General features: G+C 38.1%; 3 protein-coding genes and 1 pseudogene across 3 annotated transcripts; 1 reads left to right on the plus strand and 3 right to left on the minus strand.

The window, feature by feature from the left end:
• Window positions 1-16,082: 16,082 nt before the first annotated feature.
• On the plus strand, window positions 16,083-16,222 carry LOC149275198 (U2 spliceosomal RNA; annotated as a pseudogene).
• A 3,713-nt stretch (window positions 16,223-19,935) lies between these two features.
• On the minus strand, window positions 19,936-57,876 carry LOC149275199 (uncharacterized). The gene is made up of 40 exons (XM_089504899.1): window positions 57,777-57,876; window positions 56,580-56,639; window positions 56,008-56,269; window positions 55,221-55,335; window positions 54,952-55,042; window positions 54,763-54,869; window positions 54,221-54,437; window positions 53,450-53,575; window positions 53,116-53,233; window positions 52,884-53,022; window positions 51,318-51,428; window positions 51,160-51,229; window positions 50,574-50,711; window positions 50,175-50,339; window positions 49,968-50,062; window positions 49,216-49,342; window positions 48,743-48,998; window positions 48,536-48,588; window positions 47,911-48,011; window positions 46,775-46,926; window positions 46,475-46,613; window positions 44,111-44,218; window positions 43,834-44,013; window positions 43,399-43,638; window positions 42,655-42,811; window positions 42,281-42,409; window positions 41,466-41,616; window positions 41,156-41,196; window positions 39,894-40,136; window positions 27,556-38,632; window positions 25,061-27,234; window positions 24,213-24,425; window positions 23,585-23,683; window positions 22,945-22,985; window positions 22,532-22,660; window positions 21,865-21,963; window positions 21,276-21,404; window positions 20,981-21,035; window positions 20,614-20,746; window positions 19,936-20,107 (listed from the first exon to the last, which is right to left on the minus strand). The coding sequence occupies exons 1-40, from the start codon at window positions 57,874-57,876 to the stop codon at window positions 19,936-19,938; spliced, it is 18,312 nt and encodes a 6,103-aa protein (XP_089361025.1).
• A 6,423-nt stretch (window positions 57,877-64,299) lies between these two features.
• On the minus strand, window positions 64,300-67,853 carry LOC149275200 (intestinal mucin-like protein). Its single transcript, XM_089504900.1, has 7 exons — window positions 67,778-67,853; window positions 67,214-67,272; window positions 66,924-67,055; window positions 66,008-66,136; window positions 65,107-65,161; window positions 64,748-64,883; window positions 64,300-64,557 (listed from the first exon to the last, which is right to left on the minus strand). The coding sequence occupies exons 1-7, from the start codon at window positions 67,851-67,853 to the stop codon at window positions 64,344-64,346; spliced, it is 801 nt and encodes a 266-aa protein (XP_089361026.1). The 3' UTR covers window positions 64,300-64,343.
• A 937-nt stretch (window positions 67,854-68,790) lies between these two features.
• On the minus strand, window positions 68,791-97,008 carry LOC149275201 (mucin-5AC-like). Its single transcript, XM_089504901.1, has 32 exons — window positions 96,924-97,008; window positions 95,429-95,460; window positions 92,762-92,819; window positions 88,147-88,408; window positions 87,868-87,982; window positions 87,562-87,652; window positions 87,375-87,481; window positions 86,708-86,924; window positions 86,362-86,487; window positions 86,153-86,270; window positions 85,825-85,963; window positions 85,593-85,703; window positions 85,091-85,160; window positions 84,337-84,474; window positions 84,069-84,233; window positions 83,782-83,876; window positions 83,352-83,478; window positions 82,833-83,088; window positions 82,473-82,525; window positions 81,980-82,080; window positions 81,419-81,570; window positions 81,140-81,278; window positions 80,720-80,830; window positions 80,331-80,510; window positions 79,964-80,203; window positions 79,512-79,668; window positions 78,895-79,023; window positions 78,238-78,382; window positions 77,506-77,546; window positions 76,539-77,228; window positions 70,234-76,398; window positions 68,791-69,887 (listed from the first exon to the last, which is right to left on the minus strand). Exons 1-32 carry the CDS (start codon window positions 97,006-97,008, stop codon window positions 68,791-68,793), a joined length of 11,712 nt encoding a protein of 3,903 aa, XP_089361027.1.
• Between the last annotated feature and the right edge of the window lie 47,171 nt (window positions 97,009-144,179).

The raw sequence follows: 144,179 nt of genomic DNA on the forward strand, positions 1-144,179 counted from the left end.
GATTGACTGCTGGCCACACTGTGGGTAACTATTAATTGATTAGTGGAAAGTAAACACATGTAAACTCTAAAAGATGTCTGGTTATTTTTGAGACAGCCATGGACAGGCCCTCAGTGAGTTGGGTCTCTAATACATATACACCTTTTTCTGTAAACACCAGAGGTTTATTTTGTTTATTGATCTGTTAAATGTCATATTCTGGAAAAGTGACAGATCGACTTAAACTGTATGAAGTAATCTTTGTGTGGGCAATAAATGCCTCATGCTTTTTTGAGCAGACATTGTACTCATGTAATCTCCATGCTGATTTTATAATATGTTGACACACTACTCAGTGATCCACTATTTGCATGTTTTACATTGCATAAAATGCAAAGGTCCTTTTCAAGTTGAAAGATGTCATTGTTGTATGCCCCTATTTTATATTTTGAATTTAGCTAGATACTGTTCATCTGAAATTAAAAGCCATAAAACAATTGCTACAAAAAGAAGGTAACTCCTTGGAGGTTGGACGATGGAGACTTAAGCTGTCAGTGATATATCTTTTCCACAGATCTGATAAGATCTGATCTCTTCTTAAGATTATTCCAAATCTTAAAATTAATTAAGCCAGTCATAAATACCTAAATACAAATACACTATGGTAACTACTAGTGCCCTATCTACTTCTAAATACACCACGAATCCCTGAATAAGTAGACTCCCAGGCACAAAAGCCTCAACCACGTGACAATATATAATTTCATAAAACATGTTATATACATCTGAATTGCATAATTGACACAGACAATCTTAAAATGCCCTTTAGTAGTAGGCTTTAGCTCATAAAGGAAGAATCTTAGTAAATATTGGGTTTGATGAGACCAAGATCACATTTGAGACCAGTAGTGGCAGTGGTGGTGCAATGACTGGAGTGAAGGAGGACATTTTTGAGATGACAACTGCACAGCATTAAAGATGGTGGTGTTGGTCAGTCAAGTGTAGCTGTAGCTGCTGCTGATGTAAAGGGTTCTGGTTCTGGTTCACCGTGCTCTTCCTGTATCTTGGAAAAATAAATATACATGTCAAGGATACTGACATAGATTCATTCATACATTTACAGATGTTTGTTATTTCCCTAGTCACTTAGCTATACGGAATACAGAAGAGTAAGAAATGTAAATAAATTAAATACAATATTACAAGATAAACTAGTAAACAAAAATAGACCATACATTTTGATCTGTTATGAGCAAAGCTAAGGTATTGTATTATAGTTTCTAACTTAAAGAACAGTAGGGGACTAATGGTTATCATTTGACATACTAATTAGTGTTAGTGTGACCTCTGAGTATAGGCCTTAATGGACGCATTTTAATGTACAGTGCAATTATGGTAATTATGAAATTGGATACAGATTGTGAGAGTGTTTCTTACTTACTGCAGGTAGCATGCTGGCATCACTGATGTATATAGCCCCAAACACTCCCTTCATGGATATGGATCTACAATGGTTCCTCAACATCTCCTACAAGCCATTAAAGATGGTGCGGCTAAGTAAGTTCTTAACAGGTGACTCTCATATGCTTTGGAAGCTTGACCATTGCTCTATTGAATGCTTGCTTCCAGTCTGACCACATCTTTATTAATGCCCTCACTAGACCAATTCACCATGCACCCAGGTGCAGCAGCTTTGGATTTTAAAGGCCTGTGAATCCAAACAATAAAGGGCAGCTGCTCTTCACTGGTTGATGCCAGACGAGTCTCCTGCCGGTGACTAATAGAGTCATCCTTACGGACTTTTACCTCATTAAGTGGAAGCCATTAGTCTCCCCAGGCCAAGTTGCTCCGAGGTATACCTTGCCTTGCACTTTGCCAGGGGCATTTAACCCCCGTTCCTCCGAGGCCTAAGGCTCAGAGAACTGCAGAGAACAATTTGGCTTTGAAGGAACAGAGATTTCAGTGTCCGTGGCAAAGGGCGAGGTACACCACGGGGCAACTTGGCCTGGGGAGATCATTGGTCTCCCAACTCCTAGGAGTTAGGTCTGTATGAGCAACTCTGTTGGTCGCTGGCTGTGGCCTCCTCTGGCACAAATAATTGGTTAATGCCAGAGTAGCTCCATGCTGGAGACCAATCGAGGCACTCATACAGACCTTTAACGCCTGACACTGAAACTTGGCCTGGGGACACTCCAGGAGTTAAAGGTCCATATGAGCGACTCTACTGGTCATCGGCAAGGGCCTTCTCTGGCATCAACCAAGTAAGGGCTGCTTCTTTTAAAATGTTGAAACAACATCACCTGGATAAAACCTAGAGTATCTGGGAATATATTAGTTAGGTGGCACTTAAAGATGACCTGCTGAGAGAAAGCCTGAACCACCAACAGACATGGAAGGAAGGTAAGGTAGAGGAGGTGCCATGGCAAGCCAAGACCCTGCATGGGATGTATCATTGGCAAATAGCTGAGTTGGCTGACATTGGAAAATCCTACCAGTGGCTGGACAGGGCTGGACTCAGAGACAGCACTGAGACACTAATAATGGCAGCACAAGAGCAGGCCTTAAGCACCAGTTCCATAAGGGCAGGCATCAACCGCAACAGACAGGACCCAAGGGGCATACTATGTAGAGATGCTTCTGAGACACATAGTGGCAGGTTGTAAGATGCTCAAAGGAACATCTGCACATAGTATGGGCTAAACCCTCCCAAGTCCAAATGGAAGATTCCACTCGCTCTCTCTCGCTCTCTCACACTTTCATTTTCGTTTACTCTCTTTCATGCTCTCTGAATGTCTCCCCAACATCCCTGCCGACCACTTCTGCTTCTGTGTCTCACAGGTCCACTTCAGAGCCATCTTTTGTTTTGGATATTCTTCTACTCTTTTCTCTTCTCTTCTTCATTCTTCTCTCTTCTTCCTTTGTCTGCATCTCCGCATTTTGGCACAAATTTGACAGGATGTTATGTCTGCCTTGATGCGGGCGAAGAAAGGAAAGAGAAGCACACAGAACAAGCAGATAAAGAGCAAGAAGATGCAAGACACGGAAGTGGAGCTGCGAGACATAGAAGGGGTTGGCAGATAAAGTAGGGAGACATTCAGATAATGTGAGTGAGTGGGAGTGAAAGAGCCTGTGATATTTATAGCTTTTTTTTGCTTCGTTTTCGGATGTTTCGTGGGGCTCTCACCTTGTTTTCTGAGATTCATGTGAATTCATGTGAAATCAGCAAATGAATCAGAATACACAAGTATACACAATACATCCATATCATGTTCTATGTTCTTTTACAAAATGCCCATACATGGCGCGTCAACAACGTACAAACATAATATATCAGGTTTATTGTAGAATAACTAAAATCACTTTTAAAGTTCATGGACTCCATCAGGTTAATTAATTTGAAATATTAATAAGTTCTAAGATTTTTTTAAATTGTGATAAAATGTATGTCTTGCATTTACTACTATGCTAGTTATTGCAGTTATTCCATTATATTTTAGATAATCTCACAACGTCATGGTAAATGTCATGTGCGTCACTTATGATCTGCCCTATGCATTTTGCTGATAGAAATCTGACTTTGTGTGCATGTCTTGATGACAGAAAGAAAAGGAGACTGACCCAGGATGTTTGTTCTTTAGGCTTGCAGTTGATATTTACTTTAGTAAAACATGACAGAATGTATGTGGTTAGGGGTCAACACTGAATGGGAGAGATGCTAATAGAAGAAAAATACCAGTATATTGTACTCTGTGTCATCAAAGTTTTCTTGTATGAAATACCACCTACCTGAAGTTGCAACAGAAAAAAGTTCTTAAATGTATACAGTATGTCACAAAAGAACGAGGTTTAGACATTAATGGCTGTGTGTTGAGTTATTTTGAGGGGGCAGCAAATTTACACTGTTATACAGGCTGTATACTCACTATTTTACATTGTAGCAGGGTGTCATTTCTTCAGTGTTGTCACATGAAAAGATATAATAAAATATTTACAAAAATGTGTGGGATAGGGGCTTCTGTACTTTTTCTTCATCGATGACACTTTAAATTTAAACATAGCTCTAAGCATTTTGCAAGGCACAGTGCTGATTTCTCTATTTGTCCCTGAGTCATTAAATGTTGGGTTCTAGTATATCGTTATTCATTGTACGCTTCATTGTATGCATTTGTAATCTGCTTCAGGGGACAGTTATATTATTCCTTTTAAGGGGTCAGTAAAGGAAAATGACTGCTTCATTAGAATAAAAATGAATTAATAGAATATCCTCATCAGCCTAATTATTGGCATGACTAGGAGACAGGGCTTTACCGCACTTGAGCAAAATTTCAAGAAGTAGTGTATTTTATTTGTATAATTTAATGTATAAACCATTGGGACTGAACAGCACTGGGATACAGTCAACCTATCTAAAGGTTTTAAGATGGACATTAGCGGAAGAAAGAGATGAAAGATTTGGATCCTGAAGAGAAACTGTCCCTGCCAAATGGGGTTTCTTGGGAGGAATGCTAGTCTAGTACTGCCCATTGTTGAGACTGTTAACCTCTTTGAGTTCTCCTTATCATATTTTCCTCATGAAAATGCCATTGGAACTTTACTCAAGATCACAAACCAAGACGGCAAAAGGATTGACCATGGGTTGGATCCCTGTGGAAGAAAGGAAGTTACAAGCTTGGTCTATATTTGGAGAAATATAAGAAAGAAACATTTTAAGAAAGTCACTTTCATTAAAACCTCATTAGCGGCTTTCTGTGCCATAATATTTCATGTTAATCAAATATATGTTTAGTCGATCATGGATCAATTAATATTGACATACAACACTAAAAAATCCTTCTTAACATTTAGAAAGGCCAAGTTTGTGTTCGCAAATCTGATTAGGATTAAAACAGAAGCTCAATGGGAAAATAAAGAAGTAGGGATATGGATACTGTATTTGTGTACTATGTATTTTCTGACTTAATAGTTACCATTTTCTAAGAAAGGCTAAGTATGTATTTCAACAACTTTAAGAAAAGCATGTGTGCTTGAAGTAAAAGCTAATTTTTTACTATAACCCCTGTGACAGGAATAACGGCTGATACTTGGACCATAATATTTGTTTGTTGACAGGCACATTAGCTAAACCTACTTATGCTTAAAATTATGGTGGTCAGGGTGTGCTAAAGATGTTAGACCAACAGAAGCCACTTAATTTTATTGGGGAAAAAAAGTTAACCAAGTCTATTTTCAATGTGTTTGCTCATATGTCCTCTTATGTTTTTAGCTAGGCAGTGTTGTAGGATGCTTCCATTTTATCCATCATTATTTCATAGCTATTTGCCTCTACCCAGGACCATCAGCAGATAAATAACATACATGGTGCCACAAGTTGGATATACTCTATACAAATTCGGAGGTATCCAGCTGGTGGCCACACTAAGGGACTGGATCTGAGGCTTATCCTATAATATAAGAACTTCACTGAGAAGTGCTACAATTTCCCCTAAAATGTATTAATATAAGCAAAACCGTAAAATATTGACACAACTGAACTATTTTGAGTCTCAAAAAGCAAAGTGTTTGAACACATTGTTCTTGAAAAAGAAAATCTGAACACTTAAAAAGTGTTACATTAGATACAAAACAATGATAATAAGGGCAAAATAATACGTAAGTGCCATTTATTTTAAAAGGTACACAACTCCTGTGTCTGTAGGTAAATAAATGGCAGTGAATTGCCCCCCTATTAGTATGTCATTTGATATACGGTAAACTAGAATGAAAGGAATGCTGTGTCAGACAAAGCACCATAAAAAGGAGGATTAAAATGAGATCAAAGAGACATTGCTGGGTGATTGCTAAATGGGCTAAAGTCCAGAGTCTATGATAAAGATCATGAATACAAAGTAATATATTTACCTTGGGCACTGGCGAGGTCCGTGATATTGCAACCAGCTGCCCCTTCATGGCCCTTGTTCTTACCACTCAGCATTGTGTTCTAAAGGTACCTCAAGAGGGCGCTATATTTCCTTCGGCCTAATATACAAGGGTAAATGTGAGACTCACTGGACTATTAAGCAGTATTCCACTGGGTGCTATCCATTAAAAACCTTGCTGTATTGTGGTCAGGTAATCCACAAGACAGGAGAGAAAATAGACTTCCAAAAAGCAGGTTCATTAATGAAGAGGAAGGGAGCCTGGCTGTATCAATGCTAATAAAGCAAGTATTTAGTGCATACTCAGCGAAAACCATTCAAAAACACCTATCTAAGAAATAAATATTAGGGATTCCGTCTCGCTATGTGTGTCAATGTCAACATATGCTAGAAGGACCTGAATGGAGTGAAGATCCAACAATGTCTGTTCAGACATATTCTTGATCAAGAATGCAGGACAATGGAGCAATTTCACCCATTACTCAAACAATTAGACTTTTAGGAAGGGTTGAGTTAACATATGTGTGTTAAAGTTATTTCAATAATGTTAACTTTTGACTTAAATCACTTGAGTTTAGTGATCTCATACGGATGTATGTCAGGTCTACATATTTTTTCAGGTATAGAGTTGTATCATGCCTAAAGATAAGACCTTGATTGTCTTGAAAACTGACAATCTATTATACTTCATCTAGTCAATAAAGCTATTATCTTTACCGAATTTGTATATTTTTCAGTAACCTAATAGTATGTAATTTTAGTTGATTATGGCATTGAGGTTGTGGTCTTATGTGGAGTAGGGCTGCATAACTTTTGATCTTAATGAATACTTAAATTCTCTTTGTGCAGGAAGGTATAGGTGTTTTTACCTGCCATGCAGGACTTGAACTTCATATGATGTTGTGAATAGAGTGTGATATTGAGTTATTGGTTTTCAAAATGTTAATTCTTCATCCTTAATAAGAATAATTTTACATAAACTGTCGTTTTGGGAATGCCTGTATGAAGCTGTTAATAATCAACCAGTGGCTCTGTTTCATTTGGGGAGTCCTCTGTTCTACCCAACCTTATGTTTCACCTCAACCGACACATTCGGTGCCCAACACCTCTGGATAGTGGTTAATACTGTGAATGAAAGCATGCATGGGTATGAAACTGGCTATCCTGAACATAGGATGGACCGAGTACCAAATAAGGTTTGAGGTTTTACAGCCCATAGAAACAGACAGACTTGAAGGGCCAAGCAGGCCTGGACTGACCATCTGGCACCTGGGCAAATACCCGGGGCGCTGGCCATCATCGGTCCACTGGATCAACCAGATTAATAAGCAAGGCCGAACAATGCATAAGCACAAAAACTTACAGCCTCACATTTCAAGCCATTGACTGCCGGCCTTAAAGTGTCAGGGTCACCTTGTTATCCCCAGTCTGGTCCTGAGGCCAAGTTGCTGTTATCTTTAATAATAATGAGTTTTAATAGCCATTATTTCTCGATATTTACCAACAAGCTGTTCAGAGAATGCCTTTTTTGTATACTTAGCTCAGTACCAGTATGCTTGGATGCCAACTGTCAATGGCTTTCCACTGGAAATTTAATGGTCCTTTTTATTTGTACAGCAACAACAAAAGCAGAGCAAACACATTTGATTAAACAGGTGTTCTCTGATAGATGATGCCTATTTTATTTTTCTCATGCAATCTTAAATGTCTTTCCAGAATATATAAAGAAACGTGACTGAATAAACTTCTACTGAAGAAGCCAAGTCGGTGAAACGCGTTTGGAAGAATTCGGAAGGACTTACCTGAACTTTGTCTTTTATGCCACAATCGGTGGTTCTTTTACATACACACTTTATGCACTTTGGGTGCATGGACTTGATGTAAGTGCTTTTTGCTGGCTATATTGATCCTTTGCCTATATATTGCACTTTGCTTATATACTGCACGTTCTAGTTCAATTTAGACTCATATTTATTATTAAAGATATCATTATATTTTACTTTAGTTGTCTTTTCCCGTATATGGTTCTGCGCCCCATATTTCTTTTTGTTTTCCAGAATATATCTCAGTATTTAAAAAAACACCATATACGATTTTCAATATTTATTTTATTAAGGGGCAACAGTTGTCACTATTTGCTCAACATGTTTTTCTATCAAGGCCATACCACAAAAAAACCTTCTATACAAGGTGAGATTATGGAACTCTCTGCCAGAGGAAGTGGTAATGGTAAATTCAATAAAAGAGTTCAAAAGGAGCCTGGACGTGTTTCTTGAAAGCAATAATATTACAAGTTATGGATATTAGATTAATAGGGACAGAACGTTGATCCAGGGATTTATTCTGATTGCCATATTTGGAGTCGGGAAGGAATATTCCCCCTGGTATGGGGCAATTGGCATCTGCTTCATAAGGGTTTTTTGCCTTCCTCTGGATCAACACAGTAGGGACACAATATGTATATAGGTTGAACTTGATGGACTTTGATATTTTTTCAACCTTATGAACTATGTTACTATGTTACAAGGTTCTAAATTTACAAATGATGCACAAGCGGCACATTAATTATCCTCATCAGCCTGGACATTTGCACATTTTGGCCATTTCGATATGTCTATATATATAAATATAATGTCCATTTAAATCTCTATATGGAATATAATGCCCACCTCATATCGATTCTATGTACGTAGCAAATATTAACTTAAAGAAACAGGTATGCATGAGCTACTTTGATGGAAAAAACTGTAGGCTTAGATGAAATAGATGAGTGTGGCTCACAGAAAAGAAACCACTCAGCAGGTCTTCAGTTTTAGAATATGAGATCTGTTTCTGTAATTCTTCCTATTGAAGTCCTGATTTCCTCTGATCTAAACTTAAAAATACACCTGTTGATGACATGACTTCTGCAATTTAGAAGAAACTAGCTACAAGCCCATCCCAGTCAATTATCTGAAAGAAGGGGTGATGTTGGCTGTCTAGAAGATGATTGTTTAGGCAGATGCAGGTGTATCATACAAGACCCATGTGTCTAGTGCACTTTCATCATCCCACTCATTAAATGGGTATTCTACTGTGGCCATTTTGGGGACAGCAAGTTTAAAATTAGCAATTTTGATGTGACCTGCACCATCTAATGGATTTTTTTTAGGTTTTAGATCATGGTGGACGATGCTATTGCAGTGGAGGTACCCTAGCCCAAGGTTATCTCTGTTGCAAGCAGTATTGATGTGCTACAATCAAGATTGCGATGATCTTTAATACTAACAAGGTCCCTCCACAGAAATATTCTATCGTATAGACAAGATGGTTCAATTCAAACTGCCCCCCCCTTTTTTTTCTTTTTTTCCCACCAGTTTACCAGCCCATCTCTACTTGCTGAGAACGTCTACTGCTAGCATAACGTTCCCATAGCCCCCCTTACCAAGTTCCCTGTGAAATTCAAGCCTTCCACCATATGCTTGCAACAAGCTGCTTGGGCTCCGTCTCTGCACTCAAATAAACCAGCCTTTTCCTTCGCCTATTGATGTCCTTTTAATTTTTCCAAAAGTCTCTTGTTTGTTCTCTGCTTCATAAAACTTCCTAGTATAGGGCATGGTGCTATTTTGACATGCCTGCTGCTTTTCTTATTATCTGGTTCATTTCTTCCAGATATGTCTTGTTGCCCCTGGATTTTTGAGAATAGGCAAATCTCTTTCACCTTAAGTACAATGTGCCAATTAGGAAATTCAAAGCAGGGTACAAACGTCATTGAGTTTTTGTAAGTACATCTGGATAAACAGATTATTTATTATTAATCCACAATTAATCTGCAGTTAGGCAGGGTGTGTCTGCACCTTTCCATCACTATATTCCATCACTGTCAATATTTAGCAAATGACGTCAAGACATTGTAGAGGCTGGACTTATATTGTGTTCTATTTTTTCCATAGCCTAGGTTACAGCACTCTCATTAGATGCAGGTTGGCGGTATTGCCATTTCATCTGAGGTATGTGGTCGATTGGGTATATACATTGTGTAGATTAACTGGGCAAAATAGTTTGTGATGTCATCTACAGCATGTCTGTAGTACGAGACTGATAATAATTAACTTAACAAGGAAACCATAACAAATCATATTACAAATACTTACCTATATAACAGATTTTTCAAAATGTTTGCTTCTGACAAAAATTGAAACACGTTATCCGGTAAGAAATAACACTGCACTTAATTTATCTCTTTTTTATTTCTACTATGGTCTAATCTCAACAAAGTAAGGGACTCATTACTGAATTCATAAAAGGCTAATAAAAGTCTCGTATATCATAATAGAAGCAATTAACTATGTAGTGTTTTGAGAAACTTTGATGGGTTAGAGCATCGGTGTGCCGTATGTCCATTTGTGGGTACCGGTGGATTTTAACAGTATTTGTTATACTTAATTCATTAATAGTTCTGTGTTTTATAATCTGGGAACCCAACATTTTCCACAGAACTGGCAAATCATGTATTAAACCATCGACTACCAAAATATACTTCCTGATACAAACACAAATAAGGGATATGCTTAGTCAGAGGATTCAACCTTTTCTATAGTTTTTGCTTAAAACTTTATTTTTTTAAATTACCAGAACAGAGAGCTGGGACAGGGGAGGTGGACAATTCCAGCTCCACATATAGCATCCAGAACATTAAGGATTTCCACTATTATTATGATGGGTAGATGCATCCTAGGGAAATTTTGCCCCTGGTGTGCCCTTCATGATACACTTGCGTGCTAACTCTTTAGGACTAAGTGCCACCTTTAGAACCAAAATCCCTCTGTCCTTCTTTCCTTTCCTGATGTCACTCTTTTGTTTTCTAGGAGATCAGAATGTTTGCTGAGTATGAGTGAATCATGGTGTTCTACAGCCATAAAGATTTCAGTGTATACAAACAGCAGAACATCTATTAAGAAATTCAGGTGGGTAAATTAAAAAAAAAAATCTTTTAAATGCCTTGTTCAATTATATATACAACTATTAATGATTGCATTCTCAATAAAGCCCTTTTCCAGAACCATGCCTTTTACCATACCCCTTAATGATGCCCCTCTGTTTTAAAGTATTCTAACATCTATGTCTGTTATAAGCTATTCACAAACAAATTAAGATTCATAAATAAATGAATGAGGATGATTGTTTATATGTTGCGGTCCAGTTTTATGAGGAAAACAGAATATCTCAATATACTATACTTAAAAAGCACCACTGTCGCAGTTGGCACTATAACACATTAACTCTTAAAAGTATTTGCTTCATCTGAAAAATAAAGATATTTTTCTACTGCATCTATTATATATATATATGTATATTACACAGTTGGCTGTTATTATGCATCCTTCTAACAATAGAATGGAGATAAAATCATTACCTCTAAAAACTTCTCTTTATGAGTATTTTATAATTTTTGTTCCTGATGATATCAATGGAGCCCAACAAGGGTCATTCTTCATATTTTTACCAAAAATAAATTGTATAAACATCATGTGCCCAGGATTTTATCTGTACTTGGAATTTACTGGAAATTTGGCAGCATCATAGTCCCACAAAAGTATATTTTTTCATGCAGCCATTTGCCGCCAACCTCTTCTACAGTATGTAACAAAAATAAAGCTTTGCTTTTTTCCACACTCTTTGCTTAATATACCCTCTAGGATAGTTTCACTAAACAAAAAAAACAAAAGCAGTTTATGTTCAGCAACACCCCTAAACAAAACAAAAAAAGCAGTTTATGTTCAGCAACACCCCCTATGTACAGTATACTATCCTACATACCTAAGTTGGTTGTTTTATGTCTGTTGAGATGGATAGTGGTCTTAAGAGATGTTTTTTACACCTTTTAATTTATTTTACATATTTTAACTTTTTTTTCACATTGTGCTTTATCAGAGAGCAGTGCAACAAATATTGTAACTACAGAGAACCCTTGAAACAGATAAGTGAGATAATTAATATGTTCTAAATGTCAATTTTAATGTTCATTTTTACTCTCCCTCTGTTGTAGTGCAATGTATCCTGCTAGCGCTCAATAAATAAAATGTCACACAATAAAAGATTTTTATATATTAAAGTCGGTCAGAATGACCATAAGCACTGGCAATATAGCAGAGGTTAGAGGGGAATCGGCTGCGGCCAGGCATGTTCCTATATACCTGTGCACTCTGCAACCCCTGTAACTTGTTTTTTCATTGTGCTTAGGTGGGAGAATGGTTATTCGGTACTTGGGGCATAATGTTTTAACATTTTAACCCAGGAACCTAGCTTCCTATTGCTGTTCATGAATATAGTAGTAACCCAACAGCTTCAATATTGCCCCCACGCTTCTCAATGTAATTGGCGGAAGTCTTATTCTGTGTCTGACTTCCTACACAATAGCTTCATGCTACATTCCTACTACTCTGCTATTACCTTTGCTAAGGAAACCTACTTCACCTACCTTATCTCTGCCCTGTCCCACAACCCTAAACATCTCTTTAATACTTTTAATTCCCTTCTTCGCTCTATCATAGCTATGCCTACCACTAACCTTACATGCTTCAATAATAACATGACATATCTGCACAGGCTCTCTCCTGTCCTTGCCCTCCCTCTGACTCCGAACCCTCCCATACACTGAACTCTTCTTCCTATTCTACATTAAACTGATTCTCTCTTGTCACTGAAGATGAGGTTAGTGCTCTCCTTCTTTCATTTTGTCCAATCACATGCCCCTTTGATCCAATCCCTTCTCATCTTACCCAGCCTCCAGGAGAGCTGGAATGGAGAGAGAGAGAAATGAAAACCTGTAAGGGGCATAGCTGTGAGGGGGAGAGGGAAAGAAAGAGAACTGTGAGAAGAGTAGCTTTTAGGGGGAGAGGGGAAGATAGAAAGCTGTGAGAAGTTAGTGTGTATATGTATGTGTATGTGTGTTGCTGTGTGGCGTTAGCATGTGTGTGTGAGTGTATGCTGTTAGCGTGTGTTTGCACTTTGCTGTATGATGTGTAAGGTGACTGTGCGTCATCATATGGTTTTAAAGTATGTGTACGTTATATGTGTAAGATATCGGCATGGGTAACTAGTGCTAGCCTGTGTGCATGGGCGGTGTTAATGGTAGCATGAATGTGTGTTAGTTGATGTGTGAGAGTGTCAAGTGTGAGTTTAGCGTTAGTGGTGCCTGGGGCAAGGGGAGGGAGAGAGAGAGTGAGTGTGTTTGTGTTACTGTACAGTGTTAAAGTGAGTGTGTGTGTTAGTGTATGGTGTTAGACCGAGTGGGTGACACAGCAAGTAATAATAATAATAATAATAATAAGTAATATTCATACAGTTTTTTTTGTAAACTGTATAGATTTAAACTATAGATGCTTTTGTAAATCTAAAAAGACATGATAAATGCTGGCACTTTTCTTTACATAGGTATTGTTTACATTGACTTGTGCCTTAGGACTTGCTCATGTTTAGATAAGGTAAGAGCGTTTGGAGTGTGCATTTCCTGGCTATTTGTAGGTTCAAATTGAATAGCTCATCATCCATATTCTGTTTAGTGTCTGGCTAAATCTGACTCCAATACCAGTCCTCATGAAAACAGTGGCTTGTCACTATGTAAAGAAGCATTTGCATCTGCATTGAAACAGGAAGATGAACTGGGTTGTCATTAACATTGACAAAAAGTTTGGGGCCCATAGCAGCTGCCCCTTGAGCCTGCAACAACCGCAGTTGCAGGGGTCCCCACTCCAACCCATGTGACCTCTTCCAAGCAGGCCCACAACTTACTAGAGGTGAGTATGTTTAAATGAGTATATGAATGAGAATCTGTGAGTGAATGAATGAGAATATGTGAGTGAATGAATGTGTGAATGAGTATATCTAAATAAGTGAATGAATTAGTGTGAATGAATGAGTATTTGTGAATGAGTATATATTTATATATGTATGTTCAGGGCCCTTCACAAATATTGGCACCCTTGGTAAATATGATAAAAAGGGCTGTGAAAATTAGCTTTTATTGTTAAACCCTTTGATTTTTTCTTCAAACAATACACAAAAATACAGTGCGCTCATGGATAGCATAGAATGTATCCACAAAATTAAAACTGATAAATATATGTGTGCCACAATTATTGGCAAGCCTATGAATTTATACACCCCTCACACTTTTATAAATATTTTATTATATCTTTTCATGTGACAACACTGAAGAAATTACACTCTGCTACAATGTAAAGTAGTGAGTGTACAGCCTATATACCAGTGTAAATTTGCTGTCCCCTCAAAATAACTCAACACACAGCCATTAATGTCTAAGCCTTGGCAACAAAATTGAGTACACCCCTAAGTGGAAATGTCCAAATTGGGCCAAAAGTGTCAATATTTTGTGTGGCCACCATTATTTCCCAGCACTGCCCTCTTGGACATGAAGTTCACCAGACCTTCACAGGTTGCCACTGGAGTCCTCTTCCACTCCTCCATGACAACATCATGGAGCTGGTGGATGTTAGAGACCTTGCACTCCCCCACCTTCCATTTGAGGATGCCCCACAGATGCTCAAAAGGGTTTAGGTCTGGAGACATGCTTGGCCAGTCCGTCACCCTTACCCCAGTTTCTTTAGCAAGGCAGTGGTCGTCTTGGAGGTGTGTTTGGGATCGTTATCATGTTGGAATACTGCCCTTCGGCCCAGTCTCCAAAGGGAGGGGATCATGCTCTGCTTCAGTATGTCACAGTACATGTTGGCATTCATGGTTCCCTCAATGAACTGTAGCTCCCCAGTGCCGGCAGCACTCATGCAGGCCCAGATGATGACACTCTCACCACCATGCTTACACCATAGTGTATCCCCAGTGGTATTTTACATTTTAGTACACCTGGGTGAGGGGTATAAATATTAGGTAACACATAGTACCTTATGCTCACAGTTAAATATATTGATGTCTCTTTAATGTTTTGGGGATATCTTTAGCCACAGGTCCTGGACATTGTGTTAGGATACATGGCATCATGGACTCTATCAAGTATCAACAGATATTAAAGAAACACCTGACTGCCTCTGACAGAAAGCTTAAAATGGGATGTTGTTAGATCTTCCAGCAGGACAATGATCCAAAATATACTGACCATAAAATCAAGGTCCCATTCCAGTTCCCTGACTTGAACCCCATATAAAACCTGTAGGGTGAACTGAAGAGGAGAGTCCACCAGCATCAACCTCAGAATTTGGAGGATCTGGAGAAATTCTCTATGCCCGTAGATCCCTTGCCATGTAGAGCAGAGTAATTTTGTATATTGTTAGATAATATATAACAGGTTAAATAATAAAGACATTTTTCACTGCTTTCTTTGCTAATATTTACCGAAGGTGCCAATATTTGTGGTGAATAAGTGTGCGATAACATGGCTGTGAATGGTTAAGTGGAGGGCAAATATGGCACTGCCAGTTTGCTTGGGGGCAAAGATGACACAGATGTCTATATGTTATAGACAGCCTGATTGGGAGCAAAGATGGCACAGGAAGGCTGTTTGACAGTCTCCTTGTAATCTGCAGAGTCAGTGAGTTAAGTACTTTTGTTTTTTTGTGTGTTCTATTTTTGTTTTCGGTGTTGGGCTGGAGGGTGTGATTGCATGCTGGGAAGTGCGATTGTGGGGGCCCAAGCATATGCTTGCCAAGGGTCAAATCAATAATAAAGACGGCCGTAGATATGAACAATGATATACTGGCAGTAAAAGCCCGAATCAGGAGGTATCAGATCAATGTAGATTATGGATGTGTCAGCTCTAGACTGGGTGATCCTGAGATTTTGCCCCTTCACAAGTTTGCGGCAAAAACCCTATGGCATTTTCCTCACTTGACTGGTAGCTTCTGAAGAATTGTTTACCTATTTTTAAAAATATACAAAGTAGAAAAAAAAGAAGGTTTTGCTATTATATGTTTTCCAATAGCACCATCTAGTGGCATGTGAATAGCAATAAGCTCCATGTTCTATTGATCGTGTAGGAACTACAATACCAAACAACTCCATAATTTGAAAATAGTTTTTGTTAGCAGTAATACATATGCAAATATATATATATATATATATATATATATATATATATATATATATATATATATATATATATATATATATAAATATATAAACAAAACACGTCTTTAAAAAAACAACTGTTCATGGTTAAGTAAGATAAGCTTTTCAATCACTTCTCTACCTTTTGGCAAGGATCATGTGTATTATCTGTTTTTAACAATTTAATATCTAATACGCATACTTAAAATGGATGTTTAGAACAGAGGTCTGGATATCTTTAGATAGAGTCCAGGTGGTATGGATCTATTTAAGTGTTGTCTTGTTAGCAAGAGTAAAAGAAAAAGGAAGCCACTGTGATACTCTGAAGACGTGGCAAATATATTGAATGCGAAGAAGCAAGCTTTTAAGAATTATAAACAGACTCAAAATGAGGATGATGGGAGCAAATAAAAAGCTAAGCTTTGGAAGCACATTATTAGATGCTCCAAAGCACACATTGCTTTTTTTTAGATATATAAGTGAGAGAAAAAAACATAAACCAAGAATAATTAAGGGTATTATGTAAACGAGGCTAAAGTGCTAGCTGACTGCATAAGTAAATACTTCTGTTCTGTGTTTACATAAGAAGATGACGCTGAGGAACCCTTGTTAGCCAATTTACATGGGGTGACCTGTGCTCTCCAAAGTGAAAAATCAATGGGACCTGATGGGATACACCCAAAATTATTAAAAGAGCTTCGACGTGTCCTGGCAAAAACACTAGCAGATCTATTTAATCAGTCGCTAATGACGGGAATAGTTGCAGAAGACTGGAAGTTGGTAACCATAGTACCACTGCCACACAAAAAGTAGTAGGGAAGACTCGACCAATTATAGACCAGTAAGCCTTACGTCGGAAGTTGGTAAATTAATGGAAACCATGCTAAAGGGTAGGATTGTTAAATATCTGGAAATAAATGGTCTGCATGATCAGAAACAGCATGGGTTTACTACAGGAAGATCTTGTCAAACTAACTTAATTTGGTTTTTTTGGACTGGGTAACTAAGATAAAGGACCAGGGGGGGATATACCAGCTATTGGTATAGCGTATCTAGTTTTTACTAAGGCATTTGACACATAGAAGACTTTGAAGTCTATGGGTATGGATGCCACAATAGTTGAACGGATAAGCCAATGGTTGAGTGATAGGAGGCCGAAGGTGGTAGTTAATGGTGTATATTCAGAGGAAGGACTTGTCACTAGTGGAGTACCTCAGGGATCAGTATTGGAACCCGTACTTTTTTAATATTTGTATTAATAATATTACAGAAGGTCTTAATGGTATGATATGTCTATCAGATGCAGATGATACAAAGGTTTACAACAGGGTAGACATTCCAGGTGGAAAAACTTAAATGGCGAATGGTCGAGAATGTGGCAGCTGCAGTTTAATATTTAGAAATTTAAAATAATGCACTTGCAACGTAAAAATCCAAAGGCAGAATATAGCATTGGTGGCACTGTACTGTCAGGAACAACGGAAGAGAGGGACTTAGGACTAATTATTTCTGATGACTTAAAGGTAAGCAGGCAATGCAATAAAGCATCTCAAAAAGCAAGCATGATGCTGGGTTGCATAAGGAGAGGCATTAGTAGCAGAAAGAGAGATGGAGGAAAGAAGAGAAGGGTGCAATAGAAACATTCAAATAGTTAAAGGGATTTAACAAAGTACAGGAGGCAAGCTTATTTGAAAGGAGGAGCAATGTTAGAACAAGAAGTCATGGCCTAAGTCTCGAAGGCCAGAGACTCAGATGTAACATAAGTAAGTTCTACTTTACTCAGATGGTAGTAGATTAATAGCAACCGTGGTGGAGGCTAATACAGTGAGGGAATTTAAACAAGTATGGCATAGACATAAAGCTTTACTCACTATAGGACCTCACCAAAGACTAAACCCCTTACATCAAAAAAAATGGGCAGACTAGATAGGCCGAATGGTTCTTATCTGCCATCAAATTCTGTTTCTATGTTGGAAGGAGAGCTTTCTTTGTCCAATTCACACATTGACCTGGTACCTCCAGGACCAGTGCTTTAAAAAAGCCTTTCAAACCCAGGGTAAACCACTCAGATCCATTATTCTGTACCACCTCATGGTGTAACGAAATTGAAAGGGGAATTTGTTAAGCTAAACGTTTGTCAATTACTTTTACTGTACCTGATTAGATGACATCCAGAGATGTATTTACTTCTTGCGCTGCCCTAGGCCCGATCTAAGGCAGTGCCCCCAGACTCCCCCTCCACCGTCAACATTTACACCACAGTAAAAGGTGGGCCAGGATATGTCCCTGGGGTTATCCACACTTCCTTCTTCCTTCATCCCTTCATACTACTAAAGTGTAACAGTGAACATAACTAACAGTTCTGGAAATCAGTCTGCACTAAAACTGTTCATAAACTTCCCCTATTCTTAAATGTAATGCCCACTTAAAGCAAGGCCTCCTTCATAACTGTTATCAGATCACTGCATTTTTCTTTTTCCTATTTTAACTTGTATTCTTATTATGTTACTTTTTCTTTAAATATTAGCCATTTGACCATTTGATAGAGAGTCTGTGTATTTGGTCTGCTGTTAGCCTGCACCTGTTATAAATATATCATACTGCCTTGTGCTTTCCCCTGGCTAATTGCCATTTATAAGGCGTCTAGTCTCTAGTGTCCTTTTGTTTCTTTCTTTGGGATATGTGACCGTGTCCTTCTATGTCCTGCTGTACACTGTTCAAAGCTTTATACATCCTTTTAACTCTTATTTTTACAATAAGATTTATGGGCATTAGTCTAAGTTGTGATTGTTTTCAAAGCATTTTATATGCTTACTGTGATTTATTTTCATTTTTAAAAGTGCGTGGCAGTTTTCATCTGATTTTTTCTGTGCACAGTGGCCCATTTCCACTTTACAGATGCAGCATTTAAATTAAAAAGAATAATTCTGTTCTAAAAAAGGAAATTTGGCTGTTACATATCTGATGTAGTATTTTGCAGAAATGCACTGTTGGAGCCAGACCAGTGGCATATTTTACCAAATTTGTAACCAAATGTGAAATGTGTGACATGATATTCTGGTACTCTGCGGTAGAAGAAGGCTAGAGGTGTAACAGAGGTGGATGACCTCAGGCTTTATAGGACCTGTGAAGCAGTGGCTGGAGGTCCTGCCATGTGTCAATCCCAGGGCAATAACTCACTAACTAACATTGTTTAAATCTAAAATGGACATTGGTAAGCTAACACAACCTATTTCTAGTTGAAGTAGTCAAGTAGTCTTCTTCTTGATGTTTACTACAGGTAGCAGACTGATGGAAAAAAGTGAAATAAAAACCGAGATAATTTACTGAGATAAAATGTATCACTTATTTTATCTCTTTTTCTTTCCTGTAGTAGTCTAAATAAGAATTGCTATTTAACGACGTGCGATAAGTTTATCCCTGGTATTGAACCAAGCTGGATAATAATTAATAATTATCTTCTGGGGATTTCCATGATTTTTTTTTTTTTTATTCTCACATAAAGTTTTAAGATTATGGGAAAACTAATAAAATGTGTATAGCTAAGACCTTGCTTGTATGCACCAAATTTTTAAATTGTATTTTGAAATTATTGACCAAGCGTTTAATCATGCTAGAGGTTCTGTGTGTTCTGTTGCCCCTCTGCATGAATTATGGAGATATGTACAATACTTTCAACTTTGAAGTTTATTAATAGCTTAGTTGAAAAGTCATAAGAGAATAAAACAATATTCACAAATCGTCTTGACTCAGTGCTCATCAAAGTTAGATTTGTGTTCCACAAGATGTCCCCTTTCACCATTAGGTTATCTTGACCCAGTGATTAGTTTTTTGCTTCTAAGAAACTAATAATTTAATATTTTAACCAATAGATATGGGTCATATGTATAAGAACACAAATGGCATTACATCATATTACTTTTTTTTTAGCTTTTAACTATTGCTCAGCTGCATTTCTCCTTTATGTTCCTAATACAGATGACTACACAGACGGGATGCACACAGCTCCGGCACAGCCACAGCCAACCACATCAGTGTAGGTGTAGTTTTTGTATGTTCCATCCACGCAAAGCAGTCTTGCAGTCTTTTCCTCTACAGCCATTTCTGTGCAGCAGGTACATTGATGATTAATATTATGTGTGCTCATTGAATAGCTGGAAGTAAAGACAACATTATATAAGTGTCACAGTTCTTGTAATTAAAATAATTCCATTTTTAATAGGGAGAAATTTTTAAACCGATCACCAGCAATCAGCAGCGTAACAACAGGACAGGGACACTTTACCAAAGATAATGCAGATAATGCAGTTGAGTGAGGGAGTTAAGATAATTTAAGATACTTCACCCAACCTTTAAATATTTTTTTTCATTTATATGATGTATTTGTATTTATAAGTGCCACTCTTATTTCATCTACAGGAAAACTAGTTGATGGTTAATTTCTATATTTTTAAGATATCATATGCTAATAAAATACAATATATTCCCTCTTTCACTAGTTTTATGGCTTTGGAAACCAAAAACAGATGGGCTTTTTTTTTTTTTAACAGGATAAGTATTTTGTGAACTTCGGTAATTTTTTTTGGCGCTAAAGGAAGTGGGATCAACAATATATTGATGTTTGTAAGGGCCAGAACCCAAGCCCCATCCAGTCACTTACATGGATGTTCCCATACAAGGTCCTCCACAATATGTGAGTTCCACAAGCAGCTCGCAGTCTCCTTCTTTCAAGACCGTCACATTCTTACGAGCACTGCAGTCTTCTATTACTTCAGGTACTTTCTCTTCTTTAACTGGAAAGAAAACCATTATAGATACAGAATTAGCAACTTTTACTAGTTGTGTTTTGAGTTCTCATGTGTGAAATGACTTGTTCTGTAACACAACCTTTTATATCAAAACTAGATACAAACATAAAAATGAGTACCTCTCCGAAACAGCTTGAAGCAGAAACCCAGCATTTTGCATTAAGGCATTGGCTGGTCACTATGAATTATCATTTTGTATGTAGGGCATTATGTCCTTACCGGTTTTGTATGTGCATGTTCGGCAACAGCCATCAGGTTCAAATTTAAGTGTATTCTGTAAAAGACATCAAGTCGTAGGATAATATTTCAGCATATTTGTTATATAATAAATGCAGCAACCAGCCTATTTGTTAGTACCAGAGTGTTGAAATACTTTGAAGTTTATACTTCAACCCTCTAGAACTTTAAATGGCTACTGATGTGCAAATTTGACATTTCCATATACAATTATTATGCAATAAAATAAACGTTCATATTTTATTAGAACCAATTTAAGAATAAATCAAAAACGTACCAGTTCACATCTGGTAATGTCGATTTCTTGGCATACTTTCTTCACTTTAGTCAAAACTGGTTGTCCATTTTCCTCAAGACATTCATAGTAAGCACATGTGCTGCCTGTAGGATAATAGTCATCTCCAATCTATAAAGGAGAAGGTAAAATGATGTAGCGTTTTGGCAAATATTATGTATTGTCAATTCGAGGAAATTATGAGACAGGTTGTAATGAAAAGGGCAGAAACAGAAACATCTATCTGATTTTTATTTGCATTGACTGTATGCTCTTTTTAATTTCCAGATGTGGCCACTAGAGGTCAGACAACTTAAATAGGAAAGAGGGATTTTTTTCAATGTGTAAATATGAATGACTAATAGTGAGTATACCACCAAGGTGCAGGCAGTGGGAGATGTGTTCTCTTGTAAGCCTGGGAGCTTGGGGGTGAGGGAAGAGACAAATGCATAAGGCAGCATTCCTGAATGTGTTTGTATTGTCAACCACATAAAAAAATGTAAAGGGAGTACATTGATTGCATATGATGGCTATTATGCCCCTTCTGACATGAAGGCTGTAGTGTTGTAGTGTGTGAATTTCCAAGGCATACCTTGATATTTATTTGTGTGCCATTGTTTCCTGTCATGGTGCACTGTTGGGCCACACATTCGCCACAGCATTCTCCTGCCTTCTGTTTATATACATATCCCTAGATTGAAAGAGATAAAAACAAATACTTATTACAATACAAAAAATAACTTGATATATATACACTTTATATAGTATATTAATCAGCAGTTATAAAAAATACAGGACTGTTGATGATTCCGTTTTTTTTTTATCCTAATTGAAGATATATGTGGTAATCCAGAAATCCTGTCTTATTAGTGATACTGGGGTTCACTGTTTTAAAATATTTTCTAGTTTTGTAGAATAATTTCTAAAAACACATTTCTAAAAACACATAAAAATATAACTTTTATTTATAAATATTTCCCTTAATCATGTGTTTTCACACCATATTCTCTAATTCAATATGAAGCAAGTGGTGTTGGACACCCTTGCCCTAGAATAACCTTTAGAGCATTTAGATATCCTCCGCTCCCACCATTACAATGGCAATGAGACAAAAAATAATCTTTTATCAAAGAAAAACAGCAGCTTAAAAAAGGGAACCAAATCATAATGGTTGATTTTGCGAGTTGAATTTTTAATACGTCTGTTGGATAGGTTTAGTTCGAAATGTAATGTATGCAACTTTAGAACCAAAAACTTACTTGCTTACAGGTAGTCTCACAAACTATAGGCTGACATTTGATAGCGTAAAACTCCAAATCCATGTTCATGTCATATGAACAGGTACATGTCTGGCAGGCATCTTTGGGTTGTGGTATGACTGAACCACGCTGTCCAAAAAAACCCAAAAAAACATGTAATGTGTCCAAATTTTCTTTAAAATATAGATAGTGAGACAACAAAAAAACATAACAAACACCCTGAGGCTTAGAAATAAATAATATGTGTAAGATACTAAAAAAGGAGATCAATGGAGAAGGTAATTACTCCCAGTATAATTTTGTCATCAATCAGTATAGATTTTGTTAACAATCATATACAACAAACGTAAACATATAACCTGCTTTGTATAAAGTAAGATTTGAAGCACTTTACAAATACTGGATTATCTTACCTGGTAAACTTCATTTCCTACTACACAGACAGCATCAGGAACTGTTTGGAAAAAAGGGATGTTTTAAATCTTAATTCAAAGTCATTCTATTAATTTAAAGTTATCCTTACGGAAATCATCTAAGGATCTCAATCTATGAACCTTCCAAAATGTAGCCTTTTCAAAAAAACTGAAGGTTGTATAATAAAATCATGCTCACAAATTAACAATACATGTTATAAGTACCGGTAATAGCATACTTATCTTTTAATCACATTCCCACATCCTAACCACTGTGTTTAGTGCATGCTGTTGCCATAGAAGAAGCTCATTACAACCAATGTGGTTTAGCCACTAGCATAAGTACTTTTGATGTTTGTTTTTATTTATGTTTACTGTTGTGTTTAATTTATATATTTGTTTTGCTTTTGAAGTTTATATGTATTAACGAATACAATTAGGTTCTAAAAACGTCACATTGTATAACTACGTATTTATAGCAATTTTATTACAAGACAAATATTGGGATAAAAGTGAAAAAAATATAGAATATCTATATGATGATAAGTATGGGATGTCTAATAAGAACAGAATGGGTAATATTTATATACCTTAGCTAAATTAACTCTTTAGAGGAATGAGTACTAAAAGGAGAACTTACCACATGTGATATTGGGGCAGCAGGCTCCATATGGTATAAATGTAGCCACACGGAAGCCTGGTTCACATTTGGGCATTTGGCACTGACAAATTCCACAAGCTGTTAAGACAGATGTTAAAATTGTTACTATTAGTCCATTAATACCATTCAGTCTAACAGTAGAGGGCTGCCACCGTTAAGCTTGCAAGTAAGTCAGGCTAAGTGGCTCATAAACACTTGCCAGACAATATTCTACGTGGGCACAAAGCAGCCCTTTCCACACACATTAACTAAAAATCACAGCATAGAAAGGGTCTAGTCAGTGAGTAAGTGCTTCCTACAGTCTCCCTGGTGTCATTATGTGTAATTTCATTTAATAAACATGATAAGGATCAAAATTTTAAACTCAGAGTAGCCTGGGGCAATGTTCCTTCTACCTTGCCAAACAGTATGTATATGATATACTCTGGTATTATTTCATGTGTTAGAAGAAAATGGTGTAAACATAGGCAATACGGTAGTTAGGGAATACAGTAGTAATGTCAAAGCTCTGAGTGCCAAATATGTTTGAAGTCTGGTTGCAGAACAATTAGTTTAATCGAAAAAGTAAAAAAAGCATTTCATGGTTATATTCTAATCATAAACTTACTTGTAGAACTAGATACAGGAAGAGTTGATGTCGGAGTAGCACTTGATACTGTTGATGGAGTTGATGAAATAGTAGTTACAGTGGTAGGTGTTGTCGGGGCAGTGGTTGGTGATGTAGTGCAGTTTTTCATAAACCTTTCTGGAGTACACAGTTTGCCACATACTGCATAATATTCACAACCATCACTGTCTGCTGTTGTGTAGAGTGTTTCACCTGTAACATAATGTTTTTTAAATGCAATTAGAAGGAAAGAATACTTACTCATACATTTAGTTTTTCATGTACATTATTATTACTATTATTAGCAATACGGCAGTAACTTTTTTGTGCGTAATCTGTATTTGCTGAAATCTGACATCAAAACCAAAATTACCTAATATTAAAATATCCAGAAATATCCTAGTATTAAATTTATTCATAGCAACTGCACTAATTGGAGGAAACAACACCATCACAACTGCTACATATTAATAGTTTTTAGTTTCCTGTGCCTATTTAATTGCATATCCACCTGGTTTCACAACCAACCATTATTCTCATTTAGTAACATAAAGTAAAAGAGGTTAAAAACCTTAGGCCAGGATGATGTTTATTAGTTAAGAATCTGAAAAAAGCACAGATCTCACCCAACTACTTTGCTCCTGCAGTGGGAGATTTATCCAGTGGATAAAGACAAACCTGTGATCTGTGTCCAAGAAACACAAATATCCTTGTAAAATGAACACCATTCATTCAGTTTTTTTAAGTGTCATATTACACATGCAATAATCAGTTTTAATCCTATTTTAAAAATGTATAGTGCGTAACAACATGTGTAAATAATTAAAAAGGTTAATAATCTTTTTTACCTGGTGAGTACAAGGTTTCATTCACTTTACAGAAACAGGTAGTTGTGCTGACAGTTGAAAAGGACGTTGGAGAAGTGGTTGATGATAAGGTTGATGTTGTGACCAAAAAAGGAGCTTGTGACAAGCTTGTGGATAATAATGTAGATGTCGAAGTTGGAGTTGTAGAAGATGTAATACTTGAAGATGTTGGTGTTGGTGATGTGGTAGTTCCAGAAGTAGATGTGACAGTAACTGTGAAAAAAGATGTGACAGTAGTAGAAGAGGTTGTTGAGGATGAAGATGAACTCGGTGGTGTCACTGAGGAAGTTGAGACGGTTGTTCCGGTGCCAGATGTAGTGCTTGAGGACGTGGAGGTGGTTGGAGCTGTTACTGGGGTAGTTGAGACAGTTGATGGGGTGGTTGTTGAACTGGAAGTGGTGGTACTAGTTGTGGTTGTTGTTCCTGTGCCAGTTGTGGTGCTTGATAATGGGGAAGTGGTTGGTGGTGTCCCAGAGGTAGTAGAGACAGTTGGTGTGGTTGAAGATGGGGTAGTTGTTGAGCTAGTGGTAGTAGCAGTTCCGGTGGTTGTTGTTCCTGGGCCAGATGTAGTGCTTGAGGATGGAGAGGTGGTTGGAGGTGTTACTGGTGTAGTTGAGACAGTTGATGGGGTGGTTGTTGAGCTGGAAGTGGTGGTAATAGTTGTGGTTGTTGTTCCTGTGCCACTTGTGGTGCTTGATACCGGGGAAGTGATTGGTGGTGTCACAGAGGTAGTAGAGACAATTGATGTGGTTGATGATGAGGTAGTTGTTGAGCTAGTGGTAGTAGCAGTTCCTGTGGTTGTTCTTCCTGTGCCAGATGTAGTGCTTGATAATGGGGAAATGGTTGGTGGTGTCACAGAGGTAGTAGAGACAGTTGGTGTGGTTGAAGATGGGGTAGTTGTTGAGCTAGTGGTAGTAGCAGTTCCGGTGGTTGTTGTTCCTGGGCCAGATGTAGTGCTTGAGGATGGAGAGGTGGTTGGAGGTGTTACTGGTGTAGTTGAGACAGTTGGTGGGGTGGTTGTTGAGCTGGAAGTGGTGGTAATAGTTGTGGTTGTTGTTCCTGTGCCACTTGTGGTGCTTGATACCGGGGAAGTGGTTGGTGGTGTCACAGAGGTAGTAGAGACAGTTGATGTGGTGGATGATGGGGTAGTTGTTGTGCCAGTGGTAGTAGTAGTTGTGGTAGTTGTTGTTCCTGTGCCAGATGTAGTGCTTGATAATGGGGAAGTGGTCGGTGGTGTCACAGAGGTAGTAGAGACAGTTGATGGGATGGTTGTGAAGCTGGAAGTGGTGGTACTAGGTGTGGTTGTTGTTCCTGTGCCACTTGTGGTGCTTGATAATGGGGAAATGGTTGGTGGTGTCACAGAGGTAGTAGAGTAAGTTGATGTGGTGGATGATGGGGTAGTTGTTGTGCCAGTGGTAGTAGTAGTTGTGGTGGTTGTTGTTCCTGTGCCAGATGTAGTGCTTGAGGATGGGGAGGTGGTTGGAGGTGTTACTGGGGTAGTTGAGACAGTTGATGGGGTGGTTGTTGAGCTGGAAGTGGTGGTACTAGTTGTGGTTGTTGTTCCTGTACCACTTGTGGTGCTTGATAACGGGGAAGTGGTTGGTGGTGTCACAGAGGTAGTAGAGACAATTGATGTGGTTGATGATGAGGTAGTTGTTGAGCTAGTGGTAGTAGCAGTTCCTGTGGTTGTTCTTCCTGTGCCAGATGTAGTGCTTGATAATGGGGAAGTGGTTGGTGGTGTCACAGAGGTAGTAGAGACAGTTGATGTGGTTGACGATGGGGTAGTCGTTGAGCTGGTGGTAGTAGCAGTTGTGGTGGTTGTTGTTCCTGGGCCAGATGTAGTGCTTGAGGATGGGGAGGTGGTTGGAGGTGTTACTGGGGTAGTTGAGACAGTTGATGGGATGGTTGTGAAGCTGGAAGTGGTGGTACTAGGTGTGGTTGTTGTTCCTGTGCCAGATGTAGTGCTTGATAATGGGGAAGTGGTTGGTGGTGTCACAGAGGTAGTAGAGACAGTTGGTGTGGTTGAAGATGGGGTAGTTGTTGAGCTAGTGGTAGTAGCAGTTCCGGTGGTTGTTGTTCCTGGGCCAGATGTAGTGCTTGAGGATGGAGAGGTGGTTGGAGGTGTTACTGGGGTAGTTGAGACAGTTGATGGGGTGGTTGTTGAGCTGGAAGTGGTGGTAATAGGTGTGGTTGTTGTTCCTGTGCCACTTGTGGTGCTTGATAATGGGGAAGTGGTTGGTGGTGTCACAGAGGTGGTAGAGTAAGTTGATGTGGTAGATGATGGGGTAGTTGTTGTGCCAGTGGTAATAGTAGTTGTGGTGGTTGTTGTTCCTGTGCCAGATGTAGTGCTTGATAATGGGGAAGTGGTCAGTGGTGTCACAGAGGTAGTAGAGACAGTTGATGGGATGGTTGTGAAGCTGGAAGTGGTGGTACTAGGTGTGGTTGTTGTTCCTGTGCCACTTGTGGTGCTTGATAATGGGGAAGTGGTTGGTGGTGTCACAGAGGTAGTAGAGTAAGTTGATGTGGTGGATGATGGGGTAGTTGTTGTGCCAGTGGTAGTAGTAGTTGTGGTGGTTGTTGTTCCTGTGCCAGATGTAGTGCTTGAGGATGGGGAGGTGGTTGGAGGTGTTACTGGGGTAGTTGAGACAGTTGATGGGGTGGTTGTTGAGCTGGAAGTGGTGGTACTAGTTGTGGTTGTTGTTCCTGTACCACTTGTGGTGCTTGATAACGGGGAAGTGGTTGGTGGTGTCACAGAGGTAGTAGAGACAATTGATGTGGTTGATGATGAGGTAGTTGTTGAGCTAGTGGTAGTAGCAGTTCCTGTGGTTGTTCTTCCTGTGCCAGATGTAGTGCTTGATAATGGGGAAGTGGTTGGTGGTGTCACAGAGGTAGTAGAGACAGTTGGTGTGGTTGAAGATGGGGTAGTTGTTGAGCTAGTGGTAGTAGCAGTTCCGGTGGTTGTTGTTCCTGGGCCAGATGTAGTGCTTGAGGATGGAGAGGTGGTTGGAGGTGTTACTGGTGTAGTTGAGACAGTTGGTGGGGTGGTTGTTGAGCTGGAAGTGGTGGTAATAGTTGTGGTTGTTGTTCCTGTGCCACTTGTGGTGCTTGATACCGGGGAAGTGGTTGGTGGTGTCACAGAGGTAGTAGAGACAGTTGATGTGGTGGATGATGGGGTAGTTGTTGTGCCAGTGGTAGTAGTAGTTGTGGTGGTTGTTGTTCCTGTGCCAGATGTAGTGCTTGAGGATGGGGAGGTGGTTGGAGGTGTTACTGGGGTAGTTGAGACAGTTGATGGGGTGGTTGTTGAGCTGGAAGTGGTGGTAATAGTTGTGGTTGTTGTTCCTGTGCCACTTATGGTGCTTGATACCGGGGAAGTGGTTGGTGGTGTCACAGAGGTAGTAGAGACAGTTGATGTGGTTGACGATGGGGTAGTCGTTGAGCTGGTGGTAGTAGCAGTTGTGGTGGTTGTTGTTCCTGGGCCAGATGTAGTGCTTGAGGATGGGGAGGTGGTTGGAGGTGTTACTGGGGTAGTTGAGACAGTTGATGGGATGGTTGTGAAGCTGGAAGTGGTGGTACTAGGTGTGGTTGTTGTTCCTGTGCCAGATGTAGTGCTTGATAATGGGGAAGTGGTTGGTGGTGTCACAGAGGTAGTAGAGACAGTTGGTGTGGTTGAAGATGGGGTAGTTGTTGAGCTAGTGGTAGTAGCAGTTCCGGTGGTTGTTGTTCCTGGGCCAGATGTAGTGCTTGAGGATGGAGAGGTGGTTGGAGGTGTTACTGGGGTAGTTGAGACAGTTGATGGGGTGGTTGTTGAGCTGGAAGTGGTGGTAATAGGTGTGGTTGTTGTTCCTGTGCCACTTGTGGTGCTTGATAATGGGGAAGTGGTTGGTGGTGTCACAGAGGTGGTAGAGTAAGTTGATGTGGTAGATGATGGGGTAGTTGTTGTGCCAGTGGTAATAGTAGTTGTGGTGGTTGTTGTTCCTGTGCCAGATGTAGTGCTTGAGGGTGGGGAGGTGGTTGGAGGTGTTACTGGGGTAGTTGAGACAGTTGATGGGGTGGTTGTTGAGCTGGAAGTGGTGGTAATAGTTGTGGTTGTTGTTCCTGTGCCACTTATGGTGCTTGATACCAGGGAAGTGGTTGGTGGTGTCACAGAGGTAGTAGAGACAGTTGATGTGGTTGATGATGGGGTAGTCGTTGAGCTGGTGGTAGTAGCAGTTGTGGTGGTTGTTGTTCCTGGGCCAGATGTAGTGCTTGAGGATGGGGAGGTGGTTGGAGGTGTTACTGGGGTAGTTGAGACAGTTGATGGGATGGTTGTGAAGCTGGAAGTGGTGGTACTAGGTGTGGTTGTTGTTCCTGTGCCAGATGTAGTGCTTGATAATGGGGAAGTGGTTGGTGGTGTCACAGAGGTAGTAGAGACAGTTGGTGTGGTTGAAGATGGGGTAGTTGTTGAGCTAGTGGTAGTAGCAGTTCCGGTGGTTGTTGTTCCTGGGCCAGATGTAGTGCTTGAGGATGGAGAGGTGGTTGGAGGTGTTACTGGGGTAGTTGAGACAGTTGATGGGGTGGTTGTTGAGCTGGAAGTGGTGGTAATAGGTGTGGTTGTTGTTCCTGTGCCACTTGTGGTGCTTGATAATGGGGAAGTGGTTGGTGGTGTCACAGAGGTGGTAGAGTAAGTTGATGTGGTGGATGATGGGGTAGTTGTTGTGCCAGTGGTAGTAGTAGTTGTGGTGGTTGTTGTTCCTGTGCCAGATGTAGTGCTTGAGGGTGGGGAGGTGGTTGGAGGTGTTACTGGGGTAGTTGAGACAGTTGATGGGGTGGTTGTTGAGCTGGAAGTGGTGGTAATAGTTGTGGTTGTTGTTCCTGTGCCACTTATGGTGCTTGATACCGGGGAAGTGGTTGGTGGTGTCACAGAGGTAGTAGAGACAGTTGATGTGGTTGATGATGGGGTAGTCGTTGAGCTGGTGGTAGTAGCAGTTGTGGTGGTTGTTGTTCCTGGGCCAGATGTAGTGCTTGAGGATGGGGAGGTGGTTGGAGGTGTTACTGGGGTAGTAGAGACAGTTGGTGGGATGGTTGTGAAGCTGGAAGTGGTGGTACTAGATGTGGTTGTTGTTCCTGTGCCACTTGTGGTGCTTGATAATGGGGAAGTGGTTGGTGGTGTCACAGAGGTAGTAGAGTAAGTTGATGTGGTGGATGATGGGGTAGTTGTTGTGCCAGTGGTAGTAGTAGTTCCGGTGGTTGTTGTTCCTGTGCCAGATGTAGTGCTTGAGGATGGGGAGGTGGTTGGAGGTGTTACTGGGGAGGTAGAGACAGTTGGTGGGATGGTTGTGAAGCTGGAAGTGGTGGTACTAGATGTGGTTGTTGTTCCTGTGCCACTTGTGGTGCTTGATAATGGGGAAGTGGTCGGTGGTGTCACAGAGCTAGTAGAGACAGTTGGTGTGGTTGAAGATGGGGTAGTTGTTGAGCTAGTGGTAGTAGCAGTTCCGGTGGTTGTTGTTCCTGGGCCAGATGTAGTGCTTGAGGATGGAGAGGTGGTTGGAGGTGTTGCTGGGGTAGTTGAGACAGTTGATGTGGTTGATGATGGGGTAGGCGTTGAGCTGATGGTAGTAGCAGTTGTGGTGGTTGTTGTTCCTGTGCCAGTTGTGGTGCTTGATAATAGGGAAGTGGTTGGTGGTGTCACAGAGGTAGTAGAGACAGTTGATGTGGTTGATGATGGGGTGGTTGTTGAGCCAGTGGTAGTAGTAGATGTTGATGCTGTGCCAGTTGTGGTGCTTAAGAATGGGGAGGTGATTGGCAGAGTCACAAAGGTAGTCGAAATAGTTGATGTGGTTGATGACGGGGTAGTTGTAGAGCCAGTGGTAGTAGTAGTCGTGGTGGTTGTTGTTCCTGTTCCAGATGTAGTGCTTGAGGATAGGGATGTTGTTGGAGGTATTACTGGGGTTGTTGAGATAGTTGATGGTGTTGATACTGAAGATGTCGTTTCTATAATATATGGTGTGGTTGTTGGAGGTGTTGATGTGCTAACTGTTGTAGTACTGGATGGAGTTGATTTTTCACAATATTTAGAGCAGCATTCAATTCTTATTCTGTAGTTGTAGCATGTTTTTGACGATTCTGTCTGATCGTTGTTGTTACATATTAATCCATTCTTTAAATCACAAGTGTAGATTTGTTTCTCTAGTTGACTGTAGGATCCTTGCTTATCTACAGCCTCACATTGAATGTTGGTTTCAATTTCGTCTTCTGTACAAACTGCATATTTCAACCTTTTAATAGCTTCCAAATTCTCAGTTTCTCCATTGTCATTTCCGGGTGTTGGTGTGTGGAGATCAAACCAGTCTGTGTAACGACAGTCCATTTTTGAACAGGTAGTGGTGGAAATAATTGGAGTTGTTGTCTCTGTAACAATCAATGTAGTAGTAGATGATGGAGGAGTAGTTGATGGTGTGGATACTGAAGTTGTTGTTTCTATAATATATGGAGTGGTTGTTGGAGGTGTTGATGTGCTAACTGTAGTAGTACTGGATGGAGTTGATTTTTCACAATATTTAGAGCAGCATTCAATTCTTACTCTGTAGTTGTAGCATGTTTTTGACGATCCTGCCTGATCATTGTTGTTACATATTAATCCATTCTTTAAATCACAAGTGTAGATTTGTTTCTCTAGTTGACTGTAGGATCCTTCCTTATCTATAGCCTCGCATTGAATGTTGGTTTCAATTTCGTCTTCGGTACAAACTGCATATTTTAACTTTTTAATAGCTTCCAAATTCTCAGTTTCTCCATTGTCATTTCCGGGTGTTGGTGTGTGGAGATCAAACCAGTCTGTGTAACGACAGTCCATTTTTGAACAGGTAGTGGTGGAAATAATTGGAGTTGTTGTCTCTGTAACAATCGATGTAGTAGTAGATGATGGAGGAGTAGTTGATGGTGTGGATACTGAAGTTGTTGTTTCTATAATATATGGAGTGGTTGTTGGAGGTGTTGATGTGCTAACTATAGTAGTACTGGATGGAGTTGATTTTTCACAATACTTAGAGCAGCATTCAATTCTTACTCTGTAGTTGTAGCATGTTTTTGACGATCCTGTCTGATCATTATTGTTACATATTAATCCATTCTTTAAATCACAAGTGTAGATTTGTTTCTCAAGTTGACTGTAGGATCCTTCCTTAACTACAGCCTCACATTGAATGTTGGTTTCAATTTCATCTTCTGTACAAACTGCATATTTTAACCTTCTAATAGTTTCCAAATTCTCAGTTTCTCCATTGTCATTTCCAGGTGTCGGTGTGTGGAGATCAAACCAATCTGTGTAACGACAGTCCATTTTTGTACAGGTAGTGGTGGAAATAATTGGAGTTGTTGTCTCTGTAACAATCGATGTAGTAGTAGATGATGGAGGAGTAGTTGATGGTGTTGATACTGAAGTTGTTGTTTCTATAATATATGGTGTGGTTGTTGGAGGTGTTGATGTGCTAACTGTAGTAGTACTGGATGGAGTTGATTTTTCACAATATTTAGAGCAGCAGTCAATTCTTATTCTGTAGTTGTAACATGTTTTTGACGATCCTGTCTGATCGTTGTTGTTACATATTAATCCATTCTTTAAATCACAAGTGTAGCTTTGTTTCTCTAGTTGACTGTAGGATCCTTCCTTAACTATAGCCTCGCATTGAATGTTGGTTTCAATTTCGTCTTCGGTACAAACTGCATATTTTAACTTTTTAATAGCTTCCAAATTCTCAGTTTCTCCATTGTCATTTCCGGGTGTTGGTGTGTGGAGATCAAACCAGTCCGTGTAACGACAGTCCATTTTTGAACAGGTAGTGGTGGAAATAATTGGAGTTGTTGTCTCTGTGACAATCGATGTAGTAGTAGATGATGGAGGAGTAGTTGATGGTGTTGATACTGAAGTAGTTGTTTCTATAATATATGGTGTGGTTGTTGGAGGTGTTGATGTGCTCACTGTAGTAGTACTGGATGGAGTTGATTTTTCACAATACTTAGAGCAGCATTCAATTCTTACTCTGTAGTTGTAGCATGTTTTTGATGATCCTGTCTGATCATTATTGTTACATATTAATCCATTCTTTAAATCACAAGTGTAGATTTGTTTCTCTAGTTGACTGTAGGATCCTTCCTTAACTACAACCTCACATTGAATGTTGGTTTCAATTTCGTCTTCTGTACAAACTGCATATTTTAACTTTTTAATAGCTTCCAAATTCTCAGTTTCTCCATTGTCATTTCCGGGTTTTGGTGTGTGGAGATCAAACCAGTCTGTGTAACGACAGTCCATTTTTGAACAGGTAGTGGTGGAAATAATTGGAGTTGTTGTCTCTGTAAGAATCGATGTAGTAGTAGATGATGGAGGAGTAGTTGATGGTGTGGATACTGAAGTTGTTGTTTCTATAATATATGGTGTGGTTGTTGGAGGTGTTGAGGTGCTAACTGTAGTAGTACTGGATGGAGTTGATTTTTCACAATATTTAGAGCAGCATTCAATTCTTATTCTGTAGTTGTAGCATGTTTTTGACGATCCTGTCTGATCGTTGTTGTTACATATTAATCCATTCTTTAAATCACAAGTGTAGATTTGCTTCTCTAGTTGACTGTAGGATCCTTCCTTAACTATAGCCTCGCATTGAATGTTGGTTTCAATTTCATCTTCGGTACAAACTGCATATTTTAACTTTTTAATAGCTTCCAAATTCTCAGTTTCTCCATTGTCATTTCCGGGTGTTGGTGTGTGGAGATCAAACCAGTCTGTGTAACGACAGTCCATTTTTGAACAGGTAGTGGTGGAAATAATTGGAGTTGTTGTCTCTGTAAGAATCGATGTAGTAGTAGATGATGGAGGAGTAGTTGATGGTGTTGATACTGAAGTTGTTGTTTCTATAATATATGGAGTGGTTGTTGGAGGTGTTGATGTGCTAACTGTAGTAGTACTGGATGGAGTTGATTTTTCACAATACTTAGAGCAGCATTCAATTCTTACTCTGTAGTTGTAGCATGTTTTTGACGATCCTGTCTGATCATTATTGTTACATATTAATCCATTCTTTAAATCACAAGTGTAGATTTGTTTCTCTAGTTGACTGTAGGATCCTTCCTTAACTACAACCTCACATTGAATGTTGGTTTCAATTTCGTCTTCTGTACAAACTGCATATTTTAACTTTTTAATAGCTTCCAAATTCTCAGTTTCTCCATTGTCATTTCCGGGTTTTGGTGTGTGGAGATCAAACCAGTCTGTGTAACGACAGTCCATTTTTGAACAGGTAGTGGTGGAAATAATTGGAGTTGTTGTCTCTGTAAGAATCGATGTAGTAGTAGATGATGGAGGAGTAGTTGATGGTGTGGATACTGAAGTTGTTGTTTCTATAATATATGGTGTGGTTGTTGGAGGTGTTGATGTGCTAACTGTAGTAGTACTGGATGGAGTTGATTTTTCACAATATTTAGAGCAGCATTCAATTCTTATTCTGTAGTTGTAGCATGTTTTTGACGATCCTGTCTGATCGTTGTTGTTACATATTAATCCATTCTTTAAATCACAAGTGTAGATTTGCTTCTCTAGTTGACTGTAGGATCCTTCCTTAACTACAACCTCACATTGAATGTTGGTTTCAATTTCGTCTTCGGTACAAACTGCATATTTTAACTTTTTAATAGCTTCCAAATTCTCAGTTTCTCCATTGTCATTTCCGGGTGTTGGTGTGTGGAGATCAAACCAATCTGTGTAACGACAGTCCATTTTTGTACAGGTAGTGGTGGAAATAATTGGAGTTGTTGTCTCTGTAACAATCGATGTAGTAGTAGATGATGGAGGAGTAGTTGATGGTGTGGATACTGAAGTTGTTGTTTCTATAATATATGGCGTGGTTGTTGGAGGTGTTGATGTGCTAACTGTAGTAGTACTGGATGGAGTTGATTTTTCACAATACTTAGAGCAGCATTCAATCCTTATTCTGTAGTTGTAGCATGTTTTTGATGATCCTGTCTGATCGTTGTTGTTACATATTAATCCATTCTTTAAATCACAAGTGTAGATTTGCTTCTCTAGTTGACTGTAGGATCCTTCCTTAACTATAGCCTCGCATTGAATGTTGGTTTCAATTTCATCTTCGGTACAAACTGCATATTTTAACTTTTTAATAGCTTCCAAATTCTCAGTTTCTCCATTGTCATTTCCGGGTGTTGGTGTGTGGAGATCAAACCAGTCTGTGTAACGACAGTCCATTTTTGAACAGGTAGTGGTGGAAATAATTGGAGTTGTTGTCTCTGTAAGAATCGATGTAGTAGTAGATGATGGAGGAGTAGTTGATGGTGTTGATACTGAAGTTGTTGTTTCTATAATATATGGAGTGGTTGTTGGAGGTGTTGATGTGCTAACTGTAGTAGTACTGGATGGAGTTGATTTTTCACAATACTTAGAGCAGCATTCAATTCTTACTCTGTAGTTGTAGCATGTTTTTGACGATCCTGTCTGATCATTATTGTTACATATTAATCCATTCTTTAAATCACAAGTGTAGATTTGTTTCTCTAGTTGACTGTAGGATCCTTCCTTAACTACAACCTCACATTGAATGTTGGTTTCAATTTCGTCTTCTGTACAAACTGCATATTTTAACTTTTTAATAGCTTCCAAATTCTCAGTTTCTCCATTGTCATTTCCGGGTTTTGGTGTGTGGAGATCAAACCAGTCTGTGTAACGACAGTCCATTTTTGAACAGGTAGTGGTGGAAATAATTGGAGTTGTTGTCTCTGTAAGAATCGATGTAGTAGTAGATGATGGAGGAGTAGTTGATGGTGTGGATACTGAAGTTGTTGTTTCTATAATATATGGTGTGGTTGTTGGAGGTGTTGATGTGCTAACTGTAGTAGTACTGGATGGAGTTGATTTTTCACAATATTTAGAGCAGCATTCAATTCTTATTCTGTAGTTGTAGCATGTTTTTGACGATCCTGTCTGATCGTTGTTGTTACATATTAATCCATTCTTTAAATCACAAGTGTAGATTTGCTTCTCTAGTTGACTGTAGGATCCTTCCTTAACTACAACCTCACATTGAATGTTGGTTTCAATTTCGTCTTCGGTACAAACTGCATATTTTAACTTTTTAATAGCTTCCAAATTCTCAGTTTCTCCATTGTCATTTCCGGGTGTTGGTGTGTGGAGATCAAACCAATCTGTGTAACGACAGTCCATTTTTGTACAGGTAGTGGTGGAAATAATTGGAGTTGTTGTCTCTGTAACAATCGATGTAGTAGTAGATGATGGAGGAGTAGTTGATGGTGTGGATACTGAAGTTGTTGTTTCTATAATATATGGCGTGGTTGTTGGAGGTGTTGATGTGCTAACTGTAGTAGTACTGGATGGAGTTGATTTTTCACAATACTTAGAGCAGCATTCAATCCTTATTCTGTAGTTGTAGCATGTTTTTGATGATCCTGTCTGATCGTTGTTGTTACATATTAATCCATTCTTTAAATCACAAGTGTAGATTTGTTTCTCTAGTTGACTGTAGGATCCTTCCTTAACTATAGCCTCGCATTGAATGTTGGTTTCAATTTCGTCTTCGGTACAAACTGCATATTTTAACTTTTTAATAGCTTCCAAATTCTCAGTTTCTCCATTGTCATTTCCGGGTGTTGGTGTGTGGAGATCAAACCAGTCTGTGTAACGACAGTCCATTTTTGAACAGGTAGTGGTGGATATAATTGGAGTTGTTGTCTCTGTAACAATCGATGTAGTAGTAGATGATGGAGGAGTAGTTGATGGTGTGGATACTGAAGTTGTTGTTTCTATAATATATGGAGTGGTTGTTGGAGGTGTTGATGTGCTAACTGTAGTAGTACTGGATGGAGTTGATTTTTCACAATACTTAGAGCAGCATTCAATTCTTATTCTGTAGTTGTAGCATGTTTTTGACGATCCTGCCTGATCATTATTGTTACAAATTAATCCATTCTTTAAATCACAAGTGTAGATTTGTTTCTCTAGTTGACTGTAGGATCCTTCCTTAACTACAGCCTCACATTGAATGTTGGTTTCAATTTCGTCTTCTGTACAAACTGCATATTTTAACCTTCTAATAGTTTCCAAATTCTCAGTTTCTCCATTGTCATTTCCGGGTGTTGGTGTGTGGAGATCAAACCAGTCTGTGTAACGACAGTCCATTTTTGAACAGGTAGTGGTGGAAATAATTGGAGTTGTTGTCTCTGTAAGAATCGATGTAGTAGTAGATGATGGAGGAGTAGTTAATGGTGTGGATACTGAAGTTGTTGTTTCTATAATATATGGTTTGGTTGTTGGAGGTGTTGATGTGCTAACTGTAGTAGTACTGGATGGAGTTGATTTTTCACAATATTTAGAGCAGCATTCAATTCTTATTCTGTAGTTGTAGCACGTTTTTGATGATCCTGCCTGATCATTGTTGTTACATATTAATCCATTCTTTAAATCACAAGTGTAGATTTGTTTCTCTAGTTGACTGTAGGATCCTTCCTTAACTACAGCCTCACATTGAATGTTGGTTTCAATTTCGTCTTCTGTACAAACTGCATATTTTAACCTTTTAATAGCTTCCAAATTCTCAGTTTCTCCATTGTCATTTCCGGGTGTTGGTGTGTGGAGATCAAACCAGTCTGTGTAACGACAGTCCATTTTTGAACAGGTAGTGGTGGAAATAATTGGAGTTGTTGTCTCTGTAACAATCGATGTAGTAGTAGATGATGGAGGAGTAGTTGATGGTGTTGATACTGAAGTTGTTGTTTCTGTAATATATGGTGTGGTTGTTGGAGGTGTTGATGTGCTAACTGTAGTAGTACTGGATGGAGTTGATTTTTCACAATACTTAGAGCAGCATTCAATCCTTATTCTGTAGTTGTAGCATATTTTGAACGATCCCACTTGATCTATGTTTCTGCAAACCAATCCGTTTCTTAGATCGCATTGGTAAGTCTGTTTTTTTAAGTCATTTTGTGCCATGCCATAATAAATTGCTTCACATTGTATGTTGGTTTCGTATTCTTCATTTGTGCATACCTCATATCCCCTTGATTTGATATTTTCAAGTGTTTCAATGTCTCCATCCATGATGTCCGAAGTAGGTGCGTGCAAATCAAACCACTCAGTATAGCGGCAATCCATGTTTGTACAAGTAGTAGATGAAAGACTTGGAGTGGTTGTTGTAGTTGGTCCTGTAGTGGATATTACAGGAGCCGATGGAGAAGTCAAACTTGGAGTAGTTGGAGTGCTACAATCTATGTAAGAGCTACAACATTCAATTCTAATTTGGTAATTATAGCAGACTGGTAGGTTTTCCCTGTTATAACAAGTCAACCCGATATCTTTATTGCATGTCACACGTTGTCCTAAATCATCTATTTGGTCGTAAGGATATGCTTTTGCTCTGCACTCTACATTTCTGGGAGCATCGCATATTTTAAAGCCTTTCTTTTTGATATTTTCAAATGTTTCGAAGTCTCCGGTGTCTGATCCAAAATGCGGATAGCTTACATCAAACCACTGGGACCAACTGCATTCGGCACACACTAAAAAATTTGAAATGTAAAATACATTAGTTTAACAAATGTTGTGTTGGATTATCTTTACATATCTAAAGCGGTATATATGAAAGGAGTCTGAAAGACCATATAAAGCGGTATATAAGAATGTATTCTGAAAGATTTTATGTCTATCCATTTTATAAATGTTGGCCCACAAAAAAAAAAAAACAGAATGAAAGAATTATCACAAAATGTCATACATAAGATTAAATTCAACATTAATTGTAAATTAAAGTCTGAAATGTGACTATTTCAGATGAAATGGATTGTTCTGTACACCCATGTGTCTAATGCACTCCAGCAATAAGAAAAACAATTATTAAAATCCCTACTGAGAAAATGTATTATCTTCTTGTGAGAAGACCAGAGGACGTGAGAAATGTTTGCATTACAACCTAGATAGACTTGCAGAGAAAGAGAAACGCAGAAATGCTTCTCTTTCTCTGTGAATCTGTCTGCAATGTCTGGCCTCTTGGAGTACTACACCAAAAGTGTGGAGCTACTGTGAGCACCATGGGGACAGTCTTTCTCCATTCCTCTAATCAAGGAATAGGGTGTGTGGAGGCTCCTTCCTTTTGAAAAAAACCCTGGTTAACGGAGCTGATACTGGGAAGAAACGGACGAAGAAGGAAGAACAAGAAGCGGCAGGGCAAGAAGCAGAGCTGCAGAAAAATAGAGAAGGGGACACGGAAGCAGTCTGCAGGGAAAGTAGGATGACATTGAGAGAGAGCGTGCATCGGAATTATTCTTGGGTGTTTCAGGGAGACTTGTGACCTCTATTTTGGCACGTACAGAGAAAATATTACAATGTTTTTCAAGTTTAGTATGCTGTGCTCACTGTTTCTAACACTACCATCAGTATATCTTTCTGTAAAGCAGACAAGCCAGGGTATTTCCCGAGAGTTATCATGTCATACAACCATTCCCCCACCAACCTTTTCTACAATATATGTAAAAATAAATCTGTTCATTGTTGCACAACCTTTGTAATTTTGTTTAGGATTTGTAAGAAATAAGAATATACAGCACTAACTCCAAAAGAATAGATAGTGCTCCCCTGACATTAACACTCTGCATAAACAGGTTTTGGGGGCCTTCTGTCCCAAATGTTGCCTCTCAATATATTCTATATGGTATGGAAAAGATACATTTTACTGAGCCAGTACAAGTAAATTTTTAAAACTAATCTTACATTCATAATATTTCAATATATATTCACTAACTTTAGAAAGAAAACATAACTTACCTTTTGTAACTGTTGTAATATTTGGAGTAGTGAATGGAGGACTAGTGGTTATAGTAACAGGTGTGGGGGTAGAAAAGCTGGATGTTGTGGTAGGCACTGCCGTAGTGGTTGTTGAACATTCATCAATGAATCTGGTGATACTTCCATCCTTGCAAACGGCTGTGAAACAGCCTCCTAAGCCATCAGGGGTTTTATAAATTGTCTGATTGTTTGTATACATTTGGCCTTCATAAGTACAGCAATCTGTAGAAGAACAGTAAGTTTAGTATGTTTAGTGTGTTTAAAGTTATAAGACTCAAAAAGTGTATTCTATTTATTAGGAACTTTTATCGCCAGGTAAGTGTTAAATTAACAAGGCCGTCCAACCAGCCTGAGCGTTAGTGATAAGCTCTACAGTATAGCTTGATTCATGGTAGGCATCTGATTATGGAAGATTTATCTGACCTTATATGTTTTTTTACTGCCATTTTATCTTCTAATTATGGTTCATTAATGAACATGATTCCTCTACAAGAACTTTAATGTGAATATTTTTAAAAAAATATTATTTTTTTCTACCATAGACGTTTTATCCTTTTAGAGAAATGCTGTAATGGACAATAATATCAATATGTTCGGAATAGTATGTCTATCCCAATCAATTTACTCTGGAGAATTACATGGGTGAAGTGTGCCAGTGCATAGTTGATCAAGCTGTTAGGCTGATAGTCTGGTCTCCCCCCTGACAGCTGGGCTTAAAGTTTGTGGTTCTGAGAATCATAGCAATGTTCTGAGTGCCTTTACATTCAAAGGGAATTTATGTGCCCAAACTGAAAAAATATCAACAGCAATTCAACACTAGAGCAGATATACGTTAATAGGGTTAATCATCATACCTGGAACTCTTCAGGTTACTCATGGGAGCAACGTTTAACGTTTACCTGCCTGCCCACTTTCCTTTCTTCTTAATACTGTGCTCACCCTGTCATGTAAGACTAGCCCAACCTACACTTATGGTTAGCTCCCCCCATGAAGGTTTAGCCCTGTCTACGTTTTAGACTAACCTCATCCTCCCATGAAACCACTAACACAGAATATTAAGAGCTCTGGGTTGCCTGCGCTGAAAGTTAATCATGAAGATCATGAAAAAAGGCAGTAAAGATACTTATCCCCATGCTATACACATATGAGTGCTGTAGTCTAGTTCTCTATTGTTTCATCATTCTTTGCCTAAAAAACATTAAATAATTAAGTAATAAATGCATATTTACTACTTATCTTACCTTTGAGATCATAACACTTCATGCCTTCTTTTGTGCAGTTGCTAAAAAAGAAGAGATTTGCATATAACGTACATCATAAGTTAGAGCTGTCTTTATCATTGGAAAAAAATTGTAGGAAACAACTCTCAACTTGTAACCATCTAATTAAGTGTTAATGTTTGTTTGTATAACGTGGATAGAGTTTAAATAGCACATGTTGGTCCTTGTAGTGCAATGTCCAAAGACACTATTAGGAAAAATAAAGTAAAATTATATGAAAAATAAAGATCAACCACCATGAATATCTTTATGAACACTGACTATCTCTTACCAGGTTGTGCATGTTCCATTCCTAGCTGGTGGCATTTTGTCTCCTATGTGGTAAATCTTGCCATAATCGTCGTAACAGTCACAAGCCGGCACACACTGCATTGTATCTTCATCAAAGTAGGGCTTGTCTTCTGGACAATTAGGGTAGCAACCTACAGGCACAGAATATTTGTAGATGGATGTTAAATCCATTACTTGAAAGTATCCTGCTCTCCAGACAAATAAGAACCATAATAATGTACCAGAAACATTCTTACAAAGTCCTGAAATACATTTTTTTCAGTAGTCACTTTTTCAAAAGGAACCAATGTTGTAAAAGTTTAACAATGCAATGCAGGCCAATGTATATCGAGATATGTACAGAATAACACTTTACAAATTTGACAAAAATTTTTGTTACATAAGTGCATTTAATATGTATGTGTATATACAGTAATGTAGTCTCCGTAGAATTTTTCATATCTCACTAAAGGGATATAAATGATAACTAGTAAAGGTTACAAATTATTACATTTTGATCAGGGCTCTTATATATTATAACGCAAAGTATGGATATCATAACACCAAATAGAATTTTTTTCAGCTTTTATATCAGTTTCACTTACTACACATCAAACTCAATGAATTGGTTTAAGAACAGTTCTACATTGGCTCCTGCTCCTGTTTCAATTAGTCAGTAAAAGTTTCATATTTACGTAAAATTATTTTTTTCCACGGCTGACACAAAATACTCTTTAATAGAGACAGTATCAGTAATTAATGCATATTTTACAAGCTGCATGTTTGATTTCGGACAATTTGAATGCCTTGTCTCACCTTCTAAACCTGGCAGGTTGTGATAACATGTTCCAGCAGGGTTCCTGCAAGTTTTCATACATGGTGCTCCACATGCTTTGTAGTGCCACTCACAGTGTCCTTCAGTATTGTAGAAGTCACAGAACAGAGCTGTTTGGGGGAAAAGAAAGCAGGATATAAATCAAAAAGGGTTCTTACTGAGATATTGAAATTACATTTCTGCAGCAATCTCATTGGTCTTGTTGAGTTAATGTGTAACAGTAATAAAGGCGGTATGTCTACTGCTTTGCCCAAATGGTTCGCTTAATGAAAGATAATGTGATTTTTGAATTAGTGAAATAGTTTTATTTGCCATTATTTTATAACACTTATAATGATATGGTCGCCATACGTACGGCACATGGTTGGTGTTCTCCAGGTGACACAGACTCCAGCTTCGCTGCAAGCTTGGGCATATGAGGCTACGGCCGTACAGAAGCACTCGCAGTCTCCACCAGTGTCACAGGCGCATGCGTCATTAACACAAGCATCATAATATCTTAGTGGGTCGACCTGGAATTAAAGGAATATTAAGTTAAAATTGTATTGGTTCAAATATTAAATGTTTTATAAACAGTTATCTACGGGCACTTCAGTTTTCTTCTTTTACTTTCTCTCCAAGTGTGTCCTGTCTGACTTATCATTAGAAGAGACACCCAAGTCAAGTTAATACACAACATGGGGACACTGAGAAAAACAGGTTACTTTACCGACAAAGTTACTTATGGACCGCCAGTCTCAGAGCTTTGCTCAAATTTCTTGAAAAGAATCATTATGGCTAGTAGTAGTCAACTAGCATTAAATATGTTTCCAGGGATGAATCAATGCACCACAGAGCATAAACATATTTAATTATAGCAGACATCAAATCCTTTTTTGCATATATTCATATTTCATAGTACGCGTTAAATTATTTGTTTCTAAAGCAGTAGCCTAAGGTTAGACAGGTCCACTGATAATTCCAACTTGACCAATTCAGCGTTTATTAAAGTGCCACAAAGGCAAATGTTTATGCAATGTCTGTAACTCAGACACATGTGCATCCCAAGTAATTTAGCAACCCGTTTAACTCTATCTGTTAATGAATTAACAATACATACCAGTGAATGGCATGCATTAAATGCATTGCTAGTGATAATGCTGCATTGTCTCTGTGCCCAAGATTTTCTGTACGGGTTGAGACTACAGGGATCTTTGAGGTCCACAGCATCTGGGCAGCTTGGGGAGAGCTTCCAGCTGTTGCCAAATTCAACTACATCTCCTACCACTGAGAAACTTCTGGTGGTAAAGTCATTAATGGCATTTCCATCGTAGTTACCACAAAGTCCACAAACTTTACCCTGTGATGGAAAAGAACAAATTATAATGTCATATACATATTACTTTTGAACATCTAAATATTTTGAAAAAATGCTACCTTTTGTAGAGAAAAAGTGTTCTTACCATTACAATATCATTTCTTGGTATGTTTTAATATTATTTTTAATTAATGAATTGGTAGTACAAGTAAAACAAATGTTTGTTTATTCACTTACCTGGAATTCTGGCTCAAGTTTAATAAAGATAGTGGTCTTCTTATCCCACACCAAAACAAGTCCATTTAGGGCTTCTATTACCATATAGATTCCCATTTGATGAACCTTGTAGGGCACATAGTTCCCACCATCCCTCTTCACAACCTCAAATTTCTCATCACTGAGTATAAGCTCGTAGTTCTGAAGAACAAAAAGAAGAATGTATAATGTTCCGTGATAAATTAAATACAACAATGTTAGGTCTATTGTGTCTTCATCAAAATATGAAATTACTTACACCCAGGAAGACCTTGATGGATTTTGAGCAGGTAGTCCCTGTAGATCCACATGGAATGTTTTCTGTAATTATTCTAAATGTTCCATTTGAGTCACTGTTGCAGTAATCCTTAAGAAATAGAAGAAAACAATTGTATCTAGTTATACATGTGGCTGTGGCCATTAATGAGGCTGAGGGAGCAAATAATTACCCCCACTGCTATTCTCCAGTCAGCGCAACACAGAATATGACGTCTGGCCCACAGCTGACTGGTAGACTTGACCCACGGTAAAAACAAGGCTGCTCACATAGTGTTCAAGCGCCAGAGGTTTAAAGAGCAGGCCCATGGTGTAAACAAAGAGTAGTTTTAAAAGGGTGGCTACAGAGACAGCTAAATGAGGTAAGGTGGTGCAAGAGAGAAAATGTATGTATGTATGTATGTTAGAAAGAGAATGTATAAGTGTATGTAAGCATGAATGTGTACTTGTGTAGGCATTTGAGTTTGGGAGACTACTGAAACAGGGAGGCTGTTGACAAGCTGGCATCATTGACAAGCTGTTTTGAGGTCAAAGGTGGCACTCAAAACTGTTTGGGGACAAAGGTGGCACTGCGGGACATGTTGCTTGTGAAGTTGGAGAGCCCGGGCAATTTTTTAGTTACGTGCCTGTGTTAAATGTTATGAATTAATAATGAGAAGTATTGTTGAATATTGTATGAATATGATGGGGGGAATACTAAGGTGTTGGGGAAATAAAGTTTGAGTACAAAAATGATGATGAGAAGTTATGTTAAAGATCATAAAGATAGAGGGAGATGATTGTGGTGCACTATGGGGTAATATTTGGTGGGAAGAAATATGATTATAGGGAATTATGAATATGGTGGTTGGGGGTTAATGATTGTGGTTGGGTATTGCAATGAATTAGGATGTTGGAAGTGTAATTGTTCAGGGCAGCTCTACCCTAACACAAACATCTAACACCATGCTCATATAAACATACATGTATACACGCACACACATACAAACAGAAACATAAACATACATGCACACACAATCTAAAACCATACACTAACATACACACACAGCCACTCTTTCACACAGACTACCAGGTTGCACAGTGCTAAAGCTGTGGATGGGGCACTGGATTCTTGAGTAGTGAACGTGTTTTCTGGGGTAATGAATCCTGCTTCAGTATACGGTTGAAGTGGGTTTGGTGGATGCCAGAACACTTCCTACCAAAATTAATAGTGCTTACTGTAAAGTTTGGTGGAGGAGGGATAACAGTCTGGATCATATTTGTAAGGGTTTGGGTCTCTTAATTCCAGTGAAGGATGATGTTAATGCTATAGCATACAAAGACAATTGAATGCTTCTAATTTTGTGGCACTAGTTTGAGGAAGTCCCTTTCCTGTTCCAACCTAACTGTTCCCCAGTGCACAAAGCAAGGTCCATAAAGACATAGTTTAATGAGTTTGGTGTAGAGGAACTCAAGAAGCCTGCAGAGAGCCCTGACCTTAACCCCAATAAACACCTTTGGGATTAATGGTTCTATGTGTTGTCAGTGTCCCTTGTTTTGCAGTCCACTGTAACCCTCTAGGTTATACTGAAGATTAATGTATTTTATACTGGTATTGCAAAATAAACTATATTTTTTGTTTTTTTAACAGCACAAAATAGTAGCAGAAAGTCCTTGTTAAATAAAAATGAGTGTGGGTAGTTTCAATATATTAAACATGTATTAAGCGTTTCGCTTAACATAAAATATGAAGATATTATATGAAGCATTTTATACACGGGAAAAAGGTTGTCTAGATTTAAATCCAAAACATTGTTTGTTTGTTTTTACCTAAAAAGATTGTTATGGAATTTTCCAGGAAGTTAGTGCTCAGTCTCCAGGAAGTTTTTATTTAGTTTACAAATTGCTAGGATGTTTCCAGGATCTTATGAGAACCCACTTCCAGGTTACAGAAACAAAGTAAGCAAATAGTTCTAGGAGACCACAAAAAACTGAATGCAGGAAAGAGTAATGTTTCTGCAGTTGGATAATGGGTCAATGAGTCATTATTGATTGAAATGGTAATAAAGGAATCATGTCATAGTGGTGATATATCCAAAACAACAAAAGACAAGGATAGACTTTATTCAATTATAAAGATGCACTGAGCTTGTTTATTAACTGTCCTATCTTCTTCCTATACCTTGTGCGTCTGTCCCTCTCATGCACCCCTGTACTCTGTCTCAAGAGATTTAAGTTATCAAACACTGTGCAGTGTGCAGTGTGCGTCATGTTATGCATTATCCTGAAGACTATCTTTCTCCACCCAATACTTGTATATTAGCACAAGGAAACCAGCATATCTGCAACAAAATGAAATGATACCTACTTGAGCCAATGTATATTCACAGTCACCACTGAAACTGTATCTTTTACTGTCAAAAGTTTGGTAATGGCCATCTCCGTACACTGTACATGTCCCCAGGCATACCTCACTAGAGCAGTTCCACTTTCTGTTTACACAGGTACTGTTGAAGAAAACCATGAGTAAAAACATTGTTCACCATTGGATGAACAAAATGGATCTCTGGTCTTCTTGATTTATAAAACTGGTCATTTTACAATGTTGCGAGTTTTTGAAAACAATATGAAAAATAAAGTTGTAAACTTTCAGATATTTCAGACTTACCAAGTATTACATTTCACTTGGATTTTAGAGCCTGCTGGGTATACTTCATTGTTATGTAAACATGGACATTCTTCTTCGTGTATACATCTTCCTTTCCCATCAGATATAAGTCCTTCAGGGCAAACACAGCCAGATACACACTTGGTACTATACTGCAAAGCAAATAAAGGTATGACATTTTACCAGACTGCAAATATAATATGTAATGTCAAACATAATTTAGCTCTGATCAAAAAAACAAATCCAACCCTGAAAATGATTTTAATCGATGCTCCATTTTTACCTCCTGTGACTCCTAGGTAAAGATTGCATTGATCCTTCTCTCACCCCATTTAGGGAGCTGGAACACCTGCATTGCCTTGACAATCTAATGCTAGTCATTGTGCAGTTAAACTGTAAAGCTTTTATCACAAATATCTTGCAACAAGGTGCTAGTTTAAGATGGCAGCTTTAGCCTACTGTACAAGAGGTCTTATAGTTATATTGATGCTTTAACGAAGAGAAAATAGATGATGAATATAGTTAAAATAATAGGGATTGGGGATATTCTGGAAGAAGGCCCTTTGTGGGGACTGTGGTCATAACCCGAGGTTATCCCAAGAGACATACAGGGCTATAAATATAATTAATATTATAGAGCTTCTTGATCCAAGGAGAAATCCGATTGACTTTTGGAGTCAGGAAGGTTAGGTAGAAGGGTTGGTCTTTTTTCCACCTTATGTACTATGTAACTGTATGACCGGAGTCAGAAATAAATAGTCAGATGAGTACTCGGAGTCAAATGGTACATTGTCTTTTTAGTTTGTATAAGTTTGAGTTTTGTATAGGCTATAGTATGTGTGCGGCATAAGAACTGTTATAAACAGCACCCCCTAAAATAGATGTTTACTACATTAGAACACATGCTGTTTTTCCTATTTTCTAATATATATTTGTTATAATATTATGTAAACTTTTACAATCATTTAGACACATAGCTATAAATAGTAGAACTTGGGAAGGTGGCAGACAAAGTTATTCCCTCATTTAAACCCCACAACTGGCTCAACATTTCACAGCCTAGATCAGTCCATCCAGCCTCACACAGATGTAACAAAACATACCCATGGTGCTTATTCATTATCAATAAAACTTACACAGCTCATGTCTAAGGTCTGGCAGCTCTTCTGGCACTCTGAGCCCTTGGTGCCAGCAGTTTGGTTGGTGCAGTCAAAATAAACCTTTGGGGCATCACAAGCTATGGAGAAGTGCAGAGATGGACAGATGAGCATCAGTAAGAAGATATTCAATGTGTATTCAATTAATCGTCTCTGTATTATGATTAGAATATCATCTATCTCAAAGTCTTAAGCTAGTAGCACAGAAGATACTGGTAGCACTGTGGTTATACTGAGGAGCTTTTAATGGATTGGCACACTCCCATATGTACAGGAGGGTAATAGTGTGTTTATCTGCTCTAACTCTACTAACCCTAAGAAATGGAAATAAACCATAACACATAACGCAATACATATGTAAAATGTTTACAATGTTTAAGTATCGTTAATCCTAAAATTAATCCAAAAATCAGAAGTAGCTCTCAAGTAATGAAATGTTGCCAATCGTGATCTAGTAAATTATCGTTGCCACACATGTGTGCAAAATGTGTGATGCAATGTTAATTTCTTGATAAAATATTTTTGTGTTTCTAAATGTTGGCCTTATTACCAGTGAGCGCATATGAAAATGTCTACAGGAGGGTACACTAAAATGTAGTCTTACCTGTTATTTGTGGCTGTTGACCAATGCAGTCCAGTTTTCCCATGGTGCAAGTGCTGTGATTTAATTGATAGTCATTAGTTTTCTATAATGGTATGAATTGTTAATGTTAACCTGTATTTAATCTTGTCTGTCTAGTGAATTACTGGAATGGAATAAAAAATATTTGACAATGACATGATTTTTTTTTCCACAGAACAAAATACTTACCATATGGCCCCGTTGTCATGGACAACTTCTCCTGGAGGTACCGCTGTGCCTTTGTAATAGCAAGGACAAGATGATGGGACAACGCACACACCAGTGTCATCTAGGTAGGTTCCATTCTGACAGATGCAGCCATCGATGGGGACAAAGGAGATGTCACAGGTGATGTCATGTTCACTAAGAGAGCGGCAGGTTGGCTGACAAGTGTCGATGTTGTAACTGTATGATAAAGATTTAGGGCAGGTGGTGGTGTACGTACCTGGGGTTTAAACAGAGAATCTTGGTTAATCAAGATGGTTCAACAATAAACTGCTAAGCAGGGGCCTATCGACCTAGCCAATTGTACAATATACTTTAAGGTATTAATTCTATTGGTATTAAATTAGCAAAATGTTAAAAAATATAGATTTTGTGTCATTACCTTTGAGTTTAACTTATTACTTTCTGATATAATTAAATGAGTGAACATAACTTACTGCAGACATTTTGCCTCCATCCAGAGAGCATGATTTCTTCTCTAGAACAGGCATGGACGTAAGATGAAAGGGCCGCACACATGCATTTTTCACTCTCTGCACAATTACATGTGTCAAACATACAGTTCTGGTGAGAGATGAGTATGATAAATTATAAGTCCCTTTTGTTATCAGTATACTACACAGCATCATTACAACAATTCTGAGAATTTATTTGAGAATATAATTAAAATGATGTTATCTGGTACTGATATATCACTTAAATGTATCATGGGGATAGTTTTTGTGGGCTCAGGCCTTCATTTGCTTGGCAAAAAAGGGCTACTTTTAGACACAGAAACCAAAGAGGTTGTAAGGAAATATAATGATATAACTATCTCCTTGTGGTCATTTTATGGCTGTTTCTTTGTACATTGTACCGTGGCACATCCTACTGCCAACAAAGTGTGTTAATGACCAGGAACCACAGTCAGATGATAATAAGAGGCAAAAAAGCAAACTTATTTGACAGGTACAGAAAAAATCCAGGAATTACTTGCATTTCCTTTAAATGAACTTGTTTATTATTAATGTCTTATTATTATGATATCTTATTATTGTATATCTTATATTACATACATGTTCATTAGATGGTAATTTATATCACAGTTTGGCAATAATTTACATATATATAGAGTATAAATTCATGTGCTGCCAAGACAACATTGATTGTCCGATCATCACTTTCACCAGGGAACCAGGGATTATCGTACCTTAAAATAAATATCTGGATTCACTTTAAGATGGCATGCTGCAAACATTCCCTCAGGATCTTTTAACATGGAGCACCAGTGTGTCGCATATTGCTCTGTAGAAAAAAAATATTTTTAGTATAATGCCTTATTGAGCATGTAACACCGCCTCTTAACCCACGTTCTTGGTAGGCAGTTTTCTAAAGGATGATGAATGTCTTTACTTGCCATTTTCAATGCTCAAGGAACATGGATTTTCAAAGCTGTTTGTAACACTTGGGCAGTTGACTTGCGTCATCCATGTATTCGCAAAGGAAGACCCAGTTCCTTCAATTACCCCACTTAGGACTTTGAAATCATCGGCTTGGATGTTGTTGAAGTTTCCACAGAGACCTGCCAACCACAGTTTTGAATTAGTTAACAAAGTGTAAATTTGTCTAATTTGTGTTTTTATTCCAGATTCAATCCTCATATTTAAACAGTATAGCCTTTTTTAAAAAATGCATACAAAACATTAACCACGGCTAGTTAAACTAGACTGAATGGCTCCATAGTAGTCTCAACATTTGAGTTTTCCACAACAAATTTGTCAAATGAAAGGGATTTAAGGATTGTCTTGATCCTTACCGCAAACCTTGTTTTTATATGTAGGGTCCAGGAAAATGTAGAGTTGCATGAGTGGCACTAGCTGAATCTGAAGTTGAACTCCAAATGTTGTTTGCACAATGATGAAGAAGGAGGAAGGCTTGAAGATGGTGACACTAGCTGAAGATCCAAAAAAAATTATTGTTTGCATTTCAGAGTCAAAACCATTTCTAAGAGTAACCAAACCATATGGAAGAAAAGAAGGCACCCACTACAATTATGGCTGTTGAATAAAAAAGGATAATCCAACCACAGAGGGGAACTTGACCAGGAAGATACTGAGAACCATATACCGCATCTTTATTGTTATTCCAGGAAAATCAAGCCACACCATTTTCCATTTTTGATTGATCAGAACAATTTAGCATTTAGCTTTTCAGCTTTTAGACATAATTTTTAATTTTAGAATCACTGCTCTCGATTGGAACACACAGTTAGTTTTTTGTAATCAACCCATTGCTAGAAAATGGAGTTGTGTATTTGCTACCACTTCAAATGTATAAAAAAGTTATCCAACTTATAATTTACTGATTTGTATTGTTAGCGTCTAAATATGTACTAAACATACCTGAAGAGACAGGTAACTGGGTGAACAATGAGTTCACATACACACTGCCGCAGGGTTTGATATAGATAAACTGGTAAAGCAATAGGAAGGGAATAGATTAGTTGGTATGCATTTGTAGTGAATACACCATCATTTGAGTTTGTTGCTTAAGATCTTACATCTTTTCCATTATTCAGACTGAGGATGATGCTTTTTAAACAGGTTTCGGTGTCCGTCAGGCCACACTTACGCAGTTCTCCCAGCACATTGAATGTGTTGTTGTTACATGTCTAAAGTAAAATAATGAAGAAACGTGAGTATATGCTTAGTTTAAAGGTGATTTTCTTATGATCTTTACCATTTATCCATACAGACAGAAAGTGTGGTAATGTACAAATAGGTCGCAGATGGTTTTCTGTATGTAGGTATGTCCAGAATTTCTGATAAATGTGTTTTGTTTCTGAACCTTTTTTCTTAACACATTTAAAGATTCTTGGTATACACAATAGAGTTGTATTTTATAACTTTAAATACTGTATATAGTGAGGAACGCATCAATTTTTTAGATCTCAACATTTAAGTAGAAAAGTGTCAAATGAAAACAAAAATTTTGAGAAGGTGGATGCCTAGAACTTTATATACATTCCCCAATACCTCTGTGTTTATCTAGTCTGTGTTAGCTTCATAAATGCCTCAGGAAGGGACCTAACAACTTGGTCTCGAAAGCTCAGCCAATAAATGGTATCATTTCAACTGTACTTTTCTCCTGTTTTCTCAACGGCTAACACGGTACAAAACCTTTTTATCATTTAGAACTTTATAGGGAAGGAAAGCTGTCATTATGCCTCATGACTCAAAGGAGTATAAAAAAGAAAGTAAGATACAAGACCATTTCCTGACTAGAAAATTGGATTGTATGGCTGTAAAACATCCAAGGCATGTAAAGTGCAAATAATTCCATCCATTTACAAATGACAAAACGTTTAAGACTAAATGTTTTTTCACATTCTCCTCCACTACTTGATAGAATGTCCATGAAGACTACGGTATATGAGGGAGAACTAACTGAAAACTAAAAATAATGGAAGAGCACGTGAGAAACATATTATATATATATATATATATATATATATATATAATATATATATATATATATTGGAGGGTCATAGCAAAAATCCCAAGGGAATTATTTTCTGTGCCATAGATAAGGCTCAAAGATACTGGAGAAGAGGAAATAATATAAACAATATGAGGAAATGTGAGGTAGAACATGTATTCAATGTGGATACCCTGAAACCACAGGGATTCAATGCAGAATTTGATCTGTTTAATTATCTGTAAATTTTTACACTTTTTTATACTTTTTGTATATATTTGTTTACACTTTACACTCATTTTAAATGAATAATATACATTAGTTCTAATAATATGTCTATTAAGTCAGAGTCTGTACAATGAGATTATATTTTATAACAGATTTGGAATAATTTTGTTTAATATAAGAAAATACTCCTGCTACTAAATCAGTCATCTTCTCTCCAGAGGACTAATCACAAATGTCCTTTTTAGTGTTCCAACTATATCTCCTTTTTCTACCCATCTTCTTTCTGTAGCTTTGTGGACCAAATAAAGAATATATGCAAGCCATAACAAAGTGTGCTACATTAAATAAGCAAAATCAAGTACATGTAAACATGTTTTTCCAATTTCATATTAACACTCAAAATGAAGATGTCCTAGTGTACCTTAGAAATGACATAGCTGCAGTCTCCATGGAAGGTATAATGAGTAAAATCAAATGATGTTATATGGGATCCACCTTCAATAGAACATGACCCCAAGCAAGCTTCTTCAGAACATTTCCACATGCCTCCCAGACAAGTGCTGCGAAGATGTTATAAAAAAAATTATAGCCATTACAAGTCTGGAGCAGAGAAATCCTCCCTTCCCAATGCCCAGTAATGAAATGCGGATTACCAAGATCGACACTGTGCAGAGTATCCAGTTCCTGATGCATAGACTTCCCCATTGAAAGTGCAGGCGCACTGTTGGAGTGGTATACAGCCCGAGTTGTTGATATCATCAAACACCGTCCCTTGAAATACATGTTTATGTTAGAATGTCTTTTTTCATGATTTATATCCTTTTACCTACTCTAGAATAAACGAAATTGGCTTTCAATATCATCTGACTTTTTAATGTTGTTGACTTAATCATTTTTTGTATTGTTTGGCTAGAACTTGTTTGAGGTCAGAAATAACTTGGCAGCGATGTGTATTCTTTTTATTAATATTGTGTTGTGTTTTTTTACCTGCAGGACAGAAGCATCCGTCGATACAGTGACTGTCACAGACTGATGACCTGTCAGGGTTGGTGCAGGTATTTGGACATGGACTTCCACATTCCCTGTACTCCAGGTTGTAATTACATTGTAAGGCTGAAATTGTAACATCAAATAGTTATGTTATTTCAAAACCAAGTTAAATATAGAGAAAACAAATATGTGTATTCATCATGCATTGTATTGTAAAGTGCATGTATATGGGAGTGACAAGGAAGGCAAATTACATGGAGTAGTATGTGGATAGAAAAGGACAGCAGAGCATATTTACATCAAGTAACCTTGACAGTAACTTCCTACATAAATATATAGTTAAATTAACTAACAGTATAATTACTTTTAAAATGAAGGACTATTTAGGCAGTGTAAGAATGAATGAACGGTCTATTATGTTTTTTAGAACTGGATTGGGTGTCGCTAGAGTCCTTCATAAGAAGTTAATGCTCTATTCTTTAGCCTAGGTGTGTGTGTGTGTGTGTGTGTGAGAGAGACAGGGTAGGTTATTCCTAGACAAAACATCATATTAACATTCTTAACTTCATATTCTAATGTTGATTAAATTCCATAATGCTTCTCAGCTCCCTGTTTTTGTTATATGTTAATGAAAGTCAAAATTAGCTTGACACCTGTTTCCGTGCAGGATTGAAACCTACCCATTGTACAGCGCTACGGAATTTGATGGCGCTATATAAAACAATAATTAATAATAATAATAATGATGGGCAAGTTAAAGGTACTCACGGCAAAGCTGAGCACTTCTCCAATTGTCAGGCCTTCCTCCAGCATGGGTGCACTGGCGGGAGTATTCAGTGAATGTGTTACATAGGCAGAATCCAAATGCATCCTCTGCACATCGACAAAGGTCCTGAACACAGGCTTCAATGTACTTCCGGGGATCCACAAGAAGATTACAGGTGGAAAACGCAGAACCTGTCAAAATCACTTCACATATTCTTCTCTGTTCAACAGAAGAACACAACTATGGTTAGCATATGAAATACAATCAGATTCTACATTTCATTCCTCCATGTAACATGCAATACTGTTTATACGTATAGCGATGTCAGTATAAATTATGGGATTTGTAGTTCTGAAAAATTAATCTTTACCCTCGGTCTAAATCATGAAAAGTTTCTGGACTGAATGTTATTCACTGCTATCTATATAAACCATCATATTGAATTATAACTATTTGTTCAAATTATTTTCTTATACTCGGGTTTTTACCAAAAAAGCACACCTCTCTTTTGAAGGTCCATCTCTCTTTTGGAAGCCATACTTACAGTGTCTGTACAATTACTTAGGGGAGCCGCTGTCAAATCCTGGCATGTATCTGTAGGTCCATTCAATTTCTGCATGTTCCCATACTGAAGTTCAGTGACTTTAACATCTATGCAAAATCATGTTTCATGATTATTTTATTTTTATTACATCAAGAGAATAGACACAATAAAAATGTATATGCATCTTACTGTTTGTTATAAACTCGTTGTAAATTGGGATCCCGTTGTAGTCACCACAAAGACCACAGGTCTGGTTGGAAAATTTAGGATCCAGTTCCAGCTTAATCAAAAGAAAAGACAGTTTTAAACTATTATAACTATATGATCTGTAAGTAAATATTCTATAAATGAAAATTAATACTACTGTTAAAATAATGATGAAGATGATTACAATATATATAATTGTAAAGGATTGATTTGAATCTTTGAGACAAGATATAGAACGAACTGGACTTTACCAATACTGCGTCATCTTCATTCCACATGAATTCCAGACCCAGTTTGGCAACAATTTTGATATATAATCCACTTCTTCCAATCTGGACTCCAGAGACACTGTATGGAAGAGCCACACTGCAGAAAAATAATAATACTAATCAGCATTGCAAATCGGAAAATACATGGCTTGTATGTAGGTGTTTGAGCATTTTATCTAACAATACAGCATTTCCCAGGTATATGTATTCCATAATGTCCATGCAGTTCTTAGTGTTTTGTAGAATAAAGGCTTTTTTTACCTGAAGTTATAATGCATCCCAGCTAAAGGTCCTATAGGTTCTCTTAGTGCTAAAATGTTAGACGCCAAAGCCACAACACTTTGGGAAACTCTATGTACTGTCTAACATTTGTCCTTGCTTACCTGTTCTGCAAACACTCGGGGACTTCCCAAATATTATGTCAAATCTAACTGTCTAAAGGGTATGCTTGCCACATCTCTTTTAAGGTGGAATTATCTTTCATATGAATATATTTAGCAAATACTACTGTGATCAGCCACATATCGAAACAGTGGGTTGTGTCACCCATGATTTTAAATCCTATGACATGATTTTAAATCCTATTTCTATTTACAAAAATATGTTGACACAAACTGTCTGTCTTGCATGATCTAAAAGAAAATGGCATTGCTAATTTTAGTTATTACCAAGGACCATGACAATTATAATTAATGAAACAATGCTTATTAATCTGGTGCATGGTCCGCAGACCATCTAAGAAAAAGTCATGAACCCTTAGAGGACTCACCGTTGACTGTTCACTGTAATACTGCCATTGGACATTTCAATAAAAACACCATCAATCTTCATCACAATGTTGCTGATTGTGGGCAGACTATTCTTAATAGAGCGTCTGATTTGAATGTTGAAATCCTCAAAGGTGCTTTTGCAGTTGGAAGCATACAAGTAGTTGCAGGTTCCAGGGTAGTGAAAGACGTCTCCATCAAATGTCTTGAAGTAGAAGTTGCCCCAGGTACTGCAGACTTGCCCGTTGTGAGCAGAGACACTACCTGTAATTCAAAAGAGTTTCAACTTGCTGTAGGTATGACCTCTCCCATTCAGCATAGGTGGTGGTTGGTTCAACATATGCTTATTGATAATATAGACAATACTTATTTTACTTTTTTCTGTCCAATATGACCCCACACCATGAGAAATGATAATGCAGTTAACTTTATTTGTAGTCATAGCTAATGTAAGAATACTTGCTTTATTCATACAGCTCAACAAATGAACCTGTTTTATTGGGCAAACAATCAATTTATCTTGCAGGAAGAAGTGGTGCATCAGCCTTTGGGCAATGGCAATTGAGTAACTCACTTCTTATAATGGGAGCCACTGTTGATCCAATGAAGGTCATTACGGGAGACTCTGAGGGGTCTGTAGAAAATATGCAACAAAATGCAACCAGTTACTCATAACATGTGTTGTATGTAATTATAAAATGACAAGGCACTGTAAAGGAAGCTAAATAACACGTTATTAAATGAATGTTCATGATATCCTTATATGAACACAGGTTGATGGATAGATAGATAGGTAGATAGAGAGATAGATAGATAGATAGATAGATAGATAGATAGATAGATAGATAGATAGATAGATAGATATATAGATAGACAGACAGACAGACAGATAGATAGATAGATAGATAGATAGATAGATAGATAGATAGATAGATTAGATAGATAGATAGAAAGATAGATAGATAGATAGATAGATAGATAGATAGATAGATAGATAGACAGACAGACAGACAGACAGACAGACAGACAGGCAGACAGACAGATAGATAGATAGATAGATAGATGTGAGATAGCTAATTTTGCAAATGCCTCTGACTACAGGTTCCAAGGTTGATAAGTTAGTCGCATTGATAATAACATCTATTATTCAGCTGCTAAAAAGCACTTTGAATCTTTGAAACTGGCGCCAATTAATTAATATAGATCTATTTTCCAAGCCATACTTGAATAGTTATATGACATAATATATTATAATAATATAGTATTATTAGATGTGTGTCTGTATACTCACAATCCTAACCTTTGCAGTACAAAATGCTGTCTGAGCAACTGTTAGAGCAACCTTTATGACCAATATGTTAATAACGTTCTATATTCTCTGTATTTTTGTTAATCGCATTGCTATATTTTTTTCAGTAGAGAAGGAGGATGTATGTAAAGATAAAGAAGTATTACACATATATATATTCCTACATAGACCAAAATATGTTTATTATTTTCACAAAATAGCGATGAAGTGCTTTTAGAGTCACATATAATTCACTAGAATTGGGTATGAACCCAGAATTTAGATTTTTACAATTTCAATTGTGCTGTAAAAAATATAGTGTAATTTGAATCCCCTAACAAGGGCATTTGTGTTAATGCAAATAAAGGTAAGTAACACTATACATGCTTTATCAATTATAAGTACACAACATATATTGTACCACATTTTACAGGCACTTGTCAATTCTACACAAAAAAGTATCAAAGATGATTCTTCACTTACCGGATGCCTGAAGTTCACCTTTTAAAAAGAAAAAGATAATGAAATCAAAATTGCGTTCACTAGATGTAGGTTCTATCAATGATGTACCCGTTACTGACATTTTGGAATGTTGTAGTTTCACAAAAGAATTTTGACAGCTTCAACCAAGATTTTAGCAAACCCTCATGTGTTAGCCTATTTGATATTCACTTGATGTTTGTGTATATATATTTTTTCCGTAATAGTGTGATAGTATTACACAGTAAACTTTAATACTAAAATTAAAAAACAATACATAACATTCCAATGTGGCAATTCTTAAAAGAAATCTTATTCTCTCTCTCTCCCTATATATATATTTTCTCAGTTAAAATCTATATATCTTCATCATAACGGTGCTTACCTTGTACACAAAAAGAGGTAAATGCTATAAGGGAGCATATTGGAATCCAAATGCCCCTCCAAGTTCCCATTTTGCCTGAAGTTCAGTCACTGAGTACTGAACTTTGGGTATTCAGTGATGGTGCAACTCTCCTGTTTCTTATACAACCCTTTTTATAGAAAAAGTGTAGATTCCTCTTGCGTCACAGGAGCTGTGCTTGGGTATGGTGGGTGGGTTTTCATGCCAAAAACGTAAACGTATCTCATGCTTTCTCTGTATAGAAAAAAGTATGACCCAGGATGTTTGTTTTTTGGTGGATGGTGGAAATTTACTTTCACAAGAAAATTCTTGGAGGTGACAAAGAATCAATGACATAGAACAAGACAACCATAACAAATGAACAACCTGTGTTTAACTTATTTTGAGAATAAATCTTAGTCTTTTTAAACGTAAACTTGAAATGCAATAGTGAAGGTAGATAAACAGTTTAAATTAACCATGTTTTAGTAACCTGCTCTAGTGGCAAGTAACATCCTTTAGTGCTATTAACACATTATGTCCAGAAGCTGTCCAGTGGATCCTATTAATGTAAAGTTGTATGTTATACATTTTGTTGCTTTGTTTTATCCGGTAACTTGAGAAAGGCTTGACAAAATGATAGAGGTATCTGTTGGCACTTGAAAATAAACTAAAAATACATATCCTAATGTTAAATTTAACTATACATTAAGCAGATGTTGTAGCTGCTTATAATTTTTATCTCTGATAACACCAAACAAATTGACTTTAACAGAAAGGTGTTTTCTGTATATTTACAACAAATATATATTTTTATATTAGTTTTGGAAAAGTGATCCCAAGTCTTTATTCTATATAGATGGTTGATACTCCTAGACATAAATGTGTGTTGCTGCCACACATAGACATAATTGTCACTTTACACAAGATATTTTATTTTCAGTTTTTCATTATTTCTAAAGAACACTAGCCCATTGTATTTATGGAACCGATGGTGTAATCGGTCTCAATGAGCCGCTAACACCGTAAGTCTAGGGTTACTTACAAATGATTGGCATTTGGAGCTTCTTTGGGGCTGTAATGCTCAGTAAATTCACATTTCTTAGATAATCTCTTCGTTGATCCATAAATTTTATTGAGGTAATAACTCTGGATCTTAATTGATAGGAAATGTACTAACTACATTTAAATATGTTGAAGTGTATATTTGCTGCAAGACATTTTATTTATAGAACACTAGCAGAATCCTTAACACAATTACAATGAAAATTGTGAGATAAAATTAACAATGAAAATTGACAACATACAGATTAAAAGTCAACAGACATATAACTGGTAATGAAGGAGAAGGTGAATACTCAGCAACTAGCTTTCTAGAGGCCAAGGTTACGAGAGCTTTTGTCCACTTTTTCTTGCCTACATTACCAGACTATTTGTGATGCTAGAACAGAAAATCGCATCTCTTTCTGTGACGTTCTCTCCCCATTTTGGTTATGTCTGCAGAGGTGCAGATAAAGAGAGAAGATAAAAGAGAGAAGATGAAAAACAAGAGGATGTGGAAGCAGAGTGTCAGCAGAGAATGTAAGGAAACATTTAGAGAGAGTGAGAGAGAATGAATGAGAGTGAGTGAATGAATGTAGGGACCAAGCAACAAACTTTGTTCCCAAATAAAAAATGCCCCCCCCGAAAAGCACAGAAGATTATCATTTATTAAGGAGGGCAAAGCTATTTCACTTTTTCTTGATTGCAGTTATGACACGTGATCTTGGAGGTCATCTATTCACCTGGTGGTCACTTGACGGTAAAATATCTTACCCAACAGTATCAGGCTGTGCAATTAAAACGCCACACAAAAGGAATGAGGCAAAAAATATGTGACTTACCTCTGTAGAAAGTAAATAAAAAAATCCAGATTACTTTTTTTTATAGAAAAACAAAAGAGTCACTTATTAAGTCACACATTTAAGAAAATCATCATTAATAAGAATCTCTTATTCAAGGAATTATAATAATATCATAGTGTTTTATCCTTGGGTAGTAACAAGCCTAACATAGTAGTGGCCACCTCTTTTAAACACAGTCTAGCGCTTGTAGTGTCCTTTACTTGGGTACAGGAGAAATATACTTTCTCATTGAATATTTTCTTTATGTGTTCCCTTTAGATACTTGTAAGCATTCTTTTCCAGCCATTTTCTTTTGGATAATACCCATTGGGCATGCTTCCATACTTATTTAGGCTGCCTTATAACTAGGGCAACCAGGACAGTATTACCACTTGGGGTGCATATTGTCAGTTCTTCTCTGGTGATTCATTGCCCGAAAAACAATTGCAAAACAGAATACACCAGTTTTCACAGTAGACTTCTGCCTTTTAGCTTTCCTGTAAACAAGGTCGCCATCTTGCCACAAGCTGTTTTCAAGATAGAAAAGGTATTTAGCCTCATTTGGACTACTTTACCAGAACCGCAAGAAGGTTTATTAATTTGTGTTTTACTATATACATGCAAACTATGTAGTTTGGGGGCATTGTTTCTTTTTGGTTAAATGTTTATCTTTTCTAATGTTTTTTTTTCCCTCCTCATCCTCTCTGCCTCTGGCCTCTTGCAGACATAGCCCCTCCACTTTATTCTTTAAGATGTCCACTCGCTGATTCATCTTTCCCACTTCTAGTTTTCCTGTAACATCTCAAGATCTCTGCAAAACACCATCTTGTCTATAGTAAAATAGGGTTAAATATAATTTACAACAAAGCATCAGATTTAACCAAATATGTTTCACCTTTGGCAGCAATAAAGAAAATTGTCATGTCATAGCTAGTGAAAGGGGAGCGCCACTGGATTATTTTTTGAACATACACTGGAAATCTTTACTGCCTGCATGATCACATATAGGTCAAGTGCATAATCTAACCCACAACATTATTGTCAACACAACTGAGAAACGTGTGCGTATCTTTTCTGCATCACAAACTCTATTTGCCTTGCATATATGACTAAGCTATGTTGACGTAAATTAACAACACTTACACAATTACTCAGCATATTTTGGGAAAGCTTGAGCTTGACATAAAAAAAAAACATCCGTATTTTTAAGGAGCTAGATTTTTCTCCATGGTAATAAAGATTAATGCTGTTTCAGAAAATGTACTTTTCCCATATCTAGCCATTGCTGCAAACTGCCCTGTATTTCCTGGGACAGTCCTGGAATTTGGGACCTTGTCCTGGTACTTTAAGTGTTCTGGGATATTGACATTTGCACAAATTGGCAGAGCAGTGCTAAGGCAGCTGTGATGGGTGCACTGCAACCAGGCACCATGAAGGACAATCTAAGTACCTGATCTAAGGACTGAAGAAGGAAAAAAGGAGAGGGAGAAAGATAAAAGGGCAGCATGAAGAGAGATATTGAGAAATGAGACAATAGGGATAGATACAAAATAGGAGAGATAAAGACAAAGAAGAGCGATAAAGCAATAAGAGAGAGTTAATAAGGATATAGTGTGTTTGTAAGTGTGTGGATGTTTGGGCAAGTGGCTGCAAGGGCAATTATGAGCCAGTAAGGAAGCCAGTAAGGAAGCCCTGGAGATGCATAGATGCAAGGGCAGCATGGTAGGGCTAGCCAGCCAATTGCAGGGGTTAATGATTTTAGGAGTGGTGGGGAGTTGAGGTAGCAAGCCCGGTCATGGAGAAGTCATCGGATCTCAGGAGGGGATATAAAGTGCAAGAGAAGAGGCTGGGTATTCAATCCCAGCACATAGACAGCAAAGAACACTCACACCCACCAACCTTGTAATTTGTAGATGATTGGCTTGTCACAGCAGCGGGGATCAGTGGATAATGGGGGAGAGCTGGCCTACATTTGGGTTATGGCCTGAACTGATGAACGATGGCTAAGGGATTAAAAAAGAAGAAGTGGCTGGTTTAGCTGGGTATGGCGATGGTTAGATCTCCACTGAGATTTGTTTTACGTGGTCCTACTCACCCCAAACCTGTTGTTGCTGACACTGTCTATCCTATTTTTGCCTGTTTATTGTGGTTTAATTGTTTTTATTGAAAGTACAAAGACTATGTACAAAATGATGTTGTATTTCGTCCAACATTTGTAGGTCGGTTCATAATAACTTCCTATGCTTAATATTGGTGGCTTACGTGCTATTGTTTTGTGATGTCATACGATGTTTGCTGAAAACATTAACTATTTTGTTAGTGCTGCTAGAGATAATTCTGGTGCCACCAATCCTTTCCACTCTCCATTGGTGACAAGTTAGTAGTTTCCCATTGCTAGTTCACAGTGCTGGAATCCTTCCAAGACAAACCACAGTTTCTTTCCATAAACATGAATGTTCAATACACAAGGTATAAGGCAGTTTCCATTAGATTAAGGTAAACAAACTTTCTTCCCTACTTGAAGGCAGCCTTTTAAGTTCTGGAACATTTAGAATGTTTACTCTTCTCAATACATTTGCTCATCACAAGCTTCAATTCATATAATTTATTGGAGTTTAATCTATAGGATTCTTAAAGCTTTGGAGTAGTTAAGGTGAAGCTACCAATTAAACTCAATTGTGGGAATACAAGCGCTGATATATAAGCATACCTCCTAACAGTCTTTATTTTGCAATTTGTTCTGTTCACTGTCCTGCCGAAGTCTACCTCTTTCCTGCTTTTCAAGACAGAGGTAGGGCTCACTACTGTATTTCACTTACAGCAGCACCATCCCAAGGTTAAGGAAGATCTCCATACTCAGCTTTGCGCTGCAGGACCACCAACAGCAACACTGGACCAATGGATACACATATCCTGCAGATTGATTATTTGATGCCTCAGAGTAAGGAAGGTGATATGGCAGCAGCTGCAATAGCAGGACACTGAAGGTAGGTTGACACTGGCACATATCCAGGCCAATCGTACAGGACACTAAATTTCTCCAAAAATTTGAAAAATATGTATCTCTAAGAGTAAAGAAGGAAATTGAGCTGCAGCAGCAGGGTAGGGCACAGGGAAGACACTGACAGACAGACTGAATCCCACCAGATATTAGAAACAAGAACATGAATTGATCCACCAGATTAAGGATGTCATTGAGGAACAAGGCATAGACCAGGCACTAGCAGACAGACACATCCAGCCACAAGACTGTCCCCTAATATTAGATAAAATAGGAATTGATTCCCCAGAGTAAGGAAGGTGAGAGAGGAGCAACAGCAGCAGTAGGCCACTGGGCCTGGGTAAGTAGGCACTAACATCCCCCTTGGAGCAAGACTGAATTTCACAAATATTATAGAATTATTTTTTTTAAAAGCCCCCCCAGAGTAAGGATGGTGAAAAGGAGCAGCACCACCACTAGTAGTAGGGCACTGGGCCTGGGCAGGCACTGGCAGATGATAGACACATGCAGGACTGTATTTCCCCAATATTAAGTATTATACATACTATAATGCCTGGTTTTGTCACCAATATTTATTTATCAATGAATAATAATATATGATAAAAGGATAACGTCTACAAATTAGAGGTTTGGCTGGTACTAGCGTAAATGGGCAACCGTCTTAAAATTACTCAGGAACAGGTTTTACATTTTAAACAAATGAAAGACACTCACACTGTGTGGAAGCCCAAAAAAATTTTGGCCCAGAAATGGCTATGCTACTAGTTTAGGCTTGCCTTCTTAACTAAATGTTGCCAGTATTTTCCTGAATGTTATGTTGAACAGGAATAGCAGAATAAACGATGATAAACAATTCACCAATAGGCCTTATTCATGATTTTTCCCAAAATACCACCATGCAACTGAATGAAACTATAGCGACACATGTGATTGCTTTGAGCTTTGTGGTTTATTGACATATACATATAAAAGGATGGATAAGATTAACAAAACAAGTAACAGAAAATAAAGCATTACTGAATAATTCTGCCCTCTCCACTAGTGTGGACAAACTGATAGAGTTAAAACAAGACAAAATTATGGGTAAAAATAAAAAGCTTTAAACTCACAAGTATTTCTTTGGAATTTTAAGTACCTACAGTGTAGGAAGTTATAATCGTGAGACCCACATTTGTGTGTTTTTCACTCAGCATCTAAAATTAGACTATGGAGGTTGCAGGATAAGTAGACATTTGGACGGAGAAAACATTAGGAACAATTATTCATTCAACCAAATTACGGTCTTACTCTCTTGTTTCCATTACTTATGAGGCAGTTTGAAATGACTGTTGTGCAAGCTCTGCTGATTCAGAGACTGGGGTACAGATTGCTCCCGCACAGCCACATCTTACTACATCCTTATAGGTGTAGCTTCTACGCTGCCCGTTTGCGCATAGAAGCTCAACTTGTCTTTCTGCCACCTCCAGCTCAGTACAGCAGGTACATTTATGATCCATATCTTGAGCTTCCATGGAATAGCTGGAAAATAGAAGAAACAAAATCTGTCACAAGTCTGAATACTTTTTACCATACACATTTTACTGAAAATGGCTTACTTAAAAGTATTAAAACCATATCTTAAATGATAGCACAAATAACATGCTATAAGAATTTAAAAAAATGGTAATCTTGAGTGCTAAAGGGTTCAACAACCAAGCTGATAACTTACATGGATGAGCCCATACATGGACCACCGCAATATGTGAGTTCCACCTCAATCTCGCAGTCATCTTCCCTGAAGACTGTCACATTTTTGCGAGAACTACAATCTCCAGTTCCCACGGGTTTCTCTTCAACTATTACTTCTAGAAATCAAGAACAAGAATTGGTGGCAGCAGGAACTAGTATTATACATTACACTTATCTTATAATACAGTAGGTATTTAGAGATTCATTGTAATAAATTGGAAAACATCACAAAAAATTGTGCACTAATGACCATTTGAAATTTATAATTTGGCAAGGAAACATGTAATATGGATTTCTTAACAATAGAAATATTTTTATTTAGATTTAAGTATTGGTTACCTTTCTTAAGTGTGCATGTCTGACAGCAACCATCCTCATCATATTTAATGGTGTCCTATAAAATAAAAACGTTTTAGCTTTTCTTTTTAAATACACAATAAAATTATCATGATATCTGTGAATTGTGGTCACCTATCCTTCAAAATTGTGCCTTAAGTTATCTTGACAGGGGTGCAGCTCTCCCAGTGTCATTACTAGGCCACCATGAACAGGCAGGAATGATTTTCTAAAATAAAGCTACCAGGTCACCCTATTTTGGTGTCATGCAACACTGTATATTCTTACTGATGTGACGTGTGTAAGATCTGCAAAAAGATATACCTTCCTTGTAAGATCTCTTATAACATCTCTAATAAAAAGATTAAAAAGCATGGGTCCCAATACAGATCCCTGAGGTAGCCCACTATTTCCAATAACCTTTCTCTGAATATACACCATTAACCACAACCGTCTGTCTCCTGTCACTCAAGCATTGCCTATCTATTCAACTATTTTTGACATCCAAACCAAAACACCCTTCTACGAGGAACAGCGTGGGATGTTTTATTGAAATCTAGATAGACTATGTCTACTGGTCCTCCTTGGTTTGCTGGCTGTTATACTTACCTGGTAAAAAAAGTTAATTACGTTAGATCTCCCTGCAGTAAACCTGCAAAGCATGTTTCTTATCTTGCAAACCACTTACATCCAGATATTAAATAATCTTTTCTTTTAGCATGGTTTTCATTAATTTCCCAACTACGGACTTACTCACAATATGATACAGAAACTTACCAACTACTTAATAGTTCAGCAATGCAATGAAAACAATTGTAATTAAAAAGGAAAAATAGAAAAGCTGATTGATATCCATTGATTTTACTACCATAGATCTTTTTCTAAGTGCAGCTACCGGAAATACCTGTTCACATTTAGAAACATCCAATTCCTGGCAGATCTTCTTCACTTTGGTCAGGATTGGTTTGCCATCCTCCTCATCACATTCATAGTAACTGCAGGTGCTACTTTCAGGGCGGTAAGACTCTCCAACCTAAATATGGATATACAAAACACATTTTAGATTGCAGTTTAACTTCAGTGGTGTCATTTACATAGAAAAAAGATGAGATTTTAGTTTCCTCTTGTGCAAGTATGGAAAACACCTTTCACGTTCCATTTAAGATATGTGAGGCATACATGACTTTCCATTCACCTTGATTTCCACTTGTTTGTCATCTACTCCTTTCACGGTACATTGATTAGCCACACATTCACCGCAACACTGTCCTTCCTTCTTAGCGTATGTGAAACCCTAAAAAGAAAGTATATATATATATATATATATATGTATATAAATACATATGTACCCCTAGGAAACTTACAAAAGGCCCCAATATTTTGCAACAGTTATTTTCAAAACCACATCTGACTTACACTATTTTATCCTTAGCCGTGTTTCCAGCAAAATAGATCAACTTGGTTTAACAAAACATAAACATAATACATGGAGAGATCATTTGCATATATATTTACCAAGAATAACTTGCACCCATAGAATTGATGATGATTAAACCTTCACTTGTATTGTCATTTCACTATGTAATATGGTAACGGTGATATAAAGAAGATGTTATTCTTGAAATTATTTTATGTAGGCCTGTTAACAGTTAATTTGTTTTTACAATAGATATTTATATTTTTTTTTTATAAAACAAAAAAAAACATAATGTCAGGATGTGAAGAAAATGGGACTACTTCATATGCTTAAATTCAAATAGGCTTGAAAAAATGGTAAAATAAAAAATGGCAGAATCTTCATTTCACCAAGAAGCGTGTACCTCTTTACAAGTCTCATCACACACGATTGGCTGACATTTTACTGCATAAAGCCCTGATTCCTCATCTTTTTCTTGTTCAGAACATTCACATTGTTGGCACACATCCTTAGGTTGTGGCACTGTGGATCCACGCTAGGTGAACAAAAACATAGTTAAGTAATAAAGAAAACAACAATTAAAAAAGCAACAACATTGAATTGTAAAGTAACCACACTAATGAAAAGAGGGTGCAAAGGTTCCAGTGAAACCCACTTATGCAATAAAACTGAATTTCTTGGGTATTAGTATACTGTTCCATAGAGGTTCCTTTGTCTGTGGACACAGTCACCAATAGTTTTCCCCATAAAGGCTAAGAGTTCACAAAAAATAGTGTGCTGAAAAATGAATTTACCTGGTATATGGTATTGTCTACTACGCAGACGGAGTCAGGCTCTGTGAAATGAACGACACGTTTTGTATTATTTTACTGATGTAACTGTCCATTTTGGATCCTGCCTTACACTAGTCAAACACCTGCATGTGTATGAGCACAGAGTGCATGCGAGGGCATAGACATATCTCCTTTTTCTACAAGTAAGCCACTAGGAAGCTGCAATTTAGGACTTGATGGTGGTAATTTTGCTGTTTTATTAGTACATTTTAATTCTCTGTTTCTCCAAGTACAGAACCCATCAATAAATATACAAGTCTTTGGACCTCCACCTGATTGAGGCATAACCGGTATGAAACTTGGCGAGCTCTCTAGTTAATTCTTACACTCAGTGGTTTCAATAGGTGCTTATTTTCAGTATATATATATATATATATATATATATAAATCAACCGTGATAAGTTTCTCACATACATATACTTACCACATCTGATATTAGCACAACAAGCACCAGGGGGCCTATAAGATACCACACGATAACCGGTTCCACATGTTGGCATTAGGCATTCACAGGGTCCACAAGCTAATAACAAACAGATAAAATGTATAATATTGATAAAAAACAGGTAACATATTTTTAAAGTCTACAGTGCATCATGTTGGACAAAATCCCTATTCCTAGATTAAGACTACCTGCGATTCAGGCTATCCATCTGGATGTGTCACCAAGACTTTTTTCTGGCTCTCATCCAGCTTGATAACATTATTATATCTTCTTAAATAAAAAAAATATATATATAATAAGGTGATTTAATGTGGCTTAATAGGATATCCATGCCATAATATCACTGGGTTGTTTTTTTTTACCAATAATCAGTATGCACAATAGCTCATGAAAATGCTGTCAAATCAGCAAGTTCACCCAATACATAATTATAATTTTATCAGTAAATTCACACTTTCATATCACTATCCCATAGCATCATTAGTTTATGTTATATAATCACAAAATAATCAGGCATGTACATTGATTGCAACATTTCTGCATTTTAAGAGACTACTGTACTGTTTTCTATGTTACGTTACTGTGAAAAATCACCATGCATTTTGTTAGTCTGGGCCATATGTAAATCTTAACACCAACAGCATTGCAATGGTACTTCACAGCTTTTCAACATTGCAAACCACTATATACTTAAAACCTAAAAATCTAGGTACTTTAGATTTATATTGCGCTATAGAATATTACAAAGCTCTTCAATGAACTTCTACCTATGCCTTGCCAAATATAAACATATAATATAAATCATGTAATCATGTTAAATAACAAGTTACCTATTAATCTTTTTAAGTTACAAGAAACCAAATAGTAGTAAAGTATTTTCTGATAGGCTAACAAAAAAGCTAGTCGACTAAAGCTTCACTGCCTTAAATGTTTCATTTCTCCTGAACCAGCAATTAATAATAATTTCATTAATATTTTTTTCAAGCAAAAATTTATAACAAAACATATCTTAATTGCTCAAGAAGTCCATACTGGTTATTTCCGTGAAAAGTAAAAGAAAACAAGGTTATAGGGTTCTGCTCAGTTGTGCTACCTGGGTGCGTTTCAGATGGAGAAGAGCTTCCTGGGGTAGATTCTGTTGGTGAATATACTCCTGGACTCGTTTCTGATGGCGATGAACTTCCAGGACTTGATTCTGTTGGAGAATAGCCCTCTGTACTCAATTCAGTTGAAATTCCTTCAGTTGAACCAGGTGATGGTGGTCTCCTGCTGGGCCTGGTTAGGTATGAACTGCCACCGGTGACACTCATCACTAAGGTAGTATCAGTTGTTGGAGCGCTTCCTGTGGGAGGTGCAGTGGTGGAACCAGATTCTTCTACTGTAGAACCTGTTGAGGTTGGAGGCTTTTTGCTTGGTCTTGTCATGTGTGAAGAAGAACTGGTAACATCTTTTACTTCTGAAGTTTCAGGTGTTGGAGAGCTGGATTCAGTTGGTGTAAATTCTGTTGGATATGTGCTACCAGGGCTAGTTTCGGTTGGGGACAAGCCTCCTGGACTAGTTCCTGATGGTAATGAGCTTCCTGGACTTGTTTGTGTTGGTGAATATCCTCCTGGACTCGTTCCAGATGGCGATGAACTTTCAGGACTCGATTCTGTTGAAGAATAGCCCTCTGTACTCAATTCGGTTGAAATTCCTTCAGTTGAACCAGGTGATGGTGGTCTCCTGCTGGGCCTCGTTAGGTATGAACTGCCACCTGTGACACTCATCACTAAGGAAGTATCAGTTGTTGGAGCACTTCCAGTGGGAGGTGCAGTGGTGGAACCAGATTCTTCTACTGTAGAACCTGTTGAGGTTGGAGGCTTTTTGCTTGGTCTTGTTATGTGTGAAGAAGGACTGGTAACATCTTTAACTTCTGAAGTTTCAGGTGTTGGAGTAGATGTGCTGCTGGGACTGTACTCTCCACCTGGAGATGTGCCTGTTGATGCTGTTGTGGAACATTGCCCCGTGTGCCATTCTGGTCTACACGTATCGCTGCATATTGCATAATATTCACAACCATCTTTATCTGCTTCTTTGTAGAGTATTTCACCTAGTACATGAAAAAGATTTACCAGTTATTAAGTAGATCAAGTACTTCAATACGAGGGGATTAACAACAAGGTAACCCAGCCTATTGCTGGCAGTATGGTTGTGTGATTGGTGTGGGCTACAGCCATGCATACTCAATGTTATGGAATGTCAGCTTATATATTAGCAGCATCCTAACCTTTGTATTAAGGGACAGGATCAACCTGAACACAACCTGACCATTTTAGCATGTGCATTTTGTTTTCGAATCAGTATAATTATTAGCAAAATTATTTGGCTAGTCAAGTCTGGTCACAGGAAATTTGAACAAAATCGTTGAAGCATGAAACTGGTTCAAGTGAACATACCTGGAGAAAAGAACTTTTCATTTACTTTGCAGAAGCAAGCTGTTGTGCCGCTGACAGTTGATGAACCTTCGGGAGATGTAGTTGGAGATGTGTTTTTTTCAGAAGATGATGGTGTGCTTCTTGTAGATAATATCACAGTTGCAGTAGTAGATGAAGCAGCGGATGAACTATCAGATGGGGATGTTGTTGGATAAGAAGTTGTTCCAGAGGTGGAAGACACTGTTACAGTACTACTTGAAGTACTAGAAACAGATGTTGTTATACGAGAAGGACTGGGTGGAGAAGATGAACTTGGAGAACCAGGGGAACTGGGAGATGATTCAGTGGAAGGAGTTTGGCTCGACAAAATGCTTGTCGATGATGTGGGTGATGTTTCTGATGAGGATGGTTCAGATACAGAAGTTGTTGAAGGATGTTTTGTCATCTCAGAAGGTGAGGGTGAAGCAGGTGATGGGACTGATTCTCCACAAGCTTTAACAAACCTTTCAGAGCAGCACTCTATCCTTATCTCATAGTCATGGCATTTGTTCTCATCCTCTGATTGATCTTTATTCTTACAAACTAATCCATCTTTCAGATTACACTTTGAAACTTGTTTAATATCTGTATAGGCTAAATCAGGAAATTGCTCTGCTCTGCACTCAATTTGATTTTCAACTTCTTCTTGCTTGCAGACTTCTATTCCTTTGGTCTTTAGTTTACTTGAGTTTTCAATATCCCCACTTTCTATATCTGATGAAGGGTTCTCTTCGTTAAACCACCTTGTCCAGTGGCATTCAGATAGTCTGAACTTTTCACAGCTGGTAGTTGTACTTGGGGAACTGGTGGATGAAATTCCAGAGGATGGGGGAGATGTTGAAGATGAAGTTGTAGAAGGAGATGTAGGTGAAAGTGTGGCTTTTGAAGCTGATGTGGTGGTGGAACCTTCTGTCACTGGGCCTGTTGAAGTTTCAGAGGAGGTGCCAGGAGTTTTAGAAGTTGATGCTCCAGGGACTGAAGTAGATGGTAAAGTTCCAGGTGAGGAAGGTTTAGTTACTGCAGTTGTTGTAGGGATCTTAGTCACTTCGGTAGATGATGGTGAGGCAGGAGATGTAGTAAATTCACCACAGGATTTAACAAAATTTTCAGAACAACATTCAATTCGTATCTTGTAGTCATGACATTGTTTATCATTTTCTGTCTGATCTTCATTTTTACACACTAATCCTTCTTTAATATTACATTTAGATACTTGTTTTATTTCTTCATAAGCTAGATCTGGATATTTCTCAGCCCTGCACTCAATTTGGTTTTCAACCTCTTCTTTATTACATACTTCTATTCCATTGGACCTTAGTTTATTTGTATTCTCATTGTCGCCACTTTTAATATCTGTTGAAGGTTTCTCCTCATTAAACCATTCTGTCCAATGACATTCTGATGCTCTAAACTTCTCACAGTTTTCAGAAGTTGTGTATCCAGGTTCAGTTACAGCACCTGTATATATGCCACCTGATGAGATTGGGCTAGTAGAATAAGGAGATGGAGGTGAAGTTTCAGACCAAGGAGACCCAGCCTCGTTTACAGAGGTTGTGGTAGGGCTCTCAGAAGTAGATGTTCCTGGTTGTGGAGAAGGTTGTTTTTCAGAGGATGTGCCAGGAGTAGTAGTTTTGGATTCTGTTGAAGAAGGGACAGTGGTAGGGCCTTCAGAGGTAGATGTTTCAGGCCCAGAAGGAGAGGATGTTTCAGGGGATTCACCAGGTGTTTTGGAAGCTGATGTACTAGTAATTAATGTAGATGGGCCTTCAGTGCCAGATGCAGAAGGTTCAGTTACTGCTGCTGTTGTGGGAATAGTATTTCCCTCAGTTGATATGGGTAAAGCAGGAGATGTAGTTAATTCTCCACAGGCTTTAACAAACTTTTTGGAACAACATTCAATTCTTATTTTGTAGTCATGGCAAGTTTCATCCTCTGCCTGGTCTTTATTCTTACACACTAAACCTTCTTTCACATTGCACTTAGAAATTTGCTTAAGATCATTGAAGGTTAAATCTGGATATTGCTCAGCTTGGCACTCAATTTGATTTTCAACTTCATCCTGTGTACACACTTCTATTCCTTTAGACATTAGTGTATTTGAGTTCTCATTGTCTCCACTTTCCTTATCTGATGTAGGTTTATCTTCATTAAACCATTCTGTCCATCGACATTCTGATGCTCTAAACTTCTCACAATTTTCAGTAGTTGTGTAGTCAGGTTCAGTTACAGCACCTGTTGATGGGCGTTCTGTAACAACAGGTGAGGATGTTGAGGTTTCAGGTGTTTCTGATGTTGAAGATCCACTTACTGTAGTTGTTGATTCAGTGATGATGGGGCTAGATGTTGCTGGTGTTTCTAGTCGCTCGCAATACTCTGCACAACATTCATATCTTATTCTGTAATTATAACACTTTTCTTTTTTCTTTTGATCTCTGTTTTTACATGTTAGTCCAGTTTCCACATCACAAGTCATCACTTGTTGATTATCAGAAATGCTTGTTCCATCTTTGTCCACAGCTTCACATTCTATTTTGTTTTCAACCTCCCCTTTAGAGCAAACCTCTGCCCCTTTAGATTTTATATCTTCTATACTCTCATTGTCTCCACCATCACTTTTTTTATTAGGTTCATTGTTATCATACCACTGAGTCCAGCGACACTCCATCTTATACACACAGGGTGATGTTGTATATGTGCCACCTGATGAAGTCGGACTAGTGGATGAAGGAGATGATGGTGAGGATTCAGCACCAGGTGACCCAGGTTCTGTCACAGATGTTGTGGTAGGACTTCCAGAAGTAGACGTTCCAGGGCCAGAAGGAGAGGATGTTTCAGGCTTTTCATCAGGTGTTTTGGACCCAGAAGAAGAAGGTTCAGTTACAGAACTTGTCGTTGAGCTTCCAGAAGTAGATGTTCCAGGACCTAGTGGAGATGTGGTGCCAGGTGTTTCTCCAGGTGTTTTGGATCCAGGAGATGAAGAATCAGTCACAGAAGTTGTAGTTGGACTTCCAGAAGTAGATGTTTCAGGGCCAGAAGGAGAGGATGTTTCAGTAATTTCACCAGGTGTTTTGGATCCAGGAGAGGATGGTTCAGTCACAGAGGCTGTAGTAGGACTTCCTGAAGTAGAAGTTCCAGGTTCATATGGAGAGGTTGTGCCAGGTGTTTCACCTGGTGTTTTGGACCCAGGAGAGGAAGATTCAGTAACAGAAGTTGTAGTTGGACTTCCAGAAGTAGATGTTCCAGGGCCAGAAGGAGAGGATGTTTCAGTAATTTCACCAGGTGTTTTGGATCCAGGAGAGGATGGTTCAGTCACAGAGGCTGTAGTAGGACTTCCTGAAGTAGACGTTCCAGGTTCATATGGAGAGGTTGTGCCAGGTGTTTCACCTGGTGTTTTGGATCCAGGAGAGGAAGATTCAGTCACAGAGGCTGAAGTAGGACTTCCAGATGTAGATGTCCCAAGGCCAGAAGGAGAGGATGTTTCAGGAGTTTCACTGGGTGTCTTGGATCCAGGAGAGGAAGAATCAGTCACAGAGGTTGTGGTAGGACTTCCAGAAGTAGATGATCCTGGGACAGAAGGAGACGATGTTTCAGGGGTTTCACTGGGTGTTTTGGATCCAGGAGAGGATGGTTCAGTCACAGAGGTTGTTGTAGAACTTCCAGTTGTAGTTATTCCAGACTCAGGTGAAGTAACAGCAGTTGTTGAAGGTACCTTTGTCCCTTCATTTGTTGATGGTGAAGCAGTTGATATGGTGGATTCTCCACATGATTTAACAAACTTTTCAGAACAGCACTCAATTCGTATTTCATAGTCATGACAATTTTCACCTTCTGCTTGATCCTTATTCTTACAAACCAATCCCTCTTTTACATTACATCTAGATACTTGTTTTATTTCATTGTAAGCTAAATCTGGATATTGCTCAGCTCGGCACTCAATGTGATTCTCCACTTCATCTTGCTTACATACTTCTAGTCCTTTCAATTTTAGTTTATGTGAGTTTTCATTTTCTCCACTTTCAGTATCTGATGAAGGTTTTTCTTCATTAAACCATTCTGTCCAGTGACATTCTGATGCTCTGAAGTTCTCACAGTTTTTGGCAGTTGTATATGTAGGTCCAGTCACAGCACCTGTTGATGGAAGACCTGTAGTGGTAGAAGAAGAGATAGATGTTCCTGGTGATGACGTTTCTCCTACAGTGGTTGTTGCTTCAGTAGTGATGGGGCTAGATGTGGTTGCTGTTTCAGTTGTTTCACAGTACTCTGCACAACATTCAATCCTTACTTTGTAATTATAACACTTTTCCTTTTTCTTCTGATCTCTATTCCTGCAAGTCAATCCACTTTCTACATCGCAAGTCGTCACTTGTGTATTATTAGGTACAATATTGTCATTCTTATCAAAAGCTTCACATTCTATTTTGTTTGGAATTTCTCCATTTGAACAAACTTTGGTTCCTGTTGATTGTATATCTTCAATACTTTCACTCTCTCCGCCATCACTTTTTGTATTTGGGGTGCTGTTGTCATACCACTGAGTCCATCGGCATTCCATCTTAAGTACACAGGCTGCTTGTGAAGATGTTGTAGTTTCATAAGATGTGGATGACAGAGTAGATGTGCTTTCAGTTCCAGGAATCTTGGAAGTTGATGTGCCAGCAGTTGAAGTAGATATTGGGGGGCCTTCAGAGCCAGGGGAGGAAGATTCAGTTATTGCAGTTGTCGTGGGGGTCCTAGTCACTTCAGTAGGTATGGGTGAAGCAGGAGATGTAGTTTCGCCACAAGACTTAACAAACTTTTTTGAACAGCATTCAATTCTTATTTTGTAATCATGGCATGTTTTGTCATCTGCCTGGTCTTTATTCTTACACACTAATCCCTCTTTGACATTGCACTTAGAAATTTGTTTAAGATCTTCAAAAGCTAAATCTGGATATTGCTCAGCTTGGCACTCAATTTCATTTTCAACTTCATCCTGTGTGCAGACGTCTATTCCTTTAGACACCAGTTTATTAGAGTTTTCACTATCTCCACTTTCCCTATCTGACGTAGGTTTATCTTCATTAAACCATTCTGTCCATCGACATTCTGATGCTCTAAATTTCTCACAGTTTTCAGTAGTGGTGTAGTCAGGTTCAGTCACAGCTCCTGTTGATGGGCGTTCCGTAATAGTTGATGATGGAACTAATGTTCCAGGGGTTTCTGTTGATGAAGATTCTGAACTTGGTGATTCAGTGGTAGGTGCTTCTGTTTGTTCACAGACCTCAAAACAACACTCAACCCTTATTCTGTAATTGTGACATTTCTCCTTCTTCTTCTGATCTCTATTTCTGCAACTCAGACCACCTTTTAGGACACAAGACATTATCTGCTGATTATCAGCAATTGTTACTCCATAGTTGTCTATGGCTTCACATTGTATTTTGTTTTCCATTTCTCCATTTATACAAACTACATGTCCTTTTGCTTTTACATCCTCTATACTTTCACTATCTCCACCATCACTTTTTGTGTTAGGTTGATTAAGATCATACCACTGAGTCCAGCGACATTCCTTCTTATATACACATGTAGATGATGGTTGAGATGTACCAATTACAGATGGTGCAGATGACGGAGGTGATGTGCTTTCAGTAGCAATTGCAGGGGTCGACTGCATGTGAGGTGTTGTACCAGGGGTCCTAGTAGTTGAGGTTGATGGATGTATTGGAGATTTTGTGGTCCCTGGTTCAGAAGTTTCTGATGATGGTGATGAATATATAGTAGTAGGAGATGACTGGGTGGATTTTTCAGTACCTGGAGATGTTTGGGAACTTGATGACTCAGTAGTGGCTGTACATTCTCTATAATTACAGCATTCAACCCTGATTTCAAAATTGTGGCATATAGGTGAGTTTTTGCTATTAAGACAAATAAGACCATTTTTTCTGCTACATGTAACATCTTGTCCTAGATCCTCTAAAGCTTGATCTGGATATTCTTTTGCTCTGCATTGTACACTTTTTGGATTTTTGCACAATTCATGGCCTTTGGCTCTTATATTCTCAAAGGTTTCGAAATCACCATCTTCAGCTCCAAGATCTGGATTGCTCACATCATACCATTGGGACCAACTGCACTCATAAGCTTCAACACAGATGGTTGGAATAGCTGAAACAGTAAACAGACACATTATTATTATAATTATTATTATTATCATCATTATCATCATCATTATTTTCTTGCTTAGAATGTGTATACCAAAACAGCAAGTAAATACTAAGTAAATCTATAATTTATAGGAAATTTACCAGTTGGAATTGTTGTGGTGTCAGCAAAACCAGGGGGGGTGCTGTTTAGTTCTGAAGATGTTCCACTGCTTGTTTCACCAGAGACAGATGATGTCATGTCTGTGGAGGACTCAATTAGTGATGAAGATGATGGAGAACTGGGGTAGCCAGTCGAAGAGCCGGGGGATGTATAATCAGAAGGACCTGTAGATGTGCCTATTGGTGTTGAGGCTGTGGAAGGACTAGGATAGCCAGCTGAAGAGCCAGGAGATGAAGGACCTGTAGAGGACTCAATTGGTGATGAAGATGTTGGAGAACTGGGGTAGCCAGTCGAAGAGCTGGGGGATGTATAATCAGAAGGACCTGTAGATGTGCTTATTGATGTTGAGGTTGTGGAAGAACTAGGATACCCAACTGAAGAACCAGGGGACAAAGGACCTGTCGAGGACTCAACTGGTGATGAAGATGTTGGAGAACTAGGGGAGCCAGAGGATGTATAATCAGAAGGACCTGTAGATGAAGCAGTTGGTGTTGAAGGTGTGGAGAAGTCAAATTCTGTACTTGGACTCACTGTGGTTGCACATGGACCAATGCTTCTTTCAACAGTTGAATTGTCTGAGCAAATTGCATTAATGCATCCGCCAATTCCATCACCAGTGGAATAAATTATATCACCAGGCAAAAATTCCTTGTTTTCATAAAAGCAGCAGACTGCAGAAAGTAAATATAAAAACATAAATTATTAACTAAACATTAAACTGGATCCAAAACAAGATGCTACAACCATGCCAGACAGCCATGAAACATAGGCAAGCTAAGCGCTTTACTGAGCTGGAGCTGGCTACTTTTCATGAGAAAATAAATAGCAAAATATTAAATGTCTAAATGCAAATCTAATTGTAATATCGAATTGCACTCCAGATCATCTATACACTAGTAGTTATCCACAGATGATAACTTTGTACCAAGTTGTGTAGTAGTTACTTACCTGGTTGTTTAGAACACACTTTTCCGGTGTTTGTACATCGGCTAAAATAAATGATAATTATAGAAAACAATTAGCATATAAACTGATAATATATTGTCTACCAAAGGTAGTAAACAAATAAATTAGGCCTCAAATTATTAATCAAACTATAACTTGAACCACTGCAACTGATTTTTAAATTTCGTATAGGGGTTTTATATTTGTTTATTTATTATAAAGGAAACATCTATGGGCGTTTCTGCAATGTTTGTAGAGTTATAGCTTTTTATTTTAATTATAGCATGAATCTAAGTAAAATTAAAGGGACAATACAATTTTTCTGACACCGCTACTGGAGGTCACTGGAGGTGAGTACATCATGTGTAGGGAGATGCATACAGCTGAATGCATCTCCTGCAGGGCATTTTATCTGGAAGGTGGAGAAAGGGGCAAATGCAATTGGGGCCACATTAAATGTTAAAAGGACACATATCCATCATATGCATTAAAGTGTCTATGATGGCTGGAATGTCCTTTTAATTGAAGGTAGAAATGTGCTGTACCTCACAAAAATATTTTAACGGTGAAGTCTGCTGGATTAGTAGTGCTGTCCCATATTCCATAACATTAAACAACATTCAACCAGTGTTATTGTGAACTTGTTTGTTACAACATTTACATATCAGACTCAATTTAAATCAGTTCAGTATTCACCACCTTGTGTCTAAGAGCTTTTCTGAATATATTCCTTACCAGATTGAACATCTGTTTTCACTTGGCATTTTCTCTCCCGGTTTATATTCTTCCCCATATTTATCATAACAGTGACATGAAGAAACACACTTCATACTCTCCTCATCAAAGTAAGGTCTGGCAGGTGGGCATTTCGGGTAGCAACCTGGGAATAATGAGTAGCAAATATATTTAAAAATATAATTTTATAGATTACATTTGAATTGCTTTCATGTCTCTGAATGGTTGGTCAAATGTTATCTAATGTCATTAGGAACCTGACCATTTAGCTACTTAATTACAAAGGGCTGACAAGTTTGAAGTGATGAATTACACAGTGTTTTGGGAAATTATTTGGGCCTAAAAAATACTAAAGGCACCTCCATCCTAATTCTACATCCCAGTGGTGCAATTTATGGGAGCAAACTTTCTTTCTAAATCATGTCTCATGGCCGAGTTTCAGCCAATATATCTGCCCTTCTTTAATACTTACCTTAATCTGAGTTGAACCATGAAAATGCTATATACTTAATGGCTATATCACACTTGTGTTTTGTAGGTACATGTTGAAAAAAAATTAGAAAATACCTAAATACCTTCAGTTATGGCATATATGAAGTATTCAGTGTTTGCACTGTTGTGTTAATATTATTTTCATCAGGGAGTTGTTGTTCTCACCTTCTAAACCGGTCAAGTTGTTAAAGCAAACACCAGTAGGATTCCTACACGTTTTTAGGCATGGAGCTCCACAAGCCTGGTAGTGCCATTCACAATGTCCTTCCCGGTTGTAGTAGTCACAAAACACAGCTGTTTAAGGACACAAAATAAGGTTTTTAGGTCAGTAAATTATATAAAGTCATATTTCAAGGATTGGTCTTTGTTCTGTGTGCTCTTGTATGGATTTTTATTTTTAACGGGCAGACATGTGACACATGATCCGGGTGTTTTCCTACCTTAAAGCTAAACTCAGTAATGAGAAGCTAGATTGCTAGTGGGTGCTTATGTTAGAAAAGTGTGGTGTTTAGCAGTATTAAAGAGTGTTTTTTTAAAGGAAAAAATGGCAGGTCATTTAGGAGGCTGAAAGGACAGGAATAAGAAATAAAATCACGGTAAAGTATGGCAATGACTATATATTTGGGTTGTACTTCATGTCTAATGGGAGAAAGGTAAGTCTGATAAAAATAAATACCCTTAAGTTCAAGGGTCATTAAAAGCAACATGGTCAGCATTATGAATTCATCTATATTATTTGTTTACAATTCTGTATTTAACTGTCATGATTAACTGATACATACGGCACATGGTTGGTGTTCTCCAGGTGACACACTCGCCAGCTTCACTGCAAGCTTGAGCATACGAGGCTACAGCCGTACAGAAGCACTCGCAGTCTCCACCAGTGTCACAAGCACATGCATCATTAACACAAGCTTCGTAATATTTCACTGGATCCACCTGTGAGCAGAGAACATTATTTTTTTTATACATTGTTCAACTTTGTATTTATTGATTTGCTTTCTGATAAAAATGACCCCCAAATGTAAGCAATTGGAATAGTTATTCTGCAGTTACAGGTTGGGTAAGAACTGAAAATAGAAGTTTGAAAAATCTGATAAAAGAGCGTTTCTAAATCCCCTAGGGAGAAAGCAAGTATTTCAGAGATGACATCACACTGTAAATCTGGAATTAAAAGGTTTCAGAAGGTTTCAATGTTTAGCAAAGAATAAAGCAAAAGTAATATCAGTCTTACCAAAGCATGACACGAGTAGAAGACTGGTCCAGTGAGAATGCTACACTGTCTCTGTGCCCATGATTTTCTGTATGGGTTATGAGAACAAGGATCCCTGACAACGAAAGCGTCTGGGCAATTGGGAGACATTTTCCAACTGTTACCAAATTCGGTAACATCTCCAACCACAGAGAGACTCCTGGTGATAAAGTCATTAACAGTGTTGCCATCATAGTTACCGCAGAGACCACAGACTTTTCCCTGTAAAAAAAAACATAATTGTATTTTAGTTTACTCCGAAATGTTAACATTTGTGATGTTCATAGAACCTTTTCTAATAAACATTTTATGCATTCATGATTTATTTTTTATTTTTTCTGAAACTTACCTTAAAAGAAGGATGCAATTTTACAAAGATAGTGGTTTTCTTGTCCCACACCAAAACTAGGCCATTCAAAGCTTCAACCACCATGTAGATGCCCATCTGTCTGACCCTGAAGGGCACATACTCCCCAAATTCCCTTTTAATCACATCAAACTTCTGGTCACCAAGAATTAGCTGATAGTTCTGGAAGAAGAAATAAGAAAAGAATATTAAATTGTTAACTGCACTGATTACTACTGCAGTATACATTTTCTTAAATGAGAGTTTTAGAAATCACAAGAAAGGTTGGAAAGGGCGGCCCAAGTGGTGTTTCATGCCACAAATTATGGATTTCAACTTTTCTTTCATATAAGAAAAGCTTCTTAACGCATAGAGAGACTGATAATACTCACCCCTAAGAAAAGCCTGATTGATTTTGAGCAGGTAGTGCCTGTGGTGCCGCAAGGTATGTTCTCTGTGATCACTCTGAATGTTCCAGCCTTGGAATCATCAGAACAGTAATCCTGGGGATTGATGTATTATTTGAGAGATTAGGTGATTCTAATACAGAACATGAACATATAAAGTCTAAAAAAAAACACTGGCATTTTATGTAGTAGATGAGTTTTTTCGTTTCAACAAGTTTGGTAGGATTCCCATAAAATCATCACCAACATAATAATGTTTGCAAACAACATTTTGCCACTAAATATTAATATTATTGATAGAAATGAATTTGTGATAGTACATCTGTTTTGTTGACAGTCTTCATTTTGTGAGTGCATTGCATCAATAATAACCAATCATGTTATAAGTAAGGAAGAAGGATGTACCTGAGCCAAAGTATACTGACAGTCTCCATTGAAACGGTATCTCTTTGCATCAAAGGTAATGTAGTGTCCATCTCCATAAACAGCGCAAGTTCCCAGGCAGGTGTTAGTTGTACAATCCCATTTTCTCTGTTTGCAAGTACTATAAAAATATAACATATTAGGAAGATATATAGTTCATATAGTCATTTAACTTCCTGTGAGATCATATCCTATTGCAAGTGTCAACAATCACTTTTGATTTCCATATAATGCTGATTCCAGCACAAAGAATATGCTTACCAGGTGTTGCACTCAACCTGTATTACTTCTCCTGCCTCAAAGAAGTCATCGTTGTGTACACAAGGACAGTCTTCCTCACGGACACATTCTCCTCTATCGTTGATCACCAATCCTTCTGGACACATGCATCCAGATACACATTCTTTACTGTACTGTAATATATAATAGCAAACTGTAATCATCGTACCAAATAGAGGGTGTCTAACTGTCCACCCTCAGAAGAAACAAAGAAACTTGTATCTAACAATATAAAGTACACTTATATTGCAGAGAATGAAATGTTGGCCTAGGAATTAGTGGACGTACTAAAGTATTTTTTTAATTCTAGCTATAAAAATGTATATTTCATGATTTATACTGATTTTGTTCATATAAAATGGTGAGAGAGTTTGATGGCCAAAAGTAAGCATGGTGCAACCACTGTATGAACACCCCAAAGACCAACCATGGTGCTAAGAATAGTAAGTATGAAATTAGATTGTTAATTGGTATTTAAAACCAAAAATATGTGAAACACAAATTCATTTTATGTTAATGTATTATTCTCCAGTGGTAACTTACACATTCTGTTTCAAAGGTTGAGCAGCTTTTTTGGCATTCAGATCCCATGCTTTCAGGTGGAGCATTTTTGCAGTCAAAGTAGACCAGTGGGTATTCGCACACTACATTAAATAGATTTTTTTGAAGAAAAAAAAATGGAAATCAAACAGAGGCATTGTTACACGTTCAATGGTCACAATTTAGATATATTGTTTGAAGTAATAGTTATGCTATTACTAGAAAGGGGCTTAACTAGTGTAAATTTCAGATACATGTTGTTACAAAATGAATGTAATTTTAAATGTGTCCAAGTTTTGCAATCAAAATGGGTAGATGTTAAAAATGATTTCTGAAAGGAATCAAAACTAGACCTGACATTACATGTACACTGAAACACAATTGGACCCCCTTTTTATAACACTTGCCATGCAAGTGTTGAACATGATTGTCTTTTTTGTTGCTTTGCTTCAAAAATTGTACTACTTTTTAAAAATGATTAAGATACGGTATATACCTTTCTCTTCTGATTGTTCTCCAATACATTCCATTTTTCCATTTGTACATGTGCTGCAATATTTGATAAAAATATATAATTGTTAGCATTAGTGAAAGCAGAAATGCATATGATGAATCAGAAAAATGGGCTGGATTCCCGATAAAGCAGACAAGGCATGAGCCTAGGGGACCACCTTTTTAGTAGCAGCACAGGGGAAAGGGTAAGACTAGTCCTGCCACCTCTTGCATATAGAATACATTTTGCTCAAGTTCTATTTGACATCCACCTACTTCTATGTTTGTTGCACCTATCGAATCCTGTTAGGTAACTAACGGATATGGAACTAACAGGCTAAATCTTGCCCTGATGATGACTTACCATATTGCCCCATGTTCATGGATAACTTCTCCAGGGGACACTGGTGAACCTTTGTAAAAGCAGGAGCAAAAAGCAGGCAGAACACACTTGCCACTTTCATCCATATAGGTTCCATCCTCACAAATGCACCCATCGACGTTGGTAAAGGAGATATCGCAAGTCTCATCGGGCTCACTGATTGAGTGGCAAGTGGGCAGGCAAGTGCTGACTGAATAGCTGTATGTCAAAGTTGCAGGGCATGTAGTGGTGTAAACACCTAGAAGATATATAAAATGTACATACAAATTAGTTAATGATGAGTTACTGAATTCCGCTAATCAGACCATTCTTCGGCAACTACAAATTTGTAGACAGTAGTATTTGCCCAGGATGCTTATGAATAAAGGTCTTGTGCAACATATAACAGGTACAGCTATGAGGTCGTCGCAGAGCATGTAATAAAGCATAATTGCTCTGGGATCATGTTCCCACAGTGCTTCCTTCAGAAATGTGAACAGCACCCGGTTGGTAATATCTTACCGCAAGCGTGTGTTCTCCATCCTCTCAGGTCAACTCCTTGTCTATTGCAAGCATAGACGTAGGAAGAAAGTGCCGAACACATGCATTCTTCACTCTTTTCACAATTACAGGAATCAAACATGCAGTTCTGTGCAGATACAAAAATATTTTAAGTGAGTATTATTTAAAGTTTTTATTGCAATAAAATATTGGAAAGAGCTTTATTTACACAAACATGGAATATTTACTTCATTGACCAAGATGACTGACATATAAAAGGAAGAAGTAACCCCAAAACATGTCAAAGCTCCCCAGTGGCCTGTTCTGCACCAGCGTCCCATCTATATAAATATATATATATATATATATATATATATATATATATATATATATATAATGTAAGATGCCATACATAATACTTAATACATTTAAATTCATCTTTTTTTTCTACCTCATGATAAGGGGCTGGGTCAACAGTTTTGTGACATGCAGAGAATGGTCCTTCGCTGTCTTTGATCAATGAGCACCAGTGTGTGGCAAATTGTTCTATAGAAAAATAAAACATTTGTATGAGACATTATACATATACAGCTATGAATTCTCATTAGAAATATACAGCTATGACATCCTCAAAAGATTGACTAACAAGAAGCAATTGAACTTCTATATATGGAATACATAATTTGCTGCCATAGAACCATAGAACATGTTAGACCTAAGATTCCTTTAAAACCTCACCAGCATCAGTGCTGAGAGAACAGGGATTCTCAAAGCTGTTTCTAACATTGGGGCAGTCAGCCTGTGTCTTCCACAAATTTCCGAATGATGAACCAGTCCCTTCAATCACTCCGCTTGGTGATTTGAAGTCATCAGATTGTATGTTGTTGAAGTTACCGCAAAGACCTAAGGAAGCAAGGTTTGGTATTTATTTGCATTTGATATTTTCTGAAAATAGTTTACACTTATGGATTTTGAATTTTACGATTTTTAAGGAAAATCCACTTACCACAGGTTTGGTTCATATATTCTGGATCCATAATGACGTGGACTTGCATATTGGGTACCACTTGGATCTTTAGCTGTATGCCAATTTTTGTCTGCACGATGATGTAGAAGCTTGATGGTTTGAATATGGTGACACTGGCTGAAAAATAATTTGTATGATGAAGCTTGAAAAGCTTTAGAATTCATTTCACAACATGACAGAGATTTATTAATAATGAAGTTGTAGTTAATTAGTATTATGTTAGTACACAGTTAAAAGGAATTGTAATATGTATTCCTCAGGTATTTAAAAGCTCTTACACAACAATGATACATGGATTTACTACAGTTCAACTTTTGACAAGATTTGTTTTTTTATTAATAAAAAAGGCTTGACTTGCATATTAAATCAATGACCTTATTCTCTCTATATATGTAAACATACAAATGCATGAACTAAAAAAAAATCAAATTTCACTTTGCTTATAAAGATACATGAAAGATGGGAACTGGGACGTATGCTTAAACAGTTTTATAATATAAGAATTTTAATAATAAAATGTAATAATTTAAATCTCCATGGACCATATTTATCATACAAAGTTGAAACAACACTATAGTTTCCTATAGAAATTGCTCCAACTGTTACTTATTCTGCATGGTACATATCATTTCTGAGGGAAGCTCTTCAAAACAATAACATTGTCAACAGTTGAACACAATTTCCAGCAAAATGTAGAAGGAATAATGTTTAATGTGATAGAATTTTAACCTACCGGATGAAACTGGAAGCTGAGTGTACATTGAGTTGATGTATACGCTGCCACATGTTTTTATCAAGATGAACTAGTGAGACAAAATATAAGGAAGACTCGATCAATGGGATTTCTAAATTCTGAATTTAGCCCATAGTGAAACTGAGATAAATAAGTTACAATGTGCATATACCACGTGCAGTCAGAGTTGCTGTGATGTACACCAAAGTTGAGTTACCTGTGGAAATGTCCAGTGCATTTCTCTGACACTCTCCAGAGTGTGAGGTAAATATGGTAATTTCATTACAATAAGGGTTGACTTTTCCTATTAACACTATTAATGAATAGCCTTAGAATGTTTTTTTTTCCCTGTGTTTTGACCAGTTTAGCCCTTCGTGACTTATATGACAGCAAAGTACATAGCAAACAAAAGCAACATCCAACCAAATGCAAATTTTTTTAAAAACTTGGCTAGCATTTGTGATTGTTTGGCAGTGATAAATCCATTGGTTTTAGTACTTACATCTTTTCCTCCATTCAGGCTGAGGGAGATGCTCTTCAAGCATGTTTCAGTGTCGGTTAATCCACAGGTGCGAATTTCAGCCAGTATACTAAATAGTAGGCCTTCGCAAGACTGAAAAAGAGAGAAAAAAAATAGTTTAGGTCTGGTCTCTGAAGTCTCATATAGTTAATGCTTGTTCAGTTTCCTTATAGATGTACCATTTTGATCCATACCCAAAGATATATCTACTTACCTTTGACAATATGTAGCTGCAATCCCCATGAAAGTTGTAGCGGGTAAGGTCAAAGGTGGTAATATGTGAGCCTCCTTCAACAGAACATATACCGAAGCAGGGTTTTCTAATACAGCTCCACTTCCCGCCATAACAAGTGCTAGAGAAAAATATATTATGGTTATAGAAATATTACTGTCTATAGCTTTTCCTTGATATCAATATCAATCATAAAAGGGATACACAATAATCGAAATGCCCCCCCTCCAAAAGAAAAAAGCCCTAGTTTTTAGACTAACTGTTAATCACAACATGGAGTAAAAATTATAAAGTAGAAAAAAATATTCACCAGGCTTGGCATTTTTCTGAATATCCTGTCCCACTTGCATAGACTTCTCCATTGTATTTGCAAGGGCATTGCTCTTTTGGTATACATCCGGATCGGTTGATGTCATCAAATATCATCCCTTTTAGAAGTATAAGATATAACATATAACATATAGACATGTAACACATTTCTTTGCTTGAGAACAATTGAAAAAAATAATAATGTGTTACCTGCTGGGCAGAAGCATCCATCGGTACAGTGATCATCACATACTAATGAGCGTTCTGGATTAGTACAGGTGTCTTGGCAAGCGCTGCCACATTCACGGAACTCCAAGTTGAAAGCACATCTCAAGGCTAGAATGTCATAAAACATATATTGAAACCTGTGTTATCTCAGATATTACAGTAGGTTCTCACTATGCTGTAACTGTGAAAATATTTTACTTTTCTACACATAGAGAAAAAAAAACCCTTAACTAGCTGATAATAAAATGTGAATTATTATCTAATGCCATTGCATAACGTATTAGTTATACATTAAATACCAATCACGGAGATGAGAGGGAAGACTTACGGCAGAGTCTAGCAGTTCTCCAGTTCTTTGGCTTTCCACCAGCATGTGTGCACTGGCGAGAATACTCGGTGAAGATATTACAAAGGCAAAATCCTGTTGAATTGCCAGTGCACCTACATACGTCCTTCTCGCACAGTTCAATGTACTTGGAAACATCAACTAATCTGTTGCATTGTTGGAAAGCTGCACCAGTTAGAACCGTTCTACACAAACCACTCTGTTAACAAGAAAAAAAGCCAATATGTTAATATATTAGAACTTATAAAATATATAAAAATAAGTAAATTAAAACAAAATTCCACCAGATTTGGAAAAATGAGGTTGGGTTTTTATGCTGTCTATAATATTGTGTCATCATATTGAGATGTACCTTGAAATGGAGGAATGTGATTCTGTTATCTTGGATCGATTTTCTATTGTTTTAAAATTGGCAGAGATTGGAATAACAATAAGCTTTAAAAATATGGCATATGTTACCTCGACATTTTAAAAGCCCTCCATTAAACACATTTTAATATGAAAAAATATCGAGAAACTAAAGAAAGCTGTGGAAATCAGTGACTAATGTACAATGTTAAATACAACATTAAAGTCAATGATCAATGATCAAATAATAGATTTTTTATTTCAGGAATACGTTTGAAAAATTAGCAGCAGAGAAACTCACGTTGAGTGTACAGTTATTCTCGGGCTCCTCTGTGACGTCCTCACACCTTTCCTCTGGCCCATTGTACTTCTGAAGATTTCCATATTTTGTGTCACTCATTATGTAATCTGTAAGAAATGAATTGATCATTCCAATATTTACCGTTTTCTTTTCTTTTAAACAGTGTCTAAAACTGCTTTATACTTACTGTTCACAACAAATTCGTTGTATATTGGAATTCCATTAAAATCTCCGCAAAGCCCACAAGTCTGGTTGGCAAATTTTGGATTAAGCTCCAGCTAAGAAACAATAGTACAAATATTAAGTATGCAAATGAGTATCACAGGAAACTGATGATATGATGATTATTTAATTACATATAAAAAGAGCCATTATTTGTTTGTTACAGAACTTTGTTATAAAGAACGAAAATACAGTAACAATACAAGAAACAAGATATCAGAGAATAATCATCACTATATTCATAATATGTATTAGCTTTACTTGTAATTACCAATATGGAGTCTTCTTCATTCCACAGCATTTCAAGACCAATTTTGGAATAAATTTTGACATAAGTACCAGTCTTTGAAATCTGGATCCCTCCAAAACTGTATGGCAAGTCCAGTCTGCAAAAATGAACATGATGAAAATATACTGCAAGGATTTATATTTACTTTTTTATGTTTCTAAGTTATTACGAGTGATGAAAATATATCAGTCATATATATGTGTGTGTGTGTGTGTGTGTGTGTGTGTGTGTGTGTGTGTGAAAAAGAGAATCTCAACTCACTCTTCATTGTTGAATTTAACATGTTTATTTGTTATTTCAATATCAGCTCCTTCAATTTTCACATTAATTTCGTTGATTACGGGAATATTTTTCCGAAGAACGCGTCTAATTTGGATGTTGAACTCCTCATAGTTGCTCTTGCAGTGAGATGCCAAGATGTAGTTACAGTGTCCAGGAAAATGAAAGATGTCTCCATCAAAGGTTTTGAAATGATAGTATCCAAAGGTACTGCAAATCCTTGAATTATGTGAAGGATTCTGAGCTGTTTTTAAAGAGAAAATTATTAATTATTACCTCCCCTTATTCTAGGCTTACGCATAAACTCTGTATCTCTTTAACAGTATGATAAGCTCACACTAAAATAAAAAAATAAGGTAAAAAAAGTATATTATAGCATCATATATGTCATATAAAACATCAACAGAAATCAACTGAAAACAACTATAAAACGTCAACTGAAAACAGGCAGAGTAGTTCTCTTTTTTTATTATTTCAGAAGAAAATACATGTTGAAAAACACAGAGAGAGGTTTCTGTTGGAAGCTGTTTTAAATTTAAATCATTTCATGTCAAGTTCATGGCAAGAAACAACATCAAGTCATTTAGTCACTTATTTGGTTGGTTAGAGTAGATTATTGACCAATAGATGAGAAATTCTACCAAATACCTTTTGGAAACAATCCCTAAATTCTTCTAAAAATCAAAATCTTAGAAATTGATCTTTCTTTCCTTTCACTAATGGTTTTTACTTACCTACAAAAACAGGAGTTGGAGTCGCTGAAATAAAGTTTACTCTGGAAGGTCCAGATGCTGCACCTGTGAACAAGTATATATATTTAATCAAAACTGTACAAAAATGTATTGTGTTTTGATTTACATATTACCTTTATCGGAGGAGTAATATTAATAGTACATAAATTAATACATTGGAAAACATACAACATAATTGGCTTAATCAAATCATGGTAATATACTCCATATCTCACCCGACTCTTTACTGCTCACTTCGCCTTGCTCATCATCAACTGCCTGTTGCATTTCATCTATAGAATATCAAAATACTGGAATTAGCAAAATGAACCAAATGTGGGATCCGCTATTTTAGATTACAAATCGCTTTATGAAAATATGAATGGAATACACAATTTGAAGATGTATAAAATTTTCAATTTCAACTTTTAATCTCCAAATATATTGTTCATTTTGTATTATTTATGTTTTTTTATTGCAGAGGTAACTCATACTAGGAGGGATTCTTTGAGAAATGTCTTGTTGTATAAGTGTGATATGAAAGATGTTAGAATATTTTCAATTTAAAACAGAATACAGACTAAGGTATGTAAGCAACAAATGATAAAGTAAAATTGTGAAACAAAAACAAAGAGCGTGAAACTGGTTATCACATAGCTCTATATAGGATAATAAAGGATATAGGATAATAAAATGTTATAACAAGGTTATAAAAAGGGTAAAAATTAGAGCTATACCTATAGAAAGAAATGTAACTACAAAATGTAACTGGTCACATTTTAATTAGTTAAAACATGTTTTTTTGTACTTAAAAAAAATTGTAGCCATTCCTACAGGGGGAAAATACAAATAAAAATGTTTTTTTTAACAGCACTTTAACAGTAATTAAGAGAATTATACAAAATACCTACCATAATCAAAGTTTTCCACATCTACCTCTTCATATTCTTGGTCAACAGAATCCCAGCTTTCTAAGGACTCTAAGGAGATCAATAATACAATTGTATATTTATTAAAATAACATTTATTATTAACTAACTTGTGAACTTATATACTAATATTCTGTTTCAGTTATGAAGACCAGACACATTTTCAAATGCAGGATTGTTATTTTTTTTTTAAATATTAAGGGGTACATTGTTTCTTGTGCAAGTGTTTGTTTTTGGTCAAGCCACTAATTGCCTAAAACCTGCATAAGGTTGTATTTTATTAAAATATTTTTGTACTTACGATGTAAAAAGAATTAGAGTATATCACAAAAAATATAATACCTTTATTTCACAAACCACTTTCTGTTTATGCTATATGATAATGATTGGCATAATGTTTAAAATCCAGAGCCAACTTTTTGTTTAACTAGGCAAGCTGCCCAGGACGGTATTAAAACTGCCGGAATCAATTTACATAGCGAACAAACGTATCACTAATTGAGTCAATATTTTATGATCAGATTAGATAAAAGTAACAAATTAATCAGAGATTAGGTTTCACATAACATATTCCTAATCGACCGTGAAAACTAAAAGTCAATATTTTTCTATAAAGTGATACAATGTTTTTTGGACATTTATTAGGCAATTAAACATTTTAAATACATTTTTTTTCTATTTTCATTCATAACTAAACATACTTTATCTGTTATGATGTGATTAATGTGTACATAACTGAATGGTGTCCAGTTTTCTAGTTATATAAATAAGTATGATGTTACCCAATATAGGCATACTGGGGAACCCATAGGCTTTGACCATGAGTCTCAGGGTTTTTACCCCAATCTCAGGGTCTCAGAGCTAATTCCTTCCTATTCTACACTCCTGATATCAGTTGATGCTTTTGTAACAGTATGTTATGGTAGATGTCCCTGCTCGAGACCAGGTGACTCAATTAAGTGGCAAAGTAGACATAGAATTTTCAGCTATAAAATGGATCATATTTAAAGATTCTCAGGGTCAACTCACTCACAAAGTTCCCAGGTATGAATATAAGTGACCACGAAGCTATTGCCGCACTGCTATAGCCATCTAAGAACTATATCATCATAATTGTAAAAATGCGATGAGGTTCCTAGCAGACCTATAATAATCTTCTACCTTTCAGCTGCTGAGGAACTACAGTCTTACAGATCGCCGTCACTTATTGGAAAATAAAGTTTCATTGTAGCTATAGAACATTAGGATACCTGCAACTAGCCTTCAATGCGTAATTCAGATGTTAAACAGATCTGTAATATCCAGGTTCCTATCAAGATGTCATTACAAAAAAGTATTTGTTTTATTGTTAGCTTTACTCAAATCCTTCAATGCCCTGGTTATTTACTTAGTTCTCCATAACACCTTTATGTAATCAACCGATTGAGCTTATATTTTAAGTCAATATTTGTTTAGTTGCTCAACAATTACATTGAAAAGAAACTTCCTCTTCAGCTAAAAAGGGAGAACAGACAAGCAATATACGCTATAATAAGATAGAAGCAGACAATAACTTGTAGCAAGTTTAGATGATGTGTGGACAGGGAATAATGGGCAGCTGCCATGCTCCCTCAATGCCTGACTAAGGTTCAGGAGGAGAGAGGTATAGGGGGTTTTGACGTAAAACAGATGGTAAAACGAAGGAAAGGATGAACACTAGTTGTGTAAAGTGCAGGCTTTTAAAGGGAGAGCTAGAGATTAATTTAAAATGATTTTTTTAAAATAAGGGACATCAAAAGAGATGCCCTGTAGAGTGAAAAAAGGAACAGGTGAGAGAAGGAGAGAGACAATTATTGTGAACCATTTTCAGGATGGTAGTAATACATGGGATATCATCATGGTAGGATTTGTATGTAAGGGTTATGATATTAAACCTGATTATTAAAGCAAAGTGAAGTTAGTACAGAGCCTTAGTAACTGGAGCAGCAGATGAGGAGTGACAGCTCTAGTCAGTAACATAATGGTGTTCTCAATTAAAATGGAGAATTTAGCTACTACGATCTGTATTCCAATTAAATAAATAACAAACCAAAAAATGATATTGCTTACAAATATATTTTATGGTTCAGAAGAGAAGTTATCAAACATTAGAATCATTGAAGAGACACTAATTTTTTAAATCTACAAAAAGAGCAAAAATATTACATTTATCTGGGGGGGGTCTTAAACAAGATGGCAGAGTTTTTTCACGTTGCATCAATAAATTGAGGCTCTACAGGTCACAAAAATAGTAATGTAAAGACTGTTCTACATGTGAAACAATTACTTTTGATACAAAAAAAAAGTGATTCGATCACAGTTAGGAAGTCGCACCTAAATGAGGGTGCTTTGCCTTAGGACCAATATTGTTCTGAGTAGAGAAATATCTCAAAAATGCTTTTTTTTTAGAGATGATTTCCTTTATACAGTATGGATCACTGACGGTGATTTAGCATTTATATATTACTTTCTATCTCTCAAATAATGATTTGGAACCTCACCAGAGCTCTGACTGTGTTGCATATGCTGGGATGATGTACCTGAAATATAAAATAAAGATAAAGCAATTACTAGAGTTCAATAGACAAACATACAAATCTACATATCACAATTTTTTTCAAAGATTTTGAAATATCAAAGGATGGAAGTCAAAATCTGTCTTCTTCCAATTAAAAGACATACTACCTAATTTGTGCCAAAGTTAAATCCAGTAGATGTAGTGACCCCTTTTCATTTTCAACTTCAATAATTTGATAACAATTACTGCATAGGATGCAAATGTATTTAATTGTACTTTATACTTGAATGTTTTAACAAATATATTCCACTTACCTTGGACACAGGCAAGAATAATCAGGAGGCCTCCTATAGATATCCATAACCCCCTATTTGTCCCCATTTTGCCTGCAGTTCGGTTACTTGATACCGAACTGGGGATTGTCATAGGAGGAACGAATGCCCAGTGTCTTAGATGAGCCTTTTATAGAATAAGCTAAGGGCATGTGCCAGTGCAAAATTGGGAAAGGGTATGGGTGGAGCTTTTAATATAGATATTGGCACAGTCTATGTGAGGGATCCAAATTGGGAAGGGTTTAGAGTAAACTGACCCAGGATGTTTGTATTTTGGGAGGTGGTTTGATTAACTTATGAAAGATATCTTAAAGTCAGCAACAAACAATACACTCATTAAGAAAGGATGATTTTGTTGAAACTGAATATATATAAACATATTTTGACCTGAATATTTGGGCGTTAAAGGTCAGCAGTAGATCTCTACTGAAAGCTCCTACAGAAGAAAACCATTTTTTAAATAGAGCTCCAGGGTCTATCTTAAATTTCATGTACCAGATTTATCTCTATTTTATTGTACGTAGAATTGATTTTGGAGGCAAAGGGTATAAAGTATAAATATTGATTTGATTTAGATTTTTCTTCCGTGCACTCACTTTAACAATTTTGTTAAATAATAAAATTAACATCTATTTTTGAAAGCATTCTTACTTTACAGCATTTTTCCCACCTGCCTAAAATGTTTACACAGTACTATAGAATATAGAAATATATTGAGACCCTGAACACAGTCTCAGGAGAGTAGATTCATACTTGGGTGCATCCTCAAACCAAGATCTATATACAGGAAAGTAAAAAGAGCTCACCAAGGATTTTTGGTGTGGTTCAGGAGAGTTTAGTGGCTCTTAGTGGGTATCACAACAGAATATCGATGTGTATCGAATAAATAAGTTTCAGCATCTATACTATTTTTGTGAAAGAAAGTTGTTCTTGAACTAAAGATCATCTGCTTGTGGCCCATACCCTTGCAAAAGGCTAATGTGAAGGCAGGGGAAATCCGTGAGATGATGGAGGGAAAGAAAACATGTAAGCAGCACTGAGATGAAGGCACTATAAGGAACATGGAGGTAGACACACACATTTATTTTATTCTTGACATGGTTTATTTAAAAGGCATTAAAACATGCAGACTGCATATTTTAGCAAGTGCTTCTAATGTTTATAACTATATGAGAACCAGCAGTCAAGTCAACAGTCCCTGATCATCCCAAAATACAGGGCCAATAAAATGTTATGTATCATATATTTATTTTTTTAATTACTATATGAATTTAAAAGTATGATTAACAATCTCTTTTTAGGTAAGCTAAAGCCACAGGGCTTCCGAGGACAGAATCTATGACTAAATCCAACCTTAGCTTCAGGATATAGCCTACACTTTTTGCATACAAATATACTCAAACATACAAATATACTTCTTGTCCTACTTGTTATCACAAACCATACAAGCAAAGTCCACAAAATGCAGAGTTAGACAAAAGGTAAGTTTATTAGGTGTACTAAGTAAAAAAAACGTAATTAACTGCATTATATAGAATTTGCCATTCTTTTTTTCAAACCAGCTTACATCAATAATTATTATTATGGTGAATAACATTTCTAAAAGACTAAGAAACTAATATATTCCTTTTTTACTCTTTGAAAGTTCATAATACTTAAGAAAAAGTTAAAGAAAAACATTGAGAGGACTGGTATTTTTTAGCTGACAAACATGTTAACATTTTAAATGTATTTTTCTATATTGTTCTGAATTTAATGGCAGCTTCAAATACTAAGATAAAACCAGAAATAAGAATAAGACTTTCACTTTTGTCAAAGGTTGGCTACTTGGCTTTCTCCTGTGAAAATGTGGGTAGATTTTTCCGTTTGCGTAGATCAAGCAACCAAGTCATCACCTTACTCAAAAACGCATATGTTCCACCTGCTTTGTATGCATTACCACACCTAACACAATAGCAAACATTTCCCTATAAACTTTGTCAGGGTTCATATTAATTCCCAGAAGACAGAATGTTGTAGAGATATTATTCAGAAATTACTTAATCAAATTAGCAAATATTAATCTTAGAGTGCAATCCAGGCCTGTAGGGTACATAAAAAAATTAGTTTACCTTTGCTTTGCCACAAAAAGTGGGTTTATGATCTGATAAATGTGTCAGAACCAATTTAACACTCTTACATCTTTATTAAACTTGGCAAAGCCAAATTTTCTACTAGCCAATGCAGGTACATTTAGTCAGGATAAAATATTAAATGTTGAAATCAAATGGATTTTACTCTTTTATATACACCAGACTATTGCAGCATTGATGGGCTTAAAATACAAGTATATTTGTTGAAGACAGAATGCAAGCTCACAAGAGTTTGACTCTCTTGTCCTTCTGTACCATAGTTACATATTACATAAGGTTGAAAAAAGACCTAAGGCCATCAAGTTCAACCCTTCTACCTAACCTTCCTACTCTTGATCCAAAAGAAGGCAAAACACCCTTAATTAAGCTACTTCGAAATCTACCATGAGGTGGAAAAATTCCTTCTTGACTCCAAAAGGCAACCAGATTTCTCCTTGGATCAAGAGGCTCTAAAACATTCATTCTATTTATAGGCCTGTATGTCATACCTTTCTAAAAAAAATATCCAGACTCCTTTTGAAGGCATCTACTGTATTTGATAACACCACCTCCCTTGGCAGTGAATTCCATACCTTTATGATCCTCCATGTAAAGAATCTCTTACTTTGTCGTCAATGAAATCTCCGCTCTTCCAGTCTCAAAGAGCAACATAACATTTATGTTAATGAACAGGTCACTGAATAGCTCTTTATATTGGCCCCGCACATTTATATAATTTTATCATATCTCCACTAAGAGGCTGTTTTTCCCACCGTATATAATTTTAACTTATAGTAGTATCTTCCAATCCCCTTATTAATTTTGTAGCCCTCCTTTGCACTTTTTATAGTTCCATAATATCCTTTTTAAGGACTGCACTTTTTCTAGTTCCATAATATCCTTTTTAAGGACTGCACTTTTTCTAGTTCCATAATTTCCTTTTTAAGGACCAGTGCCCAGAATTGTACCACATATTCAAGAGAGGTCTTACCAATGACCTTTAAAAAGGCAAAATGATATCCTCCCAATCTCATTTTATGCATTCCAAAACCTTATTGGCCCTTGCAGCTGCTTGCTGGCAGTATGTCTCAATGCGCATTAATCTTATTGTAAAGTTTTATTGTTATTTTGTTCACATACCCCAATTGTAATAGTGCTAAATAATCTGCTGGTGTTCTATAAATACATGTAACATGGTGCCAGGGCTGTATCTGGGCTTAGGCCTAAATTGGCAAAGATGTTGGGGACAAAGATGGCACTGTTAAGGAGTTTGGGCACAAAGATTACAGTGACAAGCTGTTTGGGGACCAAGTTGTCATTGTTAACAGGTTTCGGCACAAAGATAGCCCTGTATGTATGACACAAATGGTGTGTAAATGTACAATAAGAGCAGTTGCTCACATCATGGACTGACAAAGTGCTAATACAACCAATGTAAGCATCTGTGATCTTTCTAGTATAATTGACATGGATGACTGATCTTGGTGATAAGTCTTTGTTATTTTAATTCTTAAATATCTTAAAATAGATAAAACATTTGAAATTGTGCACAAAACCCCAAAATATACAATTAGGTACTTGATAGCCACGCTTAATATATTGGAAGGAAGAGCTGGAGCTCAAAGAGGAAAAGGTGGAGCCTAAAGTGGAGGGAATCAAAAGAGGGAGTGAGGGGTTAACAGTAAAATTAGTGTAGCCTGATATTGAATGGGTGGGGCAAATTAAGATTAGGGAGCACTTGAGTTTAGTCAGGTCTAGAGCTGAACAAAATTTAAGTACACCACTGTGTGGTTCTCTCTGTATTCATGAATTTGACACTTAAGTATGTGCTGTTATGTAACAGATTAAGGTCTCCAAGCGCCACACTCGGTCATTGACCACCGCACTGCGGTCATTATTGCTCTAACTAAGTCACAATGGGAGAAAATCTTTACTTTGACGCATGGCTGTTCCCCTAATACTAGATCTCAGGAGTTATCACTCAAATTTCTTTTGCGTTGATACCGTACGCCCTCTCAGTTAGATGCTATGTTTCCGGATCTCTCAAACGTCTGTTGGAGGTGAGGGCAGTCGGTGGGGACTGTTCTTCATATTTGGTGGGATTGTCCTCTTATTCTCACTTTCTGGAAGACTATTCATGGTACCCTTCACCATTTCACTGACTCCCCGCCACCTTTTGATCTCGCTAGCTGTTTGCTGCACCATACTTCCCTGCACTTTTCTGTTTATAGGAAATCGGTGGTTAGGCATTTGTTGAACGAAGCTAAAGCTCTGATCCCCTTGCATTGGGGGGACACATCTCCACCTTCTATTTGGGAATGGGTGTTGCGGGTTGAGAACAAATGGGCTATGGAAGAGTTGGTGGCCAGATCCAGAGTCTCGGTGAACGGCATCATCATTAGTGTCCTATGACCTTTCCTGTTGTGTCAGGATCTTGCTGTGTATTTTTGTTTCCCTAACCTGTCCCCCTTTTTTTGCCCCCCTATCTTCTAACTATTTTCTGTACTTGTTGTAAAAACAATAAAATTCTTATTGCCACTACCGAACCTTATTTGCCCATTCAATAACTAGCTTTTGTTTGGCATACCCTTTGCTGATTTATCAGTTTCTCTGTTATTTTATATTCCTCCTTTTCAAATCCAACTGTTGCATTTAGTTCAGCTTTCCCAGTCTTGGGTAATGGACTATTTAGTCTTATTTCTTCTACTCTATGTGCCTTTATTATATGGTAGCACTGATTGTGTTTGTGATTTATGGAATATCTTCCCTTCAACTGGTGTGTGACACTGCTGCAGCCATTATGGAATACCTACATCACATATCACGTATATTGGATACACGTGTACAGCACCCTGAGGCTCCACAGCCATCCCCTTATGAGGCTTTCTCCTCAACTCACTGTCACTAATCAGGGGAGTTGCTTCTATTGCTGAGACAACAGGAGGGAAAAACAGGCACAGAACCACTCCATGCAGATCTGATTACACACTAATATGAAAGTGGATGGGATACTTACCATCATTTTAAAGATGAGCACATCACTATGTAACCCTCCAAGATTTTGACCATTTCCCTTGAGACTCTGAAATGGCCACCTTTAAGATCCTTCTGGTGTACCATTAAAAACTTGTATCTAAGAAACTTTCTCCCTTTAGCACTCATAGCACTTCTCGAAATTGGCTTTCTAGACCAATACTGTTTATTAGAAGAGTTTAGCCTACTGGGATTTGCAAAAAAACGAAATTATTTATTCTGTTGAAAGGAATGTAGTTAAGTGCAAAGAAGAGTCTTGGTAGCTTTTTTTAAAACTAACTTTTAGTCAGCTTCATCTAGATATATTCAAATCAGCTGCTCTGCTAAATTCATTAATATGATGGTTTTATAGACAAATTATGATATTATTAAATATATCTTAAATATATTTTACAAGAAAGCATTTTGTCACCTTAAAAGAAAATTCTGACAGTACTTGAAGAAATATAAAGCAATTATTGACATACGCAAATTTTGCTATTCAAAGGATTTAAAGAACATATAGACACGGCAAACAAAAAATAATGATTTATGTGTGGAAACATGGTTCCTGTGAAGGAAAAGCAAACCAGTCTAAAATCAATTCAAATGTTTAATTAGATTCACATACAAGTCAGAAGAATTCTGCACAAAAGACGTTTCTGGTAAGGTGCCAGAATATCTATATACTCTTTGACTCAGAAAGAGATGACTTCCTAGGTGACCTGCGGGGTAACATCAGCTCAGAGTCTCAAACGTATATATATATATATATATATATATATGTGTATACATATACACTAAAATAGAGGAGTGGGAGGAGTGGCACGACATTGCTTGAGAGCCTCATTTGGATTCAAATGAGCAAAGTCTCATTGATTCGGCTTCTTGATAAGCAATGTAGCCATGAAAAAGTAGATAGGACTCGTCAAACTTGAAGTACTTGTGGAGATTAAGCAATATATGGCCATATCGTGTGACAGAATCCCCAATATTTGTGCCTGAAATAGTTGGTTTTTTTAATGGTATTTCCTGGGCATGCACTGAATTCTTGCTTTGTTTCATATCATATATATATGCTATATTTTTAAAAAAATATTAGCAAAATAAACAAACAAAATTGACCCTATGACTTTTCTTTTCTACCCCAAATAGTTTGCAAGTATGAGAGGAAACAGGGTTGTATGCCTCTATTATAATGCCCTTCCATGAAATGGCGGTGTAGGAAATGTGTTTTATTATTATTATTATTATTATTATTATTTTATGATACTGCTTAAGAAGGCAAATTTATTTTTCATGTATTAATCAATCCTTAAATATCTAGCTCGTAGGGGTAAAAGAGAATTTGCACACACAACACAATCATGCAATTTGATAGATGCATAGTCACAATACCCATATTATGGGTTTAACCCCAAGTAAGCCATTTACCATGGCCAATGCCAGATAAGGATACTATATATGCCCTTAATCCATTGTGCAAGGAGTACTAAGGACATTATGTAAATATTCTCAATACGGAGAAATTGTATGTTTAGTTTTTTGGGGGGGCCTGTAAATTTCAGTATATGGGTTATTTTTAAGTAAAATATTTAACAAAATAGTTAAGACCCAACCTTTTTATGTAGGTATTAAATTCAATCTTTTATTTTTTTTCTGTTTAGGAGGTTTAGTCCAGGGGTTTAGGGGTTTTACCCCCTCTCCAAATGTTGGTAATTTAATATATATAAATTTATATAACAATAAATTTTCCTAAAAACGAAACTGCAAATGGATCAATGTTTTTTGGTTCTACTTAGGCAAACAAGAACTTCTCAGAAAGGACTTTCATGTGGACCCCACCTCCTAGTTAAACTTTGGTACAACGTACGCAGTTGAAATGTCACTGAACAGTCAGCATCCACGGAATATGTTCACTGTATGGTTGTGAGTAATAACAGGATATATCCGTAGAACCAGGTACCTTCCAAATGTATATACGGCATATGTGTGGGGTCATAGTTGCAAACCGACTTGAATAAAATTGACTCTATTCTTTTAATGTGTGTTTTATCCCACAGCTTTGTGCATGGAAGAGTGATTGCAGTATGGAGATCATTTCTTACACTAATATGACAACATATTTATATTATAATTGTAAAACTCAGAAGTGAATGAAATCCTATTTGTCTGTAACTAATGAAGAAATGTTTCTTCATTTCTACCTTTCGGTATCTTACATCCCCTTCTTTATTCAGCTCTCAAACTCCATTTGGCCTTCACTCTCTTGTCCTTCTGTTTTTAGATCTGAGTGTTCAATCAGCAAAGCAATAGGGGGCACTTGCACCTTCTTGAACTTTTCTCTGTAGAATGTTCCACTCCTTGGTTAATCCTTGAGTAGTTGTTGATACAGTTGGTTTCATGGTACCCTGGGACAGTTAGAGGATCCTGATAGTCAATACTGGACTTATTGACAACTTGATTTTGAGTTTGCTTAATTTGTGCAAAAAAAGTAAATCAAATAAGAAAAATTAAGTAATTAATGAACGTTTTAAACACATTAATAATGAAATTTATTTTAATTTAGGGGGACAGCAAGATTGAGACCTCAGTAACAGCCTGCCAATACGCTGGATCACATTCATTACTCTTCTAATGAATGGTTGCATTCAGTAGGGTGATTCTGGAATGCCAAGAGGCTAAAGGCTATGAAGAAGTCATGCATTAAGAGTTACAGGGTTTTAGAGCTGCCCCATCATAGTAGTAAGAAATGAAAATGTGAACGTGCTTTTCTTGCTTTCAGGATAAAAATCCAGTAAAGGATCTACTGAAACCAATTACAGGGAGAGGTCCCCAAAATATTCATGCAGCAGTGTGCTGTACAGTGAAGGTTAAAGATAAAGGTGCCTTATTCTGACAGACCACCAGGGAGGGGCTGGCATAGGAACCATGGGGCCATTGTGCCATAGGGTACTATGAATTTAAGATTTTGGAACACTACCCAAGGTATCTCTGTGTTTGTTTATAAGTCCATATACTGCTACCAGAATGTTTATAGTAACAAGGGCTTTGGGCAGCATTTACTTCTTAACTGGATCCTTTCTATGCACACCTTTTGTATGTAGTTCCCTAAATTTAATGTATTTGGATATGGAGTGAGTGTTAAGGACCAGACTGGCCATCTGGCACACGTACCTTTAAGGCAGTTCGGCTGGAGATCCAGTCCCACAACCTGTGGCCGTATTATACGTAATTTAGTAGCTGCTGGCCTTAAAGTGCCAGGGCCACTTTTCATCCCCAGTCTGGCCTTGAGTGTGTTGAACTTAAAATGTGTATTTGGGTATTTCAAATGTGTTTCATCCAGCTTCCTTGGATTATATGTGAAAACAGCATGGAATCAATGTACATAGCTTTGTGGAATGCTGTTGCACAGTAGATTTGGTATAGTGGCCAATGAAATCCATGTCAGGAACCTAGAACATGGTGTATGGTGGCATCTTGCAGGGGGTTGCTGGATCATACACAGCATGTTTATACAGTTGTGTTTGCCTCTGATTCCCTATGATTAGTAAGTCCCTTGAGACATACTTCCTGATTAGCTCAACAAAGTACTGTGGTAGGGCAACAGGGTGGAAGCCTAAGTCATAGTTTGTATAGGGCAAATATTTGAGCTTCTCCATGCTATAGCTTCCCAACCACAGACCTGATTACTGGAGCATTATAATTAAAATGAATGGCCAGCAATTTACATAATGGTAGGGCATCTGAGACAGTTCAATACCTTATGCCCATATGAAGCAGGAGGATAATGTTGACAAGCCAGACAGTATTTCCCTTTAAAACATTAATTTGTCAATTATTAACTACAGTATATATTTGATTCTCAAGATTGTAAGCTTACGAGCAGGGCTCTCTTCACCTAATGTATCGGTTTGTCTTAGTCTGTCAATTCTCGTCTTGTCAGACCCCTTGAATATTTTTATTGTATTAAGCGCTGCATAGATTGTTGGTGCTACATAAATAAAAGATAGTTATAATAATAATAATAATAATAATAATAATGCTTCTGTAGTGGCATTTGTATGTTTGGGGGTTGGCAAGGGGGCTTCTCTGATTAAAGACTTTGTGCCCCTAGCTGAAAAATAATTGTGTTGCAATTCCACCTACAGCGACAATAGCACTTTGAGTAGAAAGAAAATTTATGCCAGCATTTACTCAATAATTTGATCCTTTCAGTGGCTCTTTAATGGGTTTCCGTTGCATTTAATGTTGCCAGCCCTCCCCGGCTATGTTCCTCCAAAACATGAACTCAACCATTTTTTTTTGTCTTTACCTTGATTTCCAATACTCTCTGCTTATTTTCCCCGTGAGAAAGAAAATATTGTACTTGAGCTTTGAGCTGTCAGCTAAAGACTGATATTCCATCATAAATCAGCCATTTTTAACAAAGCAATGTTTTCATACCTTGTATTAATATTGTCTGAAACTGTAAATATTATAAGGAAAAGGTGTATGATGAATAAGACATTGTTATATGATCTTTATCATTACTAACACATTATTATATACAATTATATACATGCATTATATTACTTATATATTCAGATTATATATTGTATAATTGACTCTATAATTCACATATTGTGTACTCTATCATTATTTATAATAATAATATTATTGATTATGCTTATTTTATTTGTACCTTTTAATATTGTAATATTGTGCATTATCTAAAAGCTATTGTGATTTTGGGGTGAAGAATGATCTGAACACATCTCGGAAATATAGACCAATTGTTAGACAATTGGTCTGTGTTCTTGTTTTGGGGAAGAATTGAAATGCCAATGCCTGTTTGCCATTTTTACACCTATTTTATGTTTTTAAATAAAGAAAAATGCCCTAAAATCTGGAGAAATCGCTGTATTATATGCTACCATAAGACATTTCTCAGCTCATACCCTCACTCCATTGCAGCTCATCCAAGGTCCCTCCAAGTTTTATAAAGCCCATTAATTCTTCCCAAATACTAACCCTTGTTTTTTTTAAAAAAAAGACAATATTTTTTCCAAGGTTTCCCATGTTAAAAAAACACCAGTTTTCACACAGAATGCCCACCTGTGTTACCAGTCTCTACCATGAAAATCATACTTTAAGGCAGAGGTATGGGGAAGTACACCATTGTGGGACTCTGGTGGCCTAATACAGTTGCATTGGCTGTACCCATCAGACGCCAGCGCTGCTTACAGTTTCCAGTTCAGTGTCCCCTGCAATTTTCCAGTCTATCTGGGACGTACTGGCCTGTCACTGTATACTTTGGCATGATCAAATGTTCTGTGGTTATTACAGGAACAAATTAGTAACCAGTTAAGCAAATATATCAGACATGGATCACTTAGAAATAAATATTAATCTGAAGCTGTAGCATTAAAGGAAATGGTTCAATGTAATATACGGTCATATCGATATAAACTCAACGTAGGCACTGGAAATGTTGTGTATTTAAAACCCGGAGTATGGAATAAGCATATCAATCCAATACAAATCACTTTTCAATAAATAATTCCTGTGTATGTAACTAATGAATGCTTAGATTTTAAAGTCTCTGCAGCAGAAAAGAGTCACTCATACCCAGTTTATTCAATATCTATAGAGTTTATTAACTAAAGGGGAAGTTTGCAGGAAAGTTTTGGGTTCAATTTACTAATTTCATATTCACATAATTCCCATACATTCTGAAGATCTAAAGCAACTGATATAGATTTTGGGAGCCCTAAACGTAACTTTAAGATGGGGCTTCATGTCCAACAACTAGTGGTTCAGGCATACTTGGAACCTTCCCATGCTAGGCTACTCGGCTCCCCATCTTTTGTGGGAGAGGCTTTGTTCAGTTACCTTTTCATAGACTAGAAGTAGGCAGTAACAGGCATGGAGTGGGCATGACCGAATACCCCTCCTGTTCCTTCAAGCTGAAGAATTGCAGAGCTACACATACATTAGTGGCAGAAGCTGCTGAGTGCCCCCTAGCCAAGTGGGTGCTCAAAGTAGCCGCTTACTCTCCTTATATGGTAGAGTTTATCCTATATTCTGCATAGTTAAATCGTTATTGTATTAATGATAGAGTATTAATGTAACTTCACAGATTGAAATATGCATTATGCAGGGACAGGCTCAGTCCTTCTTAGCAGAAAGCTTTCAAATAGCTATTTAAGCTGCAAGGCTGCACTTTTGCTTGCATGGTTTCTGACCACTTTGTGCTATGCTGCTGCTGTTTCCTATGGATGATGCTGGCTTGACTGACTTATTTCCTGGTTACTGATCCTGGTTTCCATTCCATATTACCCTTTCTGGCTTCTGGTTTGTTTTTGGACTACAGACCTGGACTGTGCTATTTTCATTTTGATTTGTATAATAAAGGTCTGGCATTACTGAACTTCTCATCTCCCTTTGGTTTGCATCTTCTAACAATTTGTTCCCAAAGAGCTTTCCCCCCGCTTCATATTTACACGCAGGGTCACATGACCTTGTGTTACGTAACCCTGATATGTTCGAGGGGTATCAGTGCTGGGTGCCACTCCTCAGGGGGTGCTAGATTAGCACACAATTGGTTTGATGTTGCCTTTTTTTGTCATTGTGGCACCTCCTTGATGGCACCTGGGGCAGACAGCCCCTTCAAGTATGTCACTGCTCCTAGTACACTTCCGCAATAGTGTGGAACTTTCAGGCACACCCTCTCCCCCGACTGAAGGAACTGGGGAGAGGCTGTCCTTGTGGGAAGTACAACCAACCAATCCCGTTCCCGGGATCAAAAAATACCCTTATTATTACCCCACCCTAAAACATCACTTTTATTATTGTTTATTAAAAGGTATAACCAAAAAAGATGTTTAAAAACACCAGTGTCACCAGTCCTACCATAAAAGGTATACGTCACTGTGACATGAGGGCATATGCCCAGAGTCGTATAACTCTAATAGTATCACATCATATATACTGTTGATGGCTGCAGTCCTAACAACAAGAATAATAGAATTGTGACCAGTGACACGGGCTTATTAAAAACTCAAACAAATAGCCCCCTGACATGTTTCGCTCCTCAGAGCTTCATCAGAGGTCTGGGCTAATGGCTTCCAAAATGGAGACTGTTTGGCCTTATATCTCCTTTGTTAATGACATCACGGATTAGGGGAGGGAACAATCATATCCAATAGTTATAGATATATTAGATGTGTTGCCAAACCCAGCCAATTGCTTTAAAGGTAACTAAGCATGACATCCCCTACATAGTCCAATAAAATTCCATACACATGATGGACAGCGGTTCTCTCCAATTCCCAAAGGTGAACAATCAAAGAAACTGACTGACAGTTATTCTCACCAATCATTGATGTTCCTTGCCGCTCAGAACCACTCCTATTACTGGATCTCCTACCCGTTGTAATTCTTATTACTCACATTACACCCGGTTCACCAATAAAATTTGCTGGCCAGCACAGTGGCTCAATGGCTTATACCGTTGTCCTGCAGCTCCAGGGTTCAAATCCCACCAAAGATACCAAGATCCATCAAGGCACCATATCTAAAAACACCAGTGTAAATTCACATTGTTTTAGCATATTCGCCATACACAGTTATACACATCACAATTGAATCATTCCCTTCCCAAATATCCCTTTCACAATATAAGTCTCCATAATACAGTCATACCTCCCTATAGAGTAAGTAAATCATTATCAAATAATCAATATTATAAATCAAAGAGAGTCCTATTATTTGGAATCTACAAATAGGCTGAGAAGGAAAAACCTTCATTTAAGCCTAGAGGACTCAGACTTTTGAGTCTATAGATCCACATGGCTTCCTCTTTTAATAGTAGTCAATCCAGATTCCCTTTTCGTGGACCAAGTTTAAGTTGGGAGATACCCCAAAACCTCAGAGACTCTAGATCTCCACCATGGAAAAAAATTTACATGACGGGCCAGAGATGTTTCTTCTTTCCTCCTAATAGTGCCCAAATGTTGGGATATACGTCTACGGAACTCCTGGATGGTTTTCCCTATGTACAATTTATCACAGCTACATTTAGCAGCATATACCAGTAACTGTGACCAGTAACGCAGATAGATTTGTGTAGAAAGAGAGGTGTAGAATTCTTTTCCATATAGGTTTGTGGATACAATTCGATTTACTTATATAAAAATACACAATCCAGAAAGGATAGAAAAAACCCCAGATAACAGATCATTTAAAGATAGATACATGTTTATAAAACAACCTTGAGCTTAATCACGTGTTTTAAAATCAACCTTCTAACTATTCCAGAACTGTAACAAATCTTTAATCCCACAAATTGGCCTTTTGGCTTCAAACATCATATTTCTGATGCATGTTCTGCTTCCGCTTCACTACCATACATAAAATACTAATCCTTTAGTGACAATTTGCATGCCATTACAGCTATTAGTCAGGCTATGATAACGTTTGTTTGCATTTGTTATATAAAGAATATGTCATGTTATTATGAGTTCAAATAACAATGATCCTGGGCATTTTGGATCTTTTACCTGGACTTTACCATTACTGATAACCATATAATTTTTATAGGGTTTGGAGCAAAAGAACCATTCAGCCCCTTAAATCTGCCCAGTTTTCCTGATGTACGACTTAGTCCTTGATCTTGTCTAAGATTCAGGATAACTTTATTCCATGCATGTTCTAATTCCTTTACTGTATTAGACTCTACTAACCTGATGGGAGGCTATTTGATTTGTCTACCAGCCTAGTCATGTCCAGGATCCACCTATTAGTCTGGGTCAGGGGTGGACTTAGCTGGAACCAAGAGCCATGTCAGGTGTCACGGAGAGTTAACCGCATTGCAAAAGTGCTATAAATTCTAATAATGATAATATTATTCTCCTGCAAAGTTCAAAATGTGTTCTTATCACCATTGCTACCAATTGTCTACTGGTCCAACAAGTAAAACAGTTTCATTGGTTGCCATGGTGATAACACTGCATCATAATCACTCATACACAACACTGAATAAATTATAACTCACCATATATCCTTCCAGTACCATATGCTCTTTAGGAATTATAACTCCTGGGAGCGGAGGAACCTGTTCTCCCTCCCCAGTGGCAGATCCCAGTCGGGGGAGCTGAGGGTGTCGTCCCTCCTCTCCAGTGGCTGTCAAATGACCCGGGACACGGTGCAGCCAGCTCATCTCCAGAGCGGCAGATCCCAATTGAGGGAACCAAGGGTATCGTCCTTCCTCCCCAGTGGTGGACGGATGACCTGGGAGACGGCGCGGCCAACCCATCACCCCAGTTTTGGGAGGGCATTGATGGGTTAAGTGAACTAAATGACTACGGCGTCAACCCATTTGGGGTCTCCTCCTGGGTCAGTCCTATTTGGAAGGGGGAGAAATGTGACAGAACCCTACATCACTGGGGCCCCTGGAGAGGCCTGAGAGCCAGCCTCCTCCCTATCGACTATGAGCCCAGGCCTTGTAGAGACTTCTGTGTGTGGACAAAGGGAGTCAGTTTCTACTGATTTTCCCCATGTTTTACTACTCTCAAAACTCAAGTCTCAAAACTGTAACGCCAGCTGGACATCTTGTTGTAGGAAGAAGGCTGATTGTCTTTGCATTGTTGATTGTATAGGTGTGAAGTGTTTCCCCTGTCATTGTGTGAGTTAGCCCTTGTCTTAAGACCCCTTGTAGGTATGACTAGGCGTCACTGCTACATACCTAATTATCAATTACACAACAGGCAGCTGTTAACCCTGTGAGCTCTCTGTGTCCTGGCCATTGTCTGTCTCAAGCCAATTACCGTATTTGCTCGATTATAAGACGACCCTGATTATAAAACGACCCCCCAAATCTGAATATTAATTTAGGAAAAAAAGAAAAATCCTGAATATAAAATGACCCTATAGGAAAAAAGTTTTACCAGTAAATGTTAATTCATGTAAACTATTTTTTTAATAAAAACTATGATTGAGAAAAATATTTTGGTTTTATTTCCTTCTTTTTTCCAACCTGCCCCCCCAGTTATGCACATCTGCCCCAGAAATGCCTTATACCCTCTATATGCCACTGTGCCCCATGATATGCCTTTTAACCCTATATGCCACTGTGCCCCATGATATGCCTTTTGACGCCCTATGTGCCACTCTGCCTCCAGAAATGCCTTATACCCCTATATGTCACTCTGGCATTAAGGGGGTTAAAAGGCATATTATGGGGCAGAGTGGCATATAGGGAGGTTTAAGGCATTTGAGGAGGCAGAGTGGCGTATACAGAGTTAAAAAGGCATTTCTGGAGGCAGAGTGGCATTAAGGGGGTTAAAAGGCATTTCATAGAACACTCTGCCTCCAGAAATGCCTTATGCCCTCCATTTAACACTCCCCCCCCCAACTTACCGGTGCTTCTGACTCCCCTGTCATGCAGCCGGGGCAGCGCAGCTTGTAGATGTCTACGCGATTCGTGTAGACAACTTACGCTGCAGCCGGAAGGAGGTGTGGCTAGCAGCGGGGGTTGTCTGCGTCCATCACGCAGACCTTCCCCGACTGTCAGAGAGAATTCCCCGCACCGGTACCGGTGCCGCACAGGTGCGGGGAACTCTGATCTCTGACAGCCGGGGAAGGTCTGTGCTGAAAAAAACTCGTCTTATAATCGAGCAAATACGGTATATGTCTATCATCATTCCACGTCTACGTCCCCAATTAATGTAATTATTTATGTCTCGTGTCATCCTGTCCTTCCCCCGGATATTGTGTTGCAGGATTTGGTCTAATTACTTCCTTCCTGACATGGTAATTAGATCATGTGATATTTGCCTTGCCCCTTTTCTTACTTGTGTATATATAGATCTGTATTTGGTTTTAATAAAGGAGTCCTGTTTTCACCTTAACATGAGTGTTGCCTGATGCCTGGGGTGGGCTGCTATGATCCTTTATTGTCCCTTTCAGGACAATAGCCACGCTGTGTAGCTAAGCTTCGGATAGCCACAGTGCCAAAGCAGCTCCGGTGCAGTGTCGTCCCCCCTTCTATCTAAAACGCTGATTCTGCCTGACGGTCAAGGGGTTAATTGTTGGTGTCCCGGCAGGAGGAAGCAACGTCACAATAACCTGGACTATTTTATTTATTACTGAATGAACAAACATATATTGCTGGGCTTTGATGCAAGGAGACTATGAGCACACCTGGGAACTTTATAAATGAGTGGACCCTGAGACTCTTTTAAAATTAACCCTTTAATGGCGCCGCATGCAGATTCTATGTAGCAACTCATTAAATGTGTTAAGTACGCGGATCACGTAGACGTCAACCCGCTGCCCCGGCAATACAGCAGGAAGCACCGGTAATTGTGTGTGTGGGGGGGGGAGACAGGAGGATCCAGGTCCCCTGCAGCGGTGCGGGGGATCTGGATCTTAGTCTCATAATCAGACCTCTATTTGAGGTCTGATTAGAAGACGACCCCGATTAGAAGACGAGGGGTATTTTTCACAGCATTTGCTCTGAAAAAAACCTCGTCTTATAATCGAGCAAATACGGTACATCTTCTGCTTCAGGTTTCTCACCCCTGGGGGTATCCCATCTCTGTTGGAGCCTTTTTTTTCAAAACTTACATTGTAAAACCAGATATCTCACCTTACAGAAACACAAATCTTCCCAAAAACATTATGTATAAAATGTAATGTCGCATTTTAAAGGCACCCTTCATGAGCCAACTCATTTTGTATTGTGGATGAGTAAATAAAGTGTTGGTATAGGATTGGAGGTTATAGTTGGAGGCAACAGTTGGGGAGAGCATTCTATTCAAGGTGGAAGCTTCCCAGAAAGGCTGGAAAGGTGAACCCCTTAACGTGCAATGACGGGTCAGGCCCATCACGAAAAAACGGTCACCTATGACGTGCCTGACGCGTCATTTCATTAAACAAGTTTAGATGTAAATGGTTCTAATACTGGTGCTTATGTAACCTTTCACTTTTGTGTATTTAAATATATACCTTATTGAGTCACCTGCATTTATTGAACTAGGTCACTGTTACAGGTTATAAAACATATAACATACAGAAAACATTTGATTATAATACAAAACAAAAGGGATACTCAAGTACATTCTTGGGAAACCTCTCTCAGCTCACAGGCATGGGCGTAAGAACCCCTAAAAATCTGGGGGGACAGCATTTTCCCCCATCAGATCCCCACTTTCTCACACTATCTACCCCCTCTCCCCCCTCTCACACTCTCTTACTATCTACTACCCTCCCTTCTCACACTATCTACCCTCTCCCTACCCCCCTTCTCACTAGCTACCCTCTCCCTACCCTCCCTTCTCACTAGCTACCCTCTCCCTATCGCCCCCTTCACACTAGCTACCCTCTCCCTACCCCCCCTTCTCACTAGCTCCCCTCTCCCTACCCCCCCTTCTTACAAGCTACCCTCTCCCTAACCCCCCTTCTCACTGTCTACCCCAGGGGTGTCCAAGTTTTTTCTGCAGTGGGCCACTTCATCAGAATTGTATACGTGCGCGGGCCGCACTCATTTTTCACTGTGAGAAAATATGGCCTTTAATAAAATATGCAGATTAAAATAAAGTAAATGACACAAAACCTTTACTTTTCCTCTCACTGATTTCTGGGCCTAGAAAGTTTTGTGACTACAAATTCAGGACTCAGGATAATTAAAAATGAAATAGTTCTATTTATTCTAGGGATCCACCAAAATGAAAATTCTGGACCAAAACATTCACGGTTCACTTAGCCAAAACCGAAAATGACCCCCAACCTTTAAAAATAATAATAAAAACTCAAATTTTTAATAAAAGTAGGTAACACACCACAATTGGACAAAACAAATTAGCAATATGACTTGGCATAATAGGAGTGTGATTGCTGTTAGCAATCACACTCCTATCATACCCAGGCAGCAAGTACATGCTGGTACAGGGTGGCTGTAAGTTATGTGCAGACCCCATACTGCTGGCAGCATCAATACACAAGGGGGGCAGCTAGCTAGGTTTCAGCATGTACTGGCTGACTTGGCATGATAGGAGTGTGATTGCTAACAGCAATCACAGTCCCATCATGCCTAGGTTCCAGCACTTGCACTTACACATCCAACCAGTAAATGCTGTAACCTAGGCATGATGGGACTGTGATTGCTGTTAGCAATCACACTCCTATCATGCCAAGTCAGCCAGTACATGCTGGTACAGGGTGGCTGTAAGTGATGTGCAGACCCCATACTGCTGGCAGCATCAATACACAAGGGGGGCAGCTAGCTAGGTTTCAGCATGTACTGGCTGACTTGGCATGATAGGAGTGTGATTGCTAACAGCAATCACAGTCCCATCATGCCTAGGTTCCAGCACTTACACATCCATGCTATCACACACACTCATTCATTCATATACTCATTCATTCACAGATTCATTCCCTCAATCACGCATACTCATTGAAACAACCTCCCCACCCCCTTACCTGCACTGCAGCTCCTCGATGCCGCTCACAGGCTTCAGCAGAGGGCGCGGCCTCCCTCTGCGTTCTCTGGTACTGCACAGAGGATGTGATGTAATGTCACGTGAACTCTGCTGGGTTCCGGTTCCTCTGTGCAGTACAGAAGACCCTCCCACAGGTAAGTAGCAGGGCTTGAGGTGCGGACTGCGTAAGATCGGTTGCCCTGGCTGCCGATCTTACGCGGGCCGCACCTCGAGGTCTCGCGGACCGGATTTGCGACGTTTCTATTGGGGGGGTTCCTACGGCCCTGGGGGGGATTTCTTAATTATCGGTCCCCCCCGCATGAGTTACTGGGGGGGATCTGCCCCCCCCGTCTCCCCCGGTTCCTACGCCCATGCTCACAGGCTTCTCCCAGATGCCATCTTGCGCAGCTTTGTTCTGAGTCTCCTGACCCAGAACACTTCTGTTCACTTTTCTTAAAATCTGCATTGCAGCCCCTAACTAATCATCCCAGAATTTCTTGTACCTCCCAGAAAGTGGTTCACCCGACCCCTCCTTCCAGATATTTCCTGTATGACACAATTATGAAGGAGATAGACAGTCTATGTGAAAATACACACATCTATGTTAAAATACCGTATTTGCTCGATTATAAGACGACCCTGATTATAAGATGACCCCCCAAAATCTGAATATTAACTTAGGAAAAAAAGAAAAAGCCTGAATATAAGACGACCCTAAAGGAAAAAAGTTTTACCAGTAAATGTTAATTCATGTAAACTTTTTAATAAAAGCTATGATTGAGAAAAATATTTTTTTTGTTTTTATTTCCTTGTATTTTCCAACCTGTCCCCCAGTTACGCACATCTGCCCCCAGGCTTGCCACACCAATATGGCACTGTGGCCCATGATATGCCTTTTAACCCTCTATATGCCACTGTGCCCCATGGTATGCCTTTTGACCCCCTATGTGCCACTCTGCCTCCAGAAATGCCTTATACCCCTATATCCCATTCTGGCATTTAGGGGGTTAAAATGCATATTATGGGGCAGAGTGGCATATAGGGAGGTATAAGGCATTCCAGGAGGCAGAGTGGCATTAAGGGAGTTAAAATGCATTGTATAGAGCACTCTGCCTCCAGAAATGCCTTATACCCCTATATGCCACTCTGGCATTTAGGGGGTTAAAAGGCATATTATGGGGCAGAGTGGCATATAGGGAGGTATAAGGCATTTCAGGAGGCAGAGTGCTCTATTAAATGCCCCCTTAACGCCACTCTGCCTCCTGAAATGCCTTATACCTCCCTATATGCCACTCTGCCCCATAATATGCCTTTTAACCCCCTAAGTGCCAGAGTGGCATATAGGGGTATAAGGCATTCCAGAAATGCCCTATGCCCCCATTTAACACACACACACACGCACACACACACACACACACACTTACCGGTACTTCCAATTTCCTGCTGTATTGCCGGGGCAGCGGGTTGACGTCTCCTTCCGCTGCAGCCGGAAGGAGGTGGAGTTGGCAGCGGGGGTTTGTCTGCGTCCGTCGCGGATACCTTCCCCGGCTGTCAGAGATCAGAGTTCCCGGCACCGGTGCGGGGAAGTCTGATCTCTGACAGTCGGGGGAAGGTATCCGCGACGGACGCAGACAACCCCCGCTGCTAGCCACACCTCCTTCCGGCTGCAGCGGACGTTATCTACGCGGATCGCGTAGACATCAACCCGCTGCCCCGGCAATACAGCAGGAAGCACCGGTAAGTGTGTGTGGGGGGGAGACAGGAGGATCCAGGTCCCCTGCAGCGGTGCGGGGGATCTGGATCTTAGTCTCATAATCAGACCTCTATTTGAGGTCTGATTAGAAGACGACCCCGATTAGAAGACGAGGGGTATTTTTCAGAGCATTTGCTCTGAAAAAAACCTCGTCTTATAATCAAGCAAATACGGTACATCTTCTGCTTCAGGTTTCTGACCCCCTGGGGGTATCCCATCTTTGTTGGAGCCTTTTTTTTTCAAAACTTACATTGTAAAACCAGATATCTCACCTTACAGAAACACAAATCTTCCCAAAAACATTATGTATAAAATGTAATGTCGCATTTTAAAGGCACCCTTCATGAGCCAACTCATTTTGTATTGTGGATGAGTAAATAAAGTGTTGGTATAGGATCGGAGGTTATAGTTGGAGGCAACAGTTGGGGAGAGCATTCTATTCCAGGTGGAAGCTTCCCAGAAAGGCTGGAAAGGTGAACCCCTTAATGTCCAATGATGGGTCAGGCCCATCACGAAAAAACGGTCACCTATGACGTGCCTGACGCGTCATTTCATTAAACAAGTTTAGAAAGTGATCTACGATCACTTTCTTTGCTTAACCCCTTAAGGACAATAGGGGTTATTACTTGTAGTATATTGTGGGACAATGGCTCTTTTAACATTTTTCAGTGTTGCTGTTTAGATGTGATTTTCTTCTTTCTCATTTCACACATATTATATATTGTTTTTTTTGGACAAACAGGGCTTTCTTTAGATACCATTAATTTTATCATATCATCTAATTTACTATAAAAAAAATGATAAAATATGGGTATTTTTCTCACTTTTTAAACAAAAAACTTTTACTCATCTGCAAAAACGAATGAAAAAACCTGCTAAAAAGATTCTACTATTTGTCCTGAGTTTAGAAATACCCAATGTTTTTATGTTTTTTTGCTTTTTTCTGCACGTTAGGGGGCAATAAGTACAGGTAGCATTTTGCTATTTCAAAACCATTTTTTCCAAATCTGGTAATTCTTCCCCCCATGTGCCATTTCGGGTATCTTTGAAGCCGGCCAATGCAATTTACCCCATCAAATCATATATTTTTAAAAACTAGACACCCCAAGGTATTTGAAATGCTGGTATTTTAACCCTTTTCATGCACTGATTTTACCACCAGCCTTTGTGAAACTTTATGGTAGTAAATTTTTTTTGTATTTTTTTCACACACGTTGTACTTCAGGTATAAATTTACTGCTCCTGGTATATGTCCGTGTCAAACAACACCCCAATGTGTTCAGTAACATCTCCTGAGCGCAGTGATACCCCACATGCATGGGTTATTTGGGAGGTAAAAGGCTGCCTTTTTGAGGTGTGTATTTTTTTGCCATTTAGACATCTGATCCTACTGCCCCCATGTCCCATATTTGGGACATCTTTGAACCCGGCCAATTCAATTGACCCCATCAGATTATGCATTTTTTAATACTAGACACCCTATGGGCATTTGTAATGCCAATATTTTTTTTTTTCAACATGAAATTTTTATTGAGATTTACACGGTGATGGACACATCACAATGCGAGATGGTAAATACACATGAAAAAAAAAACAATCAGAGAGTTCACAATACATAACAACCATAACTCGCCGAGTACAGACAGAAATAGGAGTGACATGCATATAAAAGTAGCAACTGGACTGCCAGTAAAATCTCAGGATTTTCAAAATTTTTCTAAATGTGATGAACAAATGAAAACACACAATCCAAGAAGGGGATAGGAGAAGAAGAGAAAGAAAGGAAGAAGAGGGGAAAGAGGGGGGGGAGGGAGGGGGGGGAGATATAAGGACACATCCATCACGAGTCAGTGATTGCCTTCGTATACCAGTGAGCACGCATATTTCCCAGAAGAAGGCCACCTGCCACAGGAGGGAACGTGTGCGTATAATAGTAATCCCAAGCCTCCCAGGTAGAGTGAAAAAGATGCAACGTGTTAGAGGCCGTATGTGCCATTTGTTCATATATACGGGTCCTGGTGATGGAGTATAACACCTCACTGATCGTGGTGGGGGAGGAATCCTTCCATTTACAAGCAATGCAGATCTTTGCTGCAAGCAAAACATGCGCTAAAAGTTTCCTACACAGCGCCTCTAATGATGGTGGGAACATGTCAAGTAAAGCCACCTCAACCCCCTCATCTATAGGAATGTGCAGCAATTGAGTAATGAGACGGAAGACATGCTTCCAAAATGATCGAAGGGCAGGGCATGCCCACCAGACATGTAACATAGTGCCCACCTCACCGCATTGTCTCCAACAGAGCGGGGATGAAGAGGGATACATTTTAGCCAGTGTAGCAGGTACATAGTACCAGCGAAACAAAACTTTGCAATTGGTTTTGAAATGAGTGGCATTCCGGGACACTCCCTGAAAGTTCGCAAGGGCATCATACCACAGCTCGACATCATAGGTGCGACCAAGCTCCTTCTCCCATTGTAACATATAGGTTATAAGTTTGACCTCAGACCCATGACCCAGCAGAGCCGCATAACAAAAGGAGATAGCCTTCGGGACGTTAGGCGCCTTTTGGCAAAGCGTGAGAATTGGTGAGTTGGAAGTGGAAAGGGCAGAGCAATCCAGGCGCGTGTGGAGAACATCGCGGAGCTGTAAGTACTTGAAGAAGTCCTGGGAGGCAGCGAATAGAGAGACTGTAATGACTGAAAAGTCTGCATCCGACCTTGGGAGAGGAGGTGAGAAACAGAGGTAACACCCATACGTATCCAGTCTTCCAGAGAGACGTGCGGCAGCAGGGGTTTCAGGGACGACAAAGGGGCCAAGCTATGGAGCCCAGAAGGAAAGCCCAACGCAGGACGGTTCGCATCCCACACACACAGAGACAATAAGGTTGTGTCCAGAAGATCCGGCAATGGAGGCCTGAGATCCCTGGGGAGCCATAAGACATCCCATAACAGAAATGGTGAGGCATATAAAGATTCTTGATCAACCCATGCCACCTGATGGCGAAGGGAGAAGAGCAGGAGGGACTGAGTGAGATTGGCGGCCAAGTAGTATTTCTTAATGTCAGGGACTCCAAGCCCTCCTAACAGCTTAGAACGTTGGACAACCCGTAGCTGGATTCTGGGGCGCTTGTTGAGCCAAATAAACTTGGACAGCTGAGATTGCATTCGCCGAAGAAAAGCCACAGGTATGGTGACCGGGATCGTGCGGAAGAGATACAGCAACTTCAGTTGGGAATTCATTTTAAAGGAGACTACATTTCCAGTTTGGACCATCTGTTGAGGTCATCGCTGATCTGAATCCACAGGGGTAGGAAGTTGACACGGAACAAAGCAGCAGGAGATTTGGTAAGTCGAATCCCCAGGTACGTAATGTAGTTGGATCTCCAGGAGTAGTTAAAGGACCGGGATAGGTCCACAATCATAGACTCCCGATAACCAATGCTTAGGGCGTGCGTTTTAGACCAGTTAACCTTATAGTAGGAGAGACGTCCAAATGCTTCCAAAAGACGAGACAGGTTTGGCAACGTGATCAAAGGCTCCGTGAGGGTCAGGAGGACATCATCCGCGTATAAACATAATTTCGATTCGACCGACCGCATAGTAAATCCACGGATATTAGGATCAGTCCGGATAGCAATCGCTAGCGGTTCCATAGCCAGAGTGAAAAGGAGAGGGGAGAGCGGGCACCCCTGCCTGGTTCCATTGTAAATATTGAACGGTCTGGAGAGGAACCCCGAAGTGTAAACTCTTGCTCTGGGTTGGTGGTATAGAATTTCAGCAGCCGCAACGAAGGCTTCCGGTAATCCAAAGGCCCGCAGTACCGACAGCAGGTAGCCCCAATGTAGACGTTCGAACGCCTTCTCGGCGTCGAGGGAGAGTAGGAGGCACGGAGAATTCGTCAGACGGTTGTCGTCCCAAAATGAAGCCGACCTGGTCGTTTCGGATCAGAGTCAGGAGTAAAGCAATGAACCGATTAGCCAGAAGCTTTGAGTATAATTTAGTGTCCATGTTCCGCAAAGAGATGGGCCTGTAATTTGCTCATTCAGCAGTAGATTTTCCGGGTTTAGAATTGGTAACTACATAGGCTTTGGACATTTCTTGAGGCAAGGGTCCCGCTGACATGAAAGCAGAGAAGAGAGTACAAAGCCGTGGGGCAGGTATGTGTTTGAATTTTCAGTAATATGCGTTAGACAGGCCATCCGGACCCGGAGCCTTGTGTGATTTGAGACCGGCAATAGTCCGCTCTACTTCGTCCGTCGTAGGCGGTTGAGTAAGGGCTTCCCACTGCTGTCTGGAGAGTTTCGGTATCGGTAACGAGTCGAGAAACGCTGTAACATCCGCAGGTTGTGGTTGGGGGAGATCCTTCTGCTCTCGTAGGTTATATAAAGTCCCGTAAAAGTCCGCAAATTTATCAGCAATCTCTCTCTGGGGTTAAATATTTTACCACCTTGGGGGGACCTGAGATAGTAAGTGGAAGAGTGGGCTTCCTGAAGACGAAGTCGTCGCGCCAGGAGGGAATCAGCCTTGTTGGCCTTGAATAATAAGCTTGATGTAGCCTTCGTAACGCGAATTCAGTGCGCTGGAGTTGCAGTTTGTGTAATTCCATTCTAATCTCCCTGAGTTCCTCGTGGGTGGTAGCGGACTAAGAGGCTTTATCAGAACGCTCCAGAATTCCCAGATGGATTGGTCAGATCATTCAACAGCTGTAGCCGCTGCTTTTTATTTCTAGCAGCAATCTTGAGTGAGGAAATCAAATATCGAAAAGACATGAGTGAGGAAATCAAATGTCGAAAATCGTCGGTAAATCAACCGGTAGAGCCGCTTATTTCCTCGTGTTGTGGCAGAGCTCTGCACTCACACGTCCATCGAGCTCCGTCGCCAGGCCACGCCCCGTAATGCCAATATTTTAACTCTTTCCATGCAGGACTTGCTTATTAAAAACTTTTATTTTTATTTTTTTTGGTGACAGTGGGGATTTTTACATGTTACCATATTTTTTTTACATTTTTCTTTAACATTTTTGAACAATGCATTTTTTTTTTTATTATTATTTTTTTTACTAATCACTGATTAGTGAGCTGGGCTCCATTGACCTTGCATGGTTGGATGCAGTACCTGCATTCAACCTGCAGGAGGAGCTCGAGAGTTCTCAAGAGGGTCTGGATAGACCCTCTGTGAACTCATTTTCTATTGTTAATGCCATCCTGTGAATGACGGCAACGTCGTTTACAGGATGGCACTTGTGGTTGCTCTTCAGAGCAATCCCAAGGCTATCGGGGTAGGGGGGTTGTGTTGCTACTGCAACACAGTTTATGCTTAGGAAGCGATTCCGATCTGAAATCTGAATTTCAGTCCATATTGTAAAGAAATAAGTGAATTGTAGCCTGCCGTTTGATGTGAAAACATTTTGTTAAGAAAGCCTATCTTATACAATAGCGATACTTTTCTCTAATGACTAAGTTACACAAACAGAGCTAAGGTACATAGAGAACTGGAACATTATCCTCTTTAAATCAGATCATTTGTGTAATCTTTACAGCTTTTAGCACAACTGAATTGGCTTATTGATTTATTGGATATATTTGTCCCAGAGGAGGGGAGATCCTGTATGTGCCAAAATCATATTAATAAACCTCATCCCACAAGGGCTTTTTGTACCCCAGAGCTTCCCCAGAATGTTTTTGTCATTTCATAAATAATGTGTCGCTTCCTAATGTGCCTCACTTACACGTATAACATACATTGTGCTAATCGGGAGAAGTAATACTTTTAACACTATATTTATATACAGTACTGTATGGGGAAAAAATAAAATACAATGTTAGAATGTTTTCAAAAATAGACATGTTCATAGTTCATATCATTTAACAAAAAAGTGAACAGTGAAATCAAGACATTAACTATGAATATTATGAATGGAGGTGCACTCAATCAAAGCAAAATAAGCCAAAAAGATATTTATGCCAAAAGTATTACACCTTTATTAGCATGATACTGCTCTACAGTTAATAGGCAAAAATACAAAACAAAATTGACAAAAATAATTTACAATACATTTGTGGCAGAGGAGCAGAGAAACACAAGTGAGATCTCCAACCTTAGGTCTTTATCAAAGGAAATCTTCGAGTAGTTTATTTTATAAACACAATTACAAAAGTTTACCAACTGAACTGTGGATTTGGAGAGTTACTGGTAAAACCTGTGTGGATAAAAGATGTTATCTCTGTCCTGCTTATCTTTTGATACACAGGACATCCCCTTAACACAGATAATTTCAGTTTTGATTTTGTTTTATAACATTCACCAGGCAGTTGTTTTTTATTTTTTTTCAAGTAGAAAAAGTATAAGCACCCTAAATTAACTGCATCATTTCCTTTTTAAACAGGAAAACAATATTGTGCGTATTAAAACTAAGTTCCAAGACCCAACCAACATTATCATTTCATATGTGCCAAATACTCAAGTACTCCATACCAAGGTTTTACTACAATATTTGGGCAGCATCATTGTTTCATGTTTTGCATGTCACCTGGCTGGTGGCAAGAAGTCACCTGGCTGGTGGCAAGAAGTCACCTGGCTGGTGGCAAGAAGTCACCTGGCTGGTGGCAAGAAGTCACACGGGGTTGCACAAATGAAAAAACGCATTTAATGAGGGAATAACTTGTAATAATAATATTGTGTCCCAGGCATTGTGATATCATGTTCGTAAACCATCTGTGTTTTTTGTTAATTGTTAAAATTAGGATTAGGATAGAGGAGGAGAGAGATAGGAGATAAGAAAGAAGAGCTAAATCAGTAATCACCTAATTACTATTAAAATTCAGGAGATTACACCAATAAATCTCAGAGAGAGAAAGTTACAGCACCACACCAACCATTAACCCTGTAGGTGCAAACAATAATACAGTACTAACATATAATGACATGTATTTATCAATATTTAGTTTATTTACTATAATACATATAGAAGCCGTGTCTTATCATTTAGTATAGCCTCTACAACTTATGCTGTTGTCCTATAAAAGTCATCCGTAGAACTTTTTCAACCTGCCATAAAACTAATATTCCAATTGATTGATCATTCTTTTTCCATTTTCCCCATATAAACACCGCCTGTTTTTATCCTCTTATTACTCCAAATACTTAATCATTATAATACACGTTACTGTTCTGCATAACCAGTCTCTATAAGACCTCCTTAATTCCATATAATCACGCCATATAACACCTTCAATTACTCCATATAACTCCTGCTTATATGAACTCTTATTAATCCATATAACTAATATAACTAGTTCTATTTCTCCATATAACTACCCATCTTAAATCATCCTATCACTGTATGAACTATTCAATATCACTCCTCTCCCATATAACATTCTCTATCATGTGATAGGTTTCTTCATTTCTACTTGCTTAACAGGTTTCAGCAACCTGCCACTAAGTCCACTAAATAATAAAATCAACCCTTTTAGAGATCTGTTCAATAAAGCTTGAGTTTAGCTTGCTAACAGATATGTAAGTAACAAAACCCATAAGCAAAAATATGTAACACATATGTGATAAGTCTTTAGTAAATAAGGCTAGATTCATTTACAGAGTAAGGGATGTGTGTGATGCAATGAGTTCAATTATACACGTTCCTCTTGTAATGATTGGGATAACCTGAATTATCTTGATAAGAAGCTACGTGACTAGACATGGTAGAGTCATAATCATGTTGGGTGCCTTGTTGCTTTAAAGGTCCGGTTTTGTAATGGCGATGTTAAAGGCTCATGGAAAATGACGAACGTTATAATTGTTTGGGAAAAAAAAGATAATCCACACACCTCCACTCCCAACTTCTTTACAATAATTACATTTGATGAGTGTGTTCTCTAAACAGTAGATTTAAATAAGCATTTAGTACTCCTATTATACATTACATGGTATCTTACTTTGGCAAGTATAGTAATGTGCACCTGTAACACAGTGTGATACTGTCTCTATAACACAAACATTAATGTGGACCTGTAACAGTGTGATACTGTCTCTATAACAAACACATTAATGTGGACCTGTAACAGTGTGATACTCTCTATAACACACACATTAATGTGGGCCTGTAACAGTGTGATACTGTCTCTATAACACACACATTAATGTGGACCTGTAACAGTGTGATACTGTCTCTATAACACGAACATTAATGTGGACCTGTAACAGTGTGATACTGTCTCTATAACACGAACATTAATGTGGACCTGTAACAGTGTGATACTGTCTCTATAACACACAGTAAAGCACACCTTTAACAATGTAATAAGCACCCCTAACACAGTGTGATACTGTATCTATAAGACACACAGTAATGCGCACATTTAACAGTATAATACGGTATCTATAACACACGCAGCAATGCAAACCTTCAATAGCGTAATACTGTATCTACAACACACACAGTAATGCTCACCTTTAATAGCGTAATACTGTATCTATAACACACACAGTAACGTGCACCTTTAATAGCGTAATACTGTATCTATAACACACACAGTAATGCTCACCTTTAATAGCGTAATACTGTATCTATAACACACACAGTAACGTGCACCTTTAATAGCGTAATACTGTATCTATAACACACACAGTAATGCGCACCTTTAATAGCGTAATACTGTATCTATAACACACACAGTAATGCGCACCTTTAATAGCGTAATACTGTATCTATAACACACACAGTAATGTGCACATGTAACAGGGTGACACAGAGTAGTGTCTTATAGTTAAGTATTTTATATATGGGAGTTATATAACAATAAAAAAAATCAGGGGTCTTGTACTGCATCATCTCCATGCTCAGAAAAAGCATATCATACCTTTTACCCATCTTCCATCACAGGTAAGGCCAGATTAAGCTGGGTGCCATATTGATACCCTACATTTGTACTGTAGTACTGTATGTACAACATATGAAGCTGTAATGTAGCCCATAGAGGAATGATTGATTTGGAATAGTCCATTTCTATATTATGGGTGCCAGCCAGGTGTAGGTGCAGGACTTTTTATTAAACAGAGATAAATATTTTTGCCATGGAGTAGTGCAGAGTGACACTGTATCCTGAATGATGAATCCTATAATGGACACGATACCCTCAAAAATACAGGCTACAGTACAGGGATCAATGTAATCCCAGCTAATCACAGTTTAGTACTATCATGAAATTAAGGGTTTGAAGTTTGGCCTTTGGTGTAATTAGTAGGATCAGCCTTAAGACCCCACTGACCACCCCTGTGGGAAGGTAAGGACAGCTGCCCTATATATATCCAGGCTGCACACAGGAGACCATATCCACTTGCTGAGTTTTCTTTGAGTCCCCAGTGTCACTGAGCATCATGGGGACAATGGGTCCAGTGCTCTGGATCCTATCAGCAGCTACTCTTACATATTCCTATGAAGCACATGCTCGAGGTAAGTGATATCGCCTGTTACGAGCACATATGTGGGGCACCTCAAAAAAACTTTTTTTTAGAAGACAATGCTGCTACAAATCATCTAGTCAATCTTGGTCAAATGATACTATGTATATTTCAACCTATCTGTTCTGACTAAAGGGCAAAAGTTAGTAAGTAAAATAACATAATTTTTTTCATTCTGCAGATTTTCACTTTTTAGTAAACCCCACCTTACCGAGTGTCAGACATCAAGAAAGTAGACAGCATAACATATCCCTTACTCTCTCCCCTACACTTCACCTTACGCTGGCCATTACTGTCTTTTAAAGGCAAAGGGATGTCTTTCTGTGGTAGATGCACAATTATTAGCCAATGCAACACAGGTGGTGGGGCCATTTATACAACTTAAACAGCTACATTGAACCACCATTGTTCTGTGAGGCCTTCATCAAAGGATGAATGGTGAAGACCTGTAGAAAAGTGATCCATGTACCTTTAAATATGTTTTATGTTAGAAAAGGACCTCCATTTTCCTTTTCTTAGCGCCCCCAAATCGCTAGACTCACTACTAAAAATGTATGTGTTCTAATTCTCTTTTCTAACCTAAAACATGTCTTATGTTGCATATTAGAGTATAATTCAGCAGCACAGATTCCATAAGGTGATATAAGCATCCTTTTACACCAACATTTGTTTAATATGATGCATACTCATTCTCATCTAGCTGCTTTAAAAGTTGATGTTTTAGCACATTTATGGGTCCCAAGACCACAACAAAAGTTACAGCAAGTTACTTGTTTCTATTTATTGTGAAAATGATGAGATTGATTGTGTTGTACTCATGTTCACCGGTTATACACTCAAGTCATTAACTAATAATTTAATATCTGATATATTTTTAATTCTAGTATTCAACCCTGCACATAATGATCAAGTCTGCAGTACGTGGGGAAACTTCCATTACAAGACATTTGATGGAGACATCTTCCAGTTCCCAGGAACATGTAACTATGTCTTTGCCTCCCACTGTAAAAGCAACTACGAAGATTTTAATATCCAGATACGACGTTCAGTTGGTTCAGGGAAGACAACCCTGTCCTACGTAGTGATGAAGGTCGAGGGTCTGGTGATTGAGATGAAAAAAGGAGAGGTTAAGGTTGAAGGTAAAAGGTGAGTTTCCAAGAGCATTGTTGGTAACTTTTGATACCATTCACAAATTTCTAAATGAGGTCCCAAAAAGTTAACGCTATAAGGGTTGGGTATTGTTATTTTTGGTGCTTATTATTATAGCAATAATATGGTTCCATAATCAGAATACTGTATTTTCTTTCAATAGTATCTGCGTTTTTGCCACAAATTCTCTGCCACTGTTCAAATACTTTGATTTTTATAGATACTGGAACATCCCTCGATATGCTGTTTTGTACAATATCCATATATATTAACTGACCCTCCATAAAATGTAATAAATATCAGATAATTAGAATGCAAAGGTGCTGTTAGGAATCGGAGTGAGTGGTTATGTTAAATAACAACTGTCTGTTTTTTTCCCAGAGTTACTCTGCCTTACAGCCAGTTTGGGGTACAAATACAAAGCAGCAGCATTTATGTGAAAGTTTCTGCCAAGCTCGGACTGGTCCTTATGTGGAATGAGGACGATGCTCTTATGGTGAGGCACAGAGGGTTTGAGCTTCATATTAGAAGATTTTGCTTTGGGTAACATCAAATATACAGCCTTCCCATCAGTGTGTTTAATAAAAAAATGCACTACTCCAAAACATAATCCTTGCAGGAACCCCTAAATACATGCTTAAATGTATTAATTACTACTACTACCAACCTATTGCATGTTTGAAGGACGAGGAAGCCATTTTCTTTTGAGATCAGATTCTAATTCTCACTAACTGAAAAAATGCTTTTAAAGAGTTGTGTGTTGTGTCTAGGAGAAATATTTAAAATATAGGAGCAAACGTGTTAACAACTGAAAACTGTGCTATTAACTAGAGATGGGTGAAAACTTTCATCCATATTCTAAAATGTAAAAAAAATGCTACTTTCCACTCCACTGGAACACTGCGGAAAAACGTACATGACATTTAGGAAAATAAATAAGAGTTGTTGTGTGATATATTTGAAGTTTCTGCACTACTTTCGCTGTTAGACAAATAACAAGGAATCCACAAAATGTAACTCCCAAAACCTGTTTTAAAAATAAGATGTGTGTTATTGTATCTGGCAAGGGTGTAGGAACCTAAAAAGTTCAGACATTATAAAGAGTTCTACTCTTATAAATATAATATACTTGATGGTTACACTACTAGTTCTCTATGGGATAGGGACTGGTCTTTCTCTCCACTTCTAGCACCTACATCGATGATTTATTTTTTGTTTGCTTTCTATTTATTAATGAGAATTTGTTTCTCGGGCGATGGGTCTATTTTATGGTTTTTCAATGTTTTGCATGTTTTGTGTGTATTTCCAGCTGAAACTACAGTCCAAATACATTAACAGTACATGTGGGCTGTGCGGAAACATGGATGGAGTGAAGCAAGATGAGTTCAAAGCTAATGGTGAGTCTCCACTTTTTTAACTGCTCTTTTATTTGTTCTTAAGGAGATAAAATATAGTCTTACAGCTATACCACTGCTATATAAGGCGTATAACATGATGGTTTTGTGTGTACAGATATCCCGCTGACCCCTCTGCAATTTGGAAACCTGCAAAAGTTGGATGGACCAACAGAACAATGTGAAGATCCTGTGCCATCTGTCCCCAGAAACTGTAGTGACCTGGTAAGACACCTAAAACTTTTGGCCTATCCGGTTATCCCATTTTACCATTTGCTTTAAAACCCAAATGCTGTTTGGTCATTTGCCCTTGTCTTGTATTTAATATAACTTGATGCCTATCCCATAACTTTACATTTTCCATTAAATCATAGCCTATTGTAATTGTAAAAAATATACTTTAAAAAAGTAAATATTTAAGGTATACCAATGCTAACTGGTATTCATGAAGACCTCTTGTCCCTTCTTCTGAATTTTAAAGTGTTTTTTCCCCCCTAAGTTTCTACTTAATTCTATAACAAGGAGCCACCTTTTCTTATTCCAACAGAAGGAGACGTGCTTACGGATGCTCTCCACTTCAGCCTTCAGAGACTGTGACCTCCGTCTCCCTATAGAACCATATGTGCAGTCTTGCATGTTGGATCTTTGCAGCTGCCAGTCTTCTTCCGATGTTTCCTGTTTCTGTGACACTCTGGCCGAGTACTCCCGTCAATGCGCTCATGCTGGTGGCAGGCCCAGTGATTGGAGAACACATAAGATTTGTGGTAAAGGCCGTAACATAGTAGATCCTACAGTCATCTGTGAGATGTAGTGGCTGGAGTTAATTTCCCAACCATACAAGCATATTAGTGTTTGAATCATGTCTATTTTCATTCATGTCACCATTTGTGAGGAGCAATGACAATAAAACAGATATGAAAAACATGAACTTACCCATGAGAAAAGTGTGCACATGTTTGCTATTCTTGTCTGGTGTTATCTGCACAATAGCTAACAATAGCTAACAATAGCTAGCAGCTACTATAACTAGTCTCCAGTATCAAAGCAAACCTAACTAATTCCAGACCAATAATCCTACTGATGGAATACCTGGCCTTACTGAGAGTCATTTTTTATTTTGGTAGAGAGAAGCTGTCCAATGAATATGAAATATGAAGAATGTGGTTCACCCTGCGTGGATACCTGCTCCAATTCAGAAAGGGCACTGGTTTGCGAAGAACATTGTATAGATGGCTGCTTCTGTCCTCCAGGTCAGTTTCCCTCTGCTAAGTAACCTGATTATGAGAAGGGTCTGTCTATCTTTCATTTATGTTTTATGAGCTTCATCATAGTGGTTTGATTAAAGAGTTAATACCCAAAATTAAGTCAAAATTAACATAGAGGGTGATGGGGTATAGTGCTGGGAAGATACCATGAAACATACAGCATTCACATATTTGAATCTTTCCCATGACAAGAGAAAATAAGATACAGTGGACCTTTCCCTCTATTTCTTCAGCTACGAGTCCCGTGTGCTTGAGCCAAAAATAAGTTAATTTTCTTCTTACAGGAACTGTGTTGGATGATGTTGACAACATGGGCTGTGTCCCTCAAAGTCAATGCTCCTGCACCTTTAATAATAAAAAGTATGCCCCAGGAGAATCCTACAGTAGCAACTGCCGCAACTGGTATGTCCTTAATTCTTTTTAACATCATTTCTACTTTTTTCTTTGCTCTCCCCTCCTAACATGTTACTTGTCCCTTAGCCTTTCTGTCTTGCTGTGGTGGTTATTTTTTACTTCTCCACTTTGCCGTAACGTACATTTGTATAACTATAACAAATTCCTTCTATCGATATACACCATCTGATGTCCTTTTGTTTGACTCGCATGCCATTCCAGCACCTGCACAGGAGGCCAATGGAGTTGCCATTCTCTGCCTTGTCCTGGGCGCTGTTCTCTAGAAGGAGGTTCTCACATTAACACTTATGATGGAGGACACTACACTTTCCATGGGGACTGTAGCTACATATTCACTAAGGTAACTCGCCTGTGCTACAAAGCATAATTCTAAAATTCCAGAAATTCATAGGAGATTATATCATCAAAGCACTCATAATATAGACCTTACAATAAAAGAAGTATTGTATCTGAAAACAGCCTGTTTAAGCAGGAAGGGGGTATAGCTGCACAATATGATTGACATTGTTGCATTTTCAACTTAGGACTGCACCCGGAACACGTTCACTATTCTGGCTGAGCTGCGGAGATGTGGTGTCACTGATACGGAGACCTGTCTGAAGAGTATTACTTTGTCACTAGACAAAGGAGCAACTGTAAGCCAAACACTTTTCTTTATTACCATGTACAATCAGAGGGTATAATGATAATTGTCATTTTCATATGCAAACAAGTAGTCAGACCTTGTAATGTAGCATAAGTTATACCAGACATTGTCAACAGGTAGCAGTTTCCATGAACTATTATACCTTGGGGACAAAGGGATGTTCTATGCTGACCGTCTCTCTCTCAACAGGTTATCATGGTGAAATCTTCTGGCACAATCCTCCTTAATGGCATCTATGCTCAGATACCTCTAGCCACAGGTAGAGTATCATGCAACGGCAGAATATGGTAGATCCCACACCATATAACAAGAACAGACCAATTTTTACAAAAGGACAGATGCAGACACCCCTACCAGTTATATGTGAAAACAATACAGCCCTGCAGCTATGACAATATGAATGGAAAAATACACAGTATTATTTATTTTATGCATTTACGTGATGATTTGTGTATTTTGTAATCCTCCTGCTTTTTAGGTTATAAACTACTCACACAAGTATACACAAAAATATTTCGTTTTCCATCAAACATGGCTTTAATGGATGTACTTAAAAACAGTCAACATTTCATTGTTTTTGTCTGTACTAGATTAAAAAAAAAGAACTAAAAATGGCAAGAAGCATAAACTCTCAACCAACTAGAGTAAATCCATGTTTGCACACTACTCCCAGGGTGACCAGTTCTGTGTTGACTTGTTAAAGCTCATTGACTCTTTAGTGCTGCATCTTTGCTAACTATTATACTGTTCTGTTTTGTTGTAGAAAGCATTGTTGTGTTCCAGCCATCCTCTTTCTACGTGATCATTCAGAGTTTTAGTGGGCTGCAGATTCAGGTTCAGCTTAGCCCCGTCATGCAGATATTTGTGACCCTGGATCCCGAGTACCAGGGAGAAACTTGCGGTAAGTGTAGAACCAGCTCCACACACGTTTAGCTATGTTCCTAGGCTAGGCTGAAACATTGGCCATAGCATTTATCATAATAATTTAGCAGGTCCCCCATGTTAGTAGCAGTTAGTAGAGAAACATCTTTTGTGAAAGCAGTCCACTTTCTGTGTTCAGCGTTTCCCTCAACATATTGGTTACAAACAAAGGCCATATTTCTATAGTTATATAGCAAAGGATCACCGGAGCTGCTTATAAATGTGAACTCCAACAATGAATATACAATGAATGTGTCTCTCTCATTGAGAGCTTTTTGCATATTTCTATATTTCATATAAATCTCTTAAAGAAAATGGGTCAACAGTCCAATTCTTCCAGAAGTTTCATGTCAGTCTAAATGTCATCCTTCCCAGTTTCCCGTCTTATTAACTGACTATAAATTTAGACTACTGTGGGGGTTTTGCTTTGCCATCTCTAGGTAGGTAGGAATAAACTTGCTGAGCCCCCCCCCATTTCACTATGAGCAATTGTGCTTGTCTAAGGGTGATTAAACAGAAAAATCAAAACTCTTCTGTTCTTGTGGTAGGTCTCTGTGGAGATTTTAACAACATTCGTACAGATGATTACCAATCTGTGAGTGGTGCTTTAGAGGGGACGGCTGCTGCATTTGCCAACACCTGGAAGAGTCAAGCAGATTGCCATGATGTGAAGGACAGCTATGAAAACCCATGCATGCTCAGTGTGGAAAATGGTACGAGAGCTTTAAGAATTATTCCCACATGGTGGGAAGAACTACCATGTTTAACGTGTTATACACAATGTGATAAACCTATGCCATTTCCCCATAATTTTCACAGAGAGATATGCCCAGCACTGGTGTTCTCTGCTCTCGGACACCAAAGGACCTTTTGCTCCCTGCCATGATGTAGTGCATCCAATGATCTACCAAAAGGTGAGCGACTTGAGAAGCAAAACATTCATACAGAGATTTTTCTTAGGACGGATAATATTAACTTGAAGACTAACTTTTAGAACATTAATCTGTTGGGGAAAAGCTTAACTACCTCCTATGAGGAACCTCTCAGCAACTTCTTACCAATGTTCTCACTTTAAATGAATATTAAGTAACAAGAGCTTTTGTAGATCTGCATAACCCCAACGTGGCTCATTAACTGCAGGTACCTCTGTAGGATGTATCAGTGGAGACATTCCATAATATCTAATGCAGGGCGTAATTATTTGTAATAAAAATTGAGCTTCAGAAAGCTAAATATTAGTGATCAGGATACTTAAGCGCACATTAGGTTCAACAACAGAACTGCCATTGTTGCTGCAAGTGCAAACACCAAAGCTGGATCTACAAGTAATGCAACACTCATTGAATAGTTATCCTTACACCAGGTTTCACAAGCTAAATATTTCCTCTTTATTTTCCCCACAGAACTGTATATATGACAGTTGCAACTATGAGAAGAGTGAAGACAGTGTGTGCGCTGCATTTTCTTCCTACGCACGCATGTGTACCGCTCAGGGTGTCACTCTACATGGGTGGAGAGGCACCATTTGTGGTAAGTGGTATGGTCTTTTATGCTCAACATAGCTAAGAGTTTCATTCTCTTTCTTTTCAATGAAATTACATTTTCACTTTGTACAAGGAGAGTATTAATGGCAGGAGACGTCCATTCAACATTTATTTTCTCTCCCAGACAAATATACCAAGAACTGTCCCAGGAATATGTCCTATCAATACACCATAAATACTTGTCAGCAAACCTGTCGCTCTTTGAGTGAACCAGATCCAAGCTGCAGTGTGCGATTCTCACCTCTGGATGGTTGTGGGTGCAGCAAAGGAACCTTCCTCGATGAAAGTGGATCCTGTGTTCCAGCCAAGAAATGCCCCTGTTACTACAAGGGATCAGCAATGCCTGCAGGAGAAGTCATCTATGATAATGGAGCCATGTGGTATGTAGCTAATGTCAATTTATATATATATATATATATATATATATATGATACAGTATATATATACACATATATATATATATATATATATATATATATATATATATATATATATTGGCCACAAGGTGACACCATTGCAATACTATCCAATCTGTATCATAAGAATTGTATAGTTCATGAACAGTTAGAAAGTTGTCTATTACTTAAACATCATATACATAATAACCATAGATTATTCATATGATAAGTCATATGTAACATCCACTCTGTGTACAGTATATTTATAACACAACTTTTCCATTTCAAATCCACAAAAAATGCCTAGCATTATTAAACGTTGTTGAACATCTTCATTTTATTTTTTACCAAAAAACACCATTCAAACTTTGCTCCAAAATCACTATTTATATTGATAAAAATCCATTGTGTCTTTTATCAATATCTGGCCCGAAAGTGTCAATTCTGGCACTCTGATACTTGAGCTCCTTCTCTGCCATGATGTTTAGGTATCAAATAAGTTGGTTGTGCATTATGGAAGATGTTGTCTAAGGGTGCTCAAGTGCCAGAGGTTGTGTTATGTCTAGACCAGACATGGCCAAATAAGAGGAAGTGTAAAGGTTCCTTAATCCTTTCAAATAACTCTATTCATGTCAGGTTTGAGGAATGTAAATTGTATGGCGTATTTATCTCACACGGGAACATTGAATGACAGTAAACTATATGCAACATATTCAGCCTATTAAATATATCTATCATTACATTCTAGTACGTGTCAAAGTGGAAGACTACACTGTGTTGGAAAAACACCAAGTTTTGCAGGTAAGGAAGTAAAACACAACAAGGAATGCATCTTAAAATCAAATTTACAGTAACAGTGCTGGGGTTGTGGATCAGAAAGGATGTAGTCTTACATCATACACTTGCAAACAATCATGGGAGCTGAGCTAAATTAATACACGCTGGACCTCTGATGGCCCTTTTATTTTCTAGGGTAGTGCATCTTTAAAGGTTTATGTGCTGTAGATCTATATCTTTAATACTGGCTTACACCTTTATTTCATACTTCTACATGTACCTGTTGAGAAGAGCCAGGCTTCCTACCCCTGCTTCCTCACCTATTATTTAGGAGCTCAGAACATTTGCTGAGTATGAGTGTATCACTCCATTCTACAGACCTAAATCATTCTACAGACACCAAGTCACGTAAAAAATCTTTGTGAAGTCCTGTTCCCTAGCAATGCCTTCTAACAACACCCTCTAAAACAAAAGTGACCTTCTTTGAAATGTTTAATTTGAATCTGTTATGTTATTTACATAATATAATATTGCAACTGGACTCAATTCTAAATATCTCTGAAATCTAGAATACAGCATTATTGTGCTTAGGGTGTTAATAGCTTTGCTTTGACTAGCAATCTCCCCAGAAACATTAAAGTACCAGCTGTTAAGCCTAGCCAAGAGGATTCAAGGAGGGGAAAGGAGCTTAAGCCTGCATGGGATAGGCATAAGGCTATTGTAGATATAAGATAAGGCCAGGGACTAAGGAACGTTTTCAGAAAATGAGCAGACTGGATGGGCCAAATGGTTCTTATCTGCCAACACATTCTATATTTCTATTTTTCTGGCCGTGTCATCCTCTACTATTACACTTGTTGGCTCTTTTTCTGGTACAGGGTGAGGGGAATTATGCTGAAATCAGCGCTTCCATGCATGCGTCTATATAAAACCAACATTTTTTTGCAGAGTGCCCAAATAACATGGTATATTTTGATTGCGCTAATGCTTCTATGGGAGCTAAAGGAGCTGAATGCCAGAAGACATGCCAGACACTGGATATGGAGTGTGTAAGTAACCATACAGTACACTAGCCTTATGTATTATGTTTAACAAGGCTCATGTTAGCCACTCTTCCATAAATTACCAACAGATGTCACTCCCAGTACTGTCCCAATCTACTAAATGCATACAAAATATATACAAGGAAGCATCTACTTTGATTAATAAACCTATTGAACTGTAATTTTGTCTGCAGTTCAGCATTCAGTGTGCCTCAGGCTGTGTCTGCCCTGCTGGGCTTGTGCTCAATAACAATGGCAGCTGTGTGTCAGAGGAGCAGTGTCCTTGCGTACACAATGGACAAATTTACCACAGTGGGGAGAGTATCCAACAGGACTGTAACACGTGGTAAGTGATAACAGATTGCTCATCCCTTATGGAACTTAACATGCAATATTCATAAGACCCACTTGATGTCACTGTTTTCCCATGACTCAATGTTTCCTATGATTGTAAGTCACCAATGTCATTTTGACTAAGCAATTCCTATAAACATATACATAGTTAAATAGTTACATACATAGTTATATAGGCTGAAAAAAGGTATGCATCCATCAAGTTCAGCCTTTCCCATATCTGTTATTTGCTGTTGATCCAATAGAAGGCAAAAAAGCCCTGTTTGTGGCTTTTTCCAATGTTGCTTCTTTTTCCTGCTTGACCCCAAAATGGCAGTCAGATCTCTCCTTGGATCAAGAAGCTGTTTCCCCATAATTTAAAAATTATATCCCTGAATATTATGTTTTTACAAGTATTCATCCATTTGCTGTTTGTATTGGCCCTGAATATATTTATATAATGTTATCATATCCCCTCTGAGGCGCCGTTTTTCTAAACTAAACAGATTTAAATTAGTTAACCTTTCTTCATACCAAAGTATATTTCTAATCTTAAAATGGTTATACATTTTATTTTTCAGTATCTGTAAAGATCGTAAGTGGCAGTGTACAAAGAAAGAATGCCACAGGACCTGTGCGGTGTATGGAGAGGGGCACTATATTACTTTTGATGGAAAACGTTTTGACTTCAGTGGTAACTGCGAATATACATTAGCTCAGGTACTTAATATACTAATATCTGGCAGGATGTGTCTCATATGGGCCTCTCTAGTATGAGGGTGGGTTGGCCAGCATAAGCTTACACTTACTAGGCCAATAATGGGACCCATTGCAACATTCTTAACTCCGGATGCCTATTGGCCATGAAACCTATTTCCACACTTTGGCACCATTTATAGTACCACCATTTTGTGTTTTTATAATTTGTAAATCAAAGTTTTCCACATTGTAATTCATTTTTCAGGATTATTGTGCATCCAGCTCAGGGAATGGATCATTTCGAGTGATCACTGAGAATATCCCATGTGGGACAACTGGGGCAACTTGTTCAAAGGCTATCAAACTATTTTTGGGGGTGAGTAAGATGAAATTTCTCCGGAAAAGTAAAAAAATATGGTTTGTCAACATGTTATATAAATATATATATAGTGATTCCATCCTCAATGTCTGAACCTCTCAGTAACAAACATGGGCAAAAATGAATTCCTTATACCTATACCTAAATCCTCTGACTGATTATAATCATATCTATGTGCAGAACTTTGAACTGAAGCTGAGTGAAGGAGCATTTGAAGTTGTGGAGAGAGAAATAGGAGGCGATGTTCCTTACCAGGTCAGGCAGATGGGTGTCTACCTTGTAATCGAGGCCAAGAATGGACTGATCCTCATGTGGGACAAAAAAACAAGTATCTTAATTAAACTGAGCCCAGACTTTAAGGTGAGATATTCATTATTCTGTATTTTGATCCCTCTCTAAATATGTTTTTGTTTCTAAGCTTTATTCAAATAAGAATCACTTTGAGAAAAGTTTATGCTGACACAATTTTGTTTATTGTCTTCCATTATCCATTTGAATATTAAAAAAATGTCTTGAAACACCAAAAATACCAAGCCATTTTAAAAAATGCAAGCACGCAACCACAGATGGGTTCAGTGGGATCTTAATAACTAACAGAGGAGGTTTCTGTATCTATATAAGCAATATCTCCAGTATGTAAGTGGCTGTTTTGTTTTATGAAGGCACGTTCAGCAACAGGGAACAGTGTCAAAATGTATGAGGCTTCTAGTTAGAACCCTCCATTGCTGCCCGCTGCCTTAATGTTTTAAGGCCTTAGGCCTGGTGGTATCTTAGTCCAACTTTGTATCAATAGACTGATATAGTATGATGACAACAACTTGAGTTATCTGAAGCATTAGGCCCAGACCAGTGAATAACACGTTCGCCGAAGGCTGAAAGGAAATCTGTGGTAACCTTTGGAAGTAAAACTGTTTGTTTGAAAAAGGCTTATGATTATGTTTATAAAAACATGAAAATATAGAAAAGTCTCCTGCTCTTAAGGACACAGTGTTGTACCCGTGTGTATCGTGTATTTTGATTTGAATAGACTCTACTTTGCAACTGCTGGATGCAACCCTGAAAAGGATTTCTTCTCTACAGAATTGTAGTCAGCTAAATTGCTGTGCTATATAAACTGTTCTACTTGAAGACAGACATTCACCACCTTGTGTTTTTTTTAATTTCTAAAAGGGAAGCGTATGTGGTCTCTGTGGCAATTATGATGGCAGTGTCTCTAATGATTTCACCACAAGAAGTTTATCGGTTGTCGTCAACGTACAAGAATTTGGTAACAGCTGGAAAGCCTCTCCCTCCTGTCCTGATGCGCAGCCCCTTAGAGATCCTTGTCTTTCAAACCCATACCGTCAGACCTGGTCCCAAAAACACTGCAGCATTGTCATGGGTGCCGCCTTCTCCAAATGCCATGCAAAGGTTGGTCACCAAAACAACTACAAAACATGTAATAAGAATTATAAGAATTCTTTGGGGGGGTAAAATCAATAATAAAACGAATCATTTGGGGTGATACGTTTTGGATATTTTGCATGTAGCAGGTATAACAAGCCATTTGTCAGAATTTGTTTCTAATCATATTCAATTGTCAGGTTGACCCCACCCCTTTCCATGAAGCATGTGTCCGGGACACTTGCGCTTGTGATTCAGGAGGAGATTGTGAGTGTTACTGTACGGCTGTGGCCACTTATGCTGCAGCCTGTAACGAAGCTGGAATCTGTGTATCATGGAGAAGCCCTGACATTTGCCGTAAGTTACCTGCCTCTAAAATTAGATTAAACAAATAGAATGTTAACAGTCAACAACACTCAATCATAATTAGAACCTTCAGCTCAAGAAGCAACTTCAGTTTTAATGACACTGTAACACTAGCAAAATACTACTTTTTTAAATAAAAAATAAATAAATAAAATGTAAAGAATATCATAACAATAACAAAAACACACTTTGTGGAACAAGTATAAATATTAACAATAAACATTAAACACCTATTAGTCAACCATGGCCAATGAGTAATTCTCACTTAGAAAATCAGCTTCATAGTCATAGTCATGGCATAGCAACCCAGTTGGCAGTTTATTGCCTACCTTATCTCTTAACTTGCCCCTGCAACCATTATCTACAGTGAAAATATATTGTCCCCTAAGACAATCTGTCTGAAAAGTAAACTGTTTATCATTCTTTCTTCAATGCTGAAATATTAGACATATGATAGACTTTTCATCTCCAAGTTCATATCGGATCTACCTCCTCAATACAAACGTCTTATTTTTTGTTTTTTATTCCAGCACTTTTCTGTGATTACTACAATCCAGAAGGAGAATGTGAGTGGCACTATAAGCCATGTGGAGCTCCATGTATGAAGACTTGCAGAAATCCTAGTGGAAAGTGCATGAATGAGCTGCCAGGATTGGAAGGCAAGTATTAAGCAGTAGTTAGCGGGATTAGTTATTGAATTAATATCTAATTTAATATTTCAATTGAAAACCGATCATTGTTATTTGTTTATCACATATGACATCTGTGGAAACATGGCTCGGTGGCTTTGAAGTGTTATTTTTTAGCAGTAATATTAAATTAGAATGAAAGACAATTGGTTAATAATAATTCTATTTTTCATACTGACTTGTTACTTGTATAGGATGTTATCCCAAATGCCCCAAGGATCGTCCTTTCTTTGATGAAGATATCATGAAGTGTGTGGCCCAAGCAAACTGTGGATGTTATGATGATGATGGCAAACGCTACACTGTTGGGGATATGGTGCCATCCTTCAAAAACTGCGAATCCTGGTACATCCTCTTTGCTGCAAATTAGGGTTTTTTTCCTAATATTCATAGCATTATAATACTCAACCCTACTAATAATGTTCTACAAGGGAAAAAGTTATGGAAGATTCACAAAACATAACACTGTTCCAAACATACTTTAGCCTCTAGAAATAGTGCCAGTAATTAACACTGTAAAACAATCAGGGGTTATATTTAGCAAAAGCCACTTTTGACCTGAGTGTTATTCCTCCAAATCACAGCTTTAAAAATAATTGATTAGGTAGTATTGTGTAAACTCAAGGACCAACAAGGATCAACAATACTTATACTTACACAATTTTGTATTTTTTTGCTCTCCAGTATATGCACCAAAAAGGGTCGTCGTTGCCAGTTGGATCTGCGAGGTAACTTTGCCACTCTTTTAAAACAAAATATACCCATCTTATTTTAAAAATCTCTCATGTTTAGACTGCTTAGCACTGCAGTGGAAATTTTTTCAACATGTGAAACTGATTTATCAGGAAACTGGATAAATCAACTCTATATAGTTTAAATATTGAAAGGTACAGGTTCAGTCATATTTAAAAATCATCTCCAAATGATGCAGAAATGTTTCTGGACTATTATGAAAATAATTATGATCAATAAAAAGAAATAATTTTTTTTTTCAATCAACCCTGTTGGTTTTGTAACTTGTTTTTCTTTTGTAACTTATAGCTTGCTATTGCTATTATGGGAACATGAAGTATAACTACGGAGAAGTCATCTATAACACCACAGATGGAATTGGAGGATGTATAACAGCCAAGTGTTCATCTAATGGAACTATTGAGAGAAAGGTCTATCCATGCACAGCAACTACTGAGGCGCCAACCACAACTTTGTATTTCGAAACAACAACTTCACCTGCCATGAACCTGACCACTTCAGGTAGGTTAATTGTGGCTTCGGTTTTGAAGGTTGGTTAGATTTTCAAAACATATATATCCTCAATGCATCTTATCCTGAACCTTTAAACTTTCCTTCATTTTCTAACATATTTTCTTTAATTACAATACTGCCTTGAGTAGTCCTACATATAGTATTGTCAACCAAATTTTGAAATAACCAACTAATTTGCCATGCAGGGCCAGCATCACCAACTTCTGTGTCGTGTCTGGAAGAAGTCTGCAAGTGGTCCATGTGGTATGATGTGACCTGTCCCAAGTATGGAGAAAATGAAGGGGATTTTGAAACATTTGAGAAGATCAGAGATAGCGGTCACTCTGTTTGTAAAGTCCCATCTAAGGTGGAGTGTCGAGCACAGAAATTCCCCAAAATACCTGTTAAAGACTTAGGTCAGATCATTCAGTGCAATACTTCAGTTGGTCTTGTGTGTTACAATCGAGACCAATTTTCTCAGCTCTGTTTCAACTATGAAATTCGAATCCTATGTTGTAGCTATGTTCCTTGTGGAAATTCTACTAAACCTCCAAGTTCAACAGCTCAACCCTCTCCAAAAGTCACCTCTTTAACAACTAAATCTCCTAAATCCCCAACAATCTCAACCCTGCTGCCTGTTGATATTTCCACCTTACAAACCTTACAGACAAGTTCTACCATAAGTAGAAAAACACCTAGAACAACAGCTGAAAGTTCAGTCACAGAACATGTACAGCCATCTTCACCCTTACCTACCCTTGAGTCTGATTCCACTGCACACAGTACACCGTGCAAACTTCAGAAATGCACCTGGACCCAATGGTATGATGTACACTTTCCTACCATTGTAACCTCTGATGGAGACTTTGAGACACTAGAAAACATTGCGGCTGCTGGAAATGATATATGTAAAAAGCCAGACAATATTGAGTGTAGAGCTGAGCGTTTCCCAAATACAAACATAGCGGATATTGGGCAGGTTGTTACATGCAACGTTTCCTATGGTCTCATCTGCCAGAACAAAGATCAGGACTGGAATTTCCCCCTTTGCTACAATTATCAAGTAAGACTACTATGCTGCTCCATGGAAGACTGTGAAAAATCTACTATTGCCCCTCATACAATAGACACTATCCATACAACCACTATGGTTCCTGAAGAAACAAAAACTTCAATCACAATTACTGAAAGAACAGTCACATCTGATGTTATAACAGAAAGGAAAAGTACTACATCAAAAGTTCCTGAGGAAGGTCATACAAGTGTTGTTACTGGAACAGAGTTCAAAACTGATTCCTCTGCACCAGGATCCACCTCTGCTATCACACCCTGTGAACCTGTTTGTCAGTGGTCACAGTGGTTTGATGTAAGTTTCCCAGATGAAGAGACCAATGGAGACTTTGAAACCTTTGAGGAGATCAAAAAATCTGGATTCATGATTTGTAATGAGCCGTCAGATATCCAATGCAGATCAGCAGACCTTCCAGACATTTCATTAGATGAACTTCAGCAAAATGTGCAGTGCAATGCCAGTGTAGGTCTAATCTGCATGAATGAGGAACAGAACGGCCCATTTCCCTATTGTTACAATTATGAGATCCGTGTCCTCTGTTGCACTAGGTGTACCTCCACAAAACCTATACCATCAACACCTTTGTATCCAACTAGTACAATTTCTGTGTCACCAGGAGCATCAACACCTGAAAATACAAGTTTTCATAAGTCTACCACAGGGAGGACAGATGAAGAGACCACATATAATAAGCCAACAAATACTCAACAGTCTACTACAAGTGAAGTAGGGAAATCTACCAAGACAACAACACCCACCACTGGTTTATCTCCTAAATCATCTTCAACTTCCCAAAAGACAGCTACCATTAAACAAACATCTGCTAAATTCACATCTGAAAAGTCAACCACTAAACATTCAACTGAAAACACACCTAGCAGCTCAAGTTCTATGGAAGAATCTCATGAATCCAATGAAGAAACTTCAACTAAAGCAAGTAAGACAACTAGACCAACTCTAGGCACTGCTTCTTCTAAGACTACAGCTGCAAAAAGCACAAAAGTAACTTCAACCATGCAAACCACAAGGTCTGAACATGGAGACACCTCGTCTCAAAAACCAGTATCACTAAAACCAACTAAAGGAGCCACAGCATCGGGTGAAGTGACAACTACCAAAGTGCCATCTACTGCTTCTGGTAAAGTGACATCTGCTTTTAGAACCTCTAAGCCAACAACTTCCAGAGTGACTGCAGCTTTTGGTAAATCAACCACTGCTTCTTCCAGTGAAGAACTGCACTCCTACACACCGTTATCATCAAAAACTACAAAGGTACATACTGCAGAAAATGAATTTACATCCACCAGGGCAACAACCCATGGTAAAATGAGTACCATTAAACAGACATCTGCTAAATTCACATCTAAAAAGTCAACCGCTAAAGATTCAAATGAAAACACCCCTAGCAGCTCAAGTTCTATGGAAGAATCTCATGAATCCAATGAAGAAACTTCAACTAGAGCAAGTAAGACAACTAGACCAACTCTAGGCACTGCTTCTTCTAAGACTACAGCTGCAAAAAGCACAAAAGTAACTTCAACCATGCAAACCACAAGGTCTGAACATGGAGACACCTCGTCTCAAAAACCAGTATCACTAAAACCAACTAAAGGAGCCACAGTATCTGGTGAAGTGACAACTACCAAAGTGAAAACTACTGCTTCTGGTGAAGTGACATCTGCTTTTAGAACCTCTAAGCCAACAACTTCCAGAGTGACTGCAGCTTTTGGTAAATCAACCACTGCTTCTTCCAGTGAAGAACTGCACTCCTACACACCGTTATCATCAAAAACTACAAAGGTGCATACTTCAGAAAATGAATTTACATCCACCAGGGTAACAACCCATGGTAAAATGAGTACCATTAAACAAACATCTGCTAAATTCACATCTAAAAAGTCAACCGCTAAAGATTCAAATGAAAACACCCCTAGCAGCTCAAGTTCTATGGAAGAATCTCATGAATCCAATGAAGAAACTTCAACTAAAGCAAGTAAGACAACTAGACCAACTCTAGGCACTGCTTCTTCTAAGACTACAGCTGCAAAAAGCACAAAAGTAACTTCAACCATGCAAACCACAAGGTCTGAACATGGAGACACCTCGTCTCAAAAACCAGTATCACTAAAACCAACTAAAGGAGCCACAGCATCGGGTGAAGTGACAACTACCAAAGTGCCATCTACTGCTTCTGGTAAAGTGACATCTGCTTTTAGAACCTCTAAGCCAACAACTTCCAGAGTGACTGCAGCTTTTGGTAAATCAACCACTGCTTCTTCCAGTGAAGAACTGCACTCCTACACACCGTTATCATCAAAAACTACAAAGGTACATACTGCAGAAAATGAATTTACATCCACCAGGGCAACAACCCATGGTAAAATGAGTACCATTAAACAAACATCTGCTAAATTCACATCTAAAAAGTCAACCGCTAACGATTCAAATGAAAACACCCCTAGCAGCTCAAGTTCTATGGAAGAATCTCATGAATCCAATGAAGAAACTTCAACTAGAGCAAGTAAGACAACTAGACCAACTCTAGGCACTGCTTCTTCTAAGACTACAGCTGCAAAAAGCACAAAAGTAACTTCAACCATGCAAACCACAAGGTCTGAACATGGAGACACCTCGTCTCAAAAACCAGTATCACTAAAACCAACTAAAGGAGCCACAGTATCTGGTGAAGTGACAACTACCAAAGTGAAAACTACTGCTTCTGGTGAAGTGACATCTGCTTTTAGAACCTCTAAGCCAACAACTTCCAGAGTGACTGCAGCTTTTGGTAAATCAACCACTGCTTCTTCCAGTGAAGAACTGCACTCCTACACACCGTTATCATCAAAAACTACAAAGGTGCATACTTCAGAAAATGAATTTACATCCACCAGGGCAACAACCCATGGTAAAATGAGTACCATTAAACAAACATCTGCTAAATTCACATCTAAAAAGTCAACCGCTAAAGATTCAAATGAAAACACCCCTAGCAGCTCAAGTTCTATGGAAGAATCTCATGAATCCAATGAAGAAACTTCAACTAGAGCAAGTAAGACAACTAGACCAACTCTAGGCACTGCTTCTTCTAAGACTACAGCTGCAAAAAGCACAAAAGTAACTTCAACCATGCAAACCACAAGGTCTGAACATGGAGACACCACGTCTCAAAAACCAGTATCACTAAAACCAACTAAAGGAGCCACAGTATCTGGTGAAGTGACAACTACCAAAGTGAAAACTACTGCTTCTGGTGAAGTGACATCTGCTTTTAGAACCTCTAAGCCAACAACTTCCAGAGTGACTGCAGCTTTTGGTAAATCAACCACTGCTTCTTCCGGTGAAGAACTGCACTCCTACACACCGTTATCATCAAAAACTACAAAGGTGCATACTGCAGAAAATGAATTTACATCCACCAGGGCAACAACCCATGGTAAAATGAGTACCATTAAACAAACATCTGCTAAATTCACATCTAAAAAGTCAACCGCTAAAGATTCAAATGAAAACACCCCTAGCAGCTCAAGTTCTATGGAAGAATCTCATGAATCCAATGAAGAAACTTCAACTAGAGCAAGTAAGACAACTAGACCAACTCTAGGCACTGCTTCTTCTAAGACTACAGCTGCAAAAAGCACAAAAGTAACTTCAACCATGCAAACCACAAGGTCTGAACATGGAGACACCTCGTCTCAAAAACCAGTATCACTAAAACCAACTAAAGGAGCCACAGTATCTGGTGAAGTGACAACTACCAAAGTGAAAACTACTGCTTCTGGTGAAGTGACATCTGCTTTTAGAACCTCTAAGCCAACAACTTCCAGAGTGACTGCAGCTTTTGGTAAATCAACCACTGCTTCTTCCAGTGAAGAACTGCACTCCTACACACCGTTATCATCAAAAACTACAAAGGTGCATACTTCAGAAAATGAATTTACATCCACCAGGGCAACAACCCATGGTAAAATGAGTACCATTAAACAAACATCTGCTAAATTCACATCTAAAAAGTCAACCGCTAAAGATTCAAATGAAAACACCCCTAGCAGCTCAAGTTCTATGGAAGAATCTCATGAATCCAATGAAGAAACTTCAACTAAAGCAAGTAAGACAACTAGACCAACTCTAGGCACTGCTTCTTCTAAGACTACAGCTGCAAAAAGCACAAAAGTAACTTCAACCATGCAAACCACAAGGTCTGAACATGGAGACACCTCGTCTCAAAAACCAGTATCACTAAAACCAACTAAAGGAGCCACAGCATCGGGTGAAGTGACAACTACCAAAGTGCCATCTACTGCTTCTGGTAAAGTGACATCTGCTTTTAGAACCTCTAAGCCAACAACTTCCAGAGTGACTGCAGCTTTTGGTAAATCAACCACTGCTTCTTCCAGTGAAGAACTGCACTCCTACACACCGTTATCATCAAAAACTACAAAGGTACATACTGCAGAAAATGAATTTACATCCACCAGGGCAACAACCCATGGTAAAATGAGTACCATTAAACAAACATCTGCTAAATTCACATCTAAAAAGTCAACCGCTAAAGATTCAAATGAAAACACCCCTAGCAGCTCAAGTTCTATGGAAGAATCTCATGAATCCAATGAAGAAACTTCAACTAGAGCAAGTAAGACAACTAGACCAACTCTAGGCACTGCTTCTTCTAAGACTACAGCTGCAAAAAGCACAAAAGTAACTTCAACCATGCAAACCACAAGGTCTGAACATGGAGACACCTCGTCTCAAAAACCAGTATCACTAAAACCAACTAAAGGAGCCACAGTATCTGGTGAAGTGACAACTACCAAAGTGAAAACTACTGCTTCTGGTGAAGTGACATCTGCTTTTAGAACCTCTAAGCCAACAACTTCCAGAGTGACTGCAGCTTTTGGTAAATCAACCACTGCTTCTTCCAGTGAAGAACTGCACTCCTACACACCGTTATCATCAAAAACTACAAAGGTGCATACTTCAGAAAATGAATTTACATCCACCAGGGCAACAACCCATGGTAAAATGAGTACCATTAAACAAACATCTGCTAAATTCACATCTAAAAAGTCAACCGCTAAAGATTCAAATGAAAACACCCCTAGCAGCTCAAGTTCTATGGAAGAATCTCATGAATCCAATGAAGAAACTTCAACTAAAGCAAGTAAGATAACTAGACCAACTCTAGGCACTGCTTCTTCTAAGACTACAGCTGCAAAAAGCACAAAAGTAACTTCAACCATGCAAACCACAAGGTCTGAACATGGAGACACCTCGTCTCAAAAACCAGTATCGCTAAAACCAACTAAAGGAGCCACAGCATCGGGTGAAGTGACAGCTAACAAAGTGCCATCTACTGCTTCTGGTAAAGTGACATCTGCTTTTAGAACCTCTAAGCCAACAACTTCCAGAGTGACTGCAGCTTTTGGTAAATCAACCACTGCTTCTTCCAGTGAAGAACTGCACTCCTACACACCGTTATCATCAAAAACTACAAAGGTGCATACTGCAGAAAATGAATTTACATCCACCAGGGCAACAACCCATGGTAAAATGAGTACCATTAAACAAACATCTGCTAAATTCACATCTAAAAAGTCAACCGCTAAAGATTCAAATGAAAACACCCCCAGCAGCTCAAGTTCTATGGAAGAATCTCATGAATCCAATGAAGAAACTTCAACTAGAGCGAGTAAGACAACTAGACCAACTCTAGGCACTGCTTCTTCTAAGACTACAGCTGCAAAAAGCACAAAAGTAACTTCAACCATGCAAACCACAAGGTCTGAACATGGAGACACCACGTCTCAAAAACCAGTATCACTAAAACCAACTAAAGGAGACACAGCATCTGGTGAAGTGACAACTACCAAAGTGAAAACTACTGCTTCTGGTGAAGTGACATCTGCTTTTAGAACCTCTAAGCCAACAACTTCCAGAGTGACTGCAGCTTTTGGTAAATCAAC

Source organism: Sceloporus occidentalis, unplaced genomic scaffold (assembly GCF_023333645.1).
Source record: "Sceloporus occidentalis isolate IW3139 unplaced genomic scaffold, rSceOcc1.0.p SCAF_295, whole genome shotgun sequence".
NCBI classification, from domain to species: Eukaryota; Metazoa; Chordata; class Lepidosauria; order Squamata; family Phrynosomatidae; genus Sceloporus; species Sceloporus occidentalis.

Coding starts and splice junctions, on each gene's coding strand:
- LOC149275199 (XM_089504899.1), bottom strand. CDS start 57,876: ATGTCAGTAACGGGTACATCATTGATAGAACCTACATCTAGTGAACGC. Junction 50,063..50,174: donor TTCCTTGAGCATTGAAAATG/GCAAGTAAAGAC, acceptor TTTTTTCTACAG/AGCAATATGCGACACACTGG. Junction 42,410..42,654: donor GAGAACACCAACCATGTGCC/GTACGTATGGCG, acceptor TCCCCCAAACAG/CTCTGTTCTGTGACTTCTAC.
- LOC149275200 (XM_089504900.1), bottom strand. CDS start 67,853: ATGCCAACATGTGGAACCGGTTATCGTGTGGTATCTTATAGGCCCCCT. Junction 67,273..67,777: donor TTGTGCTAATATCAGATGTG/GTAAGTATATGT, acceptor GTGAACTCTTAG/CCTTTATGGGGAAAACTATT. Junction 64,884..65,106: donor GACATGCACACTTAAGAAAG/GTAACCAATACT, acceptor CTTGATTTCTAG/AAGTAATAGTTGAAGAGAAA.
- LOC149275201 (XM_089504901.1), bottom strand. CDS start 97,008: ATGGTGCAGCAAACAGCTAGCGAGATCAAAAGGTGGCGGGGAGTCAGT. Junction 92,820..95,428: donor GAGATTTCATTGACGACAAA/GTAAGAGATTCT, acceptor ATTCTATAAAAG/GCTCATCTAAGACACTGGGC. Junction 85,704..85,824: donor GCAGCTACATATTGTCAAAG/GTAAGTAGATAT, acceptor TCTCTTTTTCAG/TCTTGCGAAGGCCTACTATT.